The sequence below is a fragment of the Lissotriton vulgaris genome, unplaced genomic scaffold, assembly GCF_964263255.1.
Source record: "Lissotriton vulgaris unplaced genomic scaffold, aLisVul1.2 SCAFFOLD_3285, whole genome shotgun sequence".
NCBI classification, from domain to species: domain Eukaryota; kingdom Metazoa; phylum Chordata; class Amphibia; order Caudata; family Salamandridae; genus Lissotriton; species Lissotriton vulgaris.
Window position 1 is genome coordinate 24,946 of NW_028255698.1, and position 144,179 is coordinate 169,124.

Genomic DNA, 144,179 nt, shown 5'->3' on the forward strand with positions numbered 1-144,179 from the left:
GCAACGGCCCTCATTCCTTCTTGGAAGTTGGATTTGGCGGTGACTGGGCCTTTGGTCAGGGAGATGATCAGCTGGGTGTCGTCGGCGTAGGAGATGATGTTGAGGTCGTGTGCACGGACGATGTCAGCGAGGGGGCTCATGTAGCTGTTGAAGAGCGTCGGGCTGAGTGAAGAGCCTTGGGGTACGCCGCAGATGATCTTGGTGGCCTCTGAGTGGAACGGGGTAGGCGGACTCTCTGGGTTCTGTCGTGAGGAAGGAGGAGATCCAGTCCAGGGCATTTCCCTGGATCCCTGTGTTGTGGAGACGTGTTTTTAGGGTGCGGTGGCAGACCGTGTCGAAGGCTGCTGAGAGGTCTAGGAGGATGAGGGCTGCGGTTTCTCCATTGTCGAGCAGGGTTCTGATGTCATCGGTGGCGGCGATGAGGGCGGTCTCGGTGCTGTGGTTGCTGTGGTTACTGCGGAAGCCAGACTGGGACGGGTCGAGGGAGCCGTTGGTTTCGAGGAAGTTGGTCAAATGCTTATTGACTGCTTTCTCGGTGACCTTCACCGGGAAGGTGAGCAGGGAGATGGTCCGGAAATTCTTGAGGTCCTTGGGGTCTGCTGTCGGCTTCTTAAGGAGGGCGTTGATTTCAGCGTGTCTCCAACTCTCAGGTAAGGTGGCAGATTCGAAGGAGCTGTTGCTGATGTCTCGGAGGTGGGGTGCGATGATGGTGTCTGCTTTGTTGAAGATGTGGTGAGGGCAGGGGTCGGATGGAGAGCCGGAGTGGATGGTGTTCATGATCTGGGTGATGTCTTCGGTGTTGACGGGGGTCCAGCGACTGAGAAGGGCGGTGGGGGAATTGGTTCTGCGGCTGGTGGAGGCGCGAGGTTTGCGAAGCTGTGGTGTATGTTGGCGATCTTGCGGTGGAAGAAGGTTGCGAGGGAGTCGCAGAGGTCCTGTGAGGGGCGGATGTTGTTGGAGTTGGAGCTTGGGTTCGAGAGTTCCTTCACGATGCTGAAGAGCTCCTTGCAGTTGTGTTGTATAAATAATTAATTATTCATTGGTTATTTATTTTTAATGATTATTTAACTGATAAGTGTGTAAATTGTAACCCTCTGGTATCCAACATGTTCCCTACTGTTGCAGTCACAGAAGTGGGAATAGTAATTTTTTGTAATTTTTTTCCCCTACGCTATCCAACACTTTCCCTACTGTTGCACTCACTGGAGTGGGAATATACATGTTTACCCCTCCACTATACAACACTTTCCCTACTGTTGAACTCACTGGAGTGGAATTGTAATTTTTACCCCTTCCCTATCCAACTCTTTTCCTACTGTTGAATTCACTGGAGTGGGAATGGTAGTTTTTACCCCTTCGCTATCCAACTCTTTAACTTAATGTTGAACTGACTGGAGTGGGAATAGTAATTTTTACTCCTTCACTATCCAACACTTTCCTAACTGTTGCACTCTCTGGCGTGGGCTATAGTATTTTTTACCCCTACTCTATCCAACACTTTCCCGACTGTTGCACTCAGTGGAATGGGAATAGTAATTTTTACCCTCCCGCTATCCAACACTTTCCCTACTGTTGGACTCTCTGGAATAGGAATAGGAATTTTATCCCCTCCGCTATCCAATATCTTCTCTACTGTTTCAGTAAATGTAGTGTAAAATTATTTTATATATATTTTGTAACTTTAATTTATATTATTGGTGTATGTGTATATATATATATATATATATATATATATATATATATATATATATATATATATATATATATATATATATATATATATATATATATATATATATATATATATATATATATATATATATAAACACAAAGTTCGTAGCTGATCCCAAGCCACTGGTTCGGCGTGCTCACGGCTGGGGTAGCCACCCCCAAACTACTCACACGTGAAATCCGGCGCAATCCTTTCCTCGTAAATCAAAAGGAATCACACAGGAGCCGTGGCCTCTATTTTAGTGCAGATTTATTTCAGACACAAACGTCCTACGCGTTTCGGAGTGGAACACTCCTTCGTCACGGGCAAACTTTGTGCATTACATCTTAGTTAATAAAGTTAATCAACAGGTCACGTGATATAGTAAACATAAACAAAATACTTTTCATATTGTACATCATATGAGTATTTGCAGTATTGATAAGATTGTTCAAGGTTTTTAAGTATTAACGGAAGATCAATGACTAGCATTTCCAGAACAGTATTTGAGCATGTTTAGGAACTCCCTGCTTTATACATATAGCGTTCGAGTGACACATTCAAATGGCAATCAATGACTTAAAACAATTAAGACCATCTCACAAGTGAAAAATTCAAAATGAGGAATAGTGCTTAAGTCTGGTCGACATAAATACGGTTAGAGTAAATACCGTAAAGAAAATTAAGGTCGGCCGTTTCTGGGTTTCGAACCCCTGTTGGTCAAAACGTTAAGCGGTGGTGTATTAGTCCACCGCGCCACGGGAGAGTTGTAACTCATATCTTCCCGAAAGAGTGCTGTTTGCTTTAAGTTCGCTTCGGTGAATGGTTTGAATAACTGCTGCAATCAGTGTCAACATTTAGACTGAAATTCTAATTCGTTGGTTAATAAATGCCCCAGTGGGCAAAATGTTGTACACGTATTGATTGGTGTCAAATTAAAATATGTGAATAGTACTGATAATTCTCAGTATCTCACGAAAAAAACATTTTATCAACCTTACACATCACTGTTTGGAATAAACCATACAATTCCTGAAACGAAACCTCTGTATAAACAAAGTATCAGCACTCAATTTACGCACTGTTAGCCTCAATCTCATAGAGTCTTAAAAAGTTTAAGAAACATGGTGGTCCTGATAAACACATACATATAGGTAAGCATGATTCAATAATGCCCCAGTGGGCTAAATCAAATAAGAGAATAAAGTTGGAGTTCTGCCCCTGTGGGCAAGCTGTTCAAAAGATAGCCACTTCATCTTTTCTTCCTCAAGTATCTGTTACCTTGAAAAAAGACAGAACGTCTATTAAAATCATCGTATTGTAACAGAAGTTACTAAAGAAGTCACACAAAATTTCTAAAAACAGCAAGCAGTAACAACGGCAGGTATGTATCAACAAATTGGATCAAAACATATATTTTAATGTAAATGTACAGATAACTCTTCATCCATATTCAACCCATGGGGCACCATGGTGTTGAATCTGATTATGAATTTGGATTCTAATTTTCTGAGTTCTAGCAATCTGTTGCCACCTCTTGTATTAGGAAAAACACAATCGATGGCAGCAAATTTGATAAGATTGGCATTACTGTTGTGTTTCTCTTGAAAGTGCCGGGCCACTGGGTATGTTTTATCATTCTTATTGATGGCCCTTAAGTGTTCTAACACTCTTTTCTTTCCTGGATGGATGGTGCTTCCTATATAATACTTAGAACATGGACACTTGAGAATGTACACCACATATTCCGTGTTGCAATTTAGGTGTTTTTGTATAACCCATGGGGCATCGTCATTGTTGAATTTCACTGTTTTGATGCTGCTACTATATTTACAGGCCTTGCATTGATTACATGTGAAAAACCCTTTAACCGCATTTTCTTTCTTGGGCGTGGGGATCATGTTGTTACATAATTGGTCTCTTAAAGACTTGGGTTTGCGAAAGGTGAGAGATGGATACTCTCCTATGCAATCGTTCAAATCCTTATCTGTTTTAAGCACTTCCCAAAACTTTTTTAGGCTCCTCCTAACCTCCCATGCATGAGTGCTATAGGTAGTGATAAACCTTATAGTTTCTTTAGGCTTAATGACTGCATCGGTTTCCTTGGGAAACAGTAGTTCGTGGCGATTGAGAGCTTCTACTTTTTTAATCGCCTTTGTCACAGTTTTGGCACTGTAGCCACGTGCTAGGAAACGCTCTTGCATGATGTTTTTTTCTTTTTCAAATTTGCTGATGGTACTGCAATTTCTGCGAGCCCGCAGAAGCTCCCCAAAAGGTATGCTTTGTATGAGGTTGTGTGGATGGCAACTGTCAGCATGTAGTAGACTGTTGCCAGCCGTGGATTTTCTAAATAGGGAACTTTCTATGGTGTTATTTTTTGTCTCCAGTTTAAGGTCCAAGAATTCCATGGTATCTTTGCTAATTTGGTGTGTGAATTGGAGATTCATATCATTGGTATTGAGGATCTCTACAAATTCAATGGCTTGTGCCTCAGAGCCACTCCACACACAGAAGATATCATCTATGTAGCGTAACCAGAGGACGGCATGGGTTTTGAAAAGATCGATGTTGCGGACCACCTGCTCCTCCCACCAGCCCAGGTACAGACCTGCAAAGCTGGGGGCGAAGCAGGTTCCCATAGCCGTCCCCTGGATCTGCCTGTAGATGTTCTTATCGAAAAGGAAAAAATTATTACTCAAACACATCTCTATCATTTTGAGCAACATCTCTGTATGATGTAAAAAACTTGCTGGTCTGCTGTGGAGAAAGTATTTGCATGTGTCTAGGCCTAAAGTTTGCGGAATACTCGTGTAGAGACTGCAAACATCCAGTCCTAACATGAAGTACTCAGAAGACCATTCCATGCCTGATATATGTCCCTTCGCTATCCAACTCTTTAACTTAATGTTGAACTGACTGGAGTGGGAATAGTAATTTTTACTCCTTCACTATCCAACACTTTCCTAACTGTTGCACTCTCTGGCGTGGGCTATAGTATTTTTTACCCCTACTCTATCCAACACTTTCCCGACTGTTGCACTCAGTGGAATGGGAATAGTAATTTTTACCCTCCCGCTATCCAACACTTTCCCTACTGTTGGACTCTCTGGAATAGGAATAGGAATTTTATCCCCTCCGCTATCCAATATCTTCTCTACTGTTTCAGTAAATGTAGTGTAAAATTATTTTATATATATTTTGTAACTTTAATTTATATTATTGGTGTATGTGTATATATATATATATATATATATATATATATATATATATATATATATATATATATATATCCCAAAAAGAATCAAGTTGCCTTGCAAGGAACCGCCAACTCAGATGTGAATTTCACCTTTGTTTATTGTGGGCAGCAAACATGTCACGTTCTCTCTGCCAACAGTTGAGCCAAACATGTTTCGGGCCGACGGCCCTTGATCACTGGCAGCATTCAAAAGTTCAGGCAGCTGTGTCGACTTTGTAAGTAAAACCCCGCCCTGATGGGATTTTTTATTTGCCAATGCATTCTGGGTTAAGTAGTCATACGAAAACCAAGTGGTTGCTGTACAGTCCTTTGTATGCCAAAAATAAATCCCAAAGTGGGTCCTGTGGCAGAGTAGCACAGCGTTGTCCACCATTAACTTGTCCCACAACAACTGACATTCACAGCTCCACGCAGCGCCACTCTCCACGGCACTGCAGGCACCACAAGACTCGTGGCGGGGCGTCTCCGCGGCGAGGCATCGCCGCAATTCATATCCCAAAAAGAATCAAGTTGCCTTGCAAGGAAACGCCAACTCAGATGTGAATTTCACCTTTGTTTATTGTGGGCAGCAAACACGTCACGTTCTCTCTGCCAACAGTTGAGCCAAACATGTTTCGGGCCGACGTCCCTTGATCACTGGCAGCATTCAAAAGTTCAGGCAGCTGTGTCGACTTTGTAAGTAAAACCCCGCCCTGATGGGACTTTTTATTTGCCAATGCATTCTGGGGTAAGTAGTCATATGAAAACCAAGTGGTTGCTGTACAGTCCTTTGTATGCCAAAAATAAATCCCAAAGTGGGTCCTGTGGCAGAGTAGCGCAGCGTTGTCCACCATTAACTTGTCCCACAACAACTGGCATTCACAGCTCCACGCAGCACCACTCTCCACGGCACTGCAGGCACCACAAGACTCATGGCGGGGCGTCTCCGCTGCGAGGCATCGCCGCAATTCATATCCCAAAAAGAATCAAGTTGCCTTGCAAGGAAACGCCAACTCAAATGTGAATTTCACCTTCGTTTATTGTTTATTGCGCGTTCTCTCTGCCAACAGTTGAGCCAAACATGTTTCGGGCCGACGGCCCTTGATCACTGGCAGCATATATATATGTATCTATAATTTTTACTATGTTATTAAAATAATTATTTAAAAACATTATTAAGGCAGTATATATATTATTTTTTTAGATATATATGTTTAATTGATTTTTACATTACATGTATTACATATCATTTTAAACATGTTTTAATATTTTAACTATGTTTATTTTAGTTAGATGTGTTATTTACTTTATTTTATTTTATTTTTTATACATAAAAAAAGATATTTTTAACACCTATATTTTTTATCGATATTTTTGTACTTACCATTATGTGAATAGTACTTCGATATTCTGGACATCGATATTGTTGTGTCAATATTTCTGTAGGTCGATATTCTGACTTTCGATATTCTGCCAGATATTCTGTCAGTGATCCAAGTGGATGATAGTGACTTGTGTATTTTTAGTACTATCAGATGACAGCTTGTGACAGAAAGCACTGTGAATATGCGTCAAGACTTTAAACTTGCATTTTATACAGTATAAGATAGAGAGAGTGAGAGAGAGAGAGAGAGAGAGAGAGAGAGAGAGAGAAAACATTGTTTATTTAGACCATAGTTTTTAAACAGTACATAAACATGATAAGGATCCTCATAGTGATAACATTATTAGATCTATCAAGAATAAAAATGCAATTTAACCTACAGAAGTAAAAAATATAACCCCCTAAAACAGTCATAATTAATTGAACGCAGTTTACAAAGATCTAAATCCATAAAATTCACATTGATTGAAGAATTCTAAAAATGTTTAAAATCAGTGCCCCTCCTTTAATTTCTCCCTTACAAAATCTTTTGTTGCTTTCAGAAATGTTCCCAATGCAATTGTAATATCTAGAGAAGGCATATCTGTAAGTAGACAAACTGCTTGAGCACGTGAGTTCACCTTGTATTTTACAAATTATGGACATAAAAATAATTTCCGCATTGCTAAAATCATTGTACAGTCAAGCAATATATGCAAGGTATAATTTCTTGTTCCTAGGCCACATTTACAAAAGCCATCTGATTGGATCAATAGTGCCTTTATTTTCCCTTCCGTCTTCCAGGGATTACTATCAACTCGAATCCTTAGAATTTCATGTCTTAACCCTTTATTGGGCAGAATATCCAAATATGGGAACCAAGCTGCATTTTCCCATGAGCTCTTTAGCCATTTGACCAACTTTTTCTCACTCAAGTAATCTAGATCTTGTGATCGTAAGTATAAGAGCCCTTGGTCTCTAAGCGTTCTCTTTGTAAAATCTACTTCCAGGGAAGGATGCTAAAGTCTCACCTTAAGGTGCTCTGCTATATTCTGGAGGGTTTTTCTTACATCCTTTGCCCAACCAAGACTACTTGTTTGGATCTCCTCTCTGCACCGAGTTGAGATCTTCTGCACATCACCTAGAGCTTGGCGTTTCCAAAATCGTAATAAGGACATTTGGATCCATGCTATTAGCCCTAGCTCCATTGTAATTGCTTGGATCATTGTACAGCTAGGTACGGACAATAGTATTTTTAAGATCTTTCCTTCTTCCCGATCCCACCCCCCTTTGCCGCTCAGGTAAAGCACTACTGCACCGTACAATACTTGCGGGGGGATCATTGCTTCAAATGCCTTTAACATCTGTCTGTGTGACATATCACCATATTCTTTATTAAATGTTTTCAGCCCACAGACTGATGAGATTGCTTTCGCTGCTTGAGCCTCCAGACGAGTGCTCCAATTTAACGCACTATCAAACCAAAGGCCTAAATATCTATATTCTTTGACTAATTACAGTTTGTCTTGTCCTAAAAACCAACTAAAATGTTTGCCTCTTTTCCTGAAGCTTAAAACCTTTGTTTTTTCCATATGAACAGTTAAAAACTTTTTGTCACAGTAATTTTCAAAACACATTTAATTTCCTTTGGAGTCCCATTTCAGTTTGATCAAGGATCACAAGGTCATCTGCATATAAAAGGCAGGGCACTTTATTTCCACTCATTCGCAGACTTGCAGTTCTTTCTATTTCTAACCAGCTGGGAGGTCTGCTAAAAAAAATTGAAAATAGCAAGGGTGCCAGAACGCACCCCTGTCTAAGGCCATTCTTTGCCGATATTTTATGGGTTAATGACCCCTGTGTATCTCTGATGACCTGGGCCCAATTCCCACTATGTAACTCTTTAAGATTATCAAAATGCCATATTTTTCCATATCTTTCCAGAGGTAGTTACGTTTCATGTATAAGATAAAAGATAGGTATAAGATAGACTGCTACAAAATTTGCAAACAGGTTTTAGAGAAAATGGTGCTGGCAAAATATAGATTTTAGTAAATCCCAGACTGCACGTAATGCAATTTTTTACATTGCTGTCTCTTCAACACCTCCAGGGTAGTAAGTGCTATATAAATACAAAACAAACAAAAGTATGCACTTCACAGCTCAGTTGTTAATTCTTTGTGCTACCAGCAAAAAAAAAGAATAAATCTTTGTCATCACAGAGCTTTGAGTGCTTTGATCAATTAAAGCCAGTACAGACTCACAAGCATCCTTTACATTTGCAGATTAACTTTATATTTGCATATTAACTCGTAACTCATGTTAGCATTTCATTCAGGAAGCAATCACCCTGGCAGGAAGGCTTGTTTAGCTGTCTACCCAGCTTTCGATTCACAGGACACGCCACTCACTAAATGACACTTGAGCTGAAGCATTTACACTATCGGAATTAACCGTTCCGGGGCGGTGGTCTTTTTACAAACAGTAGGGGAACACTTTTTCATAAGTCAAATAGTTATGGGCATGTCGTGCCACTCGGATCCCGCCACTGCGACCCTTGATGCTGGTGACCGGAAGAAACTTTGCTCAGAAGCAAGCGTCTGCTGCAAATAAACGTTGGGGTGTTGAATACCGAGGCTGGTAGTGTTTAATCCACTCCCAGACACTCCCTGCTCCTTTTTAGGTCTCGCCTACGCAGCGTACTTGCGCTGCATAGGAAAGAGACCTTTAGAAATCGCTCCAACCTGGCAGGCAAAAACGTGCACGCGTTGCATTGCTTTAAGTGCAACGCGTGCACGTTTGGCGATTCCCTTGCAGCTGCGAGCGGCTCCATGAGTAGGTAACTATTGCGCTCACTCCTGCAAGGTAAACGCTGCTTGCTCTCGGCTGCACCCCCTGCGCGCTTGTTGTAAATACTGGAGGAGCCACTCACAATATGGCTGACTCTCTGGCTGTTCCCTAGCTACTCGCCCTCCCTCAGCTTCTGCACCCCTTACTCCTCTGTCGGACCCCTGCGGAGTTTATTTTATTTTTTTATTTCCATCTGAGCTCACGTGAAACTGTGAAATAAACTTGGCAAAGTCTGGACTTTTGTGTGCATGTCCGAATCTCAAGGGTGAGGAGCTTCCAGGTACTGCGTCACTGCAGACAGGGTGTGTGCGTGTTAGCCCTGCCTCGGCAAGGAAGCCTTCGCTGCTTTTTCGACGAGGCCGAAGGCGCCACTGGATTGCTACATACTGTTCCTCTGTGCCTGGAAAGGAGGGAGCGATGCACCAAAACAGTGTCAAACATGCATTTGCCTCAGTCGCATTTTCTTTAGATTTGATGGATCCAGGTTTATCTGCTAAGACGAACAGGGGGGCACCTGATGGACTCAACATATAGGGGCATTTATAAGGTATTATCTGTACAATATTTTAGGTGTTATTTAGTCTGATTCCTTTATTTTATGAGCACACATTGTATTGTTAGTCTGGGAACTAGTTAGGACAAGCATGTAGTGAGCTGCATTACAGACCTGGTTTTTTGTTAGGCCCGGGGAAATTAAGTGATTTGCCCAGAATCAAAGGATGTTCAGCGTCATTGCCGAGACTCGAATCCAGTTAATATTTGTTTATTTTAATTCATGCCTATATGTTGGTTGCTTGAGGAGTATAGAGAGAAATGCTTCAATCAGGTAAGACAAATCTTTGAAATTAATATTGCAAGTGAAAGTGTGCCTAAAGTGTCTGCGAGCATACTGAGTTTTGGTATTGCACAAATGGGAAATTAGTGTTCCCGACATGGAACAAATTCAGTAACGAAAAGTGCACTTTTCACATGCTAAGGGGCCCATTAGGATGGCGGGCGGTTTACCCCCGCCAGGCTGGCGATAGCCACCGCCGGCCTGGCGGGGGCAATACACCCACCATCCGCACCTATATTCCCCCCGCCATATTAGTATCGCGGGGGACTGCGGCAGACGGAAAGACCGTCCGCCGCTTTTCCGCCCCGGTCGCCTTGCGGCCGAGCAGGAAAAGGATTAATATGGTGGCAGTGTCTATTAGACACCGCCAGCCATATTACAATGGGCTTAGTTAGATGCCTTTCCGTGGCGGCGATGCTGCCACGGAAAGGCATGCGGTCTTCACTCTGGGGGTCCCCTGCGGGCCCCCTGAGTGAAGGAGAGGTGGGGGGTGCACACGGGGGTACCTGTGGTTCCCCCCAGCATTTTCATACACAAAGCAGCAGGCACCCCGCGGTGCCTGCCGCTTCGTGTATGCAAATGCATACATGCATTTTTAGCATTGTGGCGGGCGGTGCAGAGAGCAACGCCCGCAACAATGTTAAAGATGAGGGATTCGCCTGCCACTTTGGCGGGCGCATCCTAATCCCCACCACGGGACCCCGCCCTTATGGTGGGCGGGCAAAGTCCGCCCACCATCCTAATGACCTCCTAAGATTGCAAAAGTGCAAATAGTGCACTTCAGGTGAGCTCATTCTGCTGCAAGAACTATGAGTGAGCAGTTTCATACATATTCGATAAATAAATTATCATATTGCATACGTAAGATAAAACAACAACAAAGAAAGTAACATGCAGTAACACGTTAAAATCGATAAGAGCGTATATTATGATCAGGTTATTAGATTTAAGTCTCTTAAATTATTCTTTGCTGAATACTGTAAAGGTAAGCACTGCCGTTAAATATTGTTTCCTAACCATAACCAGCATGGGTGAATACAGAAAACATGCGGTACGGACTCAGGACCCAACCAACAGAGGAGGCCTTTAGCATTTAATTAGATTGGACTCCAAGAAGCAGCAATATTCTCTGTGACTTCGCGACAAACTATCTCTGGGGCAAGGTCAAATAAGTGGGTTGTAGGGTGATCACTGTTTTAGATGTACGGGAAGAACTCACATCTTGATTTAAGGCTATGGGCCTTAATGCCCCTTTTAATTTTTGTTTTAAAATCACTTAAAGAAGTGTTAATATTTGACCATGTATGATCTAGATCGTAACTATTATTTGGATTTTGTAAGAATGAAGAAAGATTACATTTCTGGTTTGAGTGAGCAAACAGACAGGGACTGTCTGTGCCCCACTGTTCTTAAATTGAAAAAGATAGTTGAGCCGGCTCATCATCCAATTCATATAGTTAGACCAAACGCAAGGCAGGTGATTTCTCTTGGAGTAGACTTCCTCATCTTGAAGATGCTCCTGATGTAATTGCCTCCTGGAGCACTAGATCTGCATTGATTTTGCCTGAGTATACTGTAAACAGAACGAATCAGAGGGCTAATCTTGGCGTTTAAAACCTCCAGGACCATGCCATTGGAAACAAAATTAAATTTTGCCTGAAAGTCCTTGACCACTGCAACAGAGTTTTGAATTTTCTTTTCAAGTCAATTCACATGTGACAAACAGGATAAAATAGACGACACAGTGATGCACAAATAAACATAGTTATATGTATATTCTAAACATGATTTTAGTTGTCTTTACATTCATCCTGGAGTTGTTATATTTACAGTAAGTCAATGTGATATCCAAAGACCTTCGTAGCCCAATGTGGGGTCTTATCCAAGACAAAAAGTTCATCAGAATAAGCTAACAAGCATAGCCAATAGGTCTCGCCTTTGGGACCATATAAGTGTTTAGCCATGCAACACTTGATGTTGTTGCACCAAGGATATTCTGCTGCATAACTAAATACTTATAAGGTCCCGAAGGCGAGACCTATTAGCCTTGCCAATGCTTGTTATCTCATTCTTGCAGGTTCCTGCTTTCTCCCTTTATAACAGTTTTTCAGTCTTTCTCTTCCTCCGTCTTTCTGATCAGTGTGATTTTTCCTCTCTTGCACTCAGGACATATCTGATGTGGAAAAATAAGTAATAGTCCCCAATTATAAGAGCTGATGCCCTCCACAGTCAACCACTGGCTCAAATTAAGTTCAACCTCTCTGAATGTTTTGCAATCATTGGGCAAGCTGTGTAAATGGCATGGGTATCATTCTATTTAGTGTTGTAGAACCCATCTGCAGAATTTAAACAAAACGTCCCGTGTATTTCACATTACAACTGGAGGATCCATCACCAATTCTTGTGCCCTCTGCTCTACAAAACTCATTCCCATGGCAGGGTCTTTCTGATCCACTGAGGCAGGCAAGGCAGTCTGGTCCATAAGTTCCAGAAGGACAGCAAACTTTAATTGTTTCAATACACAACCAATTTAACAAATCGAAATGTTTTCCATAATCTTAAACCACCATTTCCCTATTGGTTCTTTATGCTCCTCTATCATGTGGTTGCATTCAAAGTCACTGCTGTGGCACAGATTTTCTATCATCTCAGAACATTTTATTTCACTAATTTCATATTTTGACATGCCATGTCACCAACACCAAATTTCTGTTTTTGCAGTTACTTCAAACCCTTGTGAAATCTCTGCACCAGTTTCTTGCCGGTCTCGCTAGGCTCCTTTGGTCTATACGTGTGGTTGTAGGGGGCACACAAAGATAGCAAAACCTTAGGTACAGTGTGAGAAGTTGGCCTGATATATGATGTCTCCAATTCTGGGGGCACCTTGTATCAGTCCAAACAACCCTTATGGTGTCTGGTTGTAAGTCAACCTTATAGACAAGCTATCCTAATGGTAGCATGGACTAAGCAGCCTAAAAGGCTTAACTTAAGAGGTCGTGTTAAGCGAGCTGTTTTACCAATCACAATCCTGTAATATCAAATGAAAGGACACCACACAAGTATATATTATAAAAATATATGTATTTATTACTAGAATAATCCTCTGTAGTCTTTATGAGTGCAGAGGCACAAGCGTTTAAACAAAAGCACAGTTAAACATATGAAAGTTGCACAATTATGGATGAGGGCGGGTGGCCACTCAAACCATATATTAAGAAAGTGGTATAAGAGATACCAATCAAACAGTGGTTAGGCCTAGGGCCTAGGGAATCGCTGGGAGCAGTCGGGACTAGCAATGCTGAAGTCGGGAAAAGCCCGCGGTATTCGGGTGCAGCGCTTAAAGCACAGGCATGCACCAATGTAAGGTCAATGGTGCGTAAAAGTTATAAAGTTATAGTTTAAAGATACTTCCGCTCAACCTAGAAGGACGAAACTTAAGACACATACACTAGAGGTGTGTACCAGTGTGGGAACACTGGCGTTGCTGAGTTACCTCACCCACAGGAAGCGGGTGCACAGGTGCGAAGTAGTGTCGGGTTTTGTCACGCAGGTTGCTGGTGCTTGGAGCTGAAGATGCTGTAGGAGCTGAGACGAGAAGTGTCCAATGTGATCCAAAGGTGGATCGAAGTTAAAGATGATCTGAAAGCAGAGGGGACAGAGTCTGGGTCACTTAGCCGTGACCAGGGTGGAACCAGAAGGAACCAGGCAATGTCGGGCGCTTTCAGGTCGCCGACGGGTTGCTTCTCTCCGCTGCCACGTGGACTCTGGGACACCGAGGATGTCCAAGAGTGGATCACGAGCTGTCCCACGCAGGCTCTCACTGTCGGCGGTGTCGGCTTCCGATTGGAGCAAACAACCCTTGGCAAGGGCAACCCACGCAGGATTCGAAGATGGCGTTGTACTCAGAACAGGAGGGTCAGAGCGGGTGCTCCTTTTTAGGGGAGCGAGGGCAAGTCTGGAGCAACCAGAATCACAAGTTAGTTTTCAAGGTTCGTCGGCACAGGGGCCACAATCCAACGGGCAAGTGACCGGGCCAACGCGTTGAGCCAAAAGATGCAGAAGGACCCCACGCAGCACTCGGTGAGTGTGGAGGGGTGAGCTTCGGGGCAAGAGAGGCTCAGGGATGGGGCTTGTCAAACCCCAATGCACAGCTTCGAGGGTCACTCGGGGGCTGCACGGTCAGCGTCTCGTGGGCTTTCCAAGATGTTGGGACCCACGCTTCAGGTCGCCTCCACGAGTCTCAGCTCTGCAGGGACTGTGGATCGGGCTGTTAGAAGGCAGGCACGCTTGGTCTTGTTGAACTCTGTTGCTCGAGTTCCGGCAGGAACTGCAACAAAGCAAACGTTGAGGTGATGGATGGTCCCTGTTTGCACAGGGTGGTCACTCTTTGACCACAAGGGAGATTCTTCAGTCTTCTACGTCGAGTAGGATGTCGAAGGGTCCAGAGTTTTGTATCATAAGTTTCAGTCAGGATAATCTGAGTGCTTTGGCACTGCTTCCATTCTTATACCAATCTAGGGGGCTGGATTACCTGCTAGGTCCCTCCTATGGGTGGGACCCAGGAAGGGGGTGGTTACACCCCTTTCCCTTTGTCCAGGGTCGCGCTGGGACTGGGGCTGGTGTGCCCCAGAACCGGTTTGACCGGATTATGCGAGGGCAAGCCTTGTGGGCCCCAGGCACTGTCTGGTTTCTTTCAAACCTCCCTGCTACAATCCACTATCTCCTGTATGGGGTGGTGTGACACCTCCCCGTGACAGGAAAGCCTTTGTCCAGGCCTCCTCGTCTGAGTTTCGGTCAGCAGCAGGAGGTCAGACTTGTGTCTGTGGCAGAAGCGTCCATTTTGTGATGCTGAGGCTCTTTTAAAATCAACCGCGTTTTAGTAAAGTAACATGTCTTCTCCCTCTAGAGGGGTGGAATGCTATCCCCGTCGACAGGACTGTCGAGGGGATAGTATTCCAAATCATATGACACCTTACACGACATGTTTTGATAAAGCCAAACCAAAGTTAACATATAACCGCGATGGATTATAATGCACTTAATAGTATATGGTATGGCATTATCCCGGAACAGCTAAGGGAATTGGTCCCGACAGCTGCAGACAGGCTCAGCTCATGCTAGAGCACCATCTCCCATAAAACAACGCACTCTGCCTCCAGGATTGTTTAGGCCTGCCATAGGAGTGACTTATAGGCATATATGTGTCCAGATATAGGTTTAGATATAGGTATACTATATCTAAGCAAGGGGTGAGTACACCACCTTGCCCCAGCTGAGGGATCAGCTAGTTGTGTCAATTTTGGATAGCCAGCCAGGGGTGTGTAACGACCGGGTTCTAGACCAGATGGGATCAGCTCCTGAGAGCCCCTCCAACCCAGCCGGAACGTAACCACCTCCCTCCTCAGGACCCATCTATCCAGGCACCTGGGTACCTACCTGAGGATGGGGAACTCGCAATATACAAGCTCATATCATCAGAAACACCACTAAATCTATAGGGATACTAAGAATACTCACTGATTACTAAGGACATCCATGCCCTACACCACACTCATACCTCATAGTCTCGCGACCACATGGGTCCAGACTAATCTACCCTGGGGCAGTTCTGATTATCTACCATTACACACTGATCACCATCAGTGCTCACTCGACACACAATCCGGCGTGCCTTACACACTGAGCTGCAGCCTCAGTGCTCACTCTCTTTCTATTGTGTCCACAATCCGGCGGAACTAAACACCGTATCCCCCCGGTGCTCACTCACTTACAATCCGATCTGCAATCCGGCAGATCTACACACTGACCACAATCAGTGCTCTCACTAACGCCACTTACCAATGACGACCACTTTCCTATGAATACCTTTAGCTCTCTGTCTCTCTATGTTGGGAAGTCTCTCTCACTATCAAATAAGGGTTTGCTACTACAATAATATTATGGGATGGCCGAATTACTTAGTATATACTTTATCCCTCAGTTCCAGGGCTCCTATCTCTCCCTAATTATTCAGTTACCACTTACCTGATCAGGGGTAGCATCTGTTCAAACAGTAATACCTGACTAGGAGACAAGGTTACCTCTACTGTGTGGGGACAAAAGATATACACACTGTGTGTAAGAGTTATTCCCTGATTTAAGCGCTCCTACTCCCTTTTGATCCATCAGTTGCTACACCGCATCTGGTTAGAAGAAAGGTTAGCTCTATCTTAAGAACAACACATTACACACTGATTCACTAAGAACTGGGGTATCTTTATTACAATAGAATAGAATACACATACATAAATCTGCGGGGTCTCTATAACTAACAGGAACGTTTAACACACCGCTGAAAGAAAAGGATTAGACATACAGTACAAGGTTATCTGCGGGGTCTCTTGATTAACAGGAACTTTTAACACACCGCTGAAAGAAAAGGATTAGACATACAATAGCCTAGGGAATAAGGACAAGATTAAGGTGTAAGTGTAAAAGGGACTAGTTTAGACTACCTCACCTATTAGAAGGAAGATTTCTCTCTGACTCTGGTGGGATCAGGGCTCTCTCCGTCTCTCCCTCCGTCACCACAGCTCCACGCCTCTGGCTCAATTGCTCCAGCTGACAGCCTCAGCTCCTCCATCTGCTTTAATGCATTCTGATAGTCTCTCTCCAGCTTCAGCAATCATCTGCCTTCTTTCTCCATTCCAGAAAACCAATAGGACTGCACTGTATTCTGCAGCTCCAGCAGACATCCTACTCTCCACTCTTCAAGAACCAAACTGAACTGACCACTCCTCCTCTTCTGCAATTCGCTAATAAGGATTCCTCTCCTCTAGTGGAAAGCTCCAGCCAGCAGCCTCCTCCCACCAGGTCCATGCACCAGGCTCCTTGCTCCAGACGCTCCCACAGTGATCAACTGCTTGTTTCGTCAAAAGACCTGAGCCCAGGGACACTTCTTGATTAGATTCAGCTCTGGTCGGTTCTCTCCGGTTCGCTTAGGGCGAACAACAGCTCAAAACCAAAATATTACCTTTTCCCTTAAAGCATCTCATCTCTGCAGGGATACTAAGCAAAATGGAGTCTATCTAGTTCTGGGCCTTGTAGGCCTGAGAATGATGAAATAACCCTTAGCTCTGTCAGAGTACCCACATAAACCATACCAATGTATAACATAAAGTCAGGACCACAGGATCCAACCTCTACTATAGGCAAAATAATGAAAGGCAAAGCCAATAGGCAATAGATGGATTAGAGTAAGGGATCTATCATTATATAAAGCAGCTATCCTCTTCTAGGTCTGGAAGAAAGAGCTTAAAAGGGCCAACACATCTAAGAATACATGTCCTAGATGTGAGCAAGTTTAAAGTCTTTATCACACCAAAATAGAGCCAAAAAGCCTGTCAAGACAGGGTGGCAAAAGATATGCTGCAGCCCCTGGTAGGCCTTGGATGTACCTATGCCCTGGGCACCTATAGTGCACTGTACAGGGGCTGATAAGGTGACCCAAGCCAATTTAGTTATGCACCTAGGGTACATGGAATCCATTTTAAGGAGAGAGCAGATAGCCTGGGGCCCTGATTAGCAGGGAACGAGGCCAACTAAGTCGAAAACCAGCTAAACACAAGGCAAAAAAATCTGGGGTAACCATAGTCAGGTATCCACCTTCCTACACAACCCCCCCCCCCCCCAAACTAAAGGAGATAAGGCTATCCTTGACCAGGTAAGCCTATATTGCCTGAGTGGCCATATAAGGAAGTACCTGCACTAGCATGGTTACCCCCTGTCTCATGGTCCACTAAGCAATCCCTCACCCTTGGGGTATTAGAGGGTCTCCGCAATAGGGAATCACTACCTTGGGTGTGTTTATGTAAGGAAAAAGGCTGGTGTTGATATGGAGTATTGAAGTGAGGCTCCACTAACTTAGGGCTCAGCTTCCTCCAATTATCTTCCACCATGTGTGCCTTTCTTTCTTCAACTGAGTTGCACTGTGCTCTCAGGGTCAACCTCTGGCTACCTAAAGCTGGAGGCTGGGTCCCTTGTTTTGGCTTACTGGAGGGACAGTTCAGGTTTGGGCCCTTTGGGTCCCAGGTTTGGCTGTGCCCAACCGAATCCCTCTGTGGGAGGTCCCTAACTAATTTTAAGGGGGACCCATCAGGAGTTTGTAAAGTTTTTACCTGGCTAGGGATGCTACCTTCGGTGCTCCTAATCTGCTGATGGGGGTGCTTTATTGGACAGGGGGCCCTTTGGGGCTCACTGTCCTTCTTGTCCTCTGCAGCCCTGGGATGACTAAGGCAAGGCAGAGAGGGGCAGGTTACCTGCTCCAGACTGGATCCCACCTGAGAAGGGTCCACTGCCATCAGAGGCTCTGTCAGGCCAGGCCTGACAACCTCTGGGACAGTTCCTTCATCAGGGGTAAGATCAGTTCCCTGAGGAGGCTGATCCTTTCCTAATGTCTGGTGCGGGGGAGATTTCTCTTACTCCTCCATGCTCTATGTTTGTGTGGAGTGATCAATCATTTCAGGCTTCACAACACAGGTATCAGTTTGAGTTTGGGCTGTGGCCATCACAGCCCCACCAACCTTTTCAGGAGGAGACTCAGTTTGGGTATGGGCTGTTATCATAACAGGTCTGCTATTCTGTTCAGAAGGGGAGTTAGCTAAAGATGGGGCTGAGAGTTGCTCAGCCCTACCAACCTTTTCAGGAAGGACATCTTGGATTGGGGCTGTAGCCATCACAGCCCTACTAACCTTTCCATTGGCATTTACCATTTTAGATTGGATTTCCGGTTCAACCTCAGCCCAGGCTGAGATTTCCAAATCATTTCCTAGTAGACAGTCTACAGGCAAGTTTGTTGACACTGCCACTCTCTTTGGGCCAATGACACCTCCCCAGCTGAGACTTACCACTGCCATGGGATGATTGGTTTCTATGCCATCAATGTTTGTCACCGGGTATTTGGCACCAGGTAAAAGTTGCCTTGAGGGGACTAGACATGCAGCCACCATGGTGATGCTAGCCCCTGTGTCTCTAAAGGCCTCAACTTTCAAACCATTGATGAGGGGCTCCTGTCTATACTTGCTCAAAGTATTTAGGAAAGCAGTGAAATTGGCAAACCCCATGCCATTCTCATAGACAGGAGTATCTGTGGTAGGGGACCTGGATAGGCCAGAGTCCACCTGTGCTCCAAAAGTAAACCCACCTAAATTACGGGGGTTGCTCCCACCACCTGGGGGACCACTGCTAATAGTGACAGGAGGTATTGGAGCTGGTTTTGGAGGAATATTTTCTTTATTGCCATTCTTTGGACAACAGCTGTCTGATTTCCAATGGCCAGTCTGTTTACAGACATGGCAGTATGGCTTTTTCTGGGTAGATGAAGTGTCTTGGGACCCACCCCCATCCTTGGAGTTTTTGGGCCCTGGGGAAGTCTTCTCTTTGGATTTATCCCCACCCTTATCTTGAGGTTTGGTAGACTCCTTCTTCTGGTCATTCCCCTGATTCTTAGGCCTAATCCTGGTTCTGACCCATTTATCTGCCCTCTTTCCCAATTCTTGGGGAGAGGTCAAATCTGAGTCCACAAGTGCTGGTGTAGGAGCTGGTTCTGACAATTACTTAGGATCTGCTCCCTCCGAATCAAATGATACAATCCTGTAAAGTCATGTACTTTGCTGCCATGTAGCCAACCTTCCAGAGCCTTAGTAGCACAATCCACAAAATCAGTCCAGTCCTGTGTCTGTGTCTTCTGGGTATCTCTGAACTTTAACCTGTACTGTTCAGTGGTTAAGCCAAACCCATCTATTAGAGCACTCTTCAGGACTTTGTAGTTTTTAGCATCCTCGTGTCTGACAGTAAGTAGCTTATCCCTCCCTTTCTCAGAAAAAGAGTACCATAAGATTGCTGCCCACTGTTCTTCAGGAACCTGCTATACCATGCAGGCTCTCTCAAGAGCAGTTATCCACTTGTGGATGTCATCCCCTTCCTTGTATGGGGGCACAATCTTTGTCAGGTTTCTAGTATCATAGGACCTGTCTTTCTCTCTAGGAATTATATTGCTGCCACCGGTGGAATCTATTCCACACAATTTTTGTTCTTTTGCTAAAGCAAGCTTAGCTTGAGCCAAGGCTACCTCTTCCCTCTCCATCTGGAGTTGGACAGCCCTCATTCTGGCCCTATGCTCTTTTCTCTGGGGGGAAGTCATTCCCCTTTGAGATTCCCTGGAGGCATTAGAAATATGAGAATCCCTTGAGGGAGACCTCATCCTTCTATTACCTGCAGGTACTATGTTGTAGGGTCTGGGGAGGTGCTGGCCCTCTCCATTCCCATGTAGGTCCAAGTTGGTCTGGTTAAGCCTGCCAACTAGTAACTGGTTACCCCTCTGATTCTGACCTGACTCATCTTCTTCTGAGTCATCCTCCTCTTCTTCCTCCTCCACCTCTGGGCTGGCCTCAGTCTCAGGGGGGTTCACTCCATCCCCTGCATCTAAGGGAATTGCACTCGCCTTATCTAAGTCATCCTTTTCCAGGATGGCTATCAGGGAAGGAATGGTGGGGTTGTGACCCCTTTTTAGCCCTCTTGCAATGCACAAGGCACTCAAGTCTTTATGGCTAAGTTTGTCATAGCTGGAAGTTGCCTTGGTAAGGTCAACTGTCACAGGCTGGAGCCGGGGGCTTCACCTATGCCAGACATGACTGCTAGTGAGGTGCAAATGGTGCACTTACCTACATCAAGTGTTTTCCTACTGTACCTTGCTAGTGAGTTGTAGGCAGAGTGTGCTAAGCCCTTTGATCTACAACTACTAAGTTCAGTAGAACTGAAATATGCTAAGCTTTTGTTTATATGTACCTAAGGTACTTAATGCGATCTTTCAATTTGATAAAAAGATTGCAATGGTAAAACAACAGCAAGCTCAAATCCGCAGCGCTGCACACCAATGTGAGAAGTTGGCCTGATATATGATGTCTCCAATTCTGGGGGCACCTTGTATCAGTCCAAACAACCCTTATGGTGTCTGGTTGTAAGTCAACCTTATAGACAAGCTATCCAAATGGTAGCATGGACTAAGCAGCCTGAAAGGCTTAACTTAAGAGGTTGTGTTAAGCGCGCTGTTTTACCAATCACAATCCTGTAATATCAAATGAAAGGACACCACACAAGTATATATTATAACAATATATGTATTTATTACTAGAATAATCCTCTGTACTCTTTATGAGTGCAGAGGCACAAGCATTTAAACAAAAGCACCGTTAAACATATGAAAGTTGCACAATTATGGATGAGGGCGGGTGGCCACTCAAACCATATATTAAGAAAGTGGTATAAGAGATACCAATCGAACAGTGGTTAGGCCTAGGGCCTAGGGAATCGCTGGGAGCAGTCGGGACTAGCAATGCTGAAGTCGGGAAAAGCCCGCGGGATTCGGGTGCAGCGCTTAAAGCACAGGCATGCACCAATGTAAAGTCAATGGTGGGTAAAAGTTATAAAGTTATAGTTTAAAGATACTTCCGCTCAACCTAGAAGGACGAAACTTAAGACACATACACTAGAGGTGTGTACCAGTGTGGGAACACCGGCGTTGCTGAGTTACCTCACCCACAGGAAGCGGGTGCACAGGTGCGAACTAGTGTCGGGTTTTGTCACGCAGGTTGCTGGTGCTTGGAGCTGAAGATGCTGCAGGCGTTGAGACGAGAAGTGTCCGGTGTGATCCAAAGGTGGATCGAAGTTAAAGATGATCTGAAAGCAGAGGGGACAGAGTCTGGGTCACTTAGCCGTGACCAGGGTGGAACCAGAAGGAACCAGGCAATGTTGGGCGCTTTCAGGTCACTGACGGGTTGCTTCTCTCCGCTGCCACGTGGACTCTGGGACACCGAGGATGTCCAGGAGTAGATCACGCGTTGTCCCACGCAGCCTCTCGCTGTCGGCGGTGTCGGCTTCCAGATTGGAGCAAACAACCTTTGGCAAGGGCAACCCACGCAGGATTCAAAGATGGCGTTGTACTCGGACCAGGAGGGTCAGAGTGGGTGCTCCTTTTCAGTGGAGCGAGGGCAAGTCTGGAGCAACCAGAATCACAAGTTAGCTTTCAAGGTTCGTTGGCACAGAGGCCACAATCCAACGAGCAAGTGACCAGGCCAACGCGTTGAGCCAAAAGATGCAGAAGGGCCCCACGCAGCACTCGGTGAGTGTGGATGGGTGAGCTTCGGTGCAAGAGAGGCTCAGGGCTGGGGCTTCTTAAACCCCAATGCACAGCTTCGAGGGTCACTCGGGAGCTGCACGGTCAGCGTCTCATGGGCTTACCAAGATGGTGGGCCCCACGCTTCAGGTCGCCTCCACGGGTCTCAGCTCTGCAGGGACTGTGGATCGGGCTGTTAGAAGGCAGGCACGCTTGGTCTTGTCGAACTCTGTTGCTCGAGTTCCGGCGGGAACTGCAACAAAGCAAATGTCGAGGTGATGGATGGTGCCTGTTTGCACAGGGTGGTCACTCCTTGACCACAAGGGATATTCTTCAGTCTTCTATGTTGAGTAGGATGTCGAAGGGTCCAGAGTTTTGTTTCATAAGTTTCAGTCAGGATAATCTGAGTGCTTTGGCACTGCTCCCATTCTTATACCAATCTAGGGGGCTGGATTACCTGCTAGGTCCCTCCTATGGGTGGGACCCAGGAAGGGGGTGGTTATCCACCTTCCTACATACAGGAATACCCGCCTCATGGTGCATGTCCCAGCTGTTTGTGTGCACCCTCCACCACCCAGTCTACACTAGAAAGCAGCAGAACACCATTCAAACCCCACAATCCCAACACATCCTCCACATTGGTTGCCTCTGACTTCTTGCTCCTCCCACTAACGAGCAGTGCTCCAAATGCCCACAGGTCAAATAGTTCACAATTTCTGCTATTTACACTGCAATCAGCAAAATAGTACATATTCCCTGCTATTGAGCAAGCAACCGGCTAAATATCTTAAACTTCAGTGTTTATCTAGCTGAAACCGGATAGTGTGGTGAAAGTCTTTATCTACCTGGACAAGAACAAAAAAGGACAATTGCAGGGTGGCGGCCATCTTAAAATAGCTGTGCAAGAGAGTTTGAAAACATTTGAAAGTAAGTGCATTTATAAATGTACAAAGTGAGTGCAAAAGTAAGTGTGTGAATTAAGCTAAGTTGTTTAAAGTTAATCAAAGACAGGGAAATCAATGTGGAATTCAAACCTTTCCTTCAGCAGCTGCAGGGTTTGACACAGATATTTTGTACTACTGTCTGGGAGTATTTGGCTATCTGCACATGACTCTTTAAACTTATTTCCCCAACGAATAATGAGCATGTTACATGATACAGGAGGTACATTGGGTGGAAGTAGTAATGAGGTTTCTATGGAGCAGGAGAAGTGAAATCAGGAAAAAGGTGAGCAAGGCATCTTGGTAATTTATAAGGGAAGCTACCGGTCAGCTAAATACACAGATTTCCTTACACTATTCACTCAGCAGAGTGGGATTCAGGCATAGATCCTTACTAGTTCCACGCCAATATTGACCTGTGCAGCCCCACTTGCATTTTAGTCACCCGCCCAAAGTATCTTGGGAATTGTAGCTTTAGTTTTACCAAGATAAGAAGTGTTTAAAGTGAACTGGGTCTTGTCTCTTACACATGACTCTCATTTCTATCTTTGACCTCTTTGCCTCAGCAAAAGACATCTGGAAGCCAAAATAAATAAATAAAAATCTGAGTGACAGCATTGAAGGCAGAGGAGAATGATAGGATGAGTGTGATGACAAAATAGAGGGAGAAGGACCAAGAGGTAGTCCACCAGATCTTGTAGAATGACCAGAGCCATGTGAAGCAGGACCAGATGGTCCAGGACTAGAGAGGCCCAATCCATGAGGTCCAGGGTGACCAAGGTCATAGCAGACAACAAACAAATAGAGAAGGAGAACCGGGTGAAACAGGACGATGCGTACTGGGACCAGAGTGAAAAGGATTAGGGGGACCAGGCTGATGTGGACTGGGGAATCCAGACCCAGAGAACAGGGGCCAAAAAGATAAAAGCACAAGGAGTAGCAGGACCAGGAGGCCCTGGACAAGCAAGATGAGGGGATTAGGGGGACCAGGCTGATGTGGACTGGGGAATCCGGACCCAGAGAACAGGGGCCAAAAAGATAAAAGCACAAGGAGTAGCAGGACCAGGAGGCCCTGGACAAGCAAGATGAGGGGAGTAGGAGGACCCGAAAGTACTGACCAGTGCCGGAGGGACTTGGATGACAAGGGCCAAGAATAGCAGACCTGAAGATACCTAGCTGGAGGGAGTGGAGGGGATTAGAAGACCAGAAGAGATGGCAAAGAAATGTAGGGGAAGGTAGTCGGATCACTGGTATGGAGGCTCTGAGAGCTGACAAAAAGGATGTGCCTCAAGGTCTGAGGTCCAACTAAAATGTTGTTGTGCTGATAAAATTGGGATTCCCCCATTTATTTTCGGATACATTTAGTAGCTCGGCGCGCCTTCCCACTGTGACATGGAGGACAAACCACTACTGTTAGGATCCTATGCCCACATGCATCAAAGTCAATTGCATTCGCAAACGGTGCGAATCGCAATTTTCAGCCGTTTGCGAATGCACTTGACTAATTTGGAATGCATCGTGCATTTCGCAATTTTAATCGCAACCATGTTGCGATTTCTAAAATTGCAATTGCATTTAAGAAATCGCAATTTCAGATTTCTTAAATGCAATGCATGATATTTTTTAAATTGCGAATTCGCAATTTAGAAGGGGTAAATTAGCATGAAGTTGAACTTCATGCTAACTTACCGAAAACTTTCAAACATGCACTAGTTGCATATTTGAAAGTTTTAATTTACACACACACATGTCCTTGGGTCATGTGTGTGTGTAAATTGCACTTAAAGTTAAATTTCAGGGGTGCAGGGAGGGGTTCTTTGGACCCCCCCTGCACCCTTGAAATTGCATTCACATTTTGCGATTCGCAAAATGAAATTCTCAAAGGGGCACATGCATCAAGCATTTTTGGAGTCGCAAACGGTGCGATTCCTTAAAATCGGCCGTTTGCGATTCCAAAAATGCTTTTTGGAATGCATCAAGCATTTTTAGAAATCGCAACATTTTTGCGATTTCTAAAAATGCGATTGCTTTTAAGAAATCGCAAATTTGCGATTTCTTAAAAGCAATGCATGATTACTTTTATAATTGCGAATTCGCAATTAGGGTGTCAAATTTACCGAGTGGTTGAACCACTCGGTAAATTTGCAAAAAGTGTTAAAAACTCTGCAAAAGCATTTTTTACACATTCATGTTACGGACACACATGTCCTTAGGACATGTGTGTGTGCAACATGATGCGAAAACAACATTTCATGGGTGCAGGGGGGGGGTCATTTGAACCCCCCTCTCCACCCTTGAAATGCAATCAGGATTTGCGATTAGCAAAGTGCGAATTCGCAATTTCCATTCATTCCTATGGGCATTTTAGCCCATAGGAATGAACGGGAATTGCGAATTCGCACTTTGCTAATCGCATAATATTTGAGAATCGGTAAAAATTGCGATTTTTACTGATTCTCAAATATTTTGAGAAAATGTACATGCATCCCATTTTGCATTTCCTAATTTGCGATTCCCTAAAAATCGCAAATTAGGAAGTGCAAAATGAAACAATGATGCATGTGGGCCAAAATGTGAATGCCTTCCCATTCATTCCTATGGGCCTTTTGGAATCAATGGGAAGGGTTTTCCTTAATTGCGATTCGCAACTTGTGAATCGAAATTAAGGAAAAATACCAAATCGCAAAAAGAAATGAGAATTTTTCATGCATTGCCGTTTGCAATTTCTAAATTGCGATTCTTTAATTTTCGCAATTTAGGAATCGCAAACGGCAACAATGATGCATGTGGCCGATAGTAACAAAGGACTGGCAGCGCCCACCTCCAATGCCTATGTTGAGGGTCCCTTGGGTGTGTCATCTCACGATCTCCGTTCAGTTGAGATGTTGTTGCAGAAACAGTCAAAGTATCACAAGGTGTCTTGTAAGGGTGGTCTTAATTCAGATGTATAATTACTAAGGTTTTGGCATAATCGCTCGACTCTTCTTCTTTGCTCTTTTCATGTTTGAGGAGGAGGAGGAGAATATGGTTAACTGCAAGGAACATTATTTTCGTTGCTTCTGTGTCTACTGAGCCAGCAACAACAGTTGTGTTGTTGAGCGGCTGGCGGCAGGGATCAGAGGTGCTTTCCGGTCAGGCTGCCCGAGGCTTGGCTCGTGCACAGGCACGTGAGCCACACTCAGATACCAGACAATAGATTCTTTGACGACAGATCACCTCCCTAATGAGCAGAGAAAGAGAAAAAAAAACCGGACTGTAACCCTCAGTAAACAAGGTGCGTTCTTTTTAGGCAGACATCGGTGTACAGGAGCTAACATAATCGGAGACCAGCTACATTTATTTGTACGTTTAAATACTTCCGTTTATCAATATTTGTAACTATTTTTTGCGGTTACAACATATGTCTTTTCAAATAACAAATATGCCTGATGCGTTTTTCGACCTAACAATTTAACGTGTGCACTTACGCAGTTGGGAAACATATTCACTCTATCTGGTAGCAAAGAAACATAATCTGGGAGACTACACGCAGATTTACAAGCCCCTTGCGCCTCTTTTACTCCGCTGTTGTGTCACTTTTGTGACCCAGCGGCGGCGCATAAGATGTGCCATGCTGCGGGGTATTTACAACGTGACGTTGTAAAGCCCTGCACCAGAAGTCGGCGTTCCTGCGGGGGGGAGGGGGCGTTCCGGCGCAGGAACGCCTTCCAAAAGAGGCTGAGTGAAATCTACAAGATTTCACTCAGTCACTTTTGAGCCCATGCTGCGTCAAAATCCTGCACCTGCTTGAAGCAGGTGTAAGGATTGACGCAGCATTGTAAAAATAGGGCCCCCCAGAGCATTGCTGGAGCTGCGTCGCGCTTGCGTCACGCATCTGTGCCGTATTTGCCCCATGGTGGCGGAGCCGTTGCGCACAATAACTAGCGCATCCCTGCTGATATGCCGGGATGCGCCAGATATTGTAAATCTGCCCCTACATACCTTTAATTCCACTCTGTGTTCCCTCCTTCTATAGTCTGGCCTTAAAGTCATTTGCAGCTAATCTGCCAACCACGGATATTCATCTCCTCACGCAACAAGTCTATCTATCTTCCATGACAATGAAAATACTTAGCCCAATATTCACACATTTATTATTGCAGTGCAAAAGTCATACAGCACTTTATTATCTGAGTGACCACCCTGTGCAAACAGACACCACCTAGCGAATTGCTGGTTTGCTTTGTCGACACTCCCGAAGGATCCCGACGACCCTGCTTCACATGACTGGACTTCCGGACGTCTCGGACCCACACCTCCAGCAAAGCTGAGACTCGTGGCAGACACGAGAGACGTGGGACCGAACACCAGGCCATTTTGCTCTTTGTTAAATTGTGCAGCTTCTGAGGCGTCCTCGAAGTTGTGCATTGGGACTTGAGAAGCCCCAACCCAGAGTTGTAAGTGCACCAAAGCTCAGCCCTCCACACTCCATGAGTGCCGCGTGGGGCCTGCTCTTGCATTTCCTCTCGATGCGTCTTTGCGGTTGCTAGCCCGCTGGCTAGTGGCCATCTTGAAGACTCCATTTTGAAACAACTCTGCTCGCCCGGTTGATCTGGGCTTGCTCTTGATTTCCTGTAAAGGGGAAGCTCCACAGACCTTGCTGGTCTGTAAAAGAAGCTGATGTTCACTTCCTGCGTGGGGTGCCTTTGCCAAGGCTTGTTGACTCCAATCCGGAAGCCAACACCGCCAACAGCGAGAGCCTTTGTGGGACAGTCCACATCCAGCTCCTATTCATCGTCGGCGCCTCCTGGTCCACGTGGCTGCAGAGACAAGCTTCACTTCTCCACCTGTTTGCAGCTCAACAATGCCTGGTTCCTTTCTGGTTCTTTCATGGTCACTGGCTAGTGACCCAGACTCTGTCCCCTCTGCTTTCAGGTTCTTCACTTCTCCGATCCACCCTTGGCTCCATCTGGACATCTTCCTCCTGGTCGCCTGCAGCACCTTCTTGCAGCTCTCCATAGGAATCGACGACGAAACCTGACACGACTTCACACCTAGGCACCCGGTTTCCCTGGGTGAGGTAACTCGAGTACTCCGGTGCTCCCGTGGGTAATAACTATCCAAGTGTCCTGTTTTAACTGGGTTTCCCCACAAGTCCACCCGGACTGTCCGAAATCAACTAGTTTCTAACTTTTATGTTCCCATTGAAAGTCTATGAGAACTCGCATGTGTGTTTAGACACTGCACACGCATCCTGTGAGACTCCTACTTCCTAACCTGTGTTTGTTTAGTGTAGTGCCAGCGATTCCCTAGGCCCTAGGCCTATTCATCTGTTCTGAAGTGGTTCTTATACCACTTATTTAGTATATGGTTCGTGAGGCGCCTAGGGCAGAATTGTACTTGTGCAACTTATAGTATGCTTATTGAGTCACTTGTGCTGTATCTCGAACTCTGACCTCATAAAGAGTGCAGAGGGGTTGTGTTAGTAATACATTCATACATATATATTATATATACCTTGTGTGGTGTCCTTTCATTTGGTATTCAAGGGGTTATTATTGGTAAAACAATTGGCTTCACATGCTCTCTGAAGTATTAGCCTAAGACTGCTTTGTACATGCTACCACTAGGACAGCTGGTCTATAAGGTTGTCTTTACAACCATCACCATAAGGGTTGTTTGGACTGATACAGGGTGCCCACTAGAATAGTGGACATCACATATCAGGCCAACTTCTCACAATGGGTAATAACACACATTACTCAACAATTAGAAGACACTATTCGGATTGTGGTGTTCAAGCATCAAAACTAGAATTGGACAGAAGAAACCCATAGTGGCAGAAATCCTGTGTTTACAGAGAGGGTGTCATCACCTGCCTTCAATTCAAGACGCTCTGTCCAGTGTGCCCCTTCAGGTGTCATAGTGTAGCTCCTGTGTCCCACCTGTGAGCTTTGTGATAGCAAATTTTGACCTCTTGATTATATTGTTCATGGCACCTGGCACAAAAATAACAGCAGGCCTGTGCACACATAAACAGTACCTAGAGCTCAATTTTCTATGTCGTATCTAGTCGCAAAGAAAATGTAAAACAACACGTAAATGCAGTAACAACAAAGACGGGTAATCATAAGTTGTATTTTTATTTCTTTATTGCAGAACGGTTGCCCAGCCGCCAACACGTGTTTCGTCTGGGGAGCTACCCCATAACTTCTTCAGGGCGTCCGGCAAAGCAAGATGTACTGGAAATTTGAATGAAATTCTCTCTGCCAGTTGCACTTCCGTCCAAACTGGCATGAAGAAAAAGTATATTCTTAAAGTTGCAGCCCTGGTAAGGGACATCAACTGGACCTAGGAGTGGTAGCTACTGATGACAGCGTATAAGTTCTAGTAAAAGCAATTGGAAAACGGACTAGGTATCCGGGATAGTTCTGTATATAATCAACACGCTGTACAAATTCTGGCAGCAGTAGATTGTCAAGAGAGTCAGATATCAAATACAGATCGCTGTCACGGATATCCGTATTTGATATCTGACTCACCGGACAATCTACTGGTGCCAGAATTTGTACAGCGTGTCAATTATTTACAGCACTATCCCAGATACCTAGCCCATTTTCCAATTGCTTATACTAGGACTTATACACTCTCATTAGAAGCTACCACACTTAGATCCAGTCGATATCCCTTACCAGGACTGCAACTTTAGGAATATTCTTTTTCTTGACGCCAGAAGGAACGGAAGTACAACCGACAGAGGGCATTTCATTCAAATTTCCAATTCATCTTGCTTTGCCAGATGCCCTGAAGAAGTCGTGGGGTACCTCCCAAGACGAAACATGTGTTGGCGGCTGGGCAACCATTCTGGAATAAAGAAAGAAAAATACAACTTATGATTACCTGTCTTTATTGTTACTGCATTTACGTGTTGATTTAAATTTTCTTTGCAAAGAGATACGACATAGAGAATTCAGTTCTAGGTACTGTTTATGTGTGCACAGGCCTGCTGTAATTTTTGTAAGACATTTGTTCTATATCCTAGGGGGTTCAGCGGTTATCCCTCACCTGCGACACCATAATACGTGGCATGAGAAAAATAATATGCACACTTTATGTTGGTGCCACTCCTTACCACACCTGTTTAAACCCTTTTTCTTGTGTACTCCTAAATGCCCTTTGTGAATACCAAAAGTGGTAAAGTTAGGATTTTAAGACCAAAACTTAAGTTTAACTGAGACAAAATCCTAACTTTACCACTTTCGGTACTCACAAAAGGCATTTAGGAGTAGTAAAGTTAGGAATCCTAACTTTACTACTCCTAAATGCCCTCTGTGATTACCAAAAGTCGTAAAGTTAGGATTTTGTCTCAGATTACTTTTGTGAATCAGGCCCATTATGCCCAAGCTCCATGAGCAAACATCACTGCAAGGCCTCCTGTGTGCACAGCGGGAATAGGCTGTAGACTTTCTCTTTTCTTGGCCTCTCCTTGTACTTTGCTCTGCCTATCTGATCTACATGTAACCAAATATTCTTGCAAATTTATCAAACAGCAACAAAGTTATTAGAGAATTAAACATTTACTGCCCACCTCAATTTATCTTTGCTGATTCCGGACAAATCTGCTAAAAACTTGACTAACCAAAAGCTGTCTACCAGAATTCATGTGGGTTCCTCACACAGTGCCAAATTTATTAGCAAATACATACTTCTTTGCCTTCCGCCTTTTGATGTGCCTCCTCTTAATGGCCCTGCATGAAACAGAGAAAACTATGAGTAAAAGTCATTACTTGTTAACTACATGCCACGCTTGACACTGAATGAACAAATAGCACCAACGAGATAAGAAAATAAATTTTTCATTGACCCCCACCCACCCTTTAAGTATGCTTCTCCTTAGCGCATTGGCATGAAAATTGTATTGTACTGTATGTATTAGATATTTTTTGAGCGCGCATGTCACCCGTAGGTCTCATAGTATTGGCCGAAAAGCAGAAACTAGGTCTGGGCAGAGCGTTAGAATAACCACGTTTTGAGGGCTTTACGGAAAGTTTTGTGGTCAATTTCTAGGCAGAGCTGTACAGGTGGTGCATTCCATAGCTCAGGCGCAATTCTGGATAGGGACCTACAGCCGTTCCTTACAGTACGGACCTTGGGGATGGTTAAAAAATGTTTGCTGTTAGAGCGGAGAGTTCTAACTGGCTGGTATTTGCCCATTTTCTTTGCTAGATAGATTGGTCCTTTATTGTTCAGTGTTTTATGTACCAGGCAACATAGCTTGAAATTAATCCTCTTTCTGATAGGGAGCCAGTGGAGGGTTTTTAGACCAGCCTTGCCACTGTGTTCTGCAGAGCCTGTAGTGTGGACAGAAGCTTTTCATTTATTGATGCAAACAACAGCGCGTTTCCATAGTCCAGGCGATGGATGTTTAATCCCTGAACAAGGGGCATACGAGAGTAGAGGGGAATCAATTTAAAGATTTTCCTGAGGGATCGCATTAAGCCGTAGCTTGTACGTACCACAGAATCTACGTGGTCGGCCATGGAGAGTTTATTGTCCATTACCACTCCCAGATTGTGGACTGCTGTCTTGGGCGGGGGACACTGCCCCAGTGAGAGCGGCCACCATTCAGAGGACCAAACGTATTGAGCATCACCAAAAAGCAAGAGCTCTGTCTTGCTCGCATTTAGCAGTGGATGGTTGTATGACATCCAGTCATTAACAGTTGACATACACAGTTTAAATCTGTGTTGGGTATCAGTGTGATAAGGACCAAGAGTGATTAATAGTTGCGTATCGTCGGCGTAAGACACAGTGTCAAAACCATGTGCTCTGATTATTTTAGCCAAAGGTGACACATATAAGTTAAAAAGTGTAGGGCTTAAAATTGATCCCTGGTGAACTCCTTTGTCGATAATCTGGATTTTGGACAATAAACTACCTATTTGTACTTAGAGGAACGGTCCGTTAGGTTGCTTTTATTCCATTGTAACCACACTCCCGTAGGCGCTACAAAAGGATGCCATGAGAGATGGTGTCGAAGGCAGCCGACTAATCAAGTAGGATCAGAATGGCAGACTGTCTAGCATCTAAAGAGAGCCTGATGTTATCGACTATCTCTACCAGAGCCGTTTCGGTGCTGTGATGCGACCGGAAACCCGACTGAGATGGATCAATTAATCAATCAATCAATCAGTGGGCTTAAAGCGCGCTACTCACCCGTGAGGGTCTCAAGGCGCTAGGGGGAGGGGAGATCAAGGAGATTGTTACTTTCTAGATGTTTAGATAATTGGTTATTAATCATTGATTCCATTACTTTGCCAAACAGGGGTAGAAGAGAGATCGGTCTAAAGTTAGATAGTTGCTTGGGGTCAGCTGATGGCTTTTTCAAAATCGTCTAACAACGGCTCCTTTCCAATGTGAAGGTACTGTGGATTGTGATAGTGAAAGATTAAGAATTTTGGTTAGATTGGAAATAAGAGCTAGTCCAATCTTGGATAAAATCTGAGAGGATGCTGGGTCAGTCGGTGAGCCAGATTTAATATTTAATAATATTGTGGAGGTATCTTCCTCTGTTTTTGTGCTGAATTCTTTGAGAGAGATGGTATACCTGGGGGAGTTTCCACAGTACTTTGCTCTAGTGAAGTGTTTATTCATTGGTGGAATAGTTTGTGGATATCATTTATTTTGTTTAGGGGGGGTTGGTAAATTCCTTCACAATCTTGTATAGCTCTTTATGAGAATCTGAGGCTTGGTTAATTCTGTTTCCTAGATAGGCTCTCTTGGCCATGGCTAAATTATCCATGTAGTGGTAATGTAATGTCTTGTAATGATGCCTGTCCGTAATATCTTTTGTAAGTCTCCATTTGTGTTCTGCCTTCCTTACGGGGAGTTTCTCGCTTTTTAAGTCAGGGGTGTAATTGACACACCAATAGAAAACTGAAGATTATTAGCAATGTAGCACTTTTTGCCCACCCACCTTTTTAATAGACCTCCCATTGATATGCACAAATCAAAAAATACCAATGGTAATCTAAATGTACCATGGGCCATATTCATGGCCAATTCAATCAGTGCAATGCAACAAGTCATCTAGCTGTACTGCAATGTATGGCATGCAAAGGGCAGGAATGTGCCATATTTAAGTCAATAAGGTGCATTCCTGCCTTTTACTCTGCGCTGGCACCCTTTTGGCTACCTAGCTCAAAGCAGGTACCCTTGCACCTCAGTGCCTGCATTGTAAGGAAGATAGTTTTTGTGCAAGAAGGGGCACCTTCCTGCACAAAAATAATCCAGTCTTTTTCTTATTTCTTTGTGTACTGCAGAAAATAGCACACATAGAAAGAGGAAAAAAACGAGGAGAAATAAACATATTTCTCTTCGTTATGCCTCACCTGGGGAAGCATAGGTTTTTAGTGCATTCCAAGAACCCCACTTCTGGTAAGTCAGGTAATGCGTAAAAATCAATGGATGTTGCGAGGGAACACCCACGCAACACCCATAGAAACATCTCCCTGGCGCACAGTAATGCAAAGCAGCGATTTGGGCTGCATTGCATTACCTGTAATTTATGAAACCACTTAGGGCTTGCAAGGTGACCTTTATGGTTTCATAAATCAAATTTTTAGGTTGCTTCACTCTTGCACCACGTTGAGTGGTACGAGAGTGTCGCAAAGCGACTCGTAAATATGCCCCTATGTGTCTGCCAGATTACAGCCAAATTCCTCAAACTGTGCTAAAATTATAAGCAAATTAACAAATGGCTTTTCAACTGACAAATTATATTAACAAGCAATGGCAAAGCCAATAGGACTAGCCTATAGAAGAGCTATTGGCTTATGCAATGTGTTTTTGCCATGTTGAATACCAGTGTTGTGGACTGGATTTGTTGGAGTAGAGTGTTGTAAAGTGGAATAGGGAGTAGAGTGTCACAGAGTAGTGTAGAGGGGAGTAGAGTTCAGTGGCAGAGAATTTCGTAGAGTGGAGTTTCACAGATTGGAGTGTTTGGAGTAAGATTGAATAGGGTGTAGTGGATTGAGGAACAGGGGTGGATTGTATTCAAATAGATTGGGGTGGGTTGGGTTGAGTGGAGTGGGTGGATTAGAGTAGGTGGAATGGATGGGTGGATTGGAGTGTTGTGGTTTGACATGGGGTGAGATGGATTGGATTGGGGTGGATTGGAGTGGGGTGGATTACATTGTTTTGGGGTGGGTGGATTGATTGGAGTGATAGGACTGGGGTGGGGTGGATTGGATTGAGGTAGGGTGGATTGGATTATAGTAGGGTGGTTTAGAGTAAGGTAAATTAGAGTGAGCTGATTAGAGAGCACTGGAGGGGGATGGATTCGACTGGAGAGGGAAGGATTGCATTGAGGTGGAGTAGGGTTGACTTGTCTGAATTGGGGTGGACTGGACTAGAGAGGGAGACTGGAGTGAAGTAGGTTGGAATGGATTGGAGTGGGGTAGAGTGGAATGGGTTGGATTGGTTTGGATTGGAGTGGGATAGATTAGACTGGGGTGGGGTGGAGTGGGTGGACAAGATGCAGTGGATTAAACTGGAGTGGGGTGGATTGAAATTGGGTTGGGTTGGGTTGGTTAAGGTGGACTGGATTGGGGTGAATGAACAGGAATGGGGTGGATTGGATTGGAGTGGAGTGGGGTGGGTGGTTTGAATTGGATTGAGTGGGGTGGGTTGGATTGCAGTGGAATGTAGTGGATTGGAGAGGGGTGGATTGCATTGAGGTGGGGTGTATTGGAGTGGAGTGAAATGGATTGAGTAAGGTAGACTGGAACAGGGTAGAATGGAGGGGGTGTAATGGAGTGGGATTAACTAGAGTGGATGGATTGGATTGGATTGGCATGGGGTGGGTGGATTAGAGTGGAGTATATTGGATTGCAGTGAGGTGGATTGGACTGGAGTGGGTTGGATTGGACTGGGTGGGTGGATTATATTGAGGTTGAGTGGACTGGAGTGGAGTGAACTGGATATGGGTGGGGTGGATTGGATTGAGGTAGATTAGATTGGGGGTTGAGTGAATTGGAGTAGAGTGGGGTGGGGTTACATGGAGTGGGGTAGATTACATTTGGCTGGATTGGATTGGATTGGAGTGGGGTGAGGTTGATTGGATTGGAGTGGGGTGGATTGTTTTGGATTGGAGTGGGCCAGAATGTTTTGGAATGGAGTGGGGCAGCTTGGAGTGAGTCAGATTGTCTTTGATAGGAGCGGGGCAAATTGTTTTGGATTGGAGTGAAGCAGATTGTTTTGGATTGGAGTGGGGCAGATTGTTTTGGATTGGACACTGGAGTGGGGATGATTTTGTTTGATTGGAGCAGGGCATATCGGAGTGGGCAGATTGTTTGGATTGAAGTTAGGTAGATTGTTTTGGGTCGGAATGGGGCAGATTGTTTGGATTGGAATGTGGCAGATTGTTTTGGAATGGAACTGGGCTGATTGTGTTGGAGGAGGGCAGATTGTTTTGGATAGCAGTGGAGCAGATTGTTTTGGATTGGAGTGCGGTGAAATGGAGTGGGGCAGATAGGAGTTGGCTGGGCTGGGAGGATTGGAGTGTGGTGGTTCGGAGTGGATTGGATTGGATTGGGTTGAGTGCTTTGGATTTGATTGGGGTGGTTTGGATTGCTCTGTGGTAGATTGGATTGAATGGAGTACATTGGAGTGAGGTGAGGTGGGGGGATTGGCATGGATTTAAATGTGGTGGATTGGGGTGCACTGAACGATTATGTGTTAAGGATTCACATAAGAAAGAAATAATCATCATCTATTGAGAACAGCACCCACAAGCAAAAACACAACAAAACATGACAGCACAGTGAGAAAAAAAGACTGGGCAAAATAAAAGAAAGTGAACTATAGAGAATAAATCTTCGCAATTCTGTTTGTGCTGCCAATCTGTCCCACTCCAATCCAAAACACCTCACCCCAAGCAAATCCACCTCACCCCAAACCATTCCGCTCCACTCCAATCCAATCAACCCCACTCCAATCAATCCACCCACTCTAATCAAATACACCCCACACCAATCCAATCCATATTAATCCAGTTAAATACAATCTACCCAACTCCAAACCACTCCACTCCAATAATCCACCCCTAAAACAATCTAAAACATCTAAAACAATCTAACCCACTCACATCTGCGAAACTCCAATCTGCTGTACATCCAACCAACTCCAATCCACTCATTCCAATCCAAAACAATCATCCCCACTCACATCTGCCATAAGAATAAAATTAACTATGTGCTCTGACTAAATTGCTGTTGTGAATAAGGTTCTAGGGCCATTGTCTTCTGTATCACGTAGTGCCCAGGTCCAGATCTAACTTTGGGAATATCCCATTTCTTGATATGGCCACTCCAATACAAATCAATCTGCACCACTCCAGTCTGCCCCACTCAAATTCAAAACAATCTGCCATGCATCAATCCAAAGCAATCTACCACACTCAGATCTAAAACAATCTGCCCCACTCTAATCCAAAACAACCGGCCCCACTCCAATCCAAAACAATCTGCCCACTCCAATCTGCCCTACTCCAATCTAAAACAATCTGCCACACTCCAATCTGCTCCACTCCAATGCAACAGAATCTACCCCACTCCATTCCAAGACAATCTGTTTCATTCAATCCAAAGCAATCTGCCCCACTCCAATCTAGCCCACTCCAATCCAAAGCTATCTGCCCCACTCCCATCTGCCCGACTCCAATCTGCTGTATGTCCAACCCACTCCAATCTGTTCATTCCAATCCAAAACAATCTGCCCCACTCATATCTGGCCCACTCTAATACGGCCCACTCCAATCTGCCATGCCCCAATCCAAAACAATTTGCCCACTCAGATGCTCCCCATTCCTTCCCCCCCCTCTCCAATCTAAAACAATCTGCCACACTCCAATCCAAAACAATCTGCCCCACTCCAGTCTGACTCACTCTTGTCCACCGCACTCCAATCCAAAACATTCTGCCCCACTTTAATCCACCCCATTCCGGTCCAAAACAATCTGCCCCCTCCAATCCAAAACAATTGCCCCACTCCAATCCATCCCACTTCAATCCACCCCACTCCATTTTGCCCCACTCCAATCCCCCTCACCCAATACACCCACTCCACCCCAATTCGTAATACTCAATCCATCCCACCCCACTCCAATCCAAACCACCCCATACCAATCAAATCCAGCCCAATCCAATCTGCCCAATTCAATCCAGCTCACCCCAATCCAATCCAGCCCACTCCCTCCCCAATTCATCCCACTCCAATCCCAAAGAGGGGAAAGGATGTAGCCTAATCGTTAGGGCAGTCAACCTCAAATCTGGGGTACTGGGTTTGAGTCTCAGCAACGACGCTCAACATCTTGTGATTCTGGGCAAATCACTTAATTTCCCCATGCCTAACAAAAATGAATATGTCCTCATGCACCGCAACTGGTACTCATGTAAAGCACTCTGATACCTAATTTTGGGTCAAGTTTGCGCTATATAAAACTTCGGGGGGAAAATTCAATCCAATCCACCACAACACACGCCACTACAATCCAGCACAATCTGCATAAACCAATCTGCCCCACACCAATCTGTCCACTCAATGCAGAACAATCTGCCCCAATCCAATCCAATCTTCCCCACTTAAATCAGCCCTACTCCAATCCAAGACAATCTGCCCTACTTAAATCAGCCCCACTCCAATCCAAAACAATATGACCCACTCCAATCCACCCAACTTCAATCTAAGTCATCGCAATCCAATCCACCACACTCCAATCCACTCCACATCAATCCAATCCATCCCAATTGAGCTGAATACAATATACCCCACTCCAACCCACCCCCTCACCCTACTCCAGTCCACCCCACCACAATCCAATTCAATCCACCTTTAACCAATCTACCCCACCCTAATACAGTTCACCCAATCCACTGTTCCTCAGTCCAACCACCCCATCCAATCCCCCACTTAATCAAATTGACCTGACTCCAATCCAATCCACCCCATGCCAATCCAGTCAACTCCCTTCCAATCCACCCACCCCATTCCAATCCAATCCACCCCACTCCAATCCACCCTGCTCCATTCCCTCCCTCTTTATTCCACCTCACTACTTCCACCCCACCCCACCAGTCCATCACATTCCACCCACTGCACTCCAATCCAATCCTCCCCACTCCACCGCACTCTACTCAATCCAATTCACCCCACTCTAATCCAATCCACCCCTCCAGGCCAGTCCAATCGACCCCTCCACTCCACTCCACTCTAATTCATCCCACTCACAACCACCCCACCACTCCCCACCCCAATCCAGCCAACCCAACCTCAATCCATTCCACCCCACCAAAACCAATCTAATCCACCTCAATCCAATCCACTGCAACCCAATCCAATCCACCTCACTCAAATCCAACCAACCCCAGCCAGTCCAGCCACTCCAATTCACCCAGCGCCACTCAATCCAACTCACTCTACCCCAATCCAATCTACCCCAATCTACTCCAATCCAATCCACCCCACTACCTCAATCCACTCCAGCCCACTCTACCCTTTTGCACCCGTCTACGCCATTCCTCTCTACGACACTGCACTCTTTGACACTGCACTCTATGACACTCTACCACTGAACCACTGAGCTCTACTCCCCTCTACTCATCTCTACGACACTCTGCTCCACTCTATGACACCCTACTCCAAAATATCCAGTCTATGACACTCTACCCCTTTACTCTAGGACTCTCCATGCAACTAACTTTTAGCCTATTGGTTTTGCCAGTGCTTGTTTAGTATTTTGTATATCTAGTAATTTAACACAAGCCGTTTCCCTCCCCCACCAAGTAAAAACAAAAATACTCCATGACCCTCATTACAAGTTTGCCGTAGCAGGATAAATACAATTACGCTAAGGTGACGTATTATTTACCACATGTAGTAAATACCTCCTATTCCAAGTATTCAAAAGGAAAACGAGAAATAACACGCAAAATCACTATCAACACACCTGATTCCGCATGTTCTGCCTTATTCTCTGGCCTTTTCCCTCAAAAAATTTTGGCAGGTATGACCTGCTGATATTTATCAGGGGAAAATTGGGGGGGTGTGAGAATTAAAGCCCCACTCGTAATTCCAATTCCTGTGTAGATCATATTTACAAAGGGGTCGGCATTTAGCCCTGAACTCTTTATAAGGCCTTTGCCTTTAACAAAATAGTATTGTTATAATAACAGAGACTTTTTGAGGCATTGGCAAAGTGGGCTATGGACCAGGGCCCCACCCTTTCAGGGGGCACCCTGCAAAGCCAGCTATGTTCTGCAGAGAATATTGCCCAAATGACTTTGCATAATCATAAAAAAAGATTGTTTTAAATAACATTTTCTGTTAATTTATTTTTAATGTGGGTGATGAGTGAGAATCTATTACAGACACTGTGCAGAAAAATGTGTTTATGTTTCATGCAACAGTCATGAAAAAAGTTTATTTTTGATCAAACAGGTCATCACATATGAGAAATGGGACGGTGTCACGGAGATTATTTACAGTAATATTAGTGAGCTGCTGTGTTACAATATTGAAGCACACGTCATTGTCCCTGAATGTTAAATGTGTACACATCAAGAATTTGGACAAGTATGCCAGTGCACCGTTAGTAGCCAGGCCAAAGAGGGCATGACAAATCTGAAACTAGATTATAAATTAAAATATGTTGCGGAACAGGGGCCCCCAAAATACGCTTGACCCAAGGCCCCCAAAATCCCCAAGAAGTCCCTGTATAATAACATAACAGGGCAAACATACCACAACAAATACCCCTTGTCCCTACATAGAGCAGACATACTGGTGTGCTCAATGGGGGTGGTGAGTGCAGAAAAGTGTCAGCAATTCCAACTCTAAACACCATTTAATATTGAAAAAAACAAATATGTCCCTGATTTTTCACTCCCATTCACATTTGGTGATCAGATATTGCCATAGTATTCTTCTTTTGTTAATAAATTTTACAAGTTGGATATCCTGCATCTGCCAAACTCTAAATCCAACCTACTCCTTACTGAAGCCACAGATTTCTCTTCCAAAACATAGTTTCACAGTTCATTTAATTGGGCCAGTTTCAATATCTGACCCACGTGATATGGAAGAGAAAGATTTCCTGGTAGCCTGAGGATCTGTCAGTCGAGTGTAGCAATCATAAAAAATGGTAGAGGGCGGAGTAATATTTATAACTCCGCTCCTTGTCCGACTAGTTATGTAACACACAACCTAAAAAAAAAACGAAATGGTGATCCATGGCACCTGCGCCCTTTATTCAAGACGATGAACGTGCCGCGTCATTTATTTTAAATTAAAGGAGTAATACAGGCCCTTATTACCTGGGAGTGTGCCAGCATTGTCAACTAAAAAACGTAGAATGGTGCACGTGGAATGAGGCACGTGTCCAATCGTATGTGGAGATGGCGGCAGAATAAGATCACATGGGGGTGAGATTTCGGGTAAGCAATTTGGGGACAGTCTTTCAGCAACAATCCATTTCTGTTATTGGCACTCCCCGTGCTTATTTTGCACAATAATAAGTGCTGGTTAGTGCCTAATTTTTCTCAGAAGCCTGCAGGCCGTGCTGACGAATGTCATGGTTGATGAATTCCAAGGCTGCATAGTCTGGATTCTGCCTCGTGCCTCTTTCTTCCAGCCCCAGACACTCCATGCCCCTTTAGTTCACTCTTGCAGGTTCGTTTTCATCCCTGCTTTCTCCCTTTGTCACTGTTTTCCCCGTCTTTTTCTTCCTCTTCCTCTTCCTCTTCCTCTTCCTTTCCTTGCTATGTTTTTTGCTCTTTGACATGGGGTCAAAGTCTGATGAAGAAAAGTAAGTGCCTTGGACACCCAGCTGCACCGGCTCAAATTAAGCTCTAGGCGCTCCAGCCATTAGCTCTTTATTAGCAAACCACAACAATGGAAGTTGATAGCAGCTGAAAGGGGGAATACAATTTCTTCCTCATCAGTGACAATTGCAATCAATAGCAATCTGTTACTGTAGACCTTGATGTAGGTTTCAGCCCCACATTATGTAGTGGCCCTAGCTTTCTAGCAGTGTGAACAATGTTCAATAATTAAATAACAAAAACTAAATCCATCTGTGAGGTGTGATGGACGTGCCTGCGTCACCTTTGGAGCATGCTGCGTGCATTATATTACATTCAGATATCTGAAAAGACGACCACTGATCTGTTCCGGTCAGAAGCAGCGTGTTGTCACTTCCTCCTCTTATCGGTAGTTCCGTGTTTGGATTGACTGCACAGTGTGGACTGATTGGTCCAGCCATCAATGGTGTGACCGTAAACATCAACAACGGACAAGAACGGTTTGGAGAGCACTCCTCACTTTTGATCAGTTGATCACTTGGTTTCTGGGGAGTCCCTTCCCCTCTCTGCCAAAACTCTAAATTCGTAAAAGCAGAATTATTGCTAAAATCACATGCCATAGGCTTCTTGTACATGGAGACCCGCAGCACAGAAATAAACATTCAAATACATTCTGCAATATGATATCCCTTCTCTGATTTCAATTGCACAGCAGTAGCTCAATGCTTAGACAATTTGCGTACCATGAAAGTAGGAAACCTGTCTTACTAAGCGCTAAAGAAACAAGCATTTGAAGTGCAATAGTTCTCGCATTACTGAAAGTTTGAATTCAACCAAATTTCACACGATGAGGGGACTCGACCGAGTGCACAGTGAGATATTTAAACAAGTGTTTTAGTGCTCAGTCAAGGCAAAACATTTTTTTTATATATATACAAGTTGACACTCTACTTGGAGTAGCCCACCGTTAAAGCCACTTAGACATAAATAAACAATATTGGTCAAGGAACATCAGATTTACAATATAAATTTAAAGCATGATTTTTCTGCTATTAATCAGAAGAAAAAAGTTCCAAGCTGCTTGCTTCATCACTTTATCAATGTCTTTAATTTTTCATTCGTTGGTCATATCCAATTTATAGATGAACATATTCTTATTCATACATCAAGGTTGTCAAAAGTTATAAATTTCCACAGCTACAGCCTACGCGTTTCGTCCCTGCCGGGACATCATCAAGGCTTATGAAGAAATCGTCTTTTTCCTCAATCTATCACTTGTATCCCAATATTCTTTCAGGATCCTATTGTTATTAGCGACCAGTATCGGCTCACCCCAAAACTAAACTCAAGAAGTGAGTGTGTTACTCCCTACTCCAACGTCCAAATATTGATTGCAAATAGGTTTATCCTGGCAACCTCAATAGATCTTGATTTCAAATTCCGCCTGATTATCATATAAGCTACACCGAGTTGGTTTTAATTTATGAACTGTTTTCTAATCACATCCTATCTCCGCGTTCTCACGATATCTCATTCAAATTCCGCCTAATAGTCCTGTTTATTTCACCATGCCAATTTCCTTGCCGCAATACATCCCAAACACGCCCCATCTCAGCGATCTATCGGGTCTTAGTCCTTGCTCAAAAATCCGTCCTTCCATAGTGACAGCCGGTGCGATAATTCCCACCGGCTGTCACTACGGAAGGACGGATTTTTGAGCAAGGACTAAGGAATGTGTAGGAATCGCATTTCTTTTTGCGATTCCTACATGAATCCTGTTTTGCGAGTCTGTAATAGCGATTCCTTATGAATCGCTATCATAGACTCGCAAAACGGGTCTTTGATGAATCAGGCTGATAATGCTTAGAATCGGCAGAAGTGGTTTAAAGCGCTTTGCAACTTATATTGATTTGTACACGAGCCAAGTTGAACTGATGTTGCAATTTACCAACAGATGCTCCGTCCATCACCACCCCCTTTTCTACCGCTTTTGGCCGCCATAAGTGCTCAGACGTGAGTCCCTTGCTCACCTTGCCAATGGATTCAAGCAAGCCGGGCTGAAGATGGCTGGAATGCCAGAAACCGGTCCTCGGAAGGTTGTTTCCGGTCCAGGGAAGGCATGGCTTGGCAGTTCGGGCTGGACTGTTCCCAAGAGGCACAGGGTCAGACTGATTTGCATATAGCCATGTCTGAACTGGGGTGGCAGAGTGGGCTAAAAACCGTGATGGATTAAACCCAGATCTTTTGACTGGGTGTGAGTGTTTGATTGATTCAGATGCTCCGTCCATCACCACCCCCTTTTGTTCGGCTTTTGGCCGCCATAAGTGTGGCAGGGTATGCTCAGACATGAGTCCCTTGCTCACTTTGCCACTGGATTCAAGCAAGCCGGGCTGTAGACGGCTGGAATGCCAGAAACCGGTCCTCAGAAGCTTGTTTCCGGTCCAGAGAAGGCATGGCTTGGCAGTTCGGGCTGGACTGTTCCCATGAGGCACATGGTCAGACTGATTTGCATAGAGCCATGTCTGAACTGGGGTGGCAGAGTTGGCTAAAGAACGGTGATGGATTAAACCCAGATCTTTTGACTGGGTGTGAGTGTTTCATTGATTCAGATGCTCCGTCCATCACCACCCCCTTTCGTACTTCTTTTGGCCGCCATAAGTGTGGCAGGGTATGCTCAGACGTGAGTCCCTTGCTCACTTTGCCACTGGATTCAAGCAAGCCGGGTTGAAGACGGCTGGAATGCCAGAAACCGGTCCTCAGAAGTTTGTTTCCGGTCCAGGGAAGGCATGGCTTGGAAGTTCGGGCTGGACTGTTCCCATGAGGCACAGGGTCAGACTGATTTGCATATAGCCATGTCTGAACTGGGGTGATGGATTAAACCCAGATCTTTTGACTGGGTGTGAGTGTTTGATTGATTCAGATGCTCCGTCCATCACCACCCCCTTTTGTACCGCAATTTACCAACGAAGCACAAACTAGTTCTGCAATGCTGGCTTTTCAATAGCACAGCTCACGTGCTTGGAAACTGATTATTTTTGGTATTTACAATATTTTGTCAGCTATTTGTCTGACCTCTACCCTGCTTCAGAGTGAACGAGGCTGCTACTAATGAGCGACTCTAGAAGTAGCCATTTTGGTGCCCTACAAGACTGAAGCTGGGGAACCAGGTTCAGGTCTGGCAGGAGGTTCAAGCATTCAATGATTCTGGGCAAATCACTTAGGGGCCCATTACGAATGTCCGCCCGCCACCGTAAAGGTGAATGGGACCGACCGCCAGAGGTGCGGCAGTCCCATTATGCCAATTAGGATGCACCCGCCACCCTGGTGGTCGCATCCTGCATATTATGTATTGTGGTGGGTGGTGTTGTCAGCAGCACCTGCTGCAATGCACAAAATGCATGTTGTGCATTGGCATGCACAATGTGACAGGCACCGCACGGTGTCTGCCACCCTGTAAATGCCAATGAAGGGGGGACCATAGGTACCCCCACCCAAGTGCACCCCCCAACACCCTGGGGGCCCCTAACCGACCCCCAATGCCAAAGACCGCCTGCCTTTCCATGGTGGCTGCGCCACCATGGAAGGGCCTTTTTCAGCATCCATCATAATATGGATGGCAGTGCTTGCAATGAACTGCCACCATATTATCTGCCTTTTCTGCCAAGCCGGGGATACGACTGGCAGAAAAGTTGTGGATGGTCTTTCCGTCCGCGCGGTGCCCCTCGTCATACTAATTAGGCGGGGTGTCACAGGGACATGTGGCTGGCGGATCGCCTCCGCCGGGCTGGTGGTGGAGATCAGCCCATTATCATAATAGGCCCCTTAGTAACCTCAAGTGTCTACAAAAGCAAGTATTTGCAATGCAATAGGCCTCCCATTACTGAAAGCTTGACATTTTGGTGTGCATTATTATTTGCAATGCCAAGAGGTCAAACTTTCAGTAATGCGAGACCCATTGCATTGTAAATGCTTGTTTTAAAACACCAAATCCCTGAACACAGAAAAAGCAGTGGTACACATTAAAAAAATAACATAAGAAAAACAGCTGAAAAGACATATGGCATTTTCCAGTTATTTAAAAAAAAATGCACTGGGTATTCTTTTTTTTTCTCACCTTACTTGATATTTATTTAAGGGTATGGAGGTCGGAGGTAGTCCAGGCTGCTCTTGCAGGCCCCAGTGTGGGGAAAAGAGCAGAGCTGTAAAGGAGGGGCTGGGGACCTCTGGGTAGGCACACAGACGAATTTCTAGGAGAGGCTGCTGGGGCTGGGTCAGCTGTGGGTACATCGACCAGCGGAGGGCCTCTGCTACAGCAGCCGTTGTCCTCCTATCTTCCAGTTCTGGATGGGTGGATATCAGATTTAGTCATGAATCCCTTTTCTTCTTTTCTAAGTGGTGTCCGTCAGTCTGCCTGAGCCTGAAGATGAAGGGCAGAGGAGGTCAAGGGCGGGGCCACCAAAGCATACTGATGTGACTATTGAACTGGTCACAGTGGGGGCACTCAGGCAGCGTTTTCACTAAATGAAGTGTGAATCACGGCAGCAGCAGGGCCATCAGAGGTAGCAGTTTTCGCGCTAACCTAAGACTGATGGCCCTTTCAGTATTGCTTTGCAGGCCCCTAGATAGAAGGGAAGGGGGAGGAGGTCGTGGGCACTGCAGAGTAGGGTGGCCAACTGGTATGGGCGCAAATTCAGGATTGTGAGTGTAAAAATTCAGGACAAGGGGTCAAAATTCAGGACAAAAATTCAGGACAAAAATTCAAGACAGGAGGTCAAAATTCAGGACAAAACTTTGTGGCAACAGGTTTGCTTTGCAGACACCTCAGTGGATGTCATGCAATAGTATATAAATAAAAAGGCAAGGAACATATGTACAAGTCACTTCTCCTGCCCTGTCACTTTCTACTGCCCGGACACTTTTCCTACTCCGTCACCCCTCCTTCCCTGTCATTTCCCCTGCCCCGTCACTGCTCCTGCCCGTTCACTACTCCTGCCCCGTCTCTACTCCTGCTCCATCACTACTCTTGCCCCGTCACTACTCCTGCCCCATCACTACTCCTGCCCCGTCACTACTCCTGCGCCGTCACTACTCCTGCCCCGTCACTACTCCTGCCCCGTCACTACTCCTGCCCTGTCACTATTCCTGCCCATTCACTGCTCCTGTCTGTTCACCGCTCCTGTCCGTTCACCGCTCCTGTGCATTCACCGCTCCTGCCTGGTCACTGCTCCTGCCCATGCCTAATCACTGCTTCTGCCCCGTCACCTCTCCTGCCTCGTCACCACTCCTGCCCCATCACCTCTCCTGCCCCGTCACCACTCCTGCCCCATCACCTCTCCTGCCCTGTCGCCTCCCCTGCCCTGTCGCCTCTCCTACCCTGTCTCTTCTCCTGCCCCATCACTTCTTCTGCCCCGTCACTTCTCCTGTCCTGTTCACCGCTCCTGTCCATTCACCGCTCCTGTCCGTTCACCACTCCTGTCCGTTCACCGCTCCTGTCCGTTCACCACTTCTGCCCATGCCTAATCACTGCTTCTGCCCGTCACCTCTCCTGCCCCATCACCACTCCTGCCCGTCACCTCTCCTGCCCTGTTGCATTCCCTGCCCTGTTGCCTCCCCTGCCCTATAGCCTACCCTGCCCTGTCGCCTCTCCTGCCCTGTCCCTTCTCCTGCCCCATCACTTCTCCTGTCCTGTCACTTCTCCTACCCTGTCACTTCTCCTGCCCTGTCACTTCTGCCCCGTTCGCTGCTCTAGCCCCGTTCACTGCTCCTGCCCTGTTCACTGCTCCTGCCCCGTTCACTGTTCCTACCCAGTTCACTGCTCCTGCCCCATTCACTGCTCCTTCCCCGTTCACTGCTCCTGCCCCGTCACTTCTGCCCAGTTCACTGTGCCTGCCCCGTTCACTGCGCCTTCCCCGTTCACTGCTCCTGCCACATCCCTTTTTCTGCCCATTCACCGCTCGGTCCGTTCACTGCTCCTGCCCGGTTACCGCTCTTGTTCACGCCTAATCACCGCTCCTGCCCCGTCACTTCTCCTGCCCCATCACTTCTCCTGCCCCGTCACCTCTCCTTTCCTGTTGCCTCTCCTGTCCCATTTTTTTTTTAACATCATTTTTATTGCATCACCAATATAATTGTACAGACAAGATAATCAGCAATATAAATTCACCGTGTACAAGATTAGTATGATCTAGTCCGTCTTTATCCGGGAGTGCCACCCTTTCCTCTGGTGCGGGTGGCCTTATCCAAGGATGCCTCTCGTATCATCTTACAATGTCTGACAGTAGCAGTAGGCAAGTATTGCTGGGTTGCTTTTGTGATTTTTACCCCTCCCCCTCCCCCAATTTCGGTTCCCCAACAGCCCGCCAATTTCAGCTTCCTACCCACCCTCCCCCGTGGTCGCTCTGCGACGAATCAGCAGTGTAAAAGTGTCTGGTGCGTTGTAGGAGGAACAGATATTCGCTAAGGTGTGCTCTCCTGTATAGTGACAGGGCCTGCCCCATCCAGCTCACCCTCGCCCTCCAGCTCCTCAGCATCCATGTCACGGAGCGCCTGCACCATCATTTCCCATGCAGTTGCCCTCTCCAGAGCCTTCTCGTCATTCATCCTCCAGGCCACCTGGTACCTCAGGGTACTTTCACATGCGGCCCACCTCAGGCATTCCCCATACCATCTTTTATATGTGGGCCCCACTCTCGACTTCCAGTTCCTCGTAATCTTCCGCTTGGCCAGAATAAGTCCCAAGTCTATAAATTTGCTAGTAGTCTTGTTTCTAGGCGTGTGTGGGAACCAATGGAGGATGCCAACCGCTTTAGTGTACTGGATATCTCTGTCCGTCGCGCTGTTAAGGGCCCGCCCAACTTCCTGCCAGTAGTCTCCCAGAGAGGGGCAATCCCATAGCATATGACCCAGGTCCGCCCCGACTGTATTACATCTGGGGCAAGCAGCGTTGTCTACCCCAAAATACTGTTGTATTTTCCCCGGTGTGAGGTATGCCCTGTGAATGACATAGAAGTGGATTAATTGAAACCTGGCGTTTCTCGAGCTCTTCCGTGCTCGCCTTAGTAACTGACCCCAGGTCGTGTCAGGTATCTCCACTTGAAGGTCCAGCTCCCACTTGGCCTTCAGGGCCGTCAATGGTTGCAAGGCCTCCCGCTGCATCCTAGAGTACAAGCAAGTGACAGCCTTAAAGGTCCCCGCTGCCATCATCGTGTATTGACAGGCCATAGAGGTGCCCGGCTCCTGCAACCCTTCCCCCCAGTGGGCTTGCATAGCGCCCGTGACCGCTGCATGCAACAAGTAGTCGCCCCTCGGCAGGTCGAAACGCTCCTGCAAATCCTGAAACGGCAGCAACCCCCCATCCTCATAGAGATCACCCAACATTTGTATCCCCGCCTCCTCCCAGCCTAGCAAGCGCGACCAGTCCCCTCCATGCGGGAGGGCCGTGACCATCCCCAACGGAATTTCAGGGGCATACATAAGGCGGACTCCCGCCCGCTTACGGGCCCGGTCCCAGCAGAGCCGGAACGTCTGCTCCTCGACCGTCAAGTCTCCCACCCGGAGCTTCTGGTGCAGCGTGATGTACGCCAGAATATGCCGCGGGTGCCTTCTACTCTCGCGTCCTCAGGGCCTCTATACACTCTCGCTACCTCCTGAGTAAAAATCTGCAGCTGCGCAGCCAGGTAATACCCTTCAAAATCCGGCACCGCCATGCCTCCTTCATCCTTGGGGCGCAGCAGAGTGTCGAGCGCTATGCGCCTCCTTCCCGTGCCCCATAAGAACGCTATGACCAGAGATCTCAGGCGTTTAAAGATAGAGCTCGGGATCCACACCGGGAGTGTCCTAAAATAATACAGAAGCCTGGGCAGGGCCACCATTTTAAGCAGGGAGATCCTACCAGCCAGGGATAACGGCAGGGTCGACCAGAAGTCCATGGACCCCCGTAGGGCATTAATACAGCGGGTGATGTTACCTTCCAGCAAATCAGCCGGGGTATGATAAACATAGACCCCCAGATAATGCAGACAGCGCGGCTCCCATCGAAGTTCTTGCGCAGTGAGTGGGCATGGTTCTCCTGACCTCGAGTGGGCATGGTTCTCCTGACCTCAGGGGGAACAGGCAGGATTTAGGCCAGTTGACCCTCAGGCCCGACAACCGGCCGAACCGCCCTAGCAGCTGCCGTGCCCCCTCGAGCTCGGGGCCCGCGTCGGCCAGAAACATCAGCAGGTCATCTGCGTATAAAGAAATGAAGTGCGGCCTGCCCCTAAATGATAAACCGGCATAGTGGCGGCCCAGCCTGGCCTCCGCAGCGAAGGGTTCCATCGCCAAAGCGAACAGGAGCGGAGATAGGGAACAACCTTGTCTGGTGCCACGCCTGACCGGGTATTGCCTCGAGATCAGAGTACCCACTCGAACTCTCGCTACCGCGTCAGTGTACAGGACCTTAGTCCAGTTTATGTATCCGTCCCCCAGTCCGAAGCGTCGCATCACCTCATACAGGTATCCCCACTCAAGGCTGTCAAATGCCTTCTCTATGTCAATGGAAAGGACAAATGGGGAAACGGTGTTCGGCCAGTCCGCACCCATCAGTCTCGTAAGTCTACGAATATTGTGAGTAGTGTTGCGTGTCGGAATAAAACCACACTGGTCTTTATGAACAAGGCCCGTCATGTGCACCAGCAGTCTGTTGGCAAGAATTTTACTCAGGATCTTGTAGTCCGTCGTCAACATGGACAACGGACGGTACGAGGACAAAGCCGCACCCTCTCTGCCCGGTTTTAAGAGCGGGATCATGAGGGCCTCACTCATGGAGCCCGGGAGCCGACCCTTCATTTGCGCTTCATTGTACACCTCGCGCAGCCGAGGAGCAAGGTACTCTAGATATTTACTGTAGAATTCGATCGGGAGCCCGTCAAGTCCCGGGGTCTTGTTTCTGGCCATTTGCTTTACTGCACACCCTATCTCTCCAAGAGTGATGGGCCGACCCAGCTCTTCTGCCTCTGAGTCCTCCACCCTTGGCAGTTGCAAGCCGTCTAAGAACTCTCCTAGCTCATCCGTCCCTCCTGTTTCACCACTCTCATAGAGCCCCTCGTAATAAGTACGAAACTTATTCAGGATCCCGGGTTGAGTATGGCAGGGCTCCTCCCCTATCTCCTGGATCATCATGATCGGCATGCCCCTCCTGACTGGGTTAGCGAGCCATGCCAGCATAGACCCCGCCTTATCGCCCTCCGCATGCGCCCTCGTCATGTACGCCTTATGGTCAAAGCTGCGCAGCCGTTCCAGCTCTACAGCCAGCCCCTCCCGTGCCCCACTAAGCCCCTCCTGCAACTCAGGGTGATTCGGGCGACTCTTCTCCAGTTCCCTCAGCCGCGTTTCAGCCTTATCTAAATCGTCCAGCAAAGTCTTCCGAGCCCCAGCCGTGTGCCCAATACAGTGCCCCCGCACCACCACCTTAAACGCATCCCACTCTACCGCCCTCGTGGAGGCCGAGCCACTGTTCTCCTCAAAGTAACTCTCAATGCGTTCTCCCAGAGCATCCCTGAACAACAGATCATCCAGGGTGTCGGGTTGCAGGCGCCATGTTGGCACGCAGTTAGCAGTCACCATCCAGTTCAGAGATATCAACAATGGGTTGTGGTCCGATATTGTCCTGGCCAAGTATTCCGCCCCACCCACCGCAGGGAGCACGCATGACGAACAAAGAAACGCATCTAGCCTTACGTGCAGATCATGCAGGTGCGAGTGAAAAGAGTAGTCCCTAGTAGTGGGGTGCAACGCCCTCCATGCATCCGTGAGGGCCCAGCTCTCCTGCCATTCCAACCTACGCTTGGTGACTCTATGCACTGGGGACGCGCGCAGTGGGGGATGGGACCTATCCAATAACACATCCTCGACCGAGTTGAAATCCCCCCCCAAGAGGACCGGCCCTGCCAAATAACCCGCCAGTTTGCCCGAGATTGTAGACAAAAATGCGGGCAGATCTACATTAGGGGCGTACACATTGCAGAGAGATATCACCCTGCCTCTCAGCCTCCCTTCCACCGCCACATACCTGCCCTCCGGGTCCACCAATGTTTTTGTCACCTGGAAGGGGACCCCCGCCCGTACCCAAATCAGTGTCCCCCTTGCAAAAGCTGAGAACGTCGTGTAAAACAGCTGCCCCCTCCAGCGTCTCTGCAGAGCAGCCCCTTATTGCTTATTAAGATGTGTTTCTTGCAGGAACGCTATATGAACCCCTCTACGCTTGAGGTATGCCTGAACTTTATGCCTGCGTGTCATGGACTGCATACCCCGCACATTCCAGGACACACATTTCAATGCCCCAGTACTAGCCATCCCCCCCCACACAACCGGACCAGACAATAAAGAACAATGTCCTCACATGTTCCGCGACCACGGGCCAACCCACCCACCCTCTCCAAACAGGAAGCCAAACCCCTCCAACAACAACTACCCCCCGAGCAACCCCAACTGCTCGCAACACCCACCCCCCCAGGACAGGCCCCCCCGCAACTGGAAGTACCCCCATCCAAACCAACACTCCCAACCACCCCTCAAAGAAAGGCAGTAATGGTTGCAGTCTCCACTGCGGTGACCTTAGGGGCCAGTAAGGCGTGGCTCGATGCGATAGATCCTCAAAGCAAATCAACCCCGCGCACTCCACCCCACAATCCCCACATTATAGCGCCCCAAAACCTCAAGTAACAGCGTTCCACTGCCACGGGCCACAGTTCAACACGCCTCAAGTATCTCCCCCGAAGTCTGCGGCGTCACAATAGGGCCCCGGGCTCCACCAAATTCCGATTGTCCCGTCTCCGAGCCCGTGCCCGGGTCCTCTGAGTCTGTGCCCTTCCCGGACTGACTTCTGGTGGTCCTGGATAAGTCCGCTACCGCCTGTAGCGCCGCCTGCCTCTCCGCCTCTGTCTGCGACACCGAAGGTTTGCCGGTCCTCCTGCGGTTCCTCCTGATCCGTTGGGATTTCCTGACCGGTTGCGCCACCTTAGCCTCCTCCTCTCTGGCCTTAGCACCGTCCGTTCCCGCTTTATAAGTGTCCCACCAGGCCCAAGCGTCCGCAGAGGACGTGAAGAAGAGTGATTGTTCATCCACCACCACTCTCAGCTTGGCGGGGAACAACAGGGAGTACTTGATGCCTTCATCGCGGAGCTCCCGCTTAAGGGACAGAAAGTTCGCCCTAAGCCGCTGCGTCTCAAACGTATAATCCGGGAACATAGTGACCCTGCTGTTGTCCACTTGAAAGGGCCCTGCCTCTCTCGCCCTTTGCAAAAGCCAGTCCCTGTCCCGGTAATGGAGCAACTTGAACACCACTGGGCGAGGAGGGAGGCCTGAGGCCGGCGGGCGCGCCGGAACCCTATGCGCCCGTTCCAGGGAGAAGAAGGGGGACAGTCCCTCCGGTGCCACCTCCGTTCGCAACCAGTTATCGAGGTAGCCCACCATATCGTCGCCTTCAATTTTTTCCGGCAGGCCCACGAGGCGTACGTTGTTGCGCCTATTCCGGTTTTCCGCATCTTCGGCCCTCCGTTCCAGCACCTTCAAGCGGTCCATCACCTCCGTCATCTGCGCCTTCACCGCTGCATGGCCCGGGGCTAATTCCTTAACTGTGATCTCCACGGATTTCACTCTGTCCTTAAGTTTATCATGGTCGGCCTTCAGGAGGCCCAAGCCCGTCGCCACCTGAGCTATATCTTGTTGTAAAGCGTCCTTTGTGGTGGCGATGGCCTCCAGGATACGGTCCTGCATCCGCTGTAATGCCGATTGGTCTCGATCCGCTCCCTCCGCAGCCTCTGTATCGGTCGCACCATCTCCCTTCCCTTTTGGCTTCCCCATCAGGGCCGGCCCGAGCGGTGGCCTCCAACTCTGTCCTTGCTCTTTCTCCGCACGTCGCCGGGCTTCGCCCTCAGGAAGGGTCCCTGCAGCCGCAGCGGAAAGCCTGTCCCTTTCGTGCCTGGGGCGCCGCTCAGGTCCCCGGATCCAAGGTTGTCTCTAGGGATCAGAGTCTCCGATCGACCGCTAGCCCGGATGGCGCCAGTCGTGCTCAGAGGCCCGGGGCCATCGTCACTGGGTCATAGCCACACTGTCGCCGCCACTACCAAGGGGCGGCTCCCAACCATCGCCCGAGGTGCGCCCAAGGTCCACTCCAACACCCGGGGAGGGGCGCGATGCAACCGCTAACACCTCCGAACTGTAGGGGAGCAGCTCTTAGTGGGGCTCCGGACCGGCGACTTCTTCGTCTCCGTGTCTCATGCCACCGCCGCCATTTTAGGTCGAAGACTTCGCGCCTGAGTCCAACTTTCAAAGTCGGAGAACTGGCTTGGAATGGCCCGGTGTCGTCCTCTGTGGGCACCGGACCCTCCGTGGTACCTTCCAGTGCCGGATGATATCAATTACGTCGGGGTCCGATCAGATTTTCAGGATATTTTCCGGGATCGGGCGCGGAGCTCCGAGCTCACGCTGCCTACCTCCTCGGCATCCAAGCCACGCCCCCTGCCTCTCCTGTCCCATCACCTCTCCTACCCTGTCACTTCTCCTGCCCGGTCACCTCTCCTGCCCCATCACCTCACCTTTCCTGTCGACTCTTCTGTCCGGTCACTGCTCCTGCCCAGTTCACTCTGTGTACAACATTGACAAATTACACAGGGTGACAAGTTCCCCACAATACTCTGTTTTGGGAAAGTTCCTCTGTAATCACTAACTCCAATCTCACATCATGGGAAAGGCAGATGGCGGGCGCATTGTCATTCTAAAGGCGATAATCAGCCTCAATCGGAATGACAATGGGCCAGCCCACAGTCTGTGAGATTTATGTAGGGGCACGCCGTGCCCTTTCGATCCCGCCCACTTCTACCACTGTACGGGTGCCATAAATAAATAAAGGCGTGGCGAGCACTGCTCGATGCAATTTCAGAGGTGAAGATGAGAATGATGAATTTCTTAGTTGTGACTATTATATAAAGTATCAATATGTGAATTTTTCTCCACTTTCAGCTAGACATGTAAATTGTGAAAGGTGCAAAAACCATGAATTAGTGTCCTCCATCCCTCACCTCCCCTATGGCAAGATTGTTAATATAAACATCCATGATTTGTATTCCTTTATAAACAGTTGCCATACTCCGTACATTTACTGTTGTGATCTAGTACTTGGTACAAATCTTCTAAAATGAATATGCCAACCTTGAAGTTATTTTCCAGGTTTCCAAACAACCTCAAACATTGTGGAAGGAGGGAAAAAGTATAATACTGAAGGAGTCTTTTAGTTCAACTTGAAATAAACTCAAACCTCCTCCTCAATCACACAGGGGAAACATTTGACCTGGCACAGGATCCTGAACAAAACTGACCATTCAATAGGAATCAAAGCTTACTGCAGACTTAAGGAAGTCTCGGACCGGGTAGGAATGGGGGGACAGGTCCAGTTGCTGTGCAGGTTCATATGGAAACCTGGAACTAAAGTACTTGAATCTGCAAACTGTAGTGAAGGGGGTGGATGAAATCCAATTAAATTTATAGCCAACACTAGACACATGAGGAAGGGTTTTTATGGATGTGGTCAAATTAAAAAGAGCAAAATAAGTTTGTGAAGCACTGAAGGCACACAGGGTGCGGGGGATTTAATGTCACTAGTGGAGCAGGTAGTGTACTTCAGGATGATAACTCAGACTTAAAGCCTTTCAACATGCAAGTAAGTAGGTAAAAGAACTTGTAGAGTGCACAAATGCCGAGGCTTCTTGGCGCTGGGTGTAGTGAGGGAAGCGAGTAAAAATCAGGAAATACACCATCATTCCTGTGAAGAACCATATCTGAAGCATTTTCCTAAACAGGTGTCTGGTAGATTAAAGCCTAATGAAGACCAGCAGTTCATTCCAGACTTTCGATGCTCGATAGGAACGGATTCTGCCTCCCTATCTAGCCTTATGAATTTTGGGGACCTAGACTAGTCTTTTACTGGCAGATCTAAGATTCCGTCGTGGAGAGTGCCACTGAAAATGTTTCTGTAGGTCCAACATCCTTCCACCATACAGTGCTTTATGCACCAGGCTTATCGCCTTAAACTCAATGCGCTGTCTGAATGGAAGCCAGTGAAGCTCCCTGATGCTTCTAGAAATATGGTGGTGTTTTGGACGATTGAGCAGCACTCGCACTGCTGCATTTTGCAGTGAATTAAGTTTAAGCAGTTGGTGTTTGTCAACGCCCAAGAAAACAGCATAACAGTAGTCAATTCGAGAGAGAATTATAGTGACTACAACCCGTTTTCTGAGGTCTAAAGGAATTAAAGGCAACATTTTGCGCAAGCTTTTAGTAGAAAAAAGCAGGGTGATGTCAAAAGGTTGATCTGTCCTGCAAAGTTTAGTTGAATATCAAACAGGAATCCTAAGTTCCTCACTTTTGCTGCAGAATTCAGGCAGTGATCTGCTTCTACCGGCCACCCGAGATTGGTTCCAGAGTGGTGGTCCATTCCCAAACTCCATGACCTCTGTTTTGTCTCTTTTTAATTTCAGATAGTTCTGATGCATCCACCCCATGATGTGCTTCAGCCAACTGTGAAATCTCCCCGCCACGGTTTAAACACTTGAAGAAATAAAGATAACAATCTGAGTGTTGTCAGAAATGTTAGCTTGGCCAGAGGCGTAACATAGATATTAAATAAGGCTGGTGACAATGCTGAACCTTGGGTAACTCCACAGGGGAGGGAGAATCTTTTAGATTTAAATTTGTCTCAACACACCCTCTGTTTCCTCGCAGTAAGGAACGAAGTGAGAAGGATTAGGGCTGCTTCTTTAATTCCTATTGCCTTCAGCCTTTGCGTTAATACCAGATGATTCACAGTATCAAACATGTGACTGACAATTCCTCATTGTAGCAAAGAGGGTATGCTACGGAATGAAAATAGCCGTTTCACTCTCTCCAAGTAGAGCTATTAGTTTCAGTAAATGAAATGCTGACTTTAGGGTTTCACCACCCAAAAATAGATGCCACTTCCCCTCGAAGTTAGGGGATGACTAATAACCCATGACACTGGTCTCGGATTTATTTCACGCATGGTGACTTTATTATGGTCTAGGACAGTGAGCACAGATGATGCACTGAGATACACAATTACAACTAAAAACCATTGAGTACACCCATCTTGCTCACAAAACACCACGTATACTGACAGCATATGGCACACAGTAAGGGCCTCGAGAAAAGGCCAAAAACAGAAGATGCAATACAAGCAAATCCTGTATTACAGTGGATGCAGCACAGAAGTGGATGGTGCACTGCAGCATTAAAGAGATGACATGACTAGGTGTGCAGAGAACAAATGAAGCAAGACTTCCAACTGTGTTCCCAAAGTAGGTACAGTTTAAACAGGGCATGGCAACCATTGGACTCTGCAGACACGGGGTATGGCTCACACTGGACACTCTTCAGGATATTGCTCACAGTGGACACTATATAGAAATAGCCCTTTCTTTGCTGGGATGGAAGTACGTACTGTAAATATAACTAACAAGACCAATTATATAGAGAAGTCTAATGAAGGTAATAAAGTACAGGCCCTGGATGCAGATCTCATTAAATTCAGTTCAATACACAGCAAGTACAAACCACAGCAAACAGCCATTGCAAGCAGTCTCATCAGTTTAAGAAGAAGTGTCCGCCATTGCGCAAGCAGCGTCCCGCGAGCGGTGTGTGTGGCCACCACTGCTGAAGCGCGGGCGTTCACCCACCGGGAGCTTCTTTTAGATAAACGAAGTAACAGCGATTATTGTTGTTTTGCTTTTAAATTAAAAAGGTTAGTCAAAATGCATCCGATGTAGGCTGGAGACGGAGTAAACAAACAGAAGTACGTCACTTAAAGCACCAAGTGCAAAGTATGCCCCGGAGGGAATCAACGAAAAACTGCATTTTAACGTACGCATTGTCTAAAACATCGGAGAATGGAAAAGTTTACGTGCATGGGGGAGAAAAAGGAAGAGAAGAAAAAAAGCAGCCACCACCACCTCCTCACTTCTAAGTTCAAAATGTGGCAGCCTCCAGTCTCTCTGTATCCATGCCTGAGAAGCGGAGCAACGCTGGAGAAATTTTAACAATTGCGAGGAAGAGCCGGCCAGAAGCCTGTGGTGCGGCACCTAGTTCGGCCGCGAGCAGAGGAGCTTGACGGGGTGGGGCATGACAAGCTGATTATAAACAGCAAGGAAAGCCCTTATAATGGATCAATAATGTGGAGTCAATGAATGGTATGAGAGTACATATTAAGGTGCAGTTATCAATGACTTGCTGGCCAGTAGCCCCTGCGTGTGACCACGGTGGAACATGAGCTATTGACTACCCATAAAACGATATAGATGCATGTGTTGTGGATCACATGGTTCTGTGTGGAGACCCCCAAGGCCTGTAAATCTCTGCAAACATGAAATTCCTAGGATATGGTGCCATAATTAAGTGCGCTCACAAAGAATAATCTATGGAACGCTGGTGTTTTATCGAATCTGGCCTGGAGTGGACTGTGTATCCCCAGGATCCCAATTTCATTTTACATGTGGCCCCACGTGCTGGCTCTCGACCATTTGAAAGGGGAACCCTAGGCAGCCAAAGCTGGCCTTTGATGCTAAGCAACCTTTGCAGACCCTTCCGAAAGATGATACGGGGATGGCGCAAGCCACCTGCTTCCAGTGACGACCTAGATGTAAAATATTTGCTCTTGTATGCAAAGAAGGAGTTTGATTGAGTCGAATGGCCTTACCTGTTTTAGGTTATGGAGCACTTTGGCCTCGGTCAAGACTTTTTGTCTAAAGTTAAATGGCTCTTCACAGACTGATGGCAGAGATTAACTGTGGGGGCCACCTCTCCAATAGGATTTACATCAAGAGAGGCACATAGCAGGGTTGTCTGCACTCCCTCTTACTTTTTCTTTTGGCCCTCAGGCCATTAGCCATGGCCATCAGGACATCACCCGTTATGCCTGGTATACCAACGCTGGCAGACCAATTAATTATTTCTTATACGTTGACACTATTCCAATGACAGTCTCCCAACCACAAGCGTCCATACCGGCTCTAATGTCCCCACTAAATTCTTTCTCTGAATTTACTGGTTAACGAGTGAAGTGGGGTAAATATGAGGCAATGGTGATGTCCGTAGTCATGATCCAAAATTGCATATGGGGTATAGGAGGGCAAATGGATGCTGAAGGGCCTGATATATTTAGACAATTACTTATCCAGGGTGCTGCACCATCTGGCACAGGCTATTCACTCTGCTGGTATCCACCACCTAGACTAGCAAATGGGCACATCTCCATTTATCTCACTGGGGCTGAGGGCAGGCCGTCAATATGGTGATGTCCCCATGGTTCAATTTTGTATTAGGGATGCTAACCATTTGCGTTCCCAGCAACCATCGATCACCTGATGCAAGGCTTTATAAGGGGGGCCTACAAACTACAGCTTCAAATGCCAAAACTAAATGCTCATGCAGAAGTGGGGGGATATGTCCTACCCACATTGGTACGTACTATATGGCCAACCACCTCTCACAAATGGCCAGCTGGTTGGGGACGAATGCAGACCCACCAATCTGGTATAGGATTGAAAGTACTATATTGCAGAGCGGGTCACTCTCTTCGCACTTTATGCTGTGCAACCAGAGACTTGATGGATTGACAACCCCATCATTATTCACATGTTCTGTACTTGGAAGCAGGCCCACAAGTCCTTAAAGGTCAAACCATACCGCCACTCTTACACGGAACAATGCTAAGATATGTTTCAGTGGGATGTATGACGTTAAAACGCATACTTTTACATCGCATACCATTACAACGCGACTTTTACAACACAGGATCCTTTACAACGCATGTCATTACATAGCAGATGCTATTACAACGCATGCCATTACAACGTAAGTATAGGTAAGTATATCATTTTTAAAAAATTGTAATAAATAAATATTTATTTAATTAACTTAATTTAATTAATTTAATTTAATTCATTTAATTCATTTTAAGTCGTTTTCTAAAAACACTTAACCCTTAAAATACCCCTGTACCCCTATACCCAAAACCTATCCCTAAAGCTACTCCTGTACCCCAAACCCAAACCTAGCCCTGAACCCTAAAAATACCCCTGTACCCCAAAACCCAAACCTAACCCTGAAACCTAAAAAAAACTGTACCCCATAACCCAAACCTAGCCCTGAACCCTAAAAATACCCCTGTACCCCAAAACCCAAACCTAGCCCTGAAACCTAAAAACACGCCTGTACCCCAAAACCCAAACCTAGCCCTGAAACTTAAAAATACCCCTGTACCCCAAAACCCAAACCTAGCCCTGAAACCTAAAAATACCCCTGTACCCCATAACCCAAACCTAGCCCTGAACCCTAAATACACCCCTGTACCCCATAACCCAAACCTAGCCCTGAAACCTAAAAATACCCCTGTACCCCATAACCCAAACCTAGCCCTGAAACCTAAAAATACCCCTGTACCCCATAACCCAAACCTATCCCTGAAACCTAAAAATACCCCTGTACCCCATAACCCAAACCTCGTCCTGAAACCTAAAAATGCCCCTGTATCCTATAACCCAAACCTAGCCCTGAAACCTAAAAATACCCCTCAACCCATAACCCAAACCTAGCCCTGAACCCTAAAAATACCCCTGTTTCCCAAAACCCAAATTAAATTTACGTTTTAAAAAACTTAAACTTACCAACACTTACATTGTAATGGCATGCTTTGTAATAGCATCTGCTATGTAATGTCATGCGTTGTAAAGGCATGCGTTGTAAAGGATCCTGCGTTGTAGTAGTTGCGTTGTAATGGTAGTCCGTTGTAACAGTTGCGTTGTAACTGTTGTTTCCTGTTTCAGTGGCCAGATTATAAATTGGATTTCAAAAAAGAGGGAGACAGAAAGGACACTTATTTACCACACAGTGTTGGTGGAAGGTCCAGTAACAGCTTAGTGTCCTGTACGCAGAACTAGAGAGTTACACCAAAAATGGGGGTTGCTGTACTGTTCCTCGAGAAGGTAGAATTAGGAAAGTTCTTACTGGCGTGAAAGGGAGAGAGAGGGGATGTTATTAATACCCTGGGGAATCCATTATGTTGGATTTATTTGCCTCACACACCCCGAAGAGTGTCATGCTTCATCATCGGCGGTTGCTCCTCGTCGGGGAGGCGGTGCAACCCCCGACGGGCACACCTCGGAGAGGGGCTCTTTGGCGGAGATCTTTTTTCCAACTGCCTGTAGGTGAAGTGGGGGTATGTGGGCGGGTAGGTGTATACCTCTAGTGAGGTGGCTAAAATATAGATAAGGGTACCTGAATTGACTTTTATTCTGGGGGTCCCCTAGCTATGGTTAAAAGGTGAAGCTAGTCTTCTAGGTGTTAACCAATTATGTTGTGTAACCCTAGAAGGAACTAGTGGTGCATGTGGTCAACATGTTTCTCGCTTATGGTGCATTTACCGCGATTCTTCAGGACCAAGAAGTGAAGATAACAACATGCTTGTATCATATGTTATTGAAAATTACCTTAGTGGGTCCTCCTATGTCTATGTCTGGAGGAAGGATAAGGAAAAGGTTAAATTGCCAGTCATTGTATTGCCAGAAAGAACATATAATGCCAGGGTGGTGGTGTTCTCATCCACCGCATGCTGTGTGTACTGAGTGTGCACTGTACACTGTGGAGCACAACTGTGAAGCACACGCTATGGTTAGGGCTGTGATTCATGTTGTGACTAGTGCAGGTGAACATTAAAAACAATTACAGTTAAAAAATGCAGCAGCACATCTCTTAGTACCTGTCTGTACTATACCAGGTGTTGGGGAGGATTAATTAAAATGTGGACACCGCTGTGTGGGATGTAAAGCATAACAGCACACTGTCCCTGTGATTCATCGAACCATTCTAAAGAGCACGTTGTAAACGCTCAACTCACCTAAAGATCCCGACCTAGAGGCCCCCTGAGTGTTCGGCAGGGCTGGACTGCGCTGATGAGCCCAAGGTGTGGCTGCAATAGGGATAATATAGAACGCGGAGAAAAGTAATTGAAATAAACGCGTCCCGACCCCCCAGGGCTCACAGTGTGTAGAGCGCATAAAAAGTACATTAGCCCAGCTAAGCGCCCGCCTCACTCACCTATCATCCGCTGCGTCCCGGTGTGGAGACCTACCCTTCCCCGCCGAGCTCGAGTAGATGTGTGAGCTCGGCGGAGGGGATTATTTGATCAACACCGGCAGAACAGCGTGACGCGATGGGTACCCGCCCACTGACCTAGACAGTGCGTAAGGTCCCGGGAGCGTGGCGGCCATCTTATCATGGTGTCAAAGTAACGCGGGGTGCTATTCTTGTGTGCATTTGCCCCGTTGGGAAGGTAGCAACACCTCCATTTTTTGAGCGGAAATGCACCTCGGTGTCATCCTTATCACCTACTAGTTCTTGATGGCTATTTGCAAAGGTTGGGAGCACAGGTTGTGAGAGTCAGGTATTTTAACCATAGCTAGGGGACCCCCAGAATAAAAGTCAATTCAGGTACCCTTATCTATATTTTAGCCACCTCACTAGAGGTATACACCTACCCGCCCACATACCCCCACTTCACCTACAGGCAGTTGGAAAAAAGATCTCCGCCAAAGAGCCCCTCTCCGAGGTGTGCCCGTCGGGGGTTGCACCGCCTCCCCGACGAGGAGCAACCGCCGATGATGAAGCATGACACTCTTCGGGTTGTGTGAGGCAAATAAATCCAACATAATGGATTCCCCAGGGTATTAATAACATCCCCTCTCTCTCCCTTTCACGCCAGTAAGAACTTTCCTAATTCTACCTTCTCGAGGAACAGTACAGCAACCCCCATTTTTGGTGTAACTCTCCAGATTATAAATTGGTCAGTTTGAAGGGAGTGTGGCATTCTCACGCTTGACCATTTGCTTACTCATTCCTACTTTAGACTTTTGATTATCTTTCCAAGGAATATGGTCTACTGACCACAGACCACTGCCAATTCCTTCAGCTTCATCACAGCATCTGGGAAATAATTGATAGGGACCCAAATCTCCTAGACACGTCGCCAATATGTGCATATCTTACCATATGGGGAACGGCCCAGGGGATATATCCAGTCTAAATAGTATTATTATAAATGCCACTCTTTCACAATCTACAATGGAGGCCTCTCAACTCTTCTGTCAGGGAGCAGTGGGCCTGGTACACACCCGAAGGCCTGGAATTTGCTTCTTGAGACCCAAAATGTATTCCCCCGGGAAGCCAGGTTGAAATTCTCCTACTTTAAACTACATAATTGGTACTGCTCCCCGGTGCAACTGCATGGGGCAGACCCGCGACCACACCACAACTGTTAGCATTGTGGACATGGGGGATGTGATATGGTACACATCCTGCGGCCCTGTTCAGACCGCAGCACCTACTGGTCTGATGTATAGGTCACCTTCGGTGGCTCAGGAACTATCAGATTGTTGACCATTTACCGTTTGGCGTTCCTCCATGACTTTGCTGGCTGTGATGTTCCAACAAAGCATGGGAAATGATGGTTGGTGGCAGGTCTAGCCACTGTCAAACTCTGTATTTTACGCCACTGGAACAAACCGTCAGTGCCTGTAGGTGCCAACTGGTTCTGCGAACTGGCTAAAGTTGCGAAATTCAAACATATCATATGCAAGAGGAATGATCACATGGATGTATCAGGGATGTGATGTGGTCAGTTAGGTTTGAGATGTGAGGAACACATATTTCCCAACCATCACTGTCATTCAAATGGCAAAATAGAGGAAAGTCTTACATTTAAAAGCCTTCTCTGCACCACATAAGAGCCATCCAGTCCTTTGTTTATTCATGGCCTGCTTTCTGTGAGAGAGTAGATGAGAGGTGCATGTATACAAACTCTGCAAAGTTTCATAGAGATGTGTGTCTTTGCTATGAGAGCTACTAATCCAAGTGGAAACCCAGCCACAGACACTGTCAGCCCGCCAGGAGACACCTGGACCCAACTAAAGATACCAGAATCAATTTATTTGGGGGTGTCATAGCCCAAACACCCCCACCCAAAGCTATGCCCCTGGGATGCATACTCCCAAACCTGGGAACCAATTCTCTGGCCAACAACCACACAGGCCCAGCTGTCGGGGGCTCTCCCGACTGCTTTACCTTTACACACAGGGGTAGGTCTGAGAGACCCTGGTCAAGTACTCAAAGGATCCATGGCTCCTGTTCCATGGGCAACGTTTACTGATTCCTGCAGGGATACTTATCGACTAGTTCACAAGCCTCACATCTGATGCACTACACAATAGGAGAAAGCTGTGACAGGTTCTTCGCAGCCGCATGCTCCACAGTGGAATACTGTACAGTTGTATGTCAATACAGCGCGGTTGTTACACCGCACTACCATTACAACGCGGGCTTTACAACGCAAGTCGTTACCACGACTTGCGCTGTAGGGTGCTGGACTTAGGAATAGTAAAATGTACTATTCCAACATCAGCCTACGTACAGTAGGGAAGGTGTTGGAAGAGTAAATCTACTATTCCTTAGCCTAGAGTGCCCTCCAGCGCAAGTCGTAGTAACGACTTGCGTTGTATTGCCCGTGTTGTAATGGTAGCGCGATGTAACAACCACGTCGTAATGGATGTTCCCCATGCTGTACTCTTACTGCTGATGAGTGTTGATGAATTGTGTTATGCTACTGTTTAATGAGCACTTTTTTTCTTGTTCAGTGTACTATCTGATGAGTCCTTGGTGCCACTGAAATGATGTTGATATGTCAATAAAGAATCATTGCCACAAAATACAAAAGCTTATGCAGAGTTGGTTGCCCCCAAGCTGTATTTGATGAAACCCTCACTTCTGGAGTACTTCTTCCCACAATGAAGGAAACAATTTTGGTCATACTACCTAAAATCTGCCAAGACACCCATACATTGTGATTCATATAGGCCACTCTCTTTAATAAACATGGATGTCAAGATTCTGGCTAAAATTCCTAAAAACTGTCTGCTGCTGCTTCTTCCGCACCTGGTCTTACCACACCAGTGCGTCGTCATTTCTGGCATGTCAGGGGCTCAGAACTTGAGGATCCCCTTTGCTGAACTGCAACAGTTAAACCATGAACTGCATGTGAGGGCTGCCTTTTTAGTTGCCACTAAGGTGTTTGATTCCCTGGAAAGTGGTTTCTGTAATTGCTATGTTTCTAAGCAGGTGGATTCCTGCAAAGTTTGTAGTGTGGATAAGTCAGCTTTCATCAAATCCATCTATCAGGATCCACCTGAATGGTCTACTCCTAGATCCTATAGCCAGAGGTCACATCCATCCTTCACTGATGACATCATCGATTTCATTGTATCCCAGACTCTCGCATCTACTGATTACATCTTACCCGGCAACCTCAGCTTCAACCTGGACAACCCCAACGGCCAGAACACTGCATCCCTTCTGGAGAACCTCACCAACATCGGACTCAAGCAGCTAGTCACCTCATCGACCCATGCAGCAGGACACAATCTCAACCCCGTCTCTTCCACCAGCGAAAATGTCACCCACAGCCTAACCTCCAAACTCCTCTGGACAGATCACCACTGTGTTCATTTCGCCTTCACTACCCCCACCGTACCCCACTGCACCCACCGCAAATAGAACAAGGTCACGGGAGAACATCTCAAGCCTCCCTCAGCACAGCCGCACCGCTGACATCTATAGATACCAATACATCAGCAAGCAAGCTCCACCGATGGATCACCAACTTTTCAGACGCTCTGGCGCCCCTCAAGAAAGCAACGGGCAAGCAACAACCCGGGAAAGCCAGTTGGTTCACTGCCGACCTCCATGAGTCCAGACGCAACTGTAGAACAGATGGAGGAACAACATAACCCAGAAGCCCTCGTAGCCTTCAAAGCTGCTGTCACCGCATACCACATCCTCCTCAAAAACACAAAGAAAACGTCCATCCAAGAATGAATCAATGTCAATGCACGCAACAGCAAATAACTTTTCGCCATCATCAAGGGGTTTGCCAAACCCAACAGCAAAACCACAGAAGTCCCACCCTCCCAAGACCTCTGCAACAAACTCAGCACCTTCTTTCACCACAAGAACAAGCAGATCTACGACAGCTTTGACATCCAAGACCCGCCCATCACCCGACCACCATACGCCCCCACCATAAGCGACAACAACGCCCCCAACAGATCCTGCTCAACTGGACTCAGCTCACCAAGGACAACACTCTCAAGACCATGAAGAGCATTCACTCCAGAGCCCCCTCGGACCCCTGTCTACACCACATCTTCCACAGAGCTGCGACCACCATCACTCCCAAAGTAGGCCGCTCTATCAACTGCTCCATCAAGCCCCCCACCTTCGCCGATAACTGCAAATATGCGGAGATAAACCCCCTGCTGAAGAAACCATCTGCCGACCCGACAGACCTCAAGAGCTTCAGACCCATCTACCGGGTCCTGTTCCCAGCCAAGGTTTTAGAGAAGGCCATAAACGCACAACTCCCCAAGTTCATATAAACCAACCACGTCCTTGCCTCCTCTCACTCCGGCTTCTGAAGCAACCACAGTACCAAAACCGCCCTCCTCACTGCCACTGATGACATACGGGCCCACCTCGACCAGGGTGAAAGAGCATATCTCATCCTCCTGGACCTCTTGGCCGGCTTTGACACTGTCTCCCATTGCACCCTAATTACAAGAATCCGCAACGCCGGCATCTACAACAAAGCCTTAGACTGGGTCTGTTCCTTCCTCACCGGTAGAACACAGTAAGTCAGACTACCTCTATTCCTCTCCACGAAGATCGACTGTGGAGTTCCTGAGGGCTCTTTCCTGAGCCCCACCGTCTTCAACGTCTACATGGCCCCACTCACTGCCGTAGTCAGGAATCACAGACTCAACATCATCTCCTACGCTGACGACACTCAGCTGATCCACTCCCTCAACTATCCAACAATTGCTAGAAACAACTTCCACAACGAGATGAAGGCCATTGCCACCTGGATGAGAGACAGCTGCCTCAAGCTCAACTCGGACAAGACTGAAGTCCTCATCCTGGGGCCCAACACCTCTGCTTTGGAAGACTCCTGGTGGACCACCGCATTAGAAACCCCTCACACCCACTGACCATGCACAAAACCTCAGCATCATACTGGACTCCTCACTCACTATGAACTGCCAGATCAATGTCGTCCCCTCATCATGCTTCTACACTGTTCTTCTGCTTCGAAAGACCTTCAGATGGATCCCCACTGAGGCCAGAAAGACAGTCGCCGACGCACTCATCAGCAGCAGACTCGACTATGGAAATGCACTGTACACAGGCTCACCAGAAACTTCTCGGGAAACTAACAAACATTCAAAACAGCGTAGCCAGACTGGTCCTGAACATAGTCAGCCACAGCCACATCTCCGGACACTTACGAGCACTCCACTGGCTCCCAGTCAACAAAGTCCCCTTCAAGCTCCTCCCACACACTTACAAAGCCCTCCACAACCCTGGACCAGCATACCTGAACCACCGCCTCACATTCCATGTACCCACCAGACACCTCCACTCCGCCCAACTGGCCCTAGCAACCGTACCTTGGATCTGCAAAACAAGGACAGGAGGAAAATCCTTCTCCTACCATGCCGCCACAACCTGGAACACCCTGCCTCTCCACCTCACGCTATCCCTGTCACTGACCCAATTCAGGAAGGATCTCAAGATCTGGCTCTTTGACAGAACCTCAGGGCCCATTCCGACCTGCAGACCCCCTTCCCCCAGCCCCCAGCATCTTGACATACTAACGATTGAGTAGCCGTGCTTAACATGTACTGATTGATTGATAGGTAGGGGTACTTGCAAGGCAGCCGCAGTCACCGTTATTACATGCACTGACCTTGGAGCCATTGACGTGCACTGTTAGACAAATGCATGCTCATAGGGGCCTGCAAACCGGACCCCGAACTTCGGACCCCGGGCCCCGGAACATGATTATCTCCCTATATGCATATACCATATCCCACCTCAAAATCTTGGCCCAGTCATGTGAGAATTCTCACTTTTCAAAGTTTTACCAGCCATGCCCATCAATTGGAATAAATCAGCAATTTTCCACCAATCCAGAGGACACAGACCTGTGAAAACGAACATACCTTACCCTGGAATCAGTCAGCAATTAAATATCTAAGAATATCGAACCTTGGTGACCAACAATGGTCACATCTGAAAACGATGTACTGTAATGTCCAAAATTAAAGAGAATATAAAAGGTGGTCTTCCTCCCACTTCCCTGATGGGACATGTTGCTCTAATGAAGATGGTAATGTTACCTAAATTATTTACGTATTCTATATTGTCCGAGTCCAGTTAAATAAATAGTTTTTCAAAACTCTTTGATCCTACATGATTATATTGACGAGGGCAGGCAGCCAGCCCAGAATTAATTGGGAGAATCTCACTCTGCCCCTTGAACAAGGGAGGCTGGCAGTACCTGATTTTGTGCTCTATTACCAATGTTCAGAGGTGCAACATGCTCACTACTGGATTCACCCTCCACCATGCATGGCACTCTTGGTGGCTGAGTGTGATGTGGATCAACAAACATCTTTGGGAAACAACACTTACAACGCAACTTTTACAACGCACTACCTTTACAACGAAACTTTTACAACGCAACATCCATTACAACGCATGCCATTACAACGCAACCATTACAACGCATGTCACTACAACGCATACCACTACCGCGCATGTCATTACAACGCAGTCATTGCAACGCATATCATTACAGCGCATACCTACACTATCCAACACTTACCCTACTGTTGCACCCCCTGGAGTTAGAATAGTAATTTTTACCCCTACACTATCCAATACTTACCCTACTGTTGCACCCCTTGGAGTTAGAATAGCAATTTTTAACCCTACACTATCCAACACTTACCCTACTGTTGCACCCCCCTGGAGTTAGAATAGTAATTTTTACCCCTACACTATCCAATACTTACCATACATGCTATGTAATGGTATGCATTGTAATGGTATGCTTTGTAAATGTAGTATGCGTTGTAGTGGAATGCGTTGTAATGGTAGTTTCAAAGAATTCATTGTAATGGCATGCGTTGTAATGGAATGCGTTGTAATGGATGTTGCGGTGTAAAAAATGCGTTGTACAGGTAGGCGTTGTAAAAGTATGCGTTGTAACGACATACATCCAACATCTTTGGGTGTGCTGATTGGTCGGGTTCCCTGTCACGATTGCATAGAGTTAAATTCAGTGACATGCACAGAACTGGCAAGGCAGGGGATCAGAAAACTTATGACCTATCCTATCACTATGCCCTTGAGCAGTCACTGACTCACCACCCACATCATCATATTACCACGGAATGCTTACCACTTGACAGAATACGAAACTGGGGAGTGGCCACAATGAGTGGCCTTTTCCCTGAAGGATTCTTCATTAACTATGCCACCATTAGTGGCAGGATACACCTACTACTGTAGTTAAATTCATATACTTTCGTATGAGAGCGTTTTTGTGAGGCCACATATCCTTCTTTTCCACAGGAACCCAAAGCCTGTAAGGCATTATGCTTGCTCCTCACACTTCTATGCAATAGGCATCTTACTTGTAAGTTGTATGCCACTATCGAAACAAGAGCCCCGGTGATTGTTTCTCACACTAAAACTAAGTGGGCTTCTGATCCAGGAGAGAGAAAGACTGTACTGCTGTAAACAAATAGGGACATTCTCCTATAATTGTCAACTTTGACTAATTCATTTGAAATGAATACACCAGACACCACTTAAATCCTCCAAGTACGGCACAACAACTATTGCTAACTGTGTTTGATGCTTAGCATTGAATGCTGATTTTATTCGCTTAGCTTGGGAAAGCCCTAAAATAGAAGAAGATTGATAAGAGATTTTTGAGCAGGTTTCAATTATGGTAGATAGTCACATATCCGTAACTCCCAAGACAGGCCTCCTGGAGTGCTTGGAAACAATACTGGTGTAAATTAGGCAGTTCACTTCCATTGGAACCTTGGGCCCGATTCACAAAAGTAATCTGAGACAAAATCCTAACTACGACTTTCGGTATCCACAAAAGGCATTTAAGTAGTAATAAAGTTAGGATTCCTATGCACTTCTTTGAATACAGGTGGTCCTGTAACAAAGGCTATAATAAAAAGAGTTGGCTGGCCGCAGGTAGCCTGCTGGCCTTATAATAAGAAATTTTACTCTTGAGGTCTTCATCTTGGCCAAAGTGACCCCAGAAAGGCAGTGGAGAGGATGACTTTGCGGTTAGAGACCACACCTAATTTTGCAAAGGCACAATCTGTGATTTAAAAACAAACTCAGCACCGAACGTAAAAAATAACGTTTCCTTTTCCTCTTGCCAGCATTAGTAGGGGCTTGCAGGGGGGAGGGGGGACATGCCCCTGCTGCACAGGGGTGGCATCCTTCCCAGGGGCCCCCAACAATTCATGGAGGACCAATTCAGCACAAGGCCAAGGAATACGGGAGGAGACTCAGCGGCCCCTCCTCACATTCTGCAGAGGGTCCCATCATTTTGCATTGTGCCACTGGGGGCTTGTGCCTTCTTACAATTACTCTATAATGACAAGGTGTACCTCGAGTTTTCTGTAAATAGGGTTTATAAACAAGTAATGGTTCAGCACTGGGTTAAGGTATCCTGGGGTATTACTTCCTGTTTTGTCGGTTGGAGTACAGTTCAATAGCACATGAGGTCAGCTTTATTGTCCTCATAATTATGCTCCATGTAAATATAATTTTCAATTAAAAAAATGATAGAAATTAAAAAAAAAAAAAAAAAAAAGTGTCCACCTGCAATATCTGTTATATCGGTCTTTTTTTGGTTCCATTCATAACTACGTCACTTGGGATGTGGTAAATCTCTTGTTATGTGACACAACATCCTGCGCTGCAGTTCAAAGACCAGGCGCCTCTCTGGTGCGTACTTCCATCCAGGCCGATAATGTGACAACAACAATGTTGTTTTCTCACCACACACAGCTTTCCGACAGCTGCACCAGCAGGGCGTCACGGGCCCCGAGGCGTTCATGAACCGGCTGTGTGCATCGAGTCGATAACCTGCAGGGAGAGAGGGGTTAACTCAGGTAAAACTAATTTGCGGGAGGGGGGGGGGGGTTATGTAAGCGAGTCCCCAGGCTAGCACAGCTATGTTGAGCATAAATATATGCAGAACCTCCAGCTACCTACCATCTCCGACTCAGCAACTACACCTTCTTTCATTCCCTTTTCACCCCTCTTCCGGGAAATGTATATCACGCAACACGCATCACATTAAATATGGTAAAGTGGCTTCAAAACTCAAAAATGTGTATTTCTAGAACATGTAAAGCTTTGACATTATTAAGTAACATTATAGCACTGTACTGAGAAGTGCTTGCTAAAAGTAACAGTTTGTAAACATAAACGATTAGTGCACTTTCAGCCTGATTCATGAATCAAAATTGCGCTCGCAATAGCTGCGAATATGCTATTGCGAGCACAATTTACAAAATTGGTATTCACCACGAAAGTTGCGAAATCGCAAACACAGAATAGCGAAATCACTAAAAGATTCGCAGAATCCCGGCAGTAGACCATTAGCGAAACGGAATTTGCGATAAACCACGGATTCTGCGAATAAAATAGCGATTTCGCAATACAATCGCAATCGGAAATCATGAAAAATCGCAAATAGCGAAAAAAACAAAATCGCTGTTTGCGAGGCGCAAATTAAGGACAACCCAAAGCAGGTGGTAACCATCAAAGCCATTGAAAATATTTGGGGAAAATCCGTTGCCCAATCAGTAACAGGTGCAGGCCTGACCAAACACACTTAAGGAGATGCAGCATCATCATAAGGAGTCTCACAATGCTAGGGCTCTACATGGTGGTCAGGCGGCGAAGGCTACAGCGAGCAGCACGGAGGAGACGTAGAATCCAGGACAGGATATTCCGCCAGTGGGTCACCCTGCTGGGCCAAACCAGAGAGCAAATATACGCAAAGTACTGCCTGAATGGGCCAATGATCATCAAGCTAATTCAGGGCCTTGACCCCCTGATGCAGCACCCAACAAGGCGGACCAATGCCGTGCCCACACATGTCCAGGTATTGTGTAGCCTGCACCTCCTGGCCTCCGGGAGCTTCCAGGGGATAGTTGCGGCTGCTGGGGGGATATCCCAGCCCACCATGTCCCGCTGCCTAGGGAGTTTCCTTGACGCAATGCTGACCCAGCTACACCACCACATCAAATTTCCCACCAGCCGACAGGATTTGGATGAGACCAAGCATCAATTCTACAATGTTGCACATTTCCCACATGTGATAGGATGCATTGACTGTACCCACATCCACATCTGCCCACCAGCTGCAACGGAGTACATGTACCACATTCGCAAGTCCTACCACTCCCTCAACATCCAGATGGTCTGCAATGCTAAGACATACATCACAGACATAGTGGCACAGTACCCGGGGAGTACACATGACTCCTTCATATTCCGGCACTGCGGCCTCCACACACGACTGGCCAGGGGAGACTTTGGTGAAGGACACCTACTTGGTAAGTACACTTTGCCCACAATGTTACACTGCGTTTAAGTAGCTGCGCTGCACAGGCACTCACCCTCTGCTCCTCTCATTCAGGTGACAGTGGCTACGCCCTCCGTGAATACCTCCTCACCCCATACCTCAACCCTGCTACACCACAGCAACGGCGTTACAATGTAGCACACATACGCACAAGGAATTGCATTGAGAGGACATTTGGGCTACTGAAGAGCAGATTCCGCATACTGCACAAGACTGGTGGGGCCATGCACTACAGTCCTGATGTGTGCTGTCGCATTGTGGCTGTGTGTGCAATACTACACAACATTGCTACCAAGCGCCGGATACCTGTAGAGATCTCTGGCATTGAGTCGGAAGGGGACGACCGGCCACCTGCACATCTGCGTCATGCACGCGGGGAGAACCCAGCTGAAGGGCACAGACGCTGCAACCACATCACAATGAACAATTTCTAGTGCACCCACTCCCCTCACTCAACAAATCTCATTTGCATGCCAATAGAAATAATGACAGGAGGCCGATGTATGATGCTAGATTAAATATTATCGTTGAGGCACAATAATAATGTTATGTTTCAATTATTCAAATGCAAGCAGTATTGCGCCATACTGCTCCTAACAAAACACAGGACATGCTTGTATCATCAGCATGTCCCAGCCAATGTACATGAAATTCAAGTGCGCCTCCGGCGCGCAGCACCCAATCGCCTCCCTGGCCCTTCCTCTGGGACGGCACGTGTCCCTGCAATGGGCCTGGTGCTGCGGCGTAACACGCCAACCTGTGAGGCAAACAGGCTGCTGACACTGGTGGTGCCCTCACTGGTGTCGTCCCCCCCCCGACATTGCCTGGCCCAGTAGGATGGAGTGCCAGTACGGCAGTGGTGACCTGCTCCAACACTCGTGCAACATCCTTGCAGCATTGGATCATCTGCTGCTGCTGTGCCAGTGACCGTCGTGAGAGCTGGGAGGTGGCATTCCCAACTATATAGTTTGAGCGGGTGTATGCTGTCAGCCGCGGGCAGTGTTGCGCTGCGATATGAGCGCTTCAGAAAAGGGGGTATGAGCGCAGCAGTGTTGGCCTCCATGGCTGTCGTCATGCGCTCAATCCTGTTGGCCACATTGCGGCCAATGTTGTGGAGCTGCAGTTGGATCGCCCCTTGCCGTCGTGCCTGCAGTTGGTGGATGTGTAGCATCCGGCGCTCAATGCTCAGGCCCGGCACGCGCACAGCCATACCCCTCCTGCCGCTGCGTGCTGTGTTCTGATGGCGAGCCCTGCCATGCCTGCTCTGCTGGCTGGCTGGCCACAGTGGGTGTAGGTACTGTCACCGCAGCAGCTGCACCAGATGTAGAGGGTCTAGCTGGTGGTAGAGTGGTGGTTGTCAAAGGTGCAGCGCCTGATGGTGGTGGCGCAGATGGTCTTGCCCTGGCTGCGGGGATAGGTGCTGCGCCTGATGGTGGTGGCGCAGATGGTCTTGCCCTGGCTGCGGGGATAGGTGCTGCGCCTGCTGGTGGTGGCGCAGATGGTCTTGCCCTGGCTGCGGGGATAGGTGCAGCGCCTGTTGGTGCAGGATGTGTCGCTGTTGGCACCTCCTCGGCATCCTCTGGTTGCTCGTCAATGAGCAGCCTGTCGCTGTCGCTGCTGTTGTCAGCGCCACCTGTGAGGGGAAGTGGACGTACATTAGTTGCATGTATCTGTCACACGTGCAGTTGCTACATGCATGCTGGATGACATTCCCTGACTGGCTGTGGCATTGCGTACTTTGGGACATGTCTGGCTGCATTGGGGTTCTTGTACATTGTGGGCAGACTACATGTCCCACAATGCTTTTGGGCATGACCTAATGTGCATGGATTGCATGACTTTGGATGATTATGGGAGGCTATAGGGTCATGGCCATTGATAGGGGACAGGGCCGCAGTCGCTTGCCACTTACCTTGGCTCTCTTGGGTGGGGCGGGATGAGTCCAGATTGATGACCCCAATGCACGCCTCTGGCTCTAGAGTGTCATCCACGCGGTCCTCCATGGGGGTGTTGGGAGGGACTGTAGGTTATCCGCCTCCAGTAGCCAGGGTCTCGCCCAGCCTCTCTGCCACCCTCTCCTTGGCACGACCTCGGAGGTCGTACCACCTCTTCTTCAGCTCCTCCAGCGACCTGTCTGCCACGCCCACAGAGTTGACTTTTGGCGCTATCCCAAGCCAGATTCGGCGTTTCTCCGCCTCAGGCACCCTCCTGGTGTCTTTTCCAAAAAGTTTTGGGTGGTTATCACCCACCCCATCAATCAGGTGCTCCAACTCCTGCTCAGAGAATTTGAGCTTCTGCTTGCGCCCTTAGTCGCTGGGCCCTGGTACAGCATCCTCTGCCATTGCTGTAGTAAGATAAGTTAAGGATTTGCAAGTTTGCAGGTGTCCTGGATGGAGCTCAGTGAGATGCAGCCTCGAGATCAGCCTCACTGTTCTGAATGGGGGTGATTACAAACTTACCTTTGCCACGCCGACACTGCCAGGGGCACCCAGGAGGACAAGCCGCCACCGCCGAGAGTCACTCTTCTTCCAAGACTCGCGCCGCTGCTCCGGGAACCACAACACCAGGCAGGCCTCGCGGCGGCGCGTAATTGACGCGCTGTGAGAGCGCCGACGGCGCCATAAAGCAGGAGACACCCCGGCAGAGCGGGGGAGATTACAAACTTACCTTTGCCACGCCGACACTGCCAGGGGCACCCAGGAGGACAAGCCGCCACCGCCGAGACTCACTCTTCTTCCAAGACTCGCGCCGCCGCTCCGGGAACCACAACACCCGGCAGGCCTCGCGGCGGCGCGTAATTGACGCGCTGTGAGAGCGCCGACGGTGCCATAAAGCAGGAGACACCCCGGCAGAGCGGGGGAGATTACAAACTTACCTTTGCCACGCCGACACTGCCAGGGGCACCCAGGAGGACAAGCCGCCACCGCCGAGAGTCACTCTTCTTCCAAGACTCGCGCCGCCGCTCCGGGAACCACAACACCCGGCAGGCCTCGCGGCGGCGCATAATTGACGCGCTGTGAGAGCGCCGACGGCGCCATAAAGCAGGAGACACCCCCGCGTCGCGGGACGCCCGGGGCGAAGCCCGGGCAAAGGGCGGGCCCTCTACGGCCCTTATCGGCAGGAAGAGGCAGGGGCAGGGCCCAGAACGCTGTGCAAAAATATCCAAGTAAGTCACAATCTCTCAAAAACTATTGTATGAGCCTGGGATACCACATTGAACCATCACCCCACGGTCCTGCATAGGTGTTATTTGGAAAATTTGTTCTAAAAATGTCCAAAACTAAATCATCAACAGTCCCCACTAACACCATAGACAATTATATGGTTCAGAAAGTTGCCAAAATTAACCACGACAGGAGATCATCACTGGGATTGAGTTACTCACCAGACTTGCTTATCGATAACACGCCTTTACCTAGCTCCGCTCTTGATATTAGTAATGAGGTGTTTCAGACCCCAGATAACAATCCACTGACCCAGCTTCTAGTAGCCATCTCCGAACCAGCTCCTGAGAGCATGCTAGACATTGTCACTATTACTGTAGAAGAGGAGGCCCCCACACCGGTCCCAGCTCCGAGAGTAACAAAGGGGGGGGAAAGAACATATCTAAACGGGGTGGCCTCCGATCAAGTAAAAAGCGTCTTGACGCTTCCCCTCAGGGAAATAGTGGAGATGATACAAGGAGTAATACAGGAGGGAAGGTCCACTTGGATGAAGATCAATTCAAGAAGTTGCTTAATGCCATAGATAACAAGATTAAAACTATAACCAAACCGCTCCTAAGCAAAATAGATCAGCTCACAGAAGAGGTGAATAGGCTGGGGGGACTCTTGCAAAAATCATTAGAAGAAAAAACGAATACACCTCTGCCAAAAACACCTAGAGTCGATCCAAAAACTACACAAATTGTCCCGGGGACAGATTTACTTGCAAACACTCCCCGGAACACCACGAGGAGACTAGCTCCAGGGGGAGGGGATTTTAGAGACCCAGATCCAGATATCTATAAAGGGGACTCTGCAGGGCCGAGTTTTAGAGGTAGAACAGAAGATGACAGCTTAGAGAAGGGGGACCGTTGAACTAATTGTGGAGGCTTCCCCATTAATACTGGTCCTAGCAAATGTCCCTCAACTAGAACCAGGGCAAGTAGAGAACATTCCTTCTTTGATAAACAAATCATTTCACTGGTTATCAAAGAATATGGCTTTTAATCCGGGAGGCAGGGGCCAGCTGGCACAAGAAATAGTTAAAGCTAGAAGAGTTGAATGGATCGGGGGTGGCACTAAAAAATTTAAGGGGGATTGTGTGGTGCTACATTTCTCAGACCCAGAAGTTTTGCCAAACATTCTAGCTAATATATACCCCCCTCAGCGCAGATCTACTGAAATAGTGCCATTAATGTTGGATTTCTTTTATATAAAAAAGGTAACATCCTAAATCCAACAATGCTGAAAACCAAGTGGAACCCGGTACTAAGAAAAACCAAAATCCCCGGAAATAGAAATAATTGGGGCATTTCGACTGAAAATAGATTCTCGGCCCTCTCAGGTCTAAGCGAATGTGATTGACTGAAAGAACCGAGAAGCATAGGAAAAGTTAAGGTTGTAGAAGTCAACTATGTAATCAATAATAATAATCTGAACTCAGAGATAAATTGCTGTGAGGGTAAGACTCCTGATTGTACAGATGATACCCCTAGCATAGTAGTGTATACTCCACTAATCACTTATGTCATTAGCAACAATGAGGAAACTATTTCCCCATCCCCCCTGCTCTCCCTTAATCAGAGCATACCTTTACAAGAGGGGATTACTGAAACGAAAGGTAGTCTTAAATTGATCTCATGGAACATAGCGGGTATCCATCATAAACTAGAGACTCCTGAATGGTGTGAATTCATTGACCGCCATGATATTATCATGCTGCAGGAAACATGGTCAGTGGCACCAGTCTTTCGGCAGGGCTTCTTAAATTTCTATGTACCTGCGAAAAAGAATATTAAGGGGCGGCCGTCTGGGGGTCTAATCATATGGATAAGCCAATCCTTACAATGCACTATCAAACAGAGTCATATTATTAACAGTGACTTACTCTCTTTAGTGCTCACCTGGGCTGATGGCCATAACCTGGCCTTATATAACATCTATGCCAGGGGAACTCAAGGGGGCATAACCTCCGACGTGATAGGTGCATTAGATGATGACCTAGAGATTCTACCTACGCAGTAGCCCATCCTGGTGGGGGGAGACCTGAACACAACATTTGAACCCCTAGGATGTGAGGATAATGATCTGGCCCAAGAGGAAGACACTAAATGGGGAATTCCCCAATTAGACCTCCCGCTGGTAAAAAAGTGGACAGAAGTAGCAATACAGGTCAAGAGCCTATGTTTGTCCAGGGTATTGAGGGCATTAAATGGCCGCACCACCTCTGATCCACAGGGCAAGCACACCTTTGATAACTTAAGGTCTAGTAGTAGGATAGATTATATTCTCATAGACGTCAGAGACTGGTACAAAGTGGTAGATATGCAGGTGATTCCGAGATTGGAGAGCGACCACAATCCATTGTGCCTGCTCTTTAATCTGGTACATAGTGTAAACTCAATTAACCTGGATAGGGATCTTACGACATTAGATGTTGTTACATCTAATAATCTCCGTCACATTAAATGGGCAACTTTGGTAGATAAACCTGGGGATATGCAGGCCCTAGAGGGGATAGTCACTGAAGAGGTATCCAGACTCCAGATTCGTACTAATGAAGCAAATTTTAATAAATTGATCGAAGAGTCACAGCCAAAGTTTTTTGCTAATATACAAAAGCTATTCTTCAAAAAAAACAAGCAAAGGAAGGGCACTAGACCACCAATAAAAAGAGGGTGGTATGACCATTCCTGCAGAATAGCGCGACAAAATCTCAGTGTAGCACTGAGGTCTAAAATAGGAGTTCTAAAGGCCAGGGATGAATACAGAAAAACACAAATGAGGGCAAAAAAATTGTGGGATGAGATCATGTGATTGGACCTGAAGAAAGCATGTGCTGATAAACATCAGAAAGAGTTTTGGACCATCTTAAAGTGGGGCTCTGGGGGAATAGCAGACAGCCCGAAAAACCATGTCGCAAAGGAGGCTTGGGTGGACTTTTTTAAGCCTCAATATGCAGACAATCTGCCTCCCCAAACTGAACTCCCTCCAGCAAGGATATTTTATACCCCTGAACTATTTACATTGAAAGACGTAAATGAGGCAATGGATGGAATAACCAGAGGCAGAGCGCCAGGAATTGATGGAATACCGGCGGATGTGTTTTTATCGGACAGGGCCAACTGGTGCAAATACTTTGTATGGCTTGGTAATGCCATTGCACAAGGAGCTAGAATTCCAGCAACATGGAAAGGAGCGGAAATAATACCTGTCTTTAAGAAAGGGGACAAGGCTTTACCAAGCAACTACAGGCCCATTAGCCTTATTGACTCTGCGCAAAAGCTGATGGGCAGGATGGTACAAAACAAAATACAAGCCTGGATAGACGATAAGGATATCCTTTCCCCGTACCAAGCTGGGTTCCGCCCACTAACTAGCTCTGTCGACCAAGTATTCCATTTTTTAAGTATGTACTGAAAAAATGTAACTCTGTCAAATGGTCCATTATTTGCTGTTTTCGTTGACTTGAAGTCAGCGTTTGATTTAGTTCCCAGACAAAAGCTCTGGGCTGTCTTGCGGGATCTAGGAATAAGCCCTGAATTGCTGACTTTACTTGTGAGGATGCACGAGAACAACTATGCCCGGATTAGATGGGGTGCTCAGGGAGATGTTACGGAATCCTTCCCTGTGGAAAGAGGAGTAAGACAGGGCTGTGTCCTGGCCCCCACCTTATTCTCCCTCTACATCAACGGCATAGTTGACTTTCTGAAGAAATTCCAAACAGATGCCCCAATACTAGATGGGGAGCGAGTTCCAGTACTAATGTTTGCAGATGACACCTTGCTGGTCTCGGGGACCCCTAGCGGATTGCAAAAGACAATAAACGCTTTTGGTGACTTCTGTCGGATTCGGGGCTTGGAAATAAACACAACAAAGACTAAGTTTATGAACCTGAATCCTGCCAAAAAATTTAAGGGGAAAATGAACTATAATGGGTCTGCATTGGAGGAAGTGAATGCTTTTACCTATCTAGGTATCTCCTTAAATGCTAATATGAACTGGAAATCCCACATGGACTCTGTGGTGCTAAAGTTTAACCAGCTGTCAGGGGCAATAGCCCAAAAACACAAATCTTAATTTACAAGACCAATCCAGCCAATAATGGAGATCTACAGCATGAAAGTGTTGGGCGCCTGTCTTTATGGTTCAGAATTATGGGGTTTCACAAACTTGAGCTCATTAGTAGTTGCAGAAAATAAATTTCTTCGACGAATAATTGGTGTCCCCCAGAGTACTCCCTTGATCCCGCTTCAATATGATCTCGGGAGGAAAAAGATCGAGGATACGGCCAGACTGCGTCCCCTCCTATATTGGAGGCGTGTAAAAACCACACCTGAATTGAGTCACTACGCAGCTGCCCTTACGGATGTTGTTAACTCCGACAGGTTTCATAAAATACCCTGGCTTAAAGAAGTAAGAAAATTGTTGCAAAAACTGCACCTCGAGCATCTGTGGACTGCAGTAGACCCAAATGCCTTTCCATCTAAGACTGTAATGAAAAAAATTTATTGGGCCATGATAAATAATACTGTATTGATTTCCAACCAATTATCTGTGTTGACATCCCAGTTCCTGGATTTTAAAACTATTCCAAAATTCGAATAGTACTGGGATTTGATCGCTAAACCCCTAGATAGGAAATTGTATTTTCAGTTTAGAATTGGCTCTTTACCCCTCAATGCCTTCACGGTTAAATGGTCCCCCGATAATGTAAGTACTTGCTCTTACTGTAAAACACATGAAGAGGACATCCCACATTTTCTGTTCGTTTGCCCATTATATGCCGCCCCAAGAAGCAGATGGTTAAAACCGGTTTGCAGGAATATGGGGACAAGGAAATATCTAGAGGCGTTAAGGATTTTAAAATCAAATTGTGCCCCTAACCTTGCAATCGCTGTAGCCAAGTACATGGGGTGGGCCTGGATAATCCGAATGCGCACTTTAAAACTGTAATTAATTATATGACAAAATTTAACTTGCTAAGACCGTATGCTGTGACTTGATCTTATAATGTACAAATTTTACAAATTGAGTTATTCGTCAACAAGTACAAATTGTATGATATTTAATATGTTTTGTTGCGTGTTTATCTAGGTTCCTGATCGATACTGTGACCTTATGCCCCTATTCGGCTATAAATCCATTTATTCCCTATATCGGCATAACCGTTCAAGTGCGATTTTCTGAAAAGTCATCTCTGGCCTCACACGAACAGAGCCACATTCCAGCATAGTTCCCTCTGCCACTTCCTTTGCGACCAATTAGTGCAATGACAGAGCAGCAGTCACTATCTGATACTCCTAGATAACACTCTGAGTTCTTCAACAAGATAAAAACTCAGCAAACCTGGAAATCCCCGCTTGCTATGTTTTGATTAGTAATGGAACTCTAATGAGCAACTGATAACTATCACTTCCTAGTGACATCTTTAATTGACGTCTTATGTCCAGCAAACTTGCGTCAAACCCGGCACCTGTCAGGTATAAATATTACCAACGTTGCCTTAAGCAATGCCTGTTGTACGAGCTACTGAAGCCAGCTGCCTGCACGTCCCCGTGTTGGTAAATCTAGCACTCTGTCGCTGCAGCCTGCTATCCTGTGGTGGTGAAGCTGCTGATACCATTATCGCCGCTAAAGCGCGACCTATGGTGCAGTACGCTTAAGGAGCTGAACAGCCGTCCCTCTGCGAAGACATCCAGCAGATTCCAGCTGCCCGCGGACGCTGTCCCCCCTCCTTCCTCGACGCGCTGAAGAGACCCGCTGCCTTTCTCGTGCAGAGAAATCCAGCCACGGCGTTTCCGGTTTACCCTCGCGGGTGACTGGGATATCGAGAGAGACCCCTGAAGGAGATACCAATCCTCCATCATTCTATTCAGAGGTATGGTGTTGACTAAACCCTTAGACGAGGATTCTTGAAACAAACCTTGGCAAAACCAACTTAACTTAAAGCTACTTACTTACTCCCCTTTCACGTGTTAGGCTTAGGTCAGGCACACTGGGGTAGGCTTAGTTAGAAGCACCAGTTGAGTATGTTAGCCTAATGTATATATGACTGTATATATGTTTTATTACTTTTAAACCATTGTATGGCTAAGAAACCATATCAATGCTTTTACAGTTCTATTTCGCAATACTTATCTTACTGTACGTACTTCTTATAATAACAATTATTGCAATTGTGGCAATACATTTCTCTTGTAGAAGAAGAAAGACTGTTCAATAAATGTTAACCCTTTATTGACTAACGCCCGTCTCTCTATTCTCTACATCTCGTGAAAGTAAACTGCACTAGACTGACTGAGTGAAATACATGTCTATTGTTTCACACGACCCTAGAGATTGACTCTTGATCTGAGGAGCAAAGTTGTCATGTTGCACGGTTGTTGGAAAGCTGAATCCCTTCTTGTCTGTGCCAGGGAAGCTGATCACTTCCTATGCAGAGAAGAAAGTTTCCAGTGACCTCTGAGCTAGTTGGTAACACAACCCAATTAAGTTTAGCATAGTCAGTGGAGGCCTGGAATATAAGCAGTTCCACGTCGATACTACTGTTTATGTTATTCCAATGCGCAGGGCCTAGTGGGAAACTAGGAACTACACTACATGGCGCCCAAACGTTTGGTAAGGCGATAAACTAACGCAAGGCTTGTAGAGTAACTCAGTCGTGCATATTTCACACCCCTTTCTCCCGTAAATACTCCAATAGACGTCTGGAGTGGGTGAAAGGTTAAAATCCACCCGACCTTAGTAGGAAGAGATTCCTATGTAAAGCTCTGTGTTGTAACCTCTCCTTTCTCCTCACCCACCCCTCTCCCCTCTCCTTTCTTGGTACAGCCCACTCTGCCCTCGGGAGTGCGCGTTAGAATGTTGAAGTGTGAGAGTCTGCCGCCAAGCTGGGAGCACCTGTTATTTATGACAGAATAAATTGGTACTTGGAAACCCTTAAAAGTAGTGGTTCTTTACTACATTTCTTGGCGACGAGGACGAGGAGCTGAGCCAGGGTCAGTTGGGTGTTTTCCCCCCTGGAAAAGTTGATGCTTGTGCGGAATTTTGAATTTAAATGAAGTACTCACCAGTCGATATTGAAGATCACAGGACAACAGACAAACCGGTAACCCAGGCTGTATCATCGAGGTGTTCCCGTGGGGGGATGTGGAATTCTCGACTACGTAAAGAAAAGGAAGTCGGGTGTGAAGCCTCGGTGAAGGTGAGAGGGTGCCGTGTGGAGCAGAGGAACGTTCCTTTCCCAATTGAGGTCTGACATACGTCTGTGGATCTGGTACCAGGGCTCCCTGGGAGCGTTCCGCGGTGGAGGAAGCAGCATAGTGGGAACCAGCGTAAGAAGAGTCGGGACAGCTGGTTGTGAAGTGACGTGAATGTATGGTCCGGCAGCGGAACACGGATTTCCCACAACAGTGAAAGCTGACGCTGAGGTGGAGCAGTGAGGAGGCTCGTCAGTTATTGGTGTGGAGTGGGACGGCTGGGGGCAGCGCTGTGCAGGCATAGTTTGCTTGCGATGTCTGAGGGGTCGGAAACGGATTCCGACTGCAGCAGTGCTCTCTAACCAAGCCGTCCTGGTAACTAAAGGGGGCAGGCTCCACCCAGACTGGTTACCGACCGGGAGCCAAGAGTGTCGGAGAACCGTATTATTCTCAAGATAAGAACACGTCAGCGGAATAAATCTCCCCTGTAAAAGTTTAGACACGGCGCCGTGTGGTGTTTGCCTTTCACGGAGGAAGAGGCAGTACACAATTGGGAGAGAAAGGAACAGTGCACTTGCGTTAAGGAACCGCAAGATCGACTACAGGAAGTTCCTGTTCGGCAAATGAGAGATAGACAGAGGACTCCGCAACCCAGAGGTGAAGGCACAAGGAATCAGGCAAGAGTGAAACTGTTGAAGTGTCAGCACCGGCGAACAACGTGAAAATCGATTTATTTCCGGGCACTGAGCGCCCTTTTGCACCTTGCTGTGTCCCCTCCGTGGTTAGTGAGGACAGGTGTGTGGGCCGTGAGAAGCAGTCGACACTGGTGAGAGAGAAAACTCAGCTGGTCTTGCTCCGAGTAGCCGCAGGGTGTAGACGGGAAGCCCCTGCTCGGCAACCGTAAAAGAAGAAATAGGACTTCGCTGCCCAAGTAGCTTCCTGGTTGAATACAGGATCAAAGGAAGGAAGGTGAAGAAATACTTAGGTAATCGCTGGCGTCCATGTGCATTGTATCGGTGCAGAGGAGGAAGACCCTTGTCGGATGCAGTTGGATTCACACTGGTTAATGAGGTGAGCCTAAGAAGCTGCGTGAGGTGAAGTGCGTGGAGCAGGCAAATAGCTGCATTTTAGTCACTGACCTGAGGCAGAGTGTCCGGAGATAGAGACAAGAGAGAGTGACAGCATAGGAGCGGGACTCACGTAACCAGGGAATATCGAGGATGTGTGAAAAATGGTTTCAGAGAAGTATGAGCTGTTTCTTATATTGTGGTGAAGAAGTTTAGCCTAAGGAGAGTCTATCTGGACGACTCGAATTTGCAGTGAGCCAGTGAAACACGGTTAGGAGCGGTGAGAGGAACATAGTGAGCAGTCAACACATGAACCTGCACGGTGGCAGAGAGTTGTAATTGCGTGAGGAAAGAGCAGAGGAACAGGGAGTGTGTCGAACCTGGGTTCCCATGATCGAAAATTCACTGAGGCAGCGCTCTCAAGCTGTCTGAAATGTCTGAGAGGATCAGGGAGGAAGCTGGACCCCTGATGCCACGAGTGAAACGGAACGGAGGCAGTGTGGTGAAGCTGTACGAGAAAAGAGCAGAGGAACAAGTGGTGTAGCTAACCTGGGTTCCCGCTAATAGAAAAAATAAAACAAATAATAAATAAATAATAAAGAAATAAAGTTTACTGAAGCAGTGTCTTAAGAGGTTTGACACGTCTTATAACCCCTGAAGCCACAGGCACTGAGGCAGCGTAAGGAAGCTGTGTGAGGAGATTTGCTAAGGAAAACTTCAGGGTTCTGTGGGGTAAAATTAACCGACACAGTGCGTAGGGGCTGTGTGAGGAAATACCTGAAAGTAAATGAAACCGCATTCAGCGCGGTGAACCAGCGTGAGGAAGTTTCGTAATTGTGGGAGCGCATGGAGGCGTTGTGTGGAGATTTCAGGAGTGAGTTAATCGCAGGGTTTTGGGTAAGAAAACTTAACAGCAGCAGCGTGTAGAAGCTGCGGGAAGAAGTTGCATATCTGAGGAAGCGCTTGGAAGCGATTAATGGAGATTTCAGAGGAACGGAGGGTGGGTCAAGACAGAGTTTCCACCCTTCAAACTGAACAGTAGCAGCAAGCAGTAGCAGAGTGAAAACCCTCTGAGGGGCAGAGAGTGCAAGGAATCCTTGTGACGGAGTTAACACAGATTTGAGGCAGCACCATTGAGAGAGATGCGTATCCCTGTGCATCATTGACTGTGAATTTCTAAGAGTCACAAAACCCACAGACAGAGAGTGAGCAAGGTATATTCAGGATTTCAGGGAGCACTGCTGGGTAATTGTAAGTATAAAAGGAGACGTGACATTCATAGAAAGAATCCCTGCGGCGACAGCCTGCGCATATTATTTAGCCATCTGGGGGCGAAAGTGAATCCTACGAAGTGCACACGTACCTCCATCTCTCTGTTTTAAGGCAGAGGTCACAACTTCAAGTGAATTTCCCGAGCGCAGCTGTGCGTTTGACATGGAGGGGGCCCAGAAATACAATTTTCCGTCACCAGTGCAGTTTAGGGAGAGAGATATAAAAATCACCGCAGAAGGGGGTGAGTGGAAGGTTAATGTTGAGAGGTACATAACAGTTTTTGAGGAGGAGAAAGTATCTCCTTTACCTGGGGGAAAAGCAGAAATATGGCTCCACAGTTTAGGAACTGGAGGAGGGAAAAAGTACCACGCAATGGAAAAAATAGTGACGGAAGAGTCAGACAGAGATTGTTATGAGGACAATTTGAGTGGGTTGGATGATTACAAAAAACAAGTCTCGTGGGTGAAGGAACGAAGGAATGACGAGATCAAGGAAAGAAAGGTGAACAAAGAGGAAGATAATGCTAATAAAACAAACCCAGTGGTTAACATCTTCCAAGGCGGAGTAAAGACAGATATGATCTCTGACTCAGGATCACGTTATAGTTCGGTAAGCAAGAGCGTATGGAATAGAGAAGTAACTAAAAAATATGGAGAAGAATTCAAAGAGGCAAAAACATACCTAAAAACATATACAGGGGAGGACATCAATGTAAAAGCGTACAAAGCTATGGAGTCAATACACAAGAGAATTAATACTTGGTGTACCATACATTTAACGGAATGTGGACCCACCACGAAAGGGGGAAAGGATAATAAGAAATGGAGAGATTCACGTTATGGTAGAAGGAAAGAACACGTGAGTGAGCAGGCCCAGTTCAAAAGCATGCAGGGAACAAAGAGTGGAGCACAGAAGGCTCGTGAGCCACAAACTAAGGGTTCTGTAGTTTTGGAAGGAGCAGCAAGAAACGTAGTGAGTGTAAAGGAAGTAACCAAGGACAAAAGAAAGGAAAAACTAGCGACTGTACAAGGTTGGATGGATGAAAGAGAAGTACGCAAGAAACGGGAGAGAGAAGGCAGTAAAGGTAGAGTTGGAAGTAAAGAAACAATTGAAAGTAATGGAGCATGCATAAGTACGACAGCTAATGAACGGCAAAAGTTAAAAGGAAAGAGTAACCAATCCAATAGTAAAGAAGCGTGGCAAAGTTCCACACCGTCCGAGTCCTGGACCAAGGCGAGGGAGGAGTATGAGGTCAATTATGAACAGGAAGGAGAAGCGGACACTAATTTGCTGGAATCCAAGAAAGAGTACGGAAATACAGAAAGTAAGAAAAGACTTCTTATTAAAGGTGCTGAAGAGAAAATTGGTCCACTCTATGAGATTAGGAGAAAGTACGAGTTTCAGGACCCTGAATAGAAGTGGACTCATCTCAATTTCAAATTGGAAGAGACTGTAAACTTGTTCATGCCAACAGGATCCTGGAAGGAAAGTTAGGTGGCAACCTTTCCTGCCTGGTGCATACGTCACTAGGTCTACCCCGCAATTATCAGAGGTTCAACGGCGAGGAGGTAAAAGAGGACCCCTAAGGGTCGGCACAACAGTCAACATCCATTGCAAAATAAGGATGTTCAGCTTCTGCGAGAAAGGTCAGGACTCTGTATGGGACCTAGCTGACCAAAGGAACTCTATGCTCAATACCATCCATTGTCAGTCCTAAACTGAGGTTAACGAGATGGCACCATAGTCTGTTGTTTAATGTTTCTTGGTTACAGCTTAAATGTTTTCCTTCATTGAGGTTAACTGATTGCTTCTCTGTTTGCAATCCTATGTTTCCGTTGATCCAGCTTCTATTTTCCTTTCTCGTTTCTCCCCCTCTTTCTTTTCTTCCCTGCCTCCATACATCCTCTCCTCCTGCCTCCCACCTCCTCGTTTCCCCCCCTTCCGCATACCCTCATCTTCATTTCTCCTTAAGGGGAAAGGTGTGTTGTAACCTCTCCTTTCTCCTCACCCACCCCTCTCCCCTCTCCTTTCTTGGTACAGCCCACTCTGCCCTCGGGAGTGCGCGTTAGAATGTTGAAGTGTGAGAGTCTGCCGCCAAGCTGGGAGCACCTGTTATTTATGACAGAATAAATTGGTACTTGGAAACCCTTAAAAGTAGTGGTTCTTTACTACACTCTGGTTTATTCAACGTTGAAGGATACAGTGTTCCAAAATATTGTGCACCTAATCTTTGTCTCCTTGGAGACCAACTCTGCAAACCTTGCATTTTTACAATGCCAGAAAATAACGGAACCACTGGGGCCGCAGCAGATGCGACTCAGCAAGGTCCCGAATACACAGACCCGGATGCAATAATCATCCCGGCACAGTTAAGAAAATCTATAACTTCAAAACTTATAGTAAACGGACTGACACCTCAGGGTGGTACAGTAATTTTCGTGATAGAGGCTCACGAGTATCGGCAGACAGAGGTATTCTATTCATGGATAAACTTTCCAGCGGTAAACGCTATAACAAAAGAGTTTCACTATTACAAAATAGAGAAACCCCCGGAAGAGTACGCTCCTTTCGAGGAGATTGAAATTCCACTTAAATTTCAAGAGCACCTGCTCTGGTTTAATGGCGCCCTAAAACACAATGATCACATAACTAGGCTCGGTCCACTAGGTAGACCAGGAGCAACGTGGCCGGTTCTAGCCAGCTACACACCACATCCTGACATTGCAAAAATGTCTAGAGAAGAGCTGTTAGTACAGCTAAACACATTAATAAAAATACATAGGCAATTAGTCCAATATGTAATGCGGACTGCAACAGTCCAGCCAGCTGTTAATACACCACAGCTGACCCCTCATCAGGGGAACACAAATAAAATTACACCACAGAACATACAGTCATGTCTTGGTAAAAGACCCGTAAAACGGGAACAAATTCCTTTCTGGTTAGCACAGAAAATCACTCAAATAGAGGCAGTATTTCCTGATACTACCCCTATTGAGAAACACAGAATCTTGACCATCTGCCTTCCTATGGGAATCGCACCACACGTGGAGGACTGTGACACTTGGGGTACAGTCTTTGCTTCCATTTACACAAAAACACATGGTGTTCCGTCTATGGCGGTAATACCAGAAGTGCTAAAACAGATTCAAAATGAATTCGGTCCAGAGCCCGCTTTAAATCTAGGTATGAAGTTACTGAAAGACTTCAAGCAGGTCACGGCTATATTATTAGCCAACATTAAGGGAGAAGCAGCATCTGTGGCGATCCGCCAGAAGTTGAGGGAAACAGATATAAAAGATCCTGTTGAGCTTGCCAAAATCATAGAAAAATGCTATGAAGAATTAGGTAGCGACAGCTTGGGTGGAAAACCAGTTAAGCCCCAACTGCTCGAAAATCCTGAAAAATTATTTATTAAAAATAATTTAAACACTCCTAAAAAGAGCTGGGATGGAAATAAACAATCCACTCCCAAGGAAAAAGTTTTCCAGTCCAGAGGAAGGTCTCCTCGACGGAGGGAAAGAACTCCGACTCGAGAACGCCAGTCTCCCCAGAGGGAGCCCTCTGAGAAAAGATATAACCTTAGAAATAGGGATAATCTGAAAAAACCTGATAGATATCAAAGTATTGATACACGTCCCTCTGGATCTCTTCCACAGAATTCGGAAAGAAGAGGACGGTCAGACCCAGGAGAGCACACCAAGTCCAAAGACAAGGAACCTGCTCAAAATAAGAAATCTCAATTTCAGAAAAAGAAGGTAGCCAGTATTAGAGTAATCAACCATGCCGAGAATACTGAGGACACAGTTGAAAAACGGGGAGTGGGCATTGACAATGTTGGACAGTGCAGCAGAAATCAGTATAGCACGCAAGATCTTGATGAGTCATCTGGAGACAGTGGACACGAATGAATACATTCAGGTTGAAACTGCCGATGCCAGACTTAGCGAGCCCCATAAAATATACGAAATAACATTGCGTATAGAGGGTGATAAGACTAGGAAAATTAAGGGTCTGTTTTGGGATAAGCTCTCAAAAGGCTATGATATTCTGTTAGCTGAAAAAGATTGGCCCCCAGAGTTTGTCAGGGAGTGCCCTCGTGGCGAAGAAGTGATTATGCCTGCCTTCTCAAATCACATTCCGATTCACAAAAAATATACATATGCAAGGAAATGGGCAGTGGCCCAGGCACCTGCATTATATAAAAATCATGTAGGATGGGATGAGGATTCACCACCTCACAAAATCCAACTAAAAAGTGAACCAACTGCCCAACGGCAGTATCCCATAAAGCAAGAAGCTAAAAAACAAGTCAGGGAGATCTTAGATCAAATTGAGTACCAGGGGGTGATTGAAACATGCACCTCTCAAATGAACAATCCTTTGTTTCCTGTCTCCAAGCCAGACAATTCATATCGTCTAGTTTTGGACTACAGACATCTTAATACATGTTGCAAAACTTTTGCAGTACAAAACTCGCATAGTGCAGCCCTAATGAATAACATAGTTAGGAAAAAATATAAAACAACATTAGACATTTCTAATGGTTTCTTTTGTCAAAACATTGCACCAGAAAGCAGATATTTGACCGCTTTCTCTGCATTTGGGTCACAGAAAAAATTCTGTCGACTCCCACAGGGGTTCAAGAACAGCCCAGGACTATTCTCAGCTAGGGTAACAGAGTTACTACAAATCTATGATGATGAAGCATTATCTTACGTAGATGATATTTATCTCACAGACGACGACTTGGATACTCATTTGAAAAGAGTGAACACCATTATACTTGGGTTCGCAGCAGAGGGTTACAAATTCAACTTTAAAAAGTCTCGAATTGCCCATCTGACAGTACTATTTTTAGGGTACGGATTATCAAGTGAAGGGAAAAGCCTAGCGGACAACTTCTTAGAGAAGTGCGCTGTACTCCAAGCTCCAAAAACGCTGAAGAATTTACAATCAATACTAGGTTTTCTGAATTTCGGAAGAACTTACATTCTAAATTACGCAGAGAGGGTTAAACCTCTCTACGAACTAATTAAACCTGATTTTAAACAAATCAATTGGACTCAAAAACACACAGAAATTTTGAGATCACTGCAAACAGACATGTTAGCAAAAACAAAATTAGATACACGTGACAACACACGTGATCTTGTAATCCGAGTCATCCCAGGAAGATGCGGATTCACATACCTAACCTCTAATGAGGGAGAAAAGGTACCAATAGCTTACAAATCACATTTGTACACAAAGGCTGAAATAAAATTCAGTTCAACTGAGAAAATTCTAACTGCAGTTCAGACTGCTGTAGCGAAAGAAAGGCCCCTAGCACAAGGTAAACGAATAATAATCGTAACACCCATACCGGCTTTAGAAGCGGTAACTAAAGCAAGCATTCCTAATGCTAAAGCTTTGCATCCGAGATGGATTCAGTGGGTTAATTCTCTTGCTGCAACAGACGTAGTTTACGAATTTGATCCTAACTTAAAAACACAGGAATTTTTACAATATGAATATGAATGTCCTCTGCCAATTGAAATCCTGCCTCTCGAAGAATACGGAAGTATTATATATACTGACGGATCAGCACAACCCGCAGTTGGGGGTAAGCAAGCTTACAGTGCTGGGTGCGCGATTGTTAAAGGTCGCTGGCACAAAGGAAAATTCAGACCACTGGTCACTAAAACACAATCTCTAGGAGATTGCTCGGCTCAACGAGCTGAATTAGTAGCATTTAAGATGGCGCTAGAAAATACCGATCGCGAATTCCCCACACTAATAGTGTGCGATTCTTTTTATTGCGTACAATCTTATAATGAATACTTGCAGAATTGGGTGGAAAATGGTTTCAAAGATGCAAAAGGTGGCACAATAAAGCATAAAATGCTTTGGGAACAGGTAGTTCTTTTACAGAAAGAACTACAAAAGACTCACGTGATACATACACTGAGTCATCAACGTGATGGCGTTCACTTTGCAGGGAATTCATTGGCTGATGAAGCCGCGAAGGCAGCTGTGCAAACGGCTTCCGTAGCTGCGATAACTCGGTCACAAACAAAAATAGACAGCGATATTCTACAAGCTGTCAGTACGACAGTAAAAAATGATAAGAAAACACTCCCAAAAGGCTTTCCTGAAAAGTACTTGTACTTAACGGATACAAATAATGTTCCTTTTGCTCGAATCCCTGGAGTGGGGGATAGAGTAATTCCAAACAGGGAACACAGACTAGGACTAATCAAAGCGGCACACGAAGGGCTTGCTTCTGCACACGCTGGCGTTTCCGCAACAATATCACTATTAAAACAGAGATATTGGTGGCCTCGCTTGAGAATACAAACTAAAAAGTATGTATTAGAATGCGACATATGCCAAAGGATAAAAGTATCAACAGTAAAACGACCAGCGCAGACACCCCTTCTCATCTCGGATAAACCATTTGCATGCGTTTACCTGGACCACTGTGGTCCCCTACAAAGGGACGGTAACTATAGATATATCATGGTAGCAGTGGATTCCTGTACGAGGTTCATATGGATGTGGCCCCAGCGCTCGGCTGACGCTAGAACGGTTATAAAAGATTTGCGAGTCTTTATCGGCACATACGCAATTACCACGTTCCATTCTGACCAGGGTCCTGCTTTCAGCTCTCGAGCCTATAAGGAGGCCATGGCCAGCATGGGAATTGGGTTGCGGTATTCTTGTCCGTCGCACCCCGAAGGGAATAGTGTGGTAGAAAGAAAAAAACGTGACATAAAGCAATCTATAACAGCGAAGGTATTAGGTTCAGGCGCTGGGTGGGTCAAACATTTAATAAGTGTCCAGACTAGTCTTAACAACATGCCAAGAAATTCTCTAAAAGGTTTCAGCCCATACGAACTATTGTTCGGAATTAGAATGCGAGTTCAGGACCTCGATAGTCAGATGTCAGTGGTACAAGAAAAAACAACAGACTTTGATGTAAAGGATCGTTTGGCTGTTTTACAGGAACTGAATGAAACAAGAAAATCATTAAGCAACATAAAGTTAAAGCAACAGCCAAGTACCACTGACGAGGCACCACCCGCAACAGCCCCAGCAAGGCCTGTCTGGATTCCAAAGATTGGGGATCTAGTCAGAGAAAAGATCGCGGTTAAGAAGGAATTTGGGCCTTCTTACAGAAAAGCAGTACCTGTCTTGGCAGTCACCGGAACAAGATCAGTTGTGCTACCGCCCCTTGCTGGTAAAAAGGAGAACAGAGTCGTGTCTATCGATCTGGTAAAACCACAAGCATGTGGCCTATAATCAACAGTAGGCCCAGTGGACTCCCAAGAAACAACAGAATACCCAAACTGGCAACAATCCAAGAGGTTCAAACTGAAAGACTAATCACATTCGATCAGCCTGCAGTGCACAATGAAGGACTATGCAATAATGCCATGGAACTCGTGCCTCTTGAAACACAGATTAAAACAGTTCGTCAAGAAACAACACCAGTCTACAATGATGTGGCATCAGAAAGTGCTACCGAGAGACGGATTGAAAGAACAATCCCATCAATTGACAGAACTGCCTCTGGTTATTTCATCAACTTCGACGACCTCTCTGAAGATTTAAATGACCCCGAAGTGATGCCAGAAACAAAAAAGTATTCTAAAGAAAATACAACAGGACTCCTTCAACAAATCAAAGAACTATATCTGCATTCACCGTTGATTGAGCATTGGATTATTTCAGGGGTATTCATACTCCTACTCTGCCTAATTTTAGTTTTAATTTTAGGAAAATTCATTACAATTGAATGGACACAGCAAGTCAGAACATCAACTTAGTCCTGAAACCACACAGATCATCCCACGTGAAGAAAAGAGAACTGTCAACGGTAAATGTCACAGCAATTCCAATACCTGGTGGGGTAGTATGGGAGAAAACAGACTATGAGATCTATGGTCCGGTCGAAATCCTGAAGTATCCTCATCAACTAAAGGTTTCCTTAAGTGACTTTGTGACACCAAGTACATTCTCTGATGATTGGGACTTTAACAGTATTAACGACATGATGTCTGATTTAGTAATGTCAGCTAGATTCACAGATCATGATTATTTACAAGGTTCATCTAGTTATGAGCAGTTATTCTGTTACACCCACTATGGGGATCACTACTTGCATAAATCTGCACAGCCTAGAAATGTTTTTATGTATAATCAATGGGAACATTGTGCTACACCACCTAAAAGCAGTTCTAAAGCATTTTTTGAGAAATTCAAATACTTCTCAGGGTTTAACACCAGTGATGCAGAAACGTTTTATTACAAACTGTTAGATAAAACAGGAATGAAAACAATGCTGACAAATTCTAAATTGATATATTCAGAAGCATTTTATGACAAAATGATGACATTTGGTTTTGATTATTGGAAAAATAATATTGAAACGAAAACAATTTGGGGTACAAAAGATTGGCAGGTGCAAGGCATAGAAGCACTATTTAGAACTTGCATGATACCTGAACAAATGTTATTTTTAAATGACACAATACACCAAACATCTTGTCTTGGCCTAGCTAAGATCAAAGACCTTAAAACACCGTCTATTCCAAAGCCAATACCTGAAAATGCAACCGCAGATATTGAGTTAGACGTGTCACAAATTTTACATTTCAACAGAACACATCCTGATTGGAAAAAGTGGTTAATCTGGCCTACAGACACAAATAGCTGTCAAGATAGATTCCTGAATAAAACACAGGGGTTAAAAATGACCAGATTAGACCCTAGATATTCCCAGAGACAACATCCAGGGATTATAACAACATACAGTGTAGGGAAACTCTGCCTTGAATGGCTAACCTCGTCCACACTGGCTGAAATTAAGCAACACTTGTCTTTACTAAAAGATGGTGCTGATTTGCGCGATTTCATTCTTGGACCACGCAAACAGCGTCAAAAGCGTTTCATAGCGACCAGTATCTATGCTGCTTGCAACGAGGCTTGGAAAGTAAAGCAAATTGAAACTGCTGAAAAAATACGAGAAATTGATCGTATTAATTTGGAGAAATCACTTTCTGTGGTAGACAATGGGTTAACGACTCTGTCTTCCAGAATATATTCGTTGGACAACATTGTATCCTCTGCCTTTGATGTGATAGACAGAGATTTGCTAATGTTACAACATGGCCAGTCTCAATTACGCTCTATTATAGAATTAGGCTGGACGCTGCAAAATCTTCGTTCAGGCTATGTGCCTTGGCGTTTAATCAACACAACGTCATTATTTTCCAGTTTTAACCTTACTGATAAACAGATCGGTTTGGCACAGAAAGGAGCAGACTATACAATCCTGAGCATCGAAAAACTCGAGAGATTACCATTGACAATGTCAGAGAGTCCTGTCATTGAATGGATAATACACGGAATTATCACAATTCCGATAACAACTTTCCGATTTAAAAAATGCCTTGAGTACATACCTGCTGGCCAGTATGAACAATTGGGTAAAGGATATGTGAAATCCGAATGGAAATTACCATACACTCATTCTTGCTATAGTGACAGTGACAAAAATGTATTTCTTAGTGGGGAGAACTGTAAACATTCACTAAGCGGTATACTTTTGTGTCAGGGTATTAATTTACACGGAGCATGTGATGGAAATTCAAACAACCTTTCATGCCACCAGCTAGTCACACCTGCAACTCAGATAGAGCCCTTCTTTATGCAACTCGCAAACGGGAGTTACATTCTTAGAACGGATCACAGATGTTGTGGCCTCGCGCCAGGGAAAAGTTATCTAATAGAAGTAACGTCCATGGTCAAATGTTGTATGCAAGCATTGTTTCCGAGTGGGCCTCCAGACATAGTGACTCCCATCTGGCCTCGTCTGAATCTCTATTCTATACGAATTGATACACTAAGCAAAATGAAATCTGTACTTTTACAGACAACAGTGCCTATAACGTCATCTAAAGAGACGTATGATCTTCTAGTTGCAAGGACAGCTACTGAAATTCATGACCTTTTATCAACAAATTGCCCCGTGCATTTCGTAGAAATGTTCAGCCAACTCCTTAACATGTCTAGTGCAACAAGCATCCCAGGCATATTTAAGACAGTCTTTACGGGACTGCTAACACCCTTCCAGGCAATTTTGGGAATCTTTCCTAATTTTGTGCACTCCATTTTTGGCGGCATACCATTATTTTTGGGACTCGTCGCAGGGATTCTATTTTTGACCCTCCTGCTACGTTATGGCAAGCCTCGGCTCAGACATAGCTCCCATGGGAATGGAAGAGACAATCCTAGCAATGCGCTACCGGGACAGGATAACTAACGTCCTTGGATTGGCCAGGCTGAGAGATCTAAACATGACCTGGTTCCTTTCATTCAGACCGATATGGCAAAATTGCATTTTACCTGTGCTACGGTGTATGCTTTGCGGCGATGAATGCGTGTTGGACATCTGTCTTTCACTTCCATCAGCAGTACCAATGGACGTCGATACTTTGCTCAGTCCAATAACGGCTCACGCATTGTGTTGTCCCCAGCGGCTACCAATCCTGAAGACGGCATTCGTGGAGACTCCTGTACTACAGCCAAGTGGTAACAGTGGAGCGAGTGACAAAAGCAACATCATCCAGGTACAACGTTCTGTGAGCATTGCTGGTCCTGCCTTCGATGACAGCAATCATTCTCACACCTGCCAAGTTACAGCGCTATCTAATTTGGTTGAACTATCACCTGAATTTGTAGACCAATTATTTGAGAGCCTGTCTGATACGATGTTCTCACCACAGAGAAACAATAACTTTTTGAGAAGCTTTCCGACACACAGCGTTCCCATGAACTCTGAATTCGGCCTTCAGTTTTGATCAACAAAAACTGCCAAGAGCTTTGGAAATCTATTTTTTTTGATTTGGACAATTTTTCTAATATTGACCACTTTTGGCACGAACAATTCTTTGCTTAACGTAAAAACTATTCTTAGAGAACAGAAGCTTCACACTTCTATTTCTAAACACATCTAGAGACATAACAACATTACACCAGCCTCTAGCACACATGTTATTACAATGCATTTTTATGTGATGATTTATCTCGCTTTTCTTCTGTCAGAGATACTTCATGTGTAATTCCTTTTGCATAATCGTTCATTGATTTCATATGCAATAATTTTTTGAATGATTACTATGCTTTAAAAAACGTACAGTACCTAAATTCATGTATTACAAGTACGCCTATTTCGAATGCATTTATGTATTTTGGGGTGGGCAATGTTACACATGCATCTAATTGCTTTAGTTTTAGTAATTTTGATGGACATTAACCCGTGGAGTGGGTGTTGCGTGTTTATCTAGGTTCCTGATCGATACTGTGACCTTATGCCCCTATTCGGCTATAAATCCATTTATTCCCTATATTGGCATAAACGTTCAAGTGCGATTTTCTGAAAAGTCATCTCTGGCCTCACACGAACAGAGCCACATTCCAGCATAAGCTATTCTTCAAAAAAACCAAGCAAAGGAAGGGCACTAGACCACCAATAAAAAGAGGGTGGTATGACCATTCCTGCAGAATAGCGCGACAAAATCTCAGTGTAGCACTGAGGTCTAAAATAGGAGTTCTAAAGGCCAGGGATGAATACAGAAAAACACAAATGAGGGCAAAAAAATTGTGGGATGAGATCATGTGATTGGACCTGAAGAAAGCATGTGCTGATAAACATCAGAAAGAGTTTTGGACCATCTTAAAGTGGGGCTCTGGGGGAATAGCAGACAGCCCGAAAAACCATGTCGCAAAGGAGGCTTGGGTGGACTTTTTTAAGCCTCAATATGCAGACAATCTGCCTCCCCAAACTGAACTCCCTCCAGCAAGGATATTTTATACCCCTGAACTATTTACATTGAAAGACGTAAATGAGGCAATGGATGGAATAACCAGAGGCAGAGCGCCAGGAATTGATGGAATACCGGCGGATGTGTTTTTATCGGACAGGGCCAACTGGTGCAAATACTTTGTATGGCTTGGTAATGCCATTGCACAAGGAGCTAGAATTCCAGCAACATGGAAAGGAGCGGAAATAATACCTGTCTTTAAGAAAGGGGACAAGGCTTTACCAAGCAACTACAGGCCCATTAGCCTTATTGACTCTGCGCAAAAGCTGATGGGCAGGATGGTACAAAACAAAATACAAGCCTGGGTAGACGATAAGGATATCCTTTCCCCGTATCAAGCTGGGTTCCGCCCACTAACTAGCTCTGTCGACCAAGTATTCCATTTTTTAAGTATGTACTGAAAAAATGTAACTCTGTCAAATGGTCCATTATTTGCTGTTTTCGTTGACTTGAAGTCAGCGTTTGATTTAGTTCCCAGACAAAAGCTCTGGGCTGTCTTGCGGGATCTAGGAATAAGCCCTGAATTGCTGACTTTACTTGTGAGGATGCACGAGAACAACTATGCCCGGATTAGATGGGGTGCTCAGGGAGATGTTACGGAATCCTTCCCTGTGGAAAGAGGAGTAAGACAGGGCTGTGTCCTGGCCCCCACCTTATTCTCCCTCTACATCAACGGCATAGTTGACTTTCTGAAGAAATTCCAAACAGATGCCCCAATACTAGATGGGGAGCGAGTTCCAGTACTAATGTTTGCAGATGACACCTTGCTGGTCTCGGGGACCCCTAGCGGATTGCAAAAGACAATAAACGCTTTTGGTGACTTCTGTCGGATTCGGGGCTTGGAAATAAACACAACAAAGACTAAGTTTATGAACCTGAATCCTGCCAAAAAATTTAAGGGGAAAATGAACTATAATGGGTCTGCATTGGAGGAAGTGAATGCTTTTACCTATCTAGGTATCTCCTTAAATGCTAATATGAACTGGAAATCCCACATGGACTCTGTGGTGCTAAAGTTTAACCAGCTGTCAGGGGCAATAGCCCAAAAACACAAATCTTCATTTACAAGACCAATCCAGCCAATAATGGAGATCTACAGCATGAAAGTGTTGGGCGCCTGTCTTTATGGTTCAGAATTATGGGGTTTCACCAACTTGAGCTCATTAGTAGTTGCAGAAAATAAATTTCTTCGACGAATAATTGGTGTCCCCCAGAGTACTCCCTTGATCCCGCTTCAATATGATCTCGGGAGGAAAAAGATCGAGGATACGGCCAGACTGCGTCCCCTCCTATATTGGAGGCGTGTAAAAACCACACCTGAATTGAGTCACTACGCAGCTGCCCTTACGGATGTTGTTAACTCCGACAGGTTTCATAAAATACCCTGGCTTAAAGAAGTAAGAAAATTGTTGCAAAAACTGCACCTCGAGCATCTGTGGACTGCAGTAGACCCAAATGCCTTTCCATCTAAGACTGTAATGAAAAAAATTTATTGGGCCATGATAAATAATACTGTATTGATTTCCAACCAATTATCTGTGTTGACATCCCAGTTCCTGGATTTTAAAACTATTCCAAAATTCGAATAGTACTGGGATTTGATCGCTAAACCCCTAGATAGGAAATTGTATTTTCAGTTTAGAATTGGCTCTTTACCCCTCAATGCCTTCACGGTTAAATGGTCCCCCGATAATGTAAGTACTTGCTCTTACTGTAAAACACATGAAGAGGACATCCCACATTTTCTGTTCGTTTGCCCATTATATGCCGCCCCAAGAAGCAGATGGTTAAAACCGGTTTGCAGGAATATGGGGACAAGGAAATATCTAGAGGCGTTAAGGATTTTAAAATCAAATTGTGCCCCTAACCTTGCAATCGCTGTAGCCAAGTACATGGGGTGGGCCTGGATAATCCGAATGCGCACTTTAAAACTGTAATTAATTATATGACAAAATTTAACTTGCTAAGACCGTATGCTGTGACTTGATCTTATAATGTACAAATTTTACAAATTGAGTTATTCGTCAACAAGTACAAATTGTATGATATTTAATATGTTTTGTTGCGTGTTTATCTAGGTTCCTGATCGATACTGTGACCTTATGCCCCTATTCGGCTATAAATCCATTTATTCCCTATATTGGCATAACCGTTCAAGTGCGATTTTCTGAAAAGTCATCTCTGGCCTCACACGAACAGAGCCACATTCCAGCATAGTTCCCTCTGCCACTTCCTTTGCGACCAATTAGTGCAATGACAGAGCAGCAGTCACTATCTGATATTCCTAGATAACACTCCGAGTTCTTCAACAAGATAAAAACTCAGCAAACCTGGAAATCCCCGCTTGCTATGTTTTGATTAGTAATGGAACTCTAATGAGCAACTGATAACTATCACTTCCTAGTGACATCTTTAATTGACGTCTTATGTCCAGCAAACTTGCGTCAAACCCGGCACCTGTCAGGTATAAATATTACCAACGTTGCCTTAAGCAATGCCTGTTGTACGAGCTACTGAAGCCAGCTGCCTGCACGACCCCGTGTTGGTAAATCTAGCACTCTGTCGCTGCAGCCTGCTATCCTGTGGTGGTGAAGCTGCTGATACCATTATCGCCGCTAAAGCGCGACCTATGGTGCAGTACGCTTAAGGAGCTGAACAGCCGTCCCTCTGCGAAGACATCCAGCAGATTCCAGCTGCCCGCGGACGCTGTCCCCCCTCCTTCCTCGACGCGCTGAAGAGACCCGCTGCCTTTCTCGTGCAGAGAAATCCAGCCACGGCGTTTCCGGTTTACCCTCGCGGGTGACTGGGATATCGAGAGAGACCCCTGAAGGAGATACCAATCCTCCATCATTCTATTCAGAGGTATGGTGTTGACTAAACCCTGGCAGAGGGACTTACAATCTCGCAGGCAGAGGCACATCTTCCACACCGAGGACTCTAAGGGCAGTTCCGCCCACACGGCTCGCCGCTCCCGCTCCGCGGGAGCCGCTTCGCACAGGAGTGCGCTTCCAGTTAACCAACTGCACCTGGACACTGTAGGCGGAGGTAAGGGCGTGAGGCAAGGCGTGGGCTGCGAGTGTGCAGGGACTCCAACATCCAGGAGTCCCTGCGAGACCACGGACTGACCATCCGGTCCGCTCTCCCCGCCGGCCCGCCCCCCGCCCGCCTGAGGCTGCAAAAGGCGCTCTCCCTTGCCACTTGTTGGGACTTACAATCTCGCAGGAGGAGGCACATCTTCCACACCGAGGACTCTAAGGGCAGTTCCGCCCACACGGCTCGCCGCTCCCGCTCCGCGGGAGCCGCTTCGCACAGGAGTGCGCTTCCAGCTAACCAACTGCACCTGGACACTGTAGGCGGAGGTAAGGGCGTGAGGCAAGGCGTGGGCTGCGAGTGTGCAGGCACTCCAACATCCAGGAGTCCCTGCGAGACCACGGACTGACCATCCGGTCCGCTCTCCCCGCCGGCCCGCCCCCCGCCTGCCTGAGGCTGCAAAAGGCGCTCTCCCTTGCCACTTGTTGGGACTTACAATCTCGCAGGCAGAGGCACATCTTCCACACCGAGGACTCTAAAGGCAGTTCCGCCCACACGGCTCGCCGCTCCCGCTCCGCGGGAGCCGCTTCGCACAGGAGTGCGCTTCCAGTTAACCAACTGCACCTGGACACTGTAGGCGGAGGTAAGGGCGTGAGGCAAGGCGTGGGCTGCGAGTGTGCAGGGACTCCAACATCCAGGAGTCCCTGCGAGACCACGGACTGACCATCCGGTCCGCTCTCCCCGCCGGCCCGCCCCCCGCCCGCCTGAGGCTGCAAAAGGCGCTCTCCCTTGCCACTTGTTGGGACTTACAATCTCGCAGGCAGAGGCACATCTTCCACACCGAGGACTCTAAGGGCAGTTCCGCCCACACGGCTCGCCGCTCCCGCTCCGCGGGAGCCGCTTCGCACAGGAGTGCGCTTCCAGTTAACCAACTGCACCTGGACACTGTAGGCGGAGGTAAGGGCGTGAGGCAAGGCGTGGGCTGCGAGTGTGCAGGGACTCCAACATCCAGGAGTCCCTGCGAGACCACGGACTGACCATCCGGTCCGCTCTCCCCGCCGGCCCGCCCCCCGCCCGCCTGAGGCTGCAAAAGGCGCTCTCCCTTGCCACTTGTTGGGACTTACAATCTCGCAGGCAGAGGCACATCTTCCACACCGAGGACTCTAAGGGCAGTTCCGCCCACACGGCTCGCCGCTCCCGCTCCGCGGGAGCCGCTTCGCACAGGAGTGCGCTTCCAGTTAACCAACTGCACCTGGACACTGTAGGCGGAGGTAAGGGCGTGAGGCAAGGCGTGGGCTGCAAGTGTGCAGGGACTCCAACATCCAGGAGTCCCTGCGAGACCACGGACTGACCATCCGGTCCGCTCTCCCCGCCGGCCCGCCCCCCGCCTACCACGCCCACTACATCACGGCTCAACACTCCCGCAGCGCGGGACGCAGCACGGGGCGAAGACCGGGCTAAGAGCGGGCCGTTTGAGGCCGTTCGAGGACGGAGAGGACTGGACTGGCCCACCCTCTTTCGCTTTTTCCTTACAGGCAAATATCCCTTGTCCTATAAGATATGAGTACCAGGGCCACTCGGAGTAAGGCCTCAAAGGCAGCCCGGCAAACTAGCGGCCCTATGGACGATTTTATCACCCGCACCAATATAGCCATTGACAATGAAATATCTAAATTACAAACCCGGGTGTCCCTAGAACTGGGTGCTGCCAGAAGACTGTCACAAGTGATAGCGCTCTCAAAAAAATCCTCCCTAGGCCATATAGCCACTTCGGTTACACCGGAACGCCCTGCCATCCCTCAATGTGTAGTTACACAGGCTGATATCCATCGGTCCTCTACCAACTCCATCCCCTCTCCATCGCTAGAGCGGTATTCCAACGTAGATGAAGCCAACTTCCCAGCTGCATTTTGCGCCCAGACCCCGACCCCTAACCCTCAGTTATCCTCAAACCCCATTACTGGTAAACCACCTAAAAGGAAGCGTCGAACAGGTACTGCTTTTGCTCGCAAAAAAGCGAAAATTGTGCTTCCCCAAAAACCTAACCTCCACAAGAGTACTCCCACCTAATGTGAATCAAGAAAAAAGCACAGGGTCTCAACCCCCTAGGGAGGGAGGTACTGTGGACTCCGACGCCACCTTACCTAGAATCGACCAAAAGATTGAGGGCTTGCAGACTGAAGGGTTGGGTAATAATGAAAGGGAATTCATAGATCTGGTCTGGTCCACCCTAAAGAATCTTCTTTCCCCCCTCGACCTTAGACTCTCGAGAATAGAGAATAACCTGCTCGAGATGGAAAAAAGCATTATTGCCCTGGCCACTCTTGGGTTGAGAACTCTTGAAAACCAGGGCCACCCTGTACCAGATGTAATACCACCAACTCCGACCATTCAAGTGCAGGATGCCCCACCCTCAGCCCCAGCCACTTTACGGCCGATCCCCAAGCCAAGGTCTGTGGCGGTGGATCAAATTCCCCTTGCCACTAAACCTAAGGCTCCCCAACGAGCCCCAAATCCTCAATCAGGTAAGCCTAAACCTGGCGCCCAGCCCAAACCCTCCCAGAGTACCGTACAGGATCCTCCTACAAAGGATAACTTTAGAGGGGGGTACATTGACCTTCCCCCTGAGGCCAACGACTATGTGGTGGTACTAACGGGTGTTCCCCAGATTGGTGTAGACCAGCATGAGAACCACTGGTCGTTGAAAAATAAAATAATGTATTGGTTAAATATAAATAGACCTATCCCCAATGGCCGAAGAAGCAGAGTCCTGATGGTTCGAAGAACTCGCTGGGTGGGCCCAACAAAGAAATCCAGTCCAGGGGACTGTATAGTGGTGACCTTTGAGGACCCACATACGGCACAATTCATCTGCTCCTGGCCTGGTTCTGAAGGGTCCCCGGTCATACCCAGACCTCTGTCTTTCTTTTATCCACCACGTGTCCAGCATACCCCGGCGGATGATTCGTCCTTAGTTCAGCACCAGCCTTGGAAGAGCCACCCTAAAACTTATAACCAATTCCAACCACTTTGGCACGGTTTTCCAACCTCAAATAGATATGGAGGCCTGGAGGAGGTGGATTGACTTTCTAGCCAGCACACTCAACACAAGCCTGAAAAATCTTTTTCCCTGCACACCCGAAGGCCAACTGAGCACGTACCCCCAGATCCCCCATCGGTCCTAGTAGGATCTCCAAACAGCTTAGACACCAAGGAAGGGTTGATGCCTCCTGTTATTCCTGACCTACTTGTTTTGGAAGGCTGCTCAGTTTCACCTAGTACGACTCCCCGACCACTAATCCGTTGGGGCGCAGCAGAGGTGAACCGGATTGATATAACCAAGGCTCCTTCACCGCAGCATTCTGACCCCTGTATAAATGTTTTCAGAGGGGCTGCATCCAAACTTTCCCCACCTACTCATCCCTCTTCACAGCCCACCACTGGTGCGCCATTAATAAAGATCCTGAGTTGGAATGTGGCTGGGCTTGCTCGCAATCTTGAGAATCCAGACTGGATTGCCTTTCTTGAACCCTATAGCATCTGCCTTTTACAGGAAACCTGGTGCCAAGAACCAAGGCACAGAGTAGGGTATACGACCTACTTTGTTCCAGCCGTACAACAAATTGGCTCTAAAGGTCGCCCTTCAGGCGGTCTATTGATTTGGATTAGCATTGCCTTAAGGTTAGGCGTTACCCAAAGGTCCACTAAATCACCTGACCTACAATGGTTATCACTGCATCGCAAAGGAGGGAGGACCCTAGAAGTCTTCAACATCTACCTGAGGGGTTCTAATGGTGGGGCTTCACGTTTATCATCAACAGGCCTAAGCAGTGAACTAGCCTCTTGTAACATCGATTCTTATGTCCTTCTTGCGGGTGATTTTAACTGTTGCTTTGAGCCATTGTCCAGGGAAGACATTCTGGATACCTACGAAGAGGACTCAAGGAGAGGTATCCCTATTTTAACTATCGATCCGATCCCTAAATGGACGCAAAGCGCAATAGATATCAATGCCCTCTGTCTGGAACACAATTTGAGACCAGTCAATGGCCGTTCCAAATCGGACCCTATGGGAGCCCATACATACAACAGGACGGGGCGAACTTCCAGAATTGACTTTGCCATGCTCAATTTTAATCTCTGGCCTTTCCACCAAGACATGGAGGTCATTGTATCTTGTGACAGTGATCATAACCCACTCTCTCTTTCGATCACCTTTCCATGGCAAGATGGGACCCATCCTAGCTCAGACCATAAGTGGAAAACCTCATGTGAAATCGCTCCCTCTAATTGTAGTAGGCGCTTGAAGTGGGCAAAAGTCTCGGCGGACGAAGAGAGGCTTACACAAGCTGGGTCTATTCTGCTAGAGGCTGATTCCAAGCTCGATACACTAAGTCCCACTGATAAAAAGACCCTACCATTGTTCACAGAGACCATTGAGGCTTTGAGTGATTTATTTATTATCTCCCAATCGAGCACCAAGGTGGGTCCAAAAGGTGTTTCAACCTCCAGAACCAAGTGGTACTCCTCGAAATGCCGGGCAGCGAAGGGGGCTCTTATCTCTGCAGTAAAAAATAACGAGCCAGACAATGTTAGAGCTGCAAGGAAGATTTATAAAAAAGTGGTGACCGAAGCAAAAGAGGCATATGATCTAAATTTCTGGCGGGACTTGGCCGAGGCAAGCAAAAGGAAAAACGCCAAGGAGTTTTGGGATTTGTTAAGAGCCAGGGAAAAGCCCATTGATCGGCAAATAACCTGCAACATCCCCGGTGCTGTATGGTTGGAACATTTCTCCAAGTTGTATTCCATCCCACTGGGGGCTTGTCACCATATCTTGGCTCCTTTACCTTGCCCTACAACTGTCCTCACAAGTAGTGATGGTCCATTTTCTAGGCAGGAGGTAGAAAATGCAATTAAGGGCATTGTTTCCAACAAAGCTGCTGGCCCTGACGGGATTCCGGGCGATTTGTTAAAAACCTATCCGGCGTGGTGGAGCAGATTGATCACTTCCCTCCTAAATGAGGCCCTGCTGGGATGCTCTTTCCCTGATTCTTGGAGGGGAGCGGAAGTGGTCCCTATTTTTAAGAAAGGCTCCAGGGACGATCCGGCAAACTACCGCCCCATCAGCTTGCTGGACTCAACTCAAAAGGTGGCCGGCAAAGTTGTTTTGACCAGGATATTGCAGTGGGCAGAGGAAACCAGATACTGTCTAATCTTCAAGCAGGTTTTAGAACGGGGACTGGGACCATTGAGCAGACATTTCGTCTTCTTATGCTTTATTGGAAAGTTGTGGTGTTGGGGAGGGGCAGTTTGTACTTGGTTTTTATAGACCTACGCACAGCGTTCGATCTGGTCCCACGAGCTTTATTGTGGAAGGTTCTTAATGAGTTAGGCTTACCATCTTATCTGTTAGCCTTACTGATAAAATTCCACGACAGCAATTTTGCTCAAATTAGATGGGGTTCACAGGGTGAAAAAACATCTCGCATTCCGGTGAACAGGGGCGTCCGCCAGGGCTGTGTGCTTGCCCCCACTCTGTTTTCTCTCTATGTTAACGGAGTGGTGGAGCATCTCTCACAAGATCCATCTGATGCACCGACCCTGGCGGGGAAGAAAATTCCGACGCTCCTGTTCGCGGATGACACCCTTCTAATTTCTAAGTCTCCAGTGGGCATTCAAAAATTGCTATCCAGCTTTAAGTCCTTCTGCGATGATAAAGGCCTGGCCATAAATATAGGAAAGACCAAGTTCCTTGTCCTCAACCCCCCCAAAAAAACTGTTGTTCCCCCCGCTCTAGACTCTGTCCATCTAGAGAGAGTCAGGGAATTTGACTATCTGGGCATACGGTTATCCGACTCTATGAGCTGGAGGGCACACCACCAGAAGGTGTTTCTTGCTCACAAGAGGGTAGCGGGAGCCCTGCTCAAACAGCAGCGAGCCTCGCCATTGAAACCCATCGGGGCAGTCCTAGATATCTACAGGGCAAGGGTTGTAAGCGCAGCACTATACGGCGCGGAACTGTGGGGCTCACAGAAAATTGATACCTTGGTCTCCCTTGATAACAATTTTCATAAAGATCTCATGAGACTGCCCCACAGCACTCCTACAATCCCTATTTTGCTAGATGCGGGCTCCCGCCCAATATGCGACCAAGCAAAATTACGCCCTCTTTTACTATGGTCCAGAATCTGGAATGTCCCTGAACTCCACAGCTATGCAGATGCTCTGGATGATCTTCTGTCCCTTCCAGGATGCCACAAGATTACCTGGCTTAGGGATGTTAAGTGCCTACTCTACAAACTGGGGCTAGGAGATGCTTGGGTTAACAAAACAGCTCCCTTAAAACAAGTACTAAAAAAGGCATACTGGTCGTGGGTGGACAACGAAAGAACGTGCAATTCTAGCCACTGTAAATCTGTCGCCCAGTTTTTGTTAATTAAAGAACTCCCTTTTAGGGAACCCTATTTGGATTCTATCCACAACTCAGGTGACAGAGCACTGTACATTAAGTTCAGGTTAGGTGTACTCCCTCTTGGTCAATTTACCTCAACCTGGAAACCGCCTTTGCAAACCGTGCCATTTTGTCCCTTTTGCGAAATGAGGGTTGAATCTGTTGCACACCTGTTGTTCGAATGCAACACCTATGCAGCACCTAGAAAGTTGTGGCTGAGACCCTTATGTAGGAGTCTGGGAACAAGATCTCATTTAGAAGCCCTGCGCATATTGTGCACTGACGCGAGACCCTTTTTCGCCTGCTGCATGGCAAAATTCTTAGGTTGGGCCTGGCGCTTAAGAACTGCAAAAAAACTGTTGATACAGTAGTATGCTTCCTTCCCCCTCCTTTTTTTCCCTCTTAAAAATTATTTTGACTGTTTTTATACTGTATATTGTTAAATATGTTGTTCATCATACTGCATGTGCCAATTATGTTTTTTATTGTTGTGAAGTGCAGCTTTTATGATATGTTTTTATATCGAAATAAAGCTAAATCAATCTAAACCCTTAGACGAGAATTCTTGAAACAAACCTTGGCAAAACCAACTTAACTTAAAGCTACTTACTCCCCTTCCACGTGTTAGGCTTAGGTCAGGCACACTGGGGTAGGCTTAGTTAGAAGCACCAGTTGAGTATGTTAGCCTAATGTATATATGACTGTATATATGTTTTATTACTTTTAAACCATTGTATGGCTAAGAAACCATATCAATGCTTTTACAGTTCTATTTCGCAATACTTATCTTACTGTACGTACTTCTTATAATAACAATTATTGCAATTGTGGCAATACATTTCTCTTGTACGAGAAGAAAGACTGTTCAATAAATGTTAACCCTTTATTGACTAACGCCCGTCTCTCTATTCTCTACATCTCGTGAAAGTAAACTGCACTAGACTGACTGAGTGAAATACATGTCTATTGTTTCACACAACCATAGAGATTGACTCTTGATCTGAGGAGCAAAGTTGTCATGTTGCACGGTTGTTGGAAAGCTGAATCCCTTCTTGTCTGTGCCAGGGAAGCTGATCACTTCCTATGCAGAGAAGAAAGTTTCCAGTGACCTCTGAGCTAGTTGGTAACACAACCCAATTAAGTTTAGCATAGTCAGTGGAGGCCTGGAATATAAGCAGTTCCACGTCGATACTACTGTTTATGTTATTCCAATGCGCAGGGCCTAGTGGGAAACTAGGAACTACACTACATGTTTCCAACCAATTATCTGTGTTGACATCCCAGTTCCTGGATTTTAAAACTATTCCAAAATTCGAATAGTACTGGGATTTGATCGCTAAACCCCTAGATAGGAAATTGTATTTTCAGTTAAGAATTGGCTCTTTACCCCTCAATGCCTTCACGGTTAAATGGTCCCCCGATAATGTAAGTACTTGCTCTTACTGTAAAACACATGAAGAGGACATCCCACATTTTCTGTTCGTTTGCCCATTATATGCCGCCCCAAGAAGCAGATGGTTAAAACCGGTTTGCAGGAATATGGGGACAAGGAAATATCTAGAGGCGTTAAGGATTTTAAAATCAAATTGTGCCCCTAACCTTGCAATCGCTGTAGCCAAGTACATGGGGTGGGCCTGGATAATCCGAATGCGCACTTTAAAACTGTAATTAATTATATGACAAAATTTAACTTGCTAAGACCGTATGCTGTGACTTGATCTTATAATGTACAAATTTTACAAATTGAGTTATTCGTCAACAAGTACAAATTGTATGATATTTAATATGTTTTTTATCCTGTTTTTTAACATATTAGTGTAGTATTTATTCTGTTTAGCTTAGGGATACATGCTTTTATGACAATGTTGTCGAATAAAGTATTTAAACTTGAAAACTTGAATGGGGGTGGGAACTGGCTGCTTCCTGGTTGTGATTACATCACTGTGCTCGAAATGCGACTTCCCGTTTTTTCCGATCTCGCGATTTTGCGAGATCGCATTTAGCGATCTCGCAATTAGCGATATCGCAATTAGCGATATCGCAATTCCTACTCGGATGTTGACGGAAATACCGATTATTCTGCGATTTTAGAAAAACGCTAACGCTGAATCGCTTTATTTTCTCGGTAATTTTGATGAATGCCGATCATAGTCCTTGAATTCAAGAACAAAAGTTATCTGTACAGCCAGTATTCTGAACTCTCAATATTGAAAGTGCATTCATACACGAAAATGAAGAAAAAGTAGCTTTGGTGAAATAAAATATTTGCCTAAAATCACACAATTTAAGCTGTGAACCGCGATGTTTCCAGGTTCTCTGGTTTACTTAGAACTAATCAGCCAGGAAATGGGTATCCTTTTTGTCTTTCCTTATGTTAAGGTTTTGTTTTTACCAATCTGCATTTTTTACATGCCGTGAACTCGACCCAAAGGCTAAATTGGAGACCAGTTACATTACCTCCTTGTCCGTCTTCCTCGCCACAGTATAAACACATGAGCCTCCGGCTCCCACAGAAACGCCAAGTATAACTTTTCTCGCTCTAGTCTCTCCTCCCTCCTCCAAGATGGCCCCCAGTGGCTCCAGCCAATCCCATAAAGGGATACAGAATCACCAAAACGACCTGTTCTTTTTTTCTGCACTACTCCGAGTGCTGTCTCTCTGGTGTTCAGGTGAGTGGGGCTGGGGTCTTGCTTGAACAGGCCCTTATGTCCTTTGGTATTTGACAGGGGGGAAGTTAGTCTGTGTTGTTTTGTTGACTCTTGTTACAAACTATTGTGTATTGTTAATTTTCGTTTGTTCCCCCCTTCTTTACCGAGCACCTTGTCCTGCTGTAGCTGACTTTCTGGTGCTTTTGTTTATGTGCGAGTACATCGGTGTTCTCGCTTCCGGTGGGGGCCGTGCCGGCGCTTCCCGCCTAGCGGGGGGTTAATTGCTTGTGTGGCCCCTTGCCGATCGCGCGTCCAGCTTCAGCATGGAAGTCACGCGGTCGGGTTTTCTTTCTCATTGGCGATCCTGTCTTTATATTGCGCGCTTACCTGCTGGCCGCCGGTATTGCCGGCTGCATTAGGCATGCTAGTGTAGCGCTGTTGCTTTCTTGGCTGTTGGAAGTGTGGGGTCTCGTTAGGAGGCGCGCGCATGACTTCCTCGATTTGATGAATACATTGTGGGTGTGCAATGGGAGTTTCCTTTGGTTGCTTAGCAACCTGCTGCATATATTTTGCCAATCAGGTGTTTTTGGTGCCTTGCTGGTGTTTTTCACTCGTTTCTTGCTGTCATGGAGGGTGGTTCTTCGAGTTTGGCTGATCCTGACTCCTTGGAGCCATCTGGTTCTGGGGTGTCGGTTCCTTCTATGGAATTAATACAAAAAATGATCAATTCTGCTGTGGCTTCTGCTTTGCAGGATAGATTCCTAACACAACTGGTATCTAGGGGCCAAAAACCATATGATCCGACTGTGGACACAGACCTCAACATAGTACAAAATGAAGTGGTGAAAACCCAAAGTGCAAAGAAATGTGACATATAACTGCTGAGTCAAGACTCAAAGGCAGGGGCAAATATTCCCATCAGTAGCCATTCTGTACCGCCCTTTTTAACATCATTTGGGTTCTCCTTGCCCAGGAGACAAGACAACACAGCACAGCCTACTGATTTTCAAAAGGCTATGTGTAGTTCTTTATGAGTATGTGTTATCAAGAAGGGTGGTACTTCAAGAAAAATGTAAATATATTTTGTGGCTACTGAATAAGCAGTGCAAATAGTAAGTGAAAAACAGTGTGAATAAAGTTAAAATTGGATCAACTGAGTGGATTATTAGTTTTTAATAGTATCTCTCAGTTGTCCAAATCAAAAAAATATAGTGAAAGTACAGATTTAACAAAATGTCTGTAAGCAATTGGTCGACATGTTTCAGCATAAGAATGGCATAGTTCCAATGCTTTCTTCAGGACCTGATGGTAACTACTGCTTCTAAAGTGAAAAATAAAAATCAATATCACCTGCAATATTCAGGTTTCATACTCCACCACATACCATTTGTAGTGGTGATAGCGCTTCACCCCACCTGGCAGCAGCTCAGGTTAAGAGGAGCACCGCTCTATCCATCGGTGTCTCCGCACAGTCTTTTGTGCTGTCTGGGGAGGCCTCATAACACATACTCATAAAGAACTACACATAGCCTTTTGAAAATCAGTAGGCTGTGCTGTGTTGTCTTGTCTCCTGGGCAAGGAGAACCCAAATGATGTTAAAAAGGGTGGTACAGAATGGCTACTGATGGGAATATTTGCCCATGCCCTTGAGTCTTGACTCAGCAGTTATATGTCACATTTCTTTGCACTTTGGGTTTTCACCACTTCATTTTGTACTATGTTGAGGTCTGTGTCCACAGTCGAATCATATGGTTTTTGACCCCTAGATACCAGTTGTGTTAGGAATTTTGTACATTGGGGTATGTATCTAGCATTGGGTCGTTAAACTCACCCTTGGATCCCCTTATTAACCATTTTGTTTCTGTTCTTGCAGGATAGATTGCCAGTTCCTCCTGAGAAGAAGGCTAGGGTTGATGGTGCTCCTACTGTTGACTCTGACAATGAGGAGGATGTTGATGTCACGGGTCGCTTTGTACAGGGTGCCGACCTTAAGGAGGTGCTGAGTCATATTCGCAAAAACTTGGTATTTCCTGACTCTGTTGTGCCTCTGGAGGATGATTTATTTTTCTAGTATCAGCGTCCTGAGCCTGAGTCTTTGCCTCTGCATTCTTCTGTGCTGAAGGTTTTGGAGACGGAGTGGAAAGATGTGGACAAGGGGTCTTTTCCGCGTTTTTTGAATAAAACTATCCTCTGCAGGATTTTGCTGTGAAGTTCCCTTCCTTGGTTAAGGTGGATTCCTTGATGGCCAGTATGTCTTCTCAGGGGACAGTTGTTTCTGAGGATTCATCTCCTGCTGACCCAGTGGATCGTAAGGTGGATGGTGCGGTGAAGCGCACTTTTGCGGCTGCTAATTTTTCCATCCGGGCGGCTGCCTAAGTTATTGGATCAAGGGTAGGATGTGTCTTCTACTCTGGCGATGATGGGGCAGCAGGTTCGCCTGCTTTCTGATGTTTCTTTTGATTCGTTGGGGGCGGCGGCTTCTGCGGCTGGGTCTTCTGTCGCTGCGAGACGTTAGTTGTGGCTCCGCTCCTGGAAGGCTGATGCTGCGCAGAAAAGTCTCCTAATGAAGATTCCTTTTTCTGGGGTTAAGCTATTTGGTTTCCCATTGGATGAGATAGTGAAGAAGACGGCGGAGGACCGTAAGCTCCTTGCTCCTGAACGTAATGGTCGCTTCCGTGCCTTTGGTTCCCAGAGGGCTTTTGGTCCTTCTAGGAGGAGATGTGCTGGTCAGCCCTTTCGTGGGAGGGGGCGGCCGGGGTGCTCCTTCCTTTGTCAAATCCCGGTTCTCCGGTGCTTCTGCCTCCTCCGCTCCAAATTCAAAGTCCTGACTGGATCGCTCCTGGTGTGGGTCCGGTTGGGGGTTGCCTCACTTGCTTCATGGACTCTTGACGCGAGACTGTGTCAGATCGGTGGGTGCCTCAGGTGGTTTCGGAAGGTTTACGTCTTGGGTTTACCCAGACTCCCCCAGACTGTTTCAGATCCACTCCTTGTCCCAGAGACCCTCTTCGAAGGTTGGCGCTTTTGGAAGGCATCGAATTCCTGGTGGTCAAGAAAGCGGTTATTCCTGTGCCCGACGATCAGTTGGGGTTGGGCGTGTATTCCATTCTCTTTCTGGTGTCCAAGCGCACAGGGGATCTCAGACCTGTGATGGACTTGAAGTGGGTCAATACTTTCATTCCTCACCAGAAGTTCAAAATGGTTTCGCTGCAGTTGATACTTCCTCTGGTGTCTCAGGGGGATTTTCTGGCCTCGATTGACTTGAGGGATGCCTATCTGCATGTGCCTGTTCACCCCGATTCTCAGAAGTTTCTGCGGCTCCGCGTCCTGGGTCGTCACTACTAGTTCCAGGTATTGCCTTTTGGGCTCTGCTCTTCGCCCAGGGTTTTTACTAAGGTTCTGGCTCCACTGATTGGCCATTTACATGGGGAGGGCATTAGTGTTTTTCCTTATCTGGACGATATTTTGATTTCTGCTTCTTCTCTTTCTAAGGCGGAGTTGCATGTCCAGCGAGTGTGCCAGGTCCTGGAGAGTCACGGATTCCTGGTGAATGTTCCCAAGTCCTCCCTGGTTCCTGCACAGGAATTGACTTTCATTGGGGCCCTGTTCAAGACTCTGTTGCGGATGGTGTTCCTGCCCCATGCTCGGATTCTGACCCTAATGTCTGCTGTTTGTTCCCTGTTGTAGGGGCCTTCTCATCCTGTCAGCCTGTGGTTAAGGGTTCAGGGTCTGATGTCGGTGTGCTTGTTGACGGTGCCGTGGGCTCGCCTTCACATGTATCCACTGGTGTCCCACATTTTGTTGCATTGGGACCCCTGTTCCCTAGATATGAGTGTTTTGATCCCTATGTCCGATGCTGTTCGAGTGGTCCTGGAGTGGTGGTTGGACGAGAGTCATCTGTCCAGGGGCAGCCCCTTTCTGATTGTTCCCACCCGAGTTCTCACTACAGATGCCAGCCTACTGGGGTGGGGTGCTACTCTGGGGGAATTGACGACTCAAGGGGTTTGGCCTCGGTCGTTGTTGTCTTGTTCCTCCAACTACAAGGAGCTGAAGGCCGTCCTTTTGGGTCTGTTGGCCTTTTCGGTTCTTCTTCAGGGCCACCATGTGCAGGTCCGGACAGACAACCAGGTGGTGATGTCCTATGTCAACTATCAGGGGGGTGCAGGGTTTGTTCCCTCAGTTGCCTCAGCCGTCGGATTTGTTGTTGGGCGGAGGTGCACCTGGCGTCCCTGTCTGCGATTTACCTGCCTGGTCAGGAGAACACTGTGGTGGATTGTCTGAGCCGTGTGTTTCCTTCCATGGGTTTGTTTTCCCTGATGCCCTTGATGTTCCGGAGGTTGAGGAGGATGTTTGGATCTTCGATTGTCGACCTCTTTGCTTCCCAGTCCGATGCCAAAATCCGCTGCTTTTGGATGATTATGCCTTGCCAAGATGCTTGGAGGGTGGACGCTCTGTCCTTTGGCCGAAGGGCCTGTTGTATGCGTTTCCTCCTGTTCCCCTGATTACAGCAGTTTTGCAGAAGATCAAGCGGGAGGGGTCCTTTGTTCTTCTGGTGGTTCCGGGGTGGTGCCGTTGCCCTTGGTATCCCCTATTGTTGGAATGGGCTGTGTCTCTGGGATGGGCCTTACCGTTCGTGCCTTACCCTTGATGGGCCCTATTCTTCTTCTGCCTGTGTTCCGGTCCCTGGGTCTGCGGGCCTGGCTCTTGAGAGGGATTCGCTGATGCGTGAGGGTTGTTCTTTAACTGTTGCTGGGGTCATTCAGCGGTCCCGGAGGCCTTCTACGCTGAAGTCCTATGCTAAACATTGGGATTATTTTGCTTCATTGCTCGTCTTTTTAAGTCTCTTTCTTTCCAGCGTCTCCGTCCTATCCTGTGTCCTCCTCCTTGGGACCTTCCCTTGGTGTTACGTTCCTTGCAGGTGGCTCCTTTCGAGCCGCAGGAATCGGTGGACTTGATGTTTTTGACGCTCAAGGTCGTGTTTCTTGTTGCTATTGCTTCTGCCAGGCGTATTGGGGGCGTTGGGTGCTTTCCTGCGGTCTGCCCCGTTTTTGGTTATTTTGTCGGATCGTGTGGTCTTGCGCCCTCATCCTGCATTTGTGCCTAAAGTTGATTCATAATTTCACCAGTCTGCGGAAGTGGTTCTTCCGGTTCTTTGCCCTGATCCTTCCTTGTCTGAGGATTGCCTTTTGCACCTCTTGGATGTTTGTCGTGCCTTATTGATTTATTTGTCACGCATGTCTTCCTTTTGTAAGGTGGACAATTTATTTGTCAATTTTGGTTTATCACGTCAGGGCTTGAAGCCCTCCCTATCCACGGTCAGTCGTTGGATTAAGGAGGCCATTATGTTGGCGTATGGTTCTGATTCTGAGGTTCCCTCTCTTCCTGTTCAGGGTCGGTCCACCAGGTCTGTTGCTGTGTCGTGGGCTGCTTTCAAGGGGGTCTCCATAGAGGATGTTTGCAGGGCTGCCACTTGGTCGTCCCCTCATACCTTCATGTCCCATTACCGCCTTCAGGTTGGGGGTGGGGGTTCTGTTTCCTTTGCCTCTTCTGTACTGTCTGCTGGCTTTCCTTGAGGTGTTTTTCCTTTTTGTTTGCACTGCATCTTGTTATTAAACTGTGTTTCACTTCATTCGTGTTGTGTTCTGTTTTCCTTGCATGAAGCTGATTGCTTTGGTATCGGCTCATGTGGTTATACTGTGGCGAGGAAGGCGGACGAGGAGGTAATGTCCCGGTTACTTACCGGTAATCTTCATTACTCCGAGTCCTTGTCTTCCTCGCCACAGTATAGTTTCCCTTCCCTCCCGGCCCTGGTGGTGGCTTCATGTCTGCGGCTTGGTTGGTCAGGTCATTTTGGTGATTCTGTATCCCTTTATGGGATTGGCTGGAGCCACTGGGGGCCATCTTTGAGGAGGGAGGGGAGACAAGTTATACTTGAAGTTTCTGTGGGAGCCGGAGGCTCATGTGTTTATACTGTGGCGAGGAAGACAAGGACTCAGAGTGATGAAGATTACCGGTAAGTAACCGGGGCATTACACAAGGTCACATTCGATACTTTTTTAAAAATTAGAATGTTGAGCCTCAAACCTGATTTCCCATTTCAAAAGTCGGCAGCACTGGCCCTAGCGCCACATCCTGGGTAGAGGGAGGGAGGGAAAGAGACAGGCAGAAACAATGTGAAATCACATGAAAACTCTAGTCTCGTTGTGTGCTCAACCTCGAGCTGAGCCAGAGCCAGACCTCAGGCTCGAGCCTGACTCGAGCTTGCAGTGGCTTGCTCACACCCAGCTGAGTCTCATATCTCACAACTATTCATTAGCCATGAGCTGAATGGGGCCCCTGGAAGAGTAGGGGGCCACTATTGGGTAGGAGCCCACCTGCTCGGCAGAGATGCAGGGGCCTGCATTCGTTCCCTGGTAGGCAAAGAACCCAGGGACTAATTTTTTAGGGGTGGATGAAGGAGCGGTCATCCGCTATTCAGCATGGCAAAGAGCCCTGAGGTAGCGCACCAGGGGCGAACCTATCAATAAAGCAGTAAGTAGCACCTCAGCCTAGAGGCCGTCTGGGCCCGGTGAACCTTGATTATTGCATATTTTATCCCCAAATAGCAATCAGGGTCAATTTTCCCTGCTTCCAATTTGGCCTGTCGAACCCTTGCTACGTCACTGGGGCTCACACAGTTTTCTTCTGGATATGTATATGATTTGCCCTGCTAAGTCCAACTGGAGACCATCAGACTCATTTGCTGCTCTCAGGTGGTACAATATGGGTCTGGTGTGAGCACATTTTCTGGGGGTTCTTTTATCTCCCAGTCACCCTCTGAAGTTGATGACTTGAGAACACTGGATCATTGGAAATGAAGTCAGAGGTGGGTAGTGGCGGTTCCTCCGCTAAGGCGGAGGAGCGTCGCTCCATTGTTGAAAAGGAAAAATAATATGATAATAACATATCGTTATTATCATTTTATTTTCCCTAATGCAGTCAGTGGAGGGTCGGGTGGGGCTGGGCAGAGCAGGGAGGGGTGCTTTGCACTCACTAAGTGCGCATAAACTGTTTAGTCGGCCCTCTTGTGCCGACCAAACAGTTCATGCGCACTTTTCATGTTCCTACCAGGCTGCATTACACAGTCAGGTGAGGAACATGCGCAGGCTCCCTGTTCCAGTCTCAGTGCCAATCCATAGCGCACAGACCAATCACAGGAACACGCTCCAACACATGGGGTATGATTGCCATTACCGACTTGACTTGCTCTGATTTATTTTAAACTATTATTTTTTGTGAATCGTTTGCTTAGCGGCATTTTAATTACTTGTACTCTAAACTTACTTGGAATTGGCTTTCACTCTACCCGGTCCACCGCGAGCTTCACTCGTTTGCTGTGGAGGGAGATTCTTTCTTTCCCGTCTCTATTTCCATCAAAAATCCATTTCTGGCGGAAGGGTGAGCGGTCTAGTTGTTTTACCGCTCCCACCCTTTAAAAAAGATGTGCTGAGCAACGCGCAGCAGACGCGCGCAGCGGACGCGCACAGCGGGCGCGCCAAAGGCAAGCCCGTCTGCGCCCGTCCGCGCCAGACCGCCGCCAGACCCCAGACCCCCTGCATGTTTCTCCACAGATAGTGCACTAAGCCCCGAACAGCACCTGCCTATTCCAAACAGGAGCTGTTAAGCATTGGAAAGTTCATAGCCAATGCTAAGGAGGGAAACAACATCAATTTGTGCACCAACCGGTTCCCTCTAAATATGGAGGGTCCATTTTCATGCATGCACTGTGAGTTTAAGACCTTACCACCTTCTCAGGAAGCGGTGTCACTTACCACTCAAGACACTGATAACACCCTTTTGAACACGAACTGGAATTGTTATTTAGCGAATGTTTGCTCTCTTCCTAAACACGCAATTAATATCTGGGATCTTTTTTCCTCCTCTATCCCGGATATCGGGTTTCTAATGGAGGCTTGGATAAAACCATCCTCCACTACTGATATCGCGATCGCGGTACCGGATGGGTACCACATTCGAAAACTGGATAGGCCAATTAAAGTAGGTGGTGGAGTCGCCCTAATTTATAAAGACCCAATCAAAGTCACTCTGTTAGACAGTTTTAGTACTGATAAAATTGAAATCTTGGTATTTAGACTTGACTTTCATTCACAGTTGAGTTGGAAGGGTGCTCTTGTTTATCGTCCCCTGGACCTATTTCTAATTCTATTTCGCACCTACTAGATATACTGGCACCTCATGTCATATCATCAGATACATTTTTCCTTCTGGGAGATTTTAATGTACATATTGATAACCAGGAAGACCTAGATTCTGACATTTTCTCTAAGGAAATGTTAGCGTTAAACCTTACGATAAGGAATGATGTCCCTACACAAATTGCAGGTCATATTTTAGACCAGGTTCTTTCTAATTCACCAGATCTAACCTAAATATCCACTAATCCGCTTATATGGTCAGACCATTCTATGGTCTCTTTTGACCTTTTAAATCCTAGGAAACAGATAGTAAAGAAGGCCCCGACCAACAGGAACTTCAGACACTGGCACAAATTATCTCCTAATAAATTTGGTGAAATGCTCACCAGGAATGAGCTGAAATCTGGTCCTGTCACAGTGGATAGCCACTATGCATCCTTTCACAACACGATGGAAACCACTTTGGATGTGCTAATCCCAGAGAAAACATCTAACACTGTGTCAAGCCGCATTCAGACCACCTGGTATAGACCTGATTTTAGGATGGAGAAGAGAAACTGTAAAAAACTCGAACGTAATTGGCGGCGCACCCAGGATTCTGTAAACAAGGAACTATATAAATTGGCATTGGGTAAATATCATAAAAACGTCAAATCTGCACATAAACGCCATATTACTATGCAACTGGAACAATCAGGCAACTCCCCCAAAATGCTTTTTCATATTCTTAATACCTTTGTCAAACCCAAAGCCCTTAACACAGAATAGAAACCCACCCAACTCCTCTGTGATAAAATTGCAGACTACTTTTTCTCAAAAATAGAGGATATATATAATAACATAACCTCTTCTGATAATAATAAGTGCGACTTTGGCACTGTCCAATCTTTTGATCGTCTCGGACAGGGAACCATTAAAGAATTTCCATTGCTGACAGCTCAGGACACAGAACTTTTATTAAAATCTGCAAAATCTGTCTCTCCAACTGATCTAATCCCTGCCAAATTTGCTAAAAAAAATTAGCTGTTGAATTGGCAGAACCTCTCAGTTCCATTTTCAACCATTCCATTAAAGAAGGCAAACTTCCCAAAGCATGGAAAGTTGCTCAAATTATGCCCATTCGTAAAAACACCAAATTGGCCTCGGACATTATAAATCATTATTGTCCTATTTCTCTGCTACCTCTATACAGTAAACTGCTAGAGAAATATGTTAACACCCATCTTTCAGCTTATCTGGAATCCAACAACTGTCTGGACTATTCCCAGTCTGGTTTTCGTCCCAGATATAGTACCGAACTTACTTTGGTCAAGGTAACGTATGGCATTCGAAAGCTGGCGGATGCAGGTCAGGCAGTAATTCTTGTGCTGCTTGACCTATACGCCGCATTCAATACTATCTCTCACCAAATACTATTGGAAAGATTACGTTCTACAGGTGTCCAGGACACTGCCTTGAACTGGATACAAGATTTCCTGACAGATAGGACACAAATAGTGAACCTAGGCCCTTTTAAATCGAAGATCAGCCAGGTCACAAAAGGGGTACCTCAGGGCTCTTGTCTTAGCCTGTCTTTATTCAATGTGTATGCCGCCCCCTTAGCAGCACTTCTTAGGAAAATTGGGTTTTTCCCAATTTCCTATGCGGAAGACACGCAATTGATCCTTACATACAATAAATATACCCCCAACATCCAGAACGCATTCTTGGAAGGCATGAAAATGATTACCTCCTGGATGAAGAATAACTTCCTGCAGGAAAAACGGAAATCATGCTCTTTAAGGATGCTGTTACTAGGTGGTCTCCTAGTTGGTGGCCTGAAGAACTAGGTACAGCTCCCACACCTAAGACAGTTGTTAAAAACCTAGGGGTCCTAGTAAACAGAGATCTTAACCTGGAAGATCATATAGCAACTATTAAAAATCACTGCTTTTATGCGCTGAGTTTGCTTCGTAAGATCTTTCATTTCCTTCCAGTTAGTACTCGGAAAACACTAATCCATGCCTTAGTTCTTAGTCGCTTTGCTAATTTCGGCCAAGGATCCTGACTTACAAAGCTTGCAGGTAGTGCAAAATACTGCTGCACGTCTGGTGACCAGTGCACCCAGACGAGCCCCATCTCTTCCCCTATTACATAACTTACACTGGCTTCCTATTTGGAAGAGAATTCATTTTAAAGTGTGCTGCCTTGTGTTCAAAGGCCTCAATCAGATGGCTCCTACCTATTTGCCTGAAAAATGAATCAAATATATCCCATCTCGCACACTTCGTTCTGAGGGAAAAGGCCTACTCGTCGGTCCTCGAATTAAGCTATCCAGACTGGGATGAAAATCCTTCACTTACATAGCCCCCCTGCTATGGAATCAGCTGCCTTTGGATCTTCGCCTGAATACCAACTATTTGGCATTCAGGAAAAAGCTTAAGACTCATCTTTTTTAGCTCCTATTCTTTCCCTGTGTTGTATCGCTTGTTGTCCTCAGCGCGGAGATACCCCATTCGGGGTGAGTCAGGCGCTTTATAAATGTTTTAAATAAATAAAATAAATCACAATGCTGCATTGCAGCATTGTAACTGGCTCAAGGGATCCTCTCTGCCCAGTTTCTTCCTGCTGCCAGCCGGGACAGGAAGAGGAAGAGGCTGGAGGACGGCGTAGAGGCGGCAGCCGGCCGTTAAAGGTAGGTGCTTTTTAAAATGTAATTCCTCTCCCCTCCGCCCCACCATCCACTCACCAGGTGGATCAGGAAGAGTAAAGTCATACACCAACAGCACAACCACATGAAGACTTTCAAGATGCTTCGCAATTGATATTCTAGGGCTAAACCGGGTTAAACCGCTTTTGGGGCCGGTATTTCCCACATATGCTCAGCCATGAACAGGATCCTTATTTTAAGATCAAACTAAGCAGGGTAGGATAGGTGCCAGACCTTCTCAGTCAAGTTTACAGTGAAATGTTACCCTTGTCTTGGCTTGGGTGATCATACAGCTTGGCCTGAAGTTCAAAATGTACAGCAGTGTTACACAAATCAATCTTCCTCCGGACATGTACAAACCCACAGGCTGCCTGCCATGTATGCGTTTTTCAATGAGTAAGAATATCCTAGGCTTTAATGGGAACAAACAAGGCATCATGGTGACAGTCAATGCATCGCAAAACCAATGGGGGTGATGGATGGCGTGTTGAACATTGCAAGCACTCACCCCCAGTCAACTCATCTGGGTTTAATCCATCATCATTCTTTAGCTCACTCCGCCACCCCAGTTCAGACATGGCCATATGCAAATCAGTCTGACCCTGTGCCTCATGGGAACAGTACATCCCGAACTGCCAAGCCATGTCTTGCATCCCAAAACAACACACCACCTACAGTCTTCAGGAATTGAAGGAGTCCAAACACCCACACAAAAGGTATACACTTGTAATGATCTTATCCTTCATCCAGCAGATCTCCTTGAAAATTCAGCCCTGAAGAGTATTCTCAATTCTCGAAATGGTCCACAGAGTAGGAAATCACAAGAGCTGTGTTCTTGCCCCTGTTGTAACTATAATATGCATCAGTGCCCATAGCTGCCAAGGTTTGAGACTGCTATGTGTAACACTTTCATAATTTCAGTATAATTATGAGTGACATTTCAACGACTATGAGTGACACATTCTCGTATGCAAATTGAGACTCTCCTCTTCCTGGCATATCTACCATGGTGTCCTTGGACTACTTGTTCTGACTGTTCCTGCACTCTCCCTGAGTGATACCGCCACCAGAGCCCTCCTCAGGTGGTGGTGTTCACCTGCAGCTCCTCTAGCGCGAGCGGGATTCCCAACGTGCCACAGGCCTTGGGTGGCCTATGCAACCACAACCCCTGCAGGTGAGTTGACTGACCCACCATCTTGAATGTTCGGATAGTTCACTTTATAGTAGTCACATTGCACACAGTACAATAGCTTGTGTGTAGGTACTGGTAGTATATAGTTGTTGCATCAGAAGTTAAAAGAGATATGTTTTTAGTTTGTATTTCAAGCCAAAATAATGTTTAATATACAGAAAATCCGGATAATCAATCCACAATTAGCACCCTAAGGCTGGAAGCACCGTCCGTCCATAGTGAATATTTTAAACTGAATTTCATCCATGAAATTCGAATTAGCAGACATAACTGTCTAGAAAATTGATGTGTGTTCGCTTATTCTGTAAATATTTGGAAGCTGACCCATGTAGGCATTTATACAGTACACAAAGACATTTGAATTGAATCCTGAGTTCAACCTTAGGCAAATGTAGCCCGAGGGGCACGAAAAACCATATACTCTGAAAGTGGAATGCGAAATTACTAGCAGGTAAGTACTGTACTAATAGGCTTTGGAATCGCTAGGACTATGTTACTGAACCTTCAGATTACTAGTAGGAGGCCTAGGGGACTCGGGTGCAGAGTGTGCACTCTCACGCGGGATGCGGGACAAAGTCTATGGGAGCTAGTAAAGGCAAAGTTAGTGTTCTCGGGCGAACCCGACTAGGTAGATCGAAAACGACAGTGGATCCTGACCCTTGGATAGTGAGGCTATGCTGGGGCACCGAAATGCCGAAGTTACCTAGCCCAGGGGCTGCAGCTGCATAGGTCTCAAAAGACGTCGGGAATCCTCGTAGACGAACCAGGAGCCTGAAGAAAAGAAGTTGCTGGCAGGCGACCAGTGAAGATTGTTCGAGTGATCCAAGCCTGGATCGAAGATGGATCACACCTGAAAGCAGAGGGGACCAAGTTCGTGACTACTAGCCAGTAGTCAGGTGGCACCAGGAGGGCACCGGATGGTAGTCACCTCGACTAGGTGAGTGGGCGACGCTAGACTCTGCAGTCTCACGGACCAGGAGGCGTTGTCGGTGACCAGGATGGAGGTGCGAGCTGTCCCACGATGGATGATGCTGTCGACGTCGCTGGACCCAGGATTGGGGCAACAAGTCTTGGCAAATTCAAGCCCACGCGGTGGACCTAAAATGGCGTCTGGGGTGGACCAGGAGGGTCCGGGGTGCTCCTCTTTTGGAAGGGAGCAAGGGCCAGTCTGGAGCAACCAGACCAGCAGCAGTGATGTCGTCGGGCGTCGTTCAGAAGGTGAGCAGCAAAAAGCAGAAGGGCCCCATGCAGATCGTGGAGATGCTGGGAGGCTGGACTTCGGTGCTGGAGCTGCTCAGGGTCGGGGCTTCTCGGACCCCAAAGCACTCACCAGAGGATCCCTCGGCGGTCGTGCTGGTTAGAAGTCGTGCAGTTCTGATGATGGCCGGTCCCTCGAGGTCTCGTCGCACCTACGGTTCTCAGCTTAGCTGTAAAGGTAGGTAGAGGTCAGAGGTGCCAGGGAAGCCGGGTCTCGTCGTGCTGGTCGGTCGGATTCCTGAGGAAGGACGTGCAGCAAACCGCAGAGTTCTTAGATGGTGCCTGCGGATGCAGGGTGACTACTCCTTAGCCACAAGGGAGAAATCTTGAGAAGAAGTCGAGAGTTCCTTTCTTAGAAAGTAGTTTCTTGATTCAAAGAAGATCTAATTTGGAAGGGTCCCCGCTCCTGCCTTTATCCTAAAGAAAGGGATGGGCACGCGACTAGGTCCTGCCCTAGGGGTGGGACCAGGAAGGGGGGTGGTTACACCCCTCTCCCATGCCGGACTTTCCCCAGGCCAGGGGCTGGTGTGCCCCTGGAACTGGTTCTAGCCGACAGATGCGTAGTGAGCACCAGAGTGCCACTCTGCAGTCACCTTCCTGTAAAGCCCTGCTACCCAGGATACACAAAACCCTGTCTGGGATGGTGCTAGCACCGCCCCTGACAGGAAACCCTTTGTCCAAGCTCTCCTCGCTGGAAGGACTCCCAGCAGCAGGAGGTCAGACTCGTGTCTGTGGTGGCAGCATCCATTTTGAGGAGCTGAGGCTTCAGTTAACTTTAACCGGGGTTCACAGTTACATACATGTCGTGTCCCTCTAGAAGGGTAGAATGCTAACCCCGTCACCAGAATTGGTGAGGGGTTAGTATTCCAATTCGTATGACACCTTACTCGACATGTTTTGATAAAGCAATACCAAAGATAGCATTTAACCGCGAGGATTATAATGCACTTAAGAGTATATGGTATGCGTTATCATGGAACAGCTATTAGGACATGGTTCCGCAAGCTGCAAACGGGCTCAGCTCATGCCAGAGCACCATTTCACACGATTTCATGCACTCTGCCTTCAGGATTGTCAAGGCCTGCCATAGGAGTGACTGATAGGAATCTGTGTGTCCAGTTTTAGGGTTAGATATAGGTATACTATATCTAAAGCAAAGGGTGATTACACCACCTTGCCCCAGCTGTCGTGCAGCCAGTTGTGTCAGATTTAGATGGCCATCCAGGGGTGGCATAATACGTGCTTCAGCCCCTGGTAGGCCCTGGGTACACCTATGCCCTGAGTTACAGGGTCTGATAAGGTGGCCCAGTTCCAATTGGGTAGTGCTCCTAAGGCACACATGTCAATTTAGTGAGAGAACAGCTAGGCTGTGGGTCTGATTGGCAGGCCCACAGCCAGAGAAAGTCGTAAACCAGTGAAACAAAAGCAAAAAATCTGGGTGATCATAGGATTGCAGACACTACTCTCCTACACCCTGCAAATATTAATGACGTATTATTGGACAATTTGCAAAACGAATGTTAATATTAATGTTAATGTATTTTTTAAAATGCACATATACCAGAAGAGACGTTTTTGTGCTGTGTCTGTAAGGTATCTAACAGAGACGAAAAAGAGAAACGGCCTCCTCAGTGACCACGGGGAAACAGCCCGGTCTTTAGTTGCCTTCTAAAAGTAAACAGTTTGGTCTGTGGTCTAAGATGGTCTGGCAATGCATTCAACCGTTGCAAAAGGGGGTGGTGATGGACGGAGCATCTGAATCAATCAAACACTCACACCCAGCCAAAAGATCTGGGTTTAATCCATCACCGTTCTTTAGCCCACTCTGCCACCCCAGTTCAGACATGGCTATATGCAAATCAGTCTGACCCTGTGCCTCATGGGAACAGTCCAGCCCGAACTGCCAAACCATGTCTTCCCTGGACCGGAAACAAGCTTCCGAGGACCGGTTTCTGGCATTCCAGCCGTCTTCAGCCCGGCTTGCTTGAATCCAGTGGCAAAGTGAGCAAGGGGCTCACGTCTGAGCATACCCTGCCACATTCAACCGTTTACAGGTGGTATGGGAAAAACTTCTGCCTCTCCACTGGGCCTTTCTAGATCCAAGAATCACAGATAAAGAGTGGGTATATCCCACTTGAAGGTAGTTTGGAGGGAGAGAGGACCAACCTTGTGATGGGCCTTATGGGCCCAGCACAGGGCTTTGAATTTGAACCGCTCCTTAATGGGTAGCCAATGTAGATCGCAAATGTTCTGATAGATAGAAACAAATGTTGAGAGATTCAACAGAACTTGGGTTGCCATGTTCTGGAGGATTTTCAATTTACTGAGGGTGCGCTGCTGAGAGCCCACAGATAGAGGGTTGCTGATTAAAGCCTCGAGATAACCATGTAGTATCGGGTTCCCAAGGCCTACATGCTCCGAAGATAACCCACTTACATTCAAGAACTGTTGGCACGGAAACTGAAAAATTCAAAGAACAAGTTTATTAAGACCCCATGGGGTGGTGGTACATTCCTACAGCACCCTTCGGTAATGCAAGAAGTATCACACCGAACAACAGTGTGACCCGTTCTTTTATACAATTTGCAGGTAATAAAAAGATAGGCAGTACAAAGTTACAGAGCGTTATGTACATATATGGTCATGTTTTGGAACACAGCCAGCTCATTGGAGGGGTTACAACTCCGCTGGTCAGTTTGGCGGCACATCACTGAGGGGTGACTGGTCAGATAGGACTGCGCATTTACAGGCTTGACCAGTACTAAAAATAGCCTGTTGCTGGGCAAACTCGAGTGGTCAGTGGCACGGACAACGGACTAAAGGGCACGCTGGCTACGAGGCCACTTATGACCTAAGATGGCCGCCGTAACACACAAAATGGCGTTTCCAAGTATAGCCAATTTAAGCGGGAAAACGTGTAGCACAGCTAAGCGCTAACTCGGCCATTGTCAAATTACGACAGACGACCCTTTTAGCGTTTAGCTGAAGCTACCTCATAGTGAACATAGTCAGGGTGTTCATCTTCAATATCAATTAGCATTATTTGAGTTACTTCTTTATGAAGCATCATTTTGTCGTGAGCAAGAGCTCGTCTTCATGGTATGCAAGCCGATAAGCACATAGAACACAAAGCTGGGCCACATTGAATACATAAGCATACAAAGAACAGTATCCCCACAATGATGCATAAAATCGTTAGCAGTTTCCAACCCCAAGTGGTAAGCATGGACCAGAACCACCCTGAAAGAGTCCAAGTTCCATTGTCCGGGTGTATTTCAGCAGCTATCTTATGCAATTTAGAAATAGCATCATAAACAGATGGAGAATTGTCAGGTACTGTATACACAGCAGCTGCTTCCGATAATTCTACACGCCCCCCCCCCCCCCCCCGGTCAGCTAGAACTACATCTAAAACCATTCTATTTTGGAGCGTAACAATCCTAGAAATCTGGAGTTCTTCCGTAATATTTCCAAGTGCAATAGCAGTATCATTGGCCACAGCCTCGACAACACGGGTCAATCGTCGTATTTTCCGACTATTCAGAGCGGCCCCCACAAAGGAAAACAGTCCCAAATTAAAGTCCACATATTGTTGTAAGGCAGTATCAGTCTGGTCGATATCATCCAGAACAACAGTCCGTTTGACACGATTCAAAACAAGTCATGATACAAAATATAATCATTATGATACATGGGCGGGGCGATGAATACAGGGGGTAATACAAAAGATACATAACAAGTGCCTAACCATCCCAACGGAAGCTGATGATAACCTTTCGTTCCACAAATGAAATAAGTGTTGCGAGATGCTACAAACGATATGCCATTCGGGCTGTCAAAGGTAAGTGTGGTGTTGCATTCACTTTTCCCCACCGGAATTGTCCCTTTATTGCGTATACACAGATCAGCTTTAGTAGCAATGACATTAATAACATGTGAGCTAGATACATTGATGTTCCGTTGATTGCTGTATACACGTGGGGCAGATGCATTATCGGGGCGGTACTCCTCCCATTCAAATCGAGTACCCTCAGCTCGTGGATACCCATCCCTGTCGTGATAACAAATTTTATTCAAACGGAAAAGCACCCCCCCTTTTGTTGGCCATCTCAAAGTGAAGAGAAGAGTGTACCAGGCATTACAGGATCCATTATGTGAAAACGGGAGAGGAATGAGTGGAGTGCCCCCTTTCTTCTGGTGCCCAGGCAACATTCCACACACCCAACAATTAGACGTATTTGTCATGTTATGCGTATGATGCAGAATCTGAATGAAGCTATTGTTCAAATAAGTCTGTCGGTGCCGTTCTTCATGATAGGGTAATGTGAAGTGAAAATGTTCAGATGGAGCCGGGGTAGTCGGCAGCAAATGTTCACGTGCAGGCACCACGAGTTCAACTACCCAGGCTATCACAGCTATTACCACAATTGTCAAGACAAAAAGGATGGCACCAAGTATTCTTTTGTCTCGTGATGCAGAAGACGCCATAGTTCAAAAAGTTCTTAATGTCTCAGATAGTTCAAATTGTTCACAAAGTCTCAAATATACATATGTATATACCTAAAAAAGAAAAAATACGGTGCTGAGCTCCGAGGTAGCCGTTGTTTTCTTCTCCGGGGTCAAGACGGGTGTCGCTACTCTTGGCAGAACTGATCCCCCCCCCTTGAGATTCCCGGTTTCCGTTTCACAAACCCCAGAGCGGTAACCAACCAGTCTCGAAAACCAAAAAAAATCTTCTTATCTTGGCCGCAGATTATAGCGCTCTCGTCCAGAAACCGTATGGTCCGGGAAGGCTCCCTCAACTTCGGCCGACGTCACAGCTGGGCTCTTTTCTTTTTCCAGAATCTCTTTGTAGTCAGTCAACACAGCAGGATTCACCAGATCAGGAGAGACACGACGGCAGTGAGTTGAATGCACCCACCGCTTCCTATTGGTCACTCGTACAGCTGTTCGAGTCGCCAGGAGGACCTGCTCGGGGCCACGCCACCTCGGTTCCAAGCTGTTCGCCCTCTCAAACGACTTTATCATCACAAAGTCGCCAGGATGAAGATTGTAGACCTCTCCAGTAGAGTTGTCAGGGAGAGCTTCTCGAACCTGTTGATGAATAGAAAGCAAATCATTTGTTAATCGTGCCAAATAATCGTTCATCAATATACAAGGCACATCATGTATCAATCGCGGCTTAGGCACTCCCCAGATGTTCATCGGCCTTCCAAACACCACTTCATATGGTGTGAGGCCAGTTCGAGAGTGGGGCATTGATCTGAGAGAGAGTAATGCTAACGGCAAAGCATCCGGCCACTTCAATGACGTAGACGCCACAATCTTAGCCAGTTTGAGTTTCAACGTGGCATTGTACCGTTCAACGAGACCTGCCGACTGAGGGTGGAACACAGCATGAAACTTCTGCTGAATCCCCAACCCCTTCAGCACATACTCCACAATCTTCCCGACAAAATGAGGCCCATTATCGCTCCACAAAAATTTACAAACTCCAAAATGAGGGAAAAACTCCTTAAGCAACACCTTAGCTGTTGTCAGAGCTGTATTGTCTTTCGTGGGGAAAGCCTCTACCCATTTGCTAAAAGCACATACCACCACTAAGACATACTTCAGGTTGTTGCAACGCTCAAGCTGGATATAATCCATTTGGAGTACCTCGAATGGTGCAGAAGGTGGAACGAACCCTCCTTTCGGAGTATGGGTCCCCTTTGCAGGATTGTGCTGCAAACATATCAGGCAGGTCTGCACTACTCTCTTGGCAGTATTTCCAATCTCGGGATGCTCCCAAACTCGTGTTAACAGTCGAGTGATTGCAAGAGCCCCCACGTGCGCCAACCCATGTGTCATCTGAACCATCGCTTGCAAGTAAGCTGGAGGTAATTTCCATCTTTCCATGTCTTTGCTTCTCCAACAACCTTCATCATCTAGCACCCCATCTGCTGCCCATGCCGCAAGTTCGGATTCAGTAGCTGATTTCTGAATATCTAATATCTCTGCTCTAGCATCATACCATCGCTCAGCCTGTGATTGTGTCACGTACATGGGGGCGTCAGTTCGGGACATAGCCGTTTGTCTCGCTATGCTGTCCGCAAAGGCATTTCCCTGACCCACTTTATCAGTGATCTTTTTATGGGCACTACATTTTATTATCGCTACTTTCTTTGGGCAAAGTAACGCGTTTAGGAGATCACGCACTAGCTCTCCGTGCATAATATGTACTCCATGTGAAGTCAAAAACCCACGCTCTCTCCAGAGTAGCCCAAAGTCATGTGCTACTCCGAAGGCGTACCGGCTGTCTGTGTATATATTCACACATAGGCCAGCACTCAATTCGCAGGCTCTTGTCAAGGCTATCAGCTCTGCTGCCTGAGCCGATTTCTGTGGTATTCTAGCTGTTTCCACCACTGTCTTAAGTGTCGTGATCGCATAGGCTGCGGAAGTCGTGCCATCTGGCAGCCTCAAACATGATCCATCAACCCACAGTTCCCCATCCACATCGGGAAGTGGCATATCCTGTAGGTGGACACGACCCTTTGTCTGTTCCTCGGTCAGAAAAACACAGTCATGATGTTTTTCTTCCTGACCCTCCTTGACCGGATAGGGCAATAAAGTGGCAGGGTTCAGGGTAGCACATCTTTTCAGTGTGATATGTGGCGCCAACAGTGTAAGCTCATATCCTGTTAACCGTGCACTCGTGAGATATTGGGTCTTTGTTTGATTCAGCAGGGCATCTACTGCGTGGGGAACTAGCACCAACAATTTATGCGATAACACTATTCCCTCACTCTGCCGTATAGCTACTGCTGTTGCTGCCACTGCTCGAAAACACCCAGGTAACCCTCGTGCTACAGGATCAAGAATGGCTGAAAAATACGCACATGGCCTCTGCTTATCCCCGTGTGCTTGCACTAACACTGATAACGCGCACCCATCTTTCTCGTGCACGTACAATGTGAAAATCTTCGTGTAATCTGGTGTACCTAACACGGGAGCGGAGCAGAGGGCCCGTCTCAATTGTTCAAAAGCATTTTGACATTCATCTGTCCATTCAAGGGGCATTGGTGTAGCTTTAGACAGTAACGCTAGCAAGGGTTTTATAATGTGCGAAAACCCCATGATCCACTGCCTACAAAAGGACGTTAACCCTATGAAGGCGCGCACATCTCTCTGTGTGCGGGGGACTGGCGTATCTGAAAGTTGACGATATGCGATAACAACTTCATCTGCCAAAGTAGCCAAAAAATACAATAATTCTTGTTCTGTCCAATTACCCCTCTCAGTAACAACTTCAGACTGGGAAACAAAATTCGTATTCACTTTACGAGCCCAACTACGTAAATGTGCGGATCTCTCCGCAGAAAACCTGACACCAGATGTACCCTTCTTTCCCGGCTTATCCTGTCCGTCATCATCCGAATCTGCAGTTGGAGCCGTAGGCGAAACGTACGGAGGCGGTGATCGATCTAGCAATGAAAAATCATCAATTTCATTATTAAGGACAGGATAAAGCGGTCGGCGAATAGGGAATTGACCAGTCGTTTGCAATTTACGTTCCCGTTCCTCCCTTTCTTTCTTCTCCTGAGCCTCCTTCTCCTCAAGCTGTAAAGCCTTATCACGAGCAGCCTTGCGCTGCTCTTTGTCCGCCAAGGCAACTTCACGTTTCATTCGCTCACGCACCGCTTTCTCCCACATTCGTACACAATCAAACATATTTTGTCTAGACCTTCGTTGAAACAAACATTGCTCCACAAACTGTACTTTACGCAAATCGAACGACCCATGTAGAGGCCATTGCAATTCAGGATCCGATTTAGTATACTTATTCCATAATTTACTGTACATTATAGGGGGAAGGCCAAATTTGATATACATTTCACGATTTGGTGTTCCTTCTGGGGGAGCCGGCTGTGCTTCCGCTAACCTAATTGTGGTACCATTTCCAAGACAGCACATCCCTCGGAGTGTGCTTAAAACAGGCATGTTCAAAAGGTATCACGAAAGCGCGATACCGTATAAAATGGCACTTACAGTACTTCACACAAACGTGCCGCTCAGAGGAAAAAAAACAAAATTAGAGAAACATCTCTACATGCCTGCCTATGTGAAGTGCACTACACATATAGATTCAACGTTCACAAATTCACAAATGTTAGCTAACTCAAATCAAAGTCATAGGTCATAGAACTTCGGCAAGCGTCCGAGGACTACCTTACCGATCACAAATCATAGAACTTCAGTAAGCGTCCGCAGACTACCTTACCGATCACAAATCTTACCCAAAGTCTCAAAGGTCCAGATTCCAACTGCCAAGGTCTTTTAATCGAATCAGCCAAACGGCACTTTATCCAGCAACGCAGACGATCGAGAACTCAGTCGGAGACCGGCGCCACCTGGAAGGTCAGATCAGAAGGAAAGGAAGAAACACTGCGGGTGCCAAGACTCGGGTCACTCGGTGGCAGCGTACGCGTCCATGGCGAGTTTCCAAACCTTCGTCACGACCTCTCCTTCGGGCATCCGAGTCGCCGATGAGTCCCTTCGTGGTCGCCAATTTGTAGTATCGGGTTCCCAAGGCCTACATGTTCCGAAGATAACCCACTTACATTCAAGAACTGTTGGCACGGAAACTGAAAAATTCAAAGAACAAGTTTATTAAGACCCCATGGGGTGGTGGTACATTCCTACAGCACCCTTCGGTAATGCAAGAAGTATCACACCGAACAACAGTGTGACCCGTTCTTTTATACAATTTACAGGTAATAAAAAGATCGGCAGTACAAAGTTACAGAGCGTTATGTACATATATGGTCATGTTTTGGAACACAGCCAGCTCATTGGAGGGGTTACAACTCCGCTGGTCAGTTTGGCGGCACATTCCTGAGGGGTGACTGGTCAGATAGGACTGCGCATGTACAGGCTTGACCAGTACTAAAAATAGCCTGTTGCTGGGCAAACTCGAGTGGTCAGTGGCACGGACAACGGACTAAAGGGCACGCTGGCCACGAGGCCGCTTATGACCTAAGATGGCCGCCGTAACACACAAAATGGCGTTTCCAAGTATAGCCAATTTAAGCGGGAAAACGTGTAGCACAGCTAAGCGCTAACCCGGCCATTGTCAAATTACGACAACCAGAGCTGAGATTACAGTTTTCTTTAACTCAAAGGGAAGAATAGGAATAATTTACTTCAACCCCTTCAATGAAAAAAACAAGCAGAGGCTACCTGGGTTACAAGATTAGTAAATACCAGTTTAAGTGTTGATAGAGGATTGTGCCTTCTTGATGAGTTGATCGCAAATGGAATAATTTTCAGAATTCAACAATCGTTTCAAAACATGGTGTGTTTATCACAAATTTTCACACATAAAACAAAGGACAGCCGACACCTGTTTCATTTGCGTGGCCCGACGGCCATGGGCTTTCTCAAGGCAGATAATCGACGCTGGTGATCCAGTCCCGTAACAATCAAGTGTGCTTGTCTCTGCGGTCCCAGGAATGAAGTGTAAATACAAGTTTGGTGTAAAAAATGACTCCTAAATTCCTCACTCTTTGCACTGGCACCGGGAGCAGCCCAAGTTGGCCACCAGGCTGTACTCCTAAAAAAGGTATCATTGACAAATAGCATTACCTCTATTTTCTCTGAATTAATTTTTAGGCAGTTTTTCTGCATCCATTGCATGATGTTACTCATGCAGAGATTAAATCGGCAAGCAACTATCTCGGGATTCGAAGAGTTCGACCCCACTATCTGGGCGTCATCTGAAAATGAGAGAATTGAGGAACCAAAATATCTAATAAGCTTAATGAGGTGGGTGGTATATACGTTATAAAGGAGATGGACTCAGCTAGGACCCCTGAGTGACCCCTCAAGGAAGTGTTAATGAGTCAGAAGTAAAAATTTAAAAGAGGCACCACCTGCTCTTTGGACAAGCAAGATCTGAGTAAATGTAATGCTTGATCCCCTGATGCAAATCTGTTAGAGACAACTGACCAACAATAAGCGGTCAACTGTGTCAAAAGCAGCCAAGAGGCCAATCAAAATCAAGGCTGCTTTTCCTCCATTGTCAACAATGGCCCTAATTTGCTCAGGTGCATCTAAAAGAGCTGATTCCATGGAATGGTTCAATCTAAACCTGTGTTGGCCATGTTGAGAATGCCTGTGGATTCCAGAGAGGCCATGATATCTGTGTTCAGTCTATTTTCCAGAATCTTTGCTGAGAATGGAAGCCAGGAAATAGGCCCGTAATTGTTTACTTCTAGGGGGTTAAGTGACACTTTTTTTAAGGAGTGGTAATATAGATGCTTTCTTCCATGTTCAGGGAAAGTCTCCTGAGGCCAATATTTTATTTAGGAGTATTGTAACGTGTACTGATATGGTATTAGTTACCGGATAAAGAACCCACAGAAGTCAGGGGTCTGATGGAGCACTTGACCTAGCATCTTGAATTAATGTAGTTACCCTATCCTCTGTAAAAGGAGCAAAGATGGTAAGCAATGTTGGCCTTTGTTCTGTAATGGAGGAGATGGCAACCTCTAGTAGTTATTTACTCTCTAAGGACTCACAGCCAGATTCATCATTGTCCCGTTTTGCGAGTCCTTAATAGCGATTATTAAGGAATCGCTATTAAGGACTTGCAAAACGGGATTCATGTAGGAATCGCAAAATAAATTGTGATTCCTACAGCTTCCTTATTTGCGATTAGCAAATTGTTAATCGCAAATAAGGAATAACTCCCCATTCATTCCAATGGGCCTTTAGATTTGCGATTAGCAATTTGCTAACCGCAAATAAGGATGCGATTTCAAGGGTGCCAGGGGTGTCCAAAGGACACCCTGTAGCACCCCTGAAATGAAAATGTAGACTGATGTTGCGCACACACTGAGTTAAGTTTGTTTGTAAAAAAAAAGTGGCGTTGGCAGCATTTATTTTCCGTTTATAGTCTTTCATCAAAGTTTTTTATTTAATGTTCTCATCAGAACTTTAATTAGCTCTCCACAACTGTTCCTGGCGACTACATTTCTGCCTACACAGTCAACTTCTTGCGAATACCAGGGCGAGATAGTAAAGCTCTGTGATTAGTCTTGGTTTTCTTTAGAGGAACTAGTTGTGTAATTGCAGTTTCAATCCAGCCAGTAAAATTGGTTGCAACAAGATTGACATGGGCATTGTTCTCAAGAGAGGGCTGAGATTGCGTCAGTAATTCATTTAATTCAGTGCTATTTAATGTATTTCACTGGCGATAATTTGATAGTGTGGATGCTTTAAGAGATAGGGGTTTTGTAGATTGGATATTTAAGTTAAAAATGACAGCCTTGTGACAGTCCAGGCTGGGGGAATTGCCTTCCTGACTGACATATCGGGGTCATTGGTAAAAATGCCATCAAGCATATGTCCCGCTAGATGACTTGACCAATTGTATCATATCCAGATTTGGCAAAGTATCAATAAGCTGTTTTGTGTCCTCTAATAACTCTAAATGAAAATTAAAATGTCCCCAAATGGTAAGATTTGGAAGCGCTACACATGATTCAATAAGATTGGATAGAGTTTGAGTAAAAGCTCCCCTTGGGCCAGGCGGTCGGTAAACTAGGAGGTAATTGGGTTATAGGTACTACAAATCTTCCAAATTAAACAATAAAACTAACTGCAGCACATGTTGTAGAGATGTGCAGAGGGAAAAGGAAAGCAACTTAATTCAGCAAACAAGGCTATTCATTCCAGGGACACTCACAAGCACGCAGACATTCACACCAGGGCCATCTGAGTCACCAACTCTTTTTTGCACCACTAGGTTGGTCTGGTTAGCATCCAACAAACAACAAAATCTCAAAGTCAAAGAAGAATAAAATTAGCTGTTTTGAGACACACCCTCTGCCTGCGACCATAGAGTGCCAAACCCTGTAGATTCAACTGCTCCTGGTAGGAAATGGCAGATAGGCCCTTCTACTAGTTATCTCTCTTGCAGAAGCAACAGGTGTAGCAGTCAAACCTGTTCTTAACAAAGATGAATAGGCATGGTCATATTAATGGCATGGAATGAATTTACACTCTAATGAAGTATCCTGGTGGAGGCGAATTTGCCATCTGCTACAAGGCATGAGTCATAGCAGCACGGGTATAAATGTCAAGTCCATACAATGTGGTCATAATGAGCCACAGCGATTCTATGAACCTCTGTCCTCAACTTCCAGGTACGAGGCCTTGTCCTTGTCACTGCAGAGACAGGTCTTATCTGAGCACGACCTTCAAATCAAAGCCTGTAGCTGCTCCTGCCAAGGACAGCCAGATGCCATCATGCAAGATGTACTTCTGCAAGGTCGTGGCGCTGTGTCTCAGAATGTGTCACAAAAAGCACATTCAAGTGAGCAAAGATGGCAGCGCCAGTAGGTCTGGCTTTAATAAATTAACACACGCAAAGAGCATTTGTTCATGACAGTATTTGTATAGTACCATCAGAAATTACGATACACAATATGTGGTTACACCCAATACCTACATGTGCTTATTATTTCTAGAAATAACCCAACATCAGAGTTAGACAGTACTTTTGAATAAATGAGTGTTTCTAGAAAGAGGGACGGTCACAAAAGACTCCATTGAAGAGGCAACGTTGGCACGTATTCCATACACAGGTAGAGGGGTGACCCCAGCACAGTTTTTGTTTAATCTACAACGCACTTATACTCAAGGCCTCACAAAATAAGGCCCATGCCAGCTTTAGATTTCCCAACTCATGAAATCAAGTGGTGCTGTACACAGCACATTGACATACATTAAAAGAAATGGCGCACACCAAATGCTGTTGTTAGAACTAGGAAGAAGGCGTGGATATCGCCATAGTGCTTCCACTCAAATGAGCTTCTATGGCTGCATAAGGCAGCATTAAAATTAAGGCTTTAAGTGGGCCTGGTCTAACCGGTGCTGAGCACCGGCAGTTTTTTGAAGCGGGCCTCGAAACGGGTCTCTATCGGGCTCTGTTTTGTGCCTGTTTTTCCCGGACTGCAGTGATAGGCACAATCGATGTGCGCACGCTCACACTGCTCACAACTCACTAGTGGAGAAGTTACGGCACGACCTCATGAAAGGTGAGCATTGTAGGGGGAGGGAAATCCTTTAAAGAGAGTCATTTTCTCTCTAGATTTCCCTTCTCTTTTTGAAACTCAGGAGCATTGTATGGTGTCACCAGGGTTTTAAGTGGAAGCGTTTTCAATATTATATACAAGCCATAGTTGCTGCTTATTTATCTTATGCAACTAGCAACCATTCACAAAGCCAATAGTCCTGACTTGTAGGTATGATGGTACTTGTTGTATCATGTATCTGGATGCAATGACAGAAACAGCACATTGCAAGTCGGGACGCAATGCAAAAAGTCATTATTAGATCTGGGTTCAATCCACAATGGTTATTATTTAGCTCACTTCGCCACCCCAGTTCAGAGACAGACATATGCAAATCAGTTTTGACCTTGTTCCTCATGGAACAGTCCAGCCCGAACTGCCAAGCCAGGTCTTCCCTGGACCGGAAAGAAACACTAAAGTATTTGGCCTGGTTGAGATACATTTGTACATTTGCTGTGGCCAAATGTCTCTCTTCATGATAGTCAAATGGTACTTTCCCACTACCCACTCACACTTTCATGTGATGGTTCCCCACTTGCTGGTATGTATGTACAAATGTACTTTCTAATGCTATGAGTGAATACTTAAAATACAAATACTTTTAGAAATTAATCCAAAATTCATCATTTCTGTTCGAAACACTTAAGAAAAAGGATAAAATATCATGTTTAAAGCACAGTATCTCAAACATTTTTTTTCACCCCATGATAATCAAATACTTTACCCACAACAGGCACGATAAGATCAAAGCTGCCCACATTCCACTGCAGGGGGCAAATATGCAGATCTTCCCAGACAACCTGATCGACTATCGACCCATCCATCACCTACATTTTTTGTTAGAATAGTGCAGAAAGCACTTGCTATCCAATACATTCCCTCAAAATGCCCATGGGTCCGGGTCCAGACCACACGGCAGCACGAGGACAGCCAAACATCAAAGCCGTGCTTCGACCACCAGTCGCCTACTGCTGATGGGTCTCTTAGCCTCTTATGAGACTGTCAACCATCATGGCTGGGTTAACATCTTGTCATCACACATGGGATTTTACACAGTACTATGTTAGTTCTCCCCTTACATGTCCATCCGACACAACCCCATCAGGATTGGCCCCTCCTGACCTCCATGCCTACCAGTAACTCTGAGAGGGGCCCAGGTGTCCATCCTCTCAGATGTGGACCCCTTCCCTGTGGTACTTCCTTTAAGAACTGCCAAAGTCATTCTAATCACAAACAGCAACAAACAAGCCTTGCACCGTCTCTCCAACATAAAGCTACATGGTTTGTGTGCAGAGGGGCATGGAACTTACTATGTGGTACTAAAATTGGCGAAACATGTTGAATGGGTGAGTGGCAGCTCAGAATGAGGAGGGCAAAGAATGGCCCAAAATCTGGACCACAGCAGCTAACAGCATCATCACAACAAAGAAGATGTGAGGAGCCCTTAAATTAGAATCAGAGAGGACTGGCAAGTCTGAGGGGCGGGGCGGCCCTGATGGGAAATGAGGGCTCCGGAATGACAGTCGAAGTCCAAAAATGTTGGAGGCCCAGAAACTCTACATGCAAAAAACAAATCCCAGGCTGTAGTCTGCGTAAAAAGGAGAAGGTCCGGCACATTCTGAGGAGGTTCTCAGAAAAGGATTGCCCAAAAGAGAAGGAAGGGAGGGGTGATGGGGACTTTGGAAACAGACAGATGGGGAGAGTGCAGTGTTACATTCTCTTGTTTCAATGTCTACTACTGTTCCTTTAATTCTGGTGGAATGTTGGTGACTCCACTGTGTGTACATAGGAATGTAAAGTTCAGTTGAAGCTGGGCTTTTCTGCCAGTGACATCTTAGGGTCTAATCTACAAATAAACTACAGAACCACACCTGTTTCCTGTTCTTCTTACTTGCAAAAGTGGCGACGAGGGAGAAAACAACCCACCTGACCCTTTGATGTCTTCATTCTCATTTTAAAAATTGTCTACGAAGAAAAAGAAAACCAAAGAAACGTTTCTACAACAAACAAACAAAGTAAGATCTTCAAAACGATTTCCAGAAAAAGCAGCATCTCATACAGTGAGTTGTGTCTATTTTTTTTTATTATTACCTTGTTATTTCGACTTTCACTGGAAAACGCTTGTAAATACCGAAAAACAGCGTTTATTAAGACTATTATTTTGAGTTCCTCTGAAAGTGTTTATAATTGGTGAAAAACGACGTTTCTCAAGACATTGCCTCGCTTTAAAGATTGTGTTGTGATTGAGAAAACCTACAACATTTTTGCTTTGCATCTTTTAAAAACATCTGTTTAACAACGCGCGAGCGTGTGTACACGCGTTGAACATCTCCAGCTGATTCTTACATCAGCGTCATCTCTCAAAGACCACACGTCAGGCGGAACACTTTGGACAGCGTCAGGCGGATACAATAACGCTACGTCGCGTAGTGGCCATTTTGATTTCCGGTTGCTTAGCAACGCGTTTTCCCCGATTTTCTGCATCGGATCTGCATTAACTAAGCGACGCTCACCTAATTAAAGACAAACAACGATCGACTTGACTCAAGTGAATTACTCGTCAAGTTTCTTCCATCAAACGGGCATTTTGTCAGTTATCTTTACGTTAACTTTAACTAGAGCTGTAGAATCGACACGACACATTCACTCACCTGCTATTCTTCTTCATTTTTCATCGCAATGTACTCTGAGAAATCGGCAATGCATTCTGGGACATTTCAATAAAAAAAAACATACTTTATTAATCTTCACAACAAACAGTTTTTCAGTATTATCTTTACAGAAAAAACAGTTTTCCTCCTTGAAATCGACGCAGACAACGGTGACTACTTTTTGTTTGTTAATTTATTTTTTTGTTTCTCTCCATTCTTTCAAAATATTCACTTTAATTGTACTATTATCATTGTTATGTTATTGTGTATACCATATTATAATTAGTTATTACTTAACATGGAAACTAATAATATTTTAGCTCCACCCAAATTCTTACAAGATCCTGGTGTACCTCCTATGAATTGGGAGGATTGGCACGAATCTTTTGAAACTTATTTGGAGGCAATTGGAGGAGAGGTATTCCTTGCCTCACGAAAATTAGCATTACTCAAGCACAGTCTTGGTGTCGAAGGTAGGAAAGTACTGAAAACATTACCAATTGTATCTTCTGTTAATTCAAAGGTATGTGTAGGCGGAGATGAAGATCTCAGTGAAGAAGAAGAAGTTGTATTTGATTGCTCAAAACTTGAATCAGTTTTATCTGATGAATATCTAGATGCACTTAATGCGTTAGAAGAAAATTTTGGTAAGAAAACCAGTATTGTTGTAGAAAGACATAAATTCTTTTCAAGAGCACAAATGGTTGGTGAGACAGTAGAACAATATGTTACTGCTTTAAGGAGGTTAGCAGTTACTTGTAAATTTAAAGAATTACATGAAGAAATCATAAGAGATCAGTTCATCAATAGAACTAACAATGTTAAAATTCAGGAGAAATTACTTGACTTGAAAGATCCATCCCTTCATAAAACTATTTCTGTTGCCAGGAGAGTTGAAAACAATTCACGTTATGTTAAATAGTTAAACAATACACATAGTACAGATCGTAAGTTAACTGAAAACAAAGATTCTGGTGAAGTATGTATTGTATCCAGTAAGCCAAAAACTTTTGATAGTAGGTATAATGTTAAGCGTGATAATAGAATTAAACCTCGCAATTTTTCTGCTATCAACAAAAGCACTGTATCATATAACAAAGCGTCTTCTAGTAAGACTGTGATTCCTAACAATAAGCAATTTTGTTTCAGATGTGGAAATGCCAAGCATACCACTGAAAATTCTTGGTGTCCTGCGTCAAATGTCACTTGCTTCAAGTGTAACAAATCTGGTCATTTTGCAAAAATGTGCAGATCAGGGAATCCTAATGCTTGGAAAAGTTCTGTAAATTTTATTGATGAATCTGTTTACTCTAATAGCGATAGCGACATTGAAGTTATGACTATTTGGAATGATGATGAAGTTAATCAAATCTCTGAAGAAATTCAACCACCTAAATGTGAGGTCACTATCAATAACCACAAGTTATTTCTTTGGGCTGATTCTTGCTCATTATATACCATCATTGATAAGACCATGTGGGAAACTTGTGGTAAACCCATTTTAGTTCATTCACAAAGATCTCCTGTGGGTTATTTATGCATTAAATTACCTGTGATTGGGTCTTTCACATCTGAAATCATTTTTAAGGATAGGAGCACTCTTGGAACTGTCTATGTTGTGGAAAAAGGGAGAGCATTATTAGGGTGGAAGGAACTATGGAATTTAGGGATGACTCTTGATCCAAATCATCCAGACCAAGTTTTACTATCTCCTAATTGGCATAAAAAAACTTCTGAAGAAGTTTTAGTAACTCAGGACGACAATGCTGTGTTAGAATGGCATAAAAAATTCCCGGATTTGTTTAATCCTAAATTAGGATGTCTCAAAAAATTTGAACATAGAATAATTCTTAAACCTGATTGTATTCCTATTGTCCATAAAGTACGTAATGTGCCGTTAGTATTAAGATCTCAACTCAAATTGGAATTAGATCGCCTTTGTCATCAAAACATTATTGAACCAATTGAGGCATCTGATTGGCTTAGTCCAGTGGTTTTGGCACGAAAACCCAACGGAAAATTGCGCATGTGTGTCGATTTAAGAGATTTGAACAAAAATATTTGGGTGGATCGCTATCCCTTACCCAAAATCAATGAAATGGTTGCTTCTGTTAAAGATGCAAAATTTTTCTCGTCCATTGATTTATCCAATGCATACCATCAAATAAAATTACATCCAGAATCCCGTCATCTGACATCTTTCATCACTCCTGAGGGTGCATTTCAGTTCTTGAGAATGCCTTTTGGTTTATCTTCTGCTTCAGCCGTCTTTCAAAGAGTCATGTGCAAGGTCCTTGAAGGCACACCTAATATGTTAGTGTTTCAAGATGACGTACTTGTATGGGGTGCAGATAAAAGCGACCATGACATGATTCTGCATGATGTATTGGGTAAACTTCAAAAGGCTGGGTTGACTGTAGCTGCTGAGAAATGCAAATTTGCCACCAATGAAATAGAATATCTTGGGCACACTTTATCTGCCGATGGTGTTAAACCTAAAACAAATTTATTAGATGCCATCAAGAACGCTCCGGCACCATCTGATAAAGACCAACTCCGTTCTTTTTTAGGTCTTGCCGAGTACTACTCAAAATTTGTGCCACATTTTGCTTCTAAAGTCTTTTGCTTAAGGTTGTTAATGAAAAAAGGTGCGAAATTTTTATGGACCACAGAGTGTCAAGCTGTGTTTGATGATGTGAAAAAAGAGATTGCAAATGCTGTTGCACTTAAACCTTATGATCCCAGCAAGAAATCGATCATCGTTGTGGATGCGAGTGCATATGGGCTTGGAGCTGTTTTAATGCAAGGGAAAGACAAATTCGAGTGGGTGGTAGCTTTTGCCTCACGTACATTGAAGGGTGCTGAGCCTTCTTACTCTGTTATTGAGAAAGAAGCTTTAGCTTGCTTTTGGGGTGTGAATTATTTCAGGAACTATGTCTGGGGCACTAACTTTGAGTTAAGAACAGATCATAAACCCCTTGTTGATATTTTTTCTACTAAGGGTGCAGGGAAAGCCACGCCTAGAATTGCTAAATGGATTTATAAGTTACAAGAATATGACTTTTCAATGGAATATGTACCTGGTATCAAAAATGTCAATGCTGATTGTCTATCTCGACTTCCTGTTGGAGGTGAAGATGTTGTGGTTGAACAAGATGAAGACTGGTCAATTGCTACTGTGGATGAAGCTTGTAATGGTGCTATAAGTTTGGAAGTATGGAAACAAGCTGTTCAAGATGATGTGGTATTGAAGGAAGTAATTGCACGCTTAACATCACCATGCAATAATTTCTCTTGGAGCAATTCTGACTTGTCCGAATATAAAACAGTATGGGCTGAACTTTCTTATGACTTTGAGGTTGGTGTGGTTAGAAGAGCTGACAAACTTGTGGTACCGTCTTCATTACGCAATAAGTTACTGGATCTTATGCATGAAGGGCATTCAGGCATGTCAGGCATGAAAAGAAGATGTAGGTGTGATTTCTGGTGGCCAGGTATGGACAAGGATGTTGAAAGGTGTGTAAGGAATTGTGCCGCTTGTACATGCAGTGATAAATCTCATGTTTCTCAAGAAACTATGATTACTGCTGTTTCATTTCCTGACGGACCATGGCAGAAATTAGCTATGGATATTTGTGGTCCGTTCAGCGTTGGTAGTATTACTGGGAAGTTTGCCATTGTGTTAATGGATTATTATAGCAAATGGCCAGAGGTTGCATTTGTTAAGGAAGTTAAAGCTTCCAGTATTGTCAACTTTTGTGAGGAGGTTTTTCATAGGGAAGGTTTTCCTGAGAGCATCACGACTGATAATGGTCCACAGTTCATTGCTTCAGAGTTTCAAAGTTACTTGCATTTATGTGGTATAAAACATATTACTACGGCTGTTTATTGTCCTAGGGAGAACGGCATGGTAGAAAGGTTCAACCGTGTTTTAAAGGATTGCATACAATTAGCTGTGTCGGGTGGCAATGATTGCAAGGTTGCTGTCAAAAATTTGGTCTGGAGTTATAGGAATACTCCACATTTTGCTACCATGGTATCTCCATTCCATCTTTTAAAGGGGCGTTCTGCTGGTAATAAGGTGACTCCTGCATGGATGCTTAAGATTTCTGCTGGTCGTAATTATAAAGAAAACCTCAACAGTAGAATGAGTACTTACCAGAAGAAGTATGTGGACAGGCATAATGACAAAATTATGAAACGTGTAGGTAGTTTTCAGGTTGGTGATTTGGTGAGATCTTCTCGCTTTGGGTTGTCCAAGGATGGTTCTTCTAGATGGTCTCGTCCCAAAAAGGTGTTAAAAATATTAGGTAATTGTGTACTGCTAGATGACGGACAAAAATGGAATTTATGCAATGTTGTTAGGTGCAAAGATTTGGAACGTGATCTTTGGTTGGAAAAGATGCCTAACAGTTCTCTGAAGGGGTCTGGTTCTAATTTTGCTTCAAATTCTGTTCGTTCTCCCCTTGTTCAATCCATGTCATCTGAACTTCCAAAAGAGGATGTTTCTAAGCCCAGAAGGTTGTCAGGACGTATTATTGTGAAACCTGTCAAGCTCAAAGATTACATGCTGTAACTCTGTATATATATAGAATGATCTCTTATTTCATTGCAATGTATATATATTTTTTTTTTATTTGTTTTTTTTTATTTTAAGAGGAAAGATGTGTTACATTCTCTTGTTTCAATGTCTACTACTGTTCCTTTAATTCTGGTGGAATGTTGGTGACTCCACTGTGTGTACATAGGAATGTAAAGTTCAGTTGGAGCTGGGCTTTTCTGCCAGTGACATCTTAGGGTCTAATCTACAAATAAACTACAGAACCACACCTGTTTCCTGTTCTTCTTACTTGCAAAATGCAGATTCTAAAATGGAGAGAGAATTTGTCAGGATCAAGTGTGGAATCTGCAAACAATGGCGAACAACGGCGGACACTGTAACCGCACTTGAAAGTTGAAAGTTGAAAGTATTTATAAAGCGCACTGTGGCCGGGCGGCTTCCTGGCGCTGAGAGGATAGGACGGTAGCAGAAGGAGAGGGGCACCAGAAAATTACTGAGAAGAGAAAGCTTGAGCAAACAGGTGAGTTTTAAGCGCCTTACGGAAATGCAGATTGTCAGTGATAGACCTAATAGAGAAAGGGAGGCTGTTCCAGAAACGTGGGGCAAGGGTAGAGAACCTCGTGCCATCTGTTCTGGACTTACGGAAGCGAGGGACACTGAGAAGTGCCTGATTGGAGGAACGGAGGTCGCGGCAGGGGAGATAGTGGGTGATCCTAGTATTGATGAAAATAGGAGCCGTGCGGGCACGGGCCATGAAGACGATACATCCCAATTTAAAGAGGGCTCTCTGCCGGACAGGAAGCCAATGAAGGGACTTGAGTAAAGGGGAAGTATGATGAGACCTAGGGAGCAGATGAATGAGACGAGCGGCCTGGTTTTGGATGGTCCTGCTGTGTTCCCTTTGTGATTGTATCAACAGTATATCCAAACAAGGGTGCACATACAACTCCTGCACCTGATGTCGTTGGCCAACTGCTAGGCAGAGGAAGAACAAAAGCAAAGTTGGAGTGGTGCACTACTCCAAAGAAGTGATTTCAATAAGTCATGTAGGCTTGTTGTATTGTATCAATAAATCCTTTATTTTCAAAGTCATCCGATAGTAATAAGTTCCAGCCAATATGTTTCGTTCATTTGAAAATGAACTTCTTCAGGGCAATGAGTGGTGTTTGATTGTAGGGGGGAATTAGTCCTCGGATCCCCCAGTTGGTCTCATGTGCAACAAAAGCGCTAGATCCAGTGTGCTTGTGCGTCGCAGGGAAGGGTATGGAATACACAAACTAATGTGATAGCCTCCCTAATAAGGGCCAGAACTCTGTATTTCTGGGGTGCAGGATGCTTCCGCCGGTCCTGCTCGGAACTAACTCTGCAGTTTGATGCACCCTTCTTATTACCCTTATAAGGAAAGGCAAAAATGCTACCTAAGTGGGACTACTGACCATCCTCTCGGCTGGCAGGAAGCAACACCATGCCTCACACAGTCAGTGCCAATATGAATACAACACATTTCTGAACATTATTTATGGATCCACCTACTCTATATCAGAAAAAAACACAGTTTCATATTCAACTCTTTGTAAAGGCTAAAACACTTGGGTTCATCAACAACAGCAGCAGCGCCCATAGAACTAACATTAACATGAAAACTGACAACAGCTCAGTGCCCGCTATCACTTCTGTGCAGGAGAAAAGCATACCTCCCTAAAAAAGATTTTAGTGTCTAGGTCCTGGTCCTTTCCTAGATGGATACCTACAATGTGCTAAATGTTACTGCCTCAAGCTCTTCTATCTCCACTAAAGAGTGCCCTGTACACTGCATCTCACCTCCTCACAATGAAGTATGGCCACTTGGCTCCCAACCTGCAGTCATGTATTGGCTTCCTGTACAGGTCTGCATCTTCTTCAAGATATGTTGGATCATCTGCAATGCAGTAACAACCAATGCACCAGCCAGAAAAACTATGAATAACATTGCCAGGCTTAAAATCAAGCAGTGCTAAAAAGAAAAGACCTAAGAGGCATAATTTTCAATTTTTTTCCATCTAAAGGTAGGGAAATGATTCATATGAAAGCCCTTTCAACAAGAGTCCCAGATGGCTGTTGTCAATGGTATCCAGTAAGCTGTCCACCATATCCATAAGAGCTCATTCGGTGCCATGGCCGAGGCACAAAGATGATTGCATCGCATTAGCACGATTGAGGCGGGCCTGCAGTTTGCTGGTAAC

The 144,179-nt window shown here is 46.1% G+C and overlaps 2 pseudogenes; both read right to left on the bottom strand.

Moving 5' to 3' along the window:
- Window positions 1-12,235: 12,235 nt before the first annotated feature.
- LOC147659033 (cysteine-rich with EGF-like domain protein 2-B pseudogene) lies at window positions 12,236-15,130 on the bottom strand (annotated as a pseudogene).
- Window positions 15,131-17,682: 2,552 nt separating this feature from the next.
- On the bottom strand, window positions 17,683-84,459 carry LOC147659034 (uncharacterized; annotated as a pseudogene).
- Window positions 84,460-144,179: the final 59,720 nt, after the last annotated feature.